The sequence below is a fragment of the Phocoena sinus genome, chromosome 3, assembly GCF_008692025.1.
Source record: "Phocoena sinus isolate mPhoSin1 chromosome 3, mPhoSin1.pri, whole genome shotgun sequence".
Lineage (NCBI taxonomy): Eukaryota > Metazoa > Chordata > Mammalia > Artiodactyla > Phocoenidae > Phocoena > Phocoena sinus.
This window is the reverse complement of record NC_045765.1, coordinates 17,885,489-18,005,978: the sequence shown is the minus strand read 5'-3', so window position 1 is coordinate 18,005,978 and position 120,490 is coordinate 17,885,489. Positions and strand designations below refer to the sequence as shown.

Below are 120,490 nucleotides of genomic sequence, written 5' to 3'. Positions count from 1 at the left end.
TAGCTGTTGGAGGGGGTTGCCCAGAGCCTGAATGAAGCATACAGAGGTGAAACTCAAATTTGTACTTTTTTCCCCCAGTAAGCCTATAAAGTCACCAATTTTATTAATAGAATCAGGCAGGAAGATAGAAAGCCAGAGACAGAATTCTTGTGGAGTTGGAGTTTGGCTCCCTATGAAAGTGCTACCCCAGACAGCTCGAGTGGTGTCTTCATGGCAACTAATTGGTATGTGTAGCTCTAGAATCCCATCAGATCTTTGTTCTGGATTACCCGTGGGCTATTCAGTGAACTTTTTCATCCTATTCTATGCTCTCCTCTGTATCACAGGGGTTGGAAACCTGGGAACTACATTTCCAGGTTAAATTCCACCAGTGAGAGACACTTCTGGTAGATTTGAAAGACAGTTTAGAAATTATATTATTCAATGAGAAATTCATATCACTTATTCATATAACTTATTTCTGTGCTGGCAGAGGCAGACAGGAGGTCCTGTTGTGGCCCTTGGCACCAAAATATCCTCTATGGTGGGGCTCCCTACAACTTACCAATCACTCAGTGCTCCAGGCTGTGGTGGCCACCAGCAGAGCTTTCCTGTGGCTCCTCCAAAATCCTAATTCTGGAGAGTTGGCAGGAACCCAAGGGGCTGTGATGGCATTCTCTGACCTTCCTCCTGCCCTTCTCACAAATTAACAAGTGTGTAAGTCTTGTTGGAAATGCCTGCTCTGGTTTCTGTCTTCCTGACCAAACAATGACCAATACAACTTCAGGTTAGGAGACTACAAACTAGCCAGAACATTTTTATCTGAACAAGAACCAGAAAAATGTATTTCATCCTTAACACCTGAGAGGTGATGACCATCCTGGCTTCTGTGCTCATTGTTCCTTTGCTTTTCTTTATAGTTCTACCTGTGTATCTACCCCATACAATAATACTCAAACAATAATACTGCCTAGTCTTGAAATCGGAGGGCAAGCACACACCATTCATGCAAGGAGTGGGCAGCACTGTCCCCGCTGGGCAGAGGCTCCAGGAGGAGGTGAGTGGAGCAGTCTTCGGTCATGGTCTGACCTCCGCTTCTCTGGGAGGTGACAAGGCCCTTTCTGGGGAACTCACGAGCAAGGTCACAAGTGAGTCTTGGAAAACACTGGGCTCTCCACAGTCAGGAGCCTGGCAAGACTGAAGTGTAGACCAGGAGCTGGACATGCAGCAGAAGTCCAGTCAGTGAGAGTGGGCTGCTCTGTCCTTTCTATATCTGAGCCCATCGTGGTCTACCTCCCGCTCTCAGGGAAAAGTTGGAAACTTCTGTGAGTTATATGCGTGTCCTCATCAGAGCCTGAGGGGAGAGACCCTCATCAGCACATGGTCAAGACAAGCCAAGTACTGATGAGAATCTGGGCCAAGTTCTCCTGGGCTTTCTGTCCTCAGGTTAAGAAGATGGACTGATGAAAGGGGAGTCTTGGTGATGACAGTCTATGTGCCAGGTCACACTGCTGCAGTGTGGCTCAGTTGCCCTCCACAGCTGCTGCAGAGCTGTCACCTTGGGATCACCTTTCACCATCCTCCAGGGGATTCTCTCCTCATCTCTCATGTCTCTTGCTTCCTGTCTCTGTGTCTTCCTTCTTCTGAGTTTCCTTTTTTGTTTTGGTGGAGCACATACTTCTTGAGTAAAGATGCTGGGAGATAAATGTTTTGAGACCTTGCATGTCTGGAAATGACTTTATGACTCACACTTGATTGAGGGTTTAGCTAATTATAGAATTCTAGGTCAGATAAAAATGTTTCTTTCAGAATCATAAAGGTAATGCTCCCTTACCTTGTTCCCAGTATTGCAGTTGAGGAGTCCAAAGTCACTCTGGTGTGCCTTTGTCAGTGACCTCTTTATTTCCTTCTTTTTGTTCCCTGTGTTCTGAAATATCACAACAAAGGTGCCTTGGATCTCTTTTCATTTCGTGTTGATTTCAGTCTGGTTACTCATGATCTTCAAGTCTGGGATGTTTTCTTGAGTTACTTTTTTATGGATTTCTTTTTGTTTCTCTAGCCTCTCCGTTATTCAGAGGTGAAGCTGCTGAGGGTTATAGCTCAGGGGTAGAGCATTTGACTGCAGAGGTGAAGCTGCTGGAATGGCCTGTAATTTCTTATCCTTTCTATTGTTCATCTTATCTTTTTTCTCTACTAATTGGGAGATTTCTTCAATTTTCTCTCCCAACCTGTCTACTATCAAGATTTTCCATTTCTGCCAAATGATTTAATTTCCAAGAACTCTTTTTTTGGCTCTGAATATATATATATATATATATATATATATAAAATATTTTAAATTAACTAAAGCCCATAATTTATTCATATCTTCTTAATTTGTATCTAATTCCCTTTTCCTATTCAAGGACATCACATGTCTCCTTGGGCTCCTTTTGGCTGTGCCAGTTTCTCAGATCTTCCTTGTTTTCGATTACCTTGACAGTTTGTTTTTTTTTTTTTTTTTTGCGATACGCAGGCCTCTCACTGTTGTGGCCTCTCCCGTTGCGGAGCACAGGCTCCGGATGCGCAGGCTCAGCGGCCATGGCTCACGGGCCCAGCCGCTCCGCGGCATGTGGGATCTTCCCGAACCGGGGCACGAACCCGTGTCCCCTGCATCGTCAGGCGGACTCTCAACCACTGCGCCACCAGGGAAGCCCACCTTGACAGTTTTAAGGACTGTTGCTGGGTATTTTGTATTGATAGAATGCCCTGCATTTGGATTTGCCTGGTGCTATTGTGGTTAGACTGGCGCTCTGTGTTTTGGGGAGGAAGACCCCAGAAGTAAAATGCCATTCTCATCACTTCATATCAAGGGTACATACTATCAACATGTCTTATCACGGTTATGTCAGGTGACCCCTGACTGAGGTAGTGTTTGTCGGGTACTCTATTTTTCCCCCCTTTCCGTACTGAACTTTTTGGAGGGAAGCCATCATGCCTATCCCACACTTAAAGAGTAGGGAGTTATGCTTCACCTCCATGAGGGGAGTATCCACATAAATTATTTGGAACTCAGTACAGATTTGTCTGCTCTACATCTTTTTGTTAAATCATTTATTTCTGTTACTATGAAACTCATGGATATTTATTTTACACTTTGAGTCATAATCCAGTGCTATGTTACTTATTTTGTTGTTTGAATTGTTCCAGCTATGGCTATTGGGAGCTCTTTCAGTTGGCTCTTGTGACATGACCCCTCGTTTATGTGTGTACTTTGTAAGCACTTCCCTTTCTTGCACTACAACTTGCGCTAGGCTCATCTTGTATATTCCCTGCCCCTGCCCTAGAATCAGCCATTGCTCCAAGGACCCCTGGTTTCCTTTATTTGAGAATGGCATTAAAAAACAAGACCTGGGCTCTGGCTGTGTTTTCACTCCTGGGATGTCACTGCTTCTAGGCCATCTCAGCTGAGAGAGCAAGACATAACTTGTGTGCTGAATTTTTTAATGGTGGTTCTTGTTACTAGGATGCAATATTTTTTCATACTCTTTGAAGCCTGCAATGATTTTTTTTGCCTTTGGAATTTTCTTCTCTACGTAGTCTCTGTTTCTTTCAAGGTGCAGTTTTCTGTTTGATTGTCTTAATTTTCTTTGCCATGTGACCTTGGGCTGTCCAGTCAGATTCAAGGTAGGTGGAAAGTCCTGAGCACACAGTGGGGCTTATTTTGATGCCAAGATTCACTGCCGGTCAATCTGGAAGGGGGCTTGTGGGGGGGATGGAGGTCAGGCCTTTACTTTAGGCTTCAGGGCTGGTCAGACTCCCAGAGAAGAGCTTTCCAGTCCCTTGCCTTTGAGCAAGGGTCCAATGGCTGGTGCTCTGGGAGAAACCTGGAAGAGGAGGGCTGAGGGTCACTGCATTCAGTCATACAGTCACGGATCAACCCCATTTTCATACAGCTCCCATGTCTTCAGCTGTGCCCCCAGCTCAGACATGCTGTTTTTTTTTCTTTAACACCTTTATTGGAGTATAATTACTTTACATTGTTGTGTTAGTTGCTGCTGTATAACAAAGTGAATCAGCTGTATGTATACATATATCCCCATATCCCCTCCCTCTTGTGTCTACCTCCCACCTTCCCTATCCCACCCCTCTAGGTGGTCACAAAGCATGAGCTGATCTCCCTGTGCTATGTGGCTGCTTCCCACTAGCTATCTATTTTACATTTGGTAGTGTATATAAGACACCCTGTTTCTTATTACCAGAGAATAAAACCCAGACTTCTGTCTTTCCCAGCTGTTTTCTGTCCTTTTGCCTGCCACGTCCTCACATGAGCCTGACTGACCAGCAAAGGGTGGGAGCCCTGCAAGGGGGCGCCATCAGAGTCCTCCTATGGGGGTTTTCAAACTTGACTTGAGACAGAGGGTCACTCCCCTTGGGTGGTGGAAGAGAAGAAGGTGACATGGAGAGAAGGAAGCTGACACAGAGGAATGGGATGGGTAGAGAGCTTGCCTCTGGCTTTCAAGGCCTCAGCCTGGCTCTCAAGCCTGCAGTACTGAAGCCAGCTCTACCCCTGCTCTCCCTCAGGTGCAACAATGCAGGAAACTCCCCCAAATTGTCCCCATTGGTTTAAGTGCAATGTGGCTTTCTATAACACACAACTAAAACAGTCCTAACTTGAATCCTTTGGCACATCTCTGGTCCTGGTAAGGGCTAGGGAGAAGAGAGAGGAGGGGTTAATGGACTGTGGGGAGAGCAGGCAAAGTCGAGGGAGGGGGCGAAAGCAGCCAGAATGAGAACACTCACATACCCCATGTGTAAGGTCGGCACCCCGCGTTTGGTACTTTGCTCCTTGAGTCCTCGCAGCGCCCCCATCAGGTTGGGGTCACCACCGATGCCCATTCCCCATTGAACTGAGGCTCTCTGAGCCTAATCCCTTGCCCAGAGGAGCACAACTAAGTGGAGAGCCTGACTGGAACCCAGGTGAAGAGGCCCACATGGGATGCGGAGGTGGGCAGTGTCTGCCAGCAGCAGCATCAAGGGCAGGGAAGGGCAGCCAGAAACGCTCTAATGAGCCTTGGCAGAAGCACGAGCAGGCCAAGGGCAGAAGTCCCCAGCCAAGAACCAAGCCAGGTTTTTCTCTCTGACTACTCCTCCTCTCTCACCCCTACATCCTACCTGTAAGACCTGACAATTCCACCTCTTGAACAGTTTTTTTTTTCCTTTACATCAAGTTTGTTTTGTATAATTTACACACATTCAAAGTCATCCTTTCTTAGGTGCACAATTCTGAGTTTTGACACATATATAGTCATATGAGGACCACCATAATTAAAATACAACAGAGTATGCCCATCATCCCAAAAAATTCACTCGTGGCCCCTGGGAGTCATTCCCCTCCCCACACTTGACCTTTGGCAACCACTGATGTGACTCTCCTTTTTCCAGAAGGTCATATAAATGGAATCATGTATAGTTTTATGTTTGGCTTCTTTCACTTACCATGTTTTTAATACTTATCCATGCTGTGCTGTGCACTCGCCACCAGGCCAGTCCTTTCTGTGTCAGGTAATATCCTGTTGCATGGATGTACCACAGTTTGTCTTTCCATTCACTGAATTATGGACACATGGGTTGTTTCTAGTTTTTAACTGTTTTGAGTAAGGCTGGTATGAACATTCACGTAAGCTCTTTGTGTGAACATGCTTTTATTTCTCTAGGGTATATATCGAGGAATGGGATTGCTGGGTGGTATGACAGCTATGTGTTTGTTATCTGAAACTATCAAACTGTTTCCAAAGTGGATAAACCATTTTGCTTTTCCACCAGCAGTGTCTGGGAGTTCCATTTGCTCCACATCACCATCAACACTTGCTATTGTCTTTTTTCATACAGCCATCCTAGTGGGGTGTGTAGTGATAGTGGGTTGTAATTTAATTTGAATTTCCCTAAAGTCTTGAAACAGTTTTAAAATCAGATATTTCCTTTTGACACCTGCTGCCTTGGCCCCAGACCAGACTTCATCTTCTCTTACAGGGACCTTTGCAATAGCTCCCTAATTGGTCTTGTGGTCTTAAGTCCCTCATCCCTGAAACTTCATGTGCCCTAGTGATCTTTCCAAAATAAACATCTAATCACTCTGCTCACTTCCTTTCTTAATACTCCACAACAGCTGCCCTTTACCTCCACAGCCAGGTCTCCACCCTGCGATGCCTCAAGGCCTATTAGGTAAGGGGTGAGTGAAGTTGCGGGCAGATGTGGATAATAGGGAGTTGTGGAGACTGTGGTGAACTAGGGGTCTCACCTAAAGGGGCAGCTGCCACTCAGTTCCAGCTGACTACTATGCGAATGTGGGCCCCATGTTGCCAGAGCTTTAACTATTCAAGAGAAACCAACAATTGAGTGTTTCCAAGGTGAAAGCTCCCAATTTTTAAATGTTGGCAACTAAAAAACTTAAAAAACAAAGAAACAAACAACTCTCAGGGTTAAACAAGGCATATCAGTGAGCTGAAACCAGCCTATGGGCCTCCGGTCAGCTGTGCCAGTCCACGCACCTCAAAGCCCTCAAAACTCTCCAGTCCCCCTTCTCCATCTCCAGCAAGACTAGGTGATATATGTTCCTGAATATAGCATGCATGTCCTCACTTCTGAACCTCTGAGTCTGAGTGCACTTTCTGCCTAAAGCACTGGCCCAGAACATTCCTGCTGGCTTTCCAGCCTCAGCTGGGGCTTCCTCCTGTCCAGGAGGCCTTCTTCAACTGCTCCTCTCCACCTGGCAGGCTAGATCAGCTGTCAGTGCTCATGTGTTCCCCCTTCCCCCACCCCTGCAGTTCTCACCACACTTGTGACAGGATCTTCTCTCTTGTTGGCTTCAACCGGAATCCTGTGCACTCTTCCAAGCACAGAACAGCTCCCTGGCCCCCACCCTGTAACCTCAGCTCTATGTCCATAAATGTTCCCTGTACTTCATAAGCCAGAAAAAGCAGAATCCTTTCAGAAAACTCAGCAGGAAATGCATATAGGTTTGTATGTGTGTACAATGATTTTTGGTACTCACTTTCCATGGGGTGAGTGCTGCAAAGTCAGGGCTGGAGTGTGTGTGAGAATGGGTGCTCCTTCCTAATCTGAGGAGAAGCACCCATGAGTGCTCCATCGTAAAACCACAGCTCCGACGGTCTCCCATAATCCTTGATGGTGGCAATTTTTGCTCCCTGTTTTCTGTTGTGCACCTGGGGCAGGTGGCAGTAAGATTGAGTGTGGGCATGAGCCTATCAGGTGGGCCCTCCTCAATCAGGCAACACTCAGGAGTTACAATTTCAAGCAGGGATGGGCCATACTCAGTTTTAGAAAACTTGTTCTGGTACCCAAGGTAGGGGTGGCCTAAAGGGGGCACCGCACCTGGATCCCTTCCTCTACCCTACCTCTCTTCTGAGGTCCTGGTGCCCCCAGCCTGGCCATGGGTCACAGGCTTGCCAGCTTCCCCCAGTTCTGCCACCCTGCTCCATGCCCTTCAGCCCCTTAACCTCCCCCCTCTGCAGAGTCCTGCTCCTTCCCCCAAGTTTGGCCCCTGCCCTGGCCACCCTGTGGTCCTGGCCACGCTGTGAGGGCTGTTCCTCCTTCACAGTCCACCAGTCTCCCCATCCGCAAAGTCCAATTCCCCTCACCCCATCCACGGACCTCTTAGCTTTTCCCCACTGTGTCCAGCGTCCTTGCCTCACTTCCAGCCTTGCTCATCCAAACACAGATCCGACAACACCTCTCCCATCATTTCACATGACTCCAGACATGCTGGAACCAGATCCAGAGGCTAGAGGGCTGTGGGAGATGCCTCAAAAGAAGGTCAGTATCTATATGTCAATGCTACTCTCTCTCTTCGTCCCAGCTTACCCTTCCTCCTCCCCGTGTCCTCAAGTCCATTCTCTACGTCTGCGTGTTTAATCCTGTCCCGCCCCTAGGTTCATCAGAACCATTTTTTTTTAAAGATTCCATTCACTTTGTTATACAGCAGAAACTAACACAACATTGTAAAGCAATTATACTCCAATAAAGATGTTTAAAAAATAAATAAATGAAGTGATCAGGATAAGGAAAAAAAAAAGGTCAGTGTCAACAAACCCCAGGTCCTAGGGGCCCTCAGCACTGCATTCCCTTCCCTCCATTTACGACTCTGCCATTCTCCTCTGAGACAGAAGCTTGAACTCTGCCCCAGGCGCACCAGCCTGTCCTCTCCTGCCCTGTCGCTGACCTGCCGAGGATACTTGTCTGCACATGGCCACCTCCTCGCATCTCCGTCCCCGACTTCTGGGAGCACCCCTACAAACTCGTTCACGGTGAGCAGAGGAATCCAAGGTCCTCTCCTCTCGTCCCCACTCCCTCGCCGCCTCCGCCTCCCGGTCCTGGACGCCAAGGCCCCAGCTTCCCCTCGCCCTGGCCCTCGCCCTCACCCTCACCCCGGGTTTCCCCCAAGTGGACCGGCTCCGTCTCCCTCCAGGCCGACTCGCCGCTGCCAGTCTGCACCTGCAGCCCTGTGGCCTGGTTTTCGGTCCCGCCAGCCCGCCCTCTCCGCCGTCTCCCGGCTCCGTGTTCGGCCGCCGCGCCGTGGGCCCCTGTGGGGGCAACGAGCTCAGCTAGCTCGCCCAACGGTGCCTGCGTCAATAAGGCGCGGATCCGATCTGCTGCGCTACCTTCGAGCGCCGCTCACCAGTCACTGAGGGCCCTGGCTCCGCCGGCCGCCCCGCCCGAGCCGCCCGGCAGTAGTTCGTCCCCACCACCCCGCGCGCGATTGGCTGCACCAGTCCGGCTTACCGCGCGCCGATTGGTCGGCGCGCGGGTCGGTCAGGCCGAGCGCCGCTGCGGCGGCGGCGGCGGAGGAGAAGAGAGCCAGACCGGAAGGGATCTAAGCGCTCCGGCGCCCCTCACACCCACTGCGGGCGGTGGCGGCGGCGGCGGCGGCTGCGGCGGCGACGACGACGACGACGACGACGGCGGCGGCGGCGGCGGCGGCGGCGGCGGCGGCGGGGCGGAGCGGAGCAGAGCGGGGCGGGGCGGCCGGCCGAGCCCGGGGCAGCGGAGCCGCGAGCCGCCAGCACGCAGCGCCGCCAGTCCGCCCGCCTGCCCTCTCCTCTTGGCGCGGCGGCGGGGAGGCGAGGTGAGCCCGGCGGGCGGGTTAGGCCCAGCGGGGACTCTCGGGCCGAGCCTCGCTGGGGAGGGACGGCGGGAGGGCCGCGCGGCCGGGATCCGCGGGGAAGGGGGAGCGCGGGGCTGGAGGACCAGGTTCTGTGGGGCCGACCGGGGTCTGCGGGGTGCTGGTGACCCCGGCCGCAGCCCCTCGTCCCCCGGGCTGCCGCAGTCACCCCTCCCGCCCGGCTGTCAGCACCCCAAAGCTGAGGGCCCGCTCCCTAGTCTGGCCTTGGCAGACCTACCGTAGGGTCTGTGGGCGCCCCCCCCCCCCGATTGTTTGGCACACAGCAGCACACCTCCGGGATGCTCAGAAGCCTGGGATTTGGTTCCTGCGACCTTAGCAAAGGCACTGACACTTGATGTTTCTCGGTTTTCCTCTCAGCAAAGTGGGAGAAATGCCTGCCCTTTGGGACAGTGTTGTTGTCAGGCTATATGAATGTGTGTGAAAGCGCCTGGGCAGGAGCCCAGTGCACATTTGTGAAAAATTGGGCGGCATACTGCTCCTTGCTGGTTTGAGTGTGGCAGGAACCCCCTCCCCATTCGCCCATAGTCCCCCATACTAACGCTGCTCCAGTGCCTTGTCATTGCACACTCAGTGCCCAGCAACGCCAGAGCAGGCCCTGCCCAACCCACCCCGCCAACCCCCCAGCACCCCCCCAACCCAGAGCACCGTTCTCCTGTCCCACCCACCTTACTTGCCTTGAACGTTCTGTTTACCTCAGGACCTTTGCACTTGCTGTGTCCAGTGATTGGAGTTGTCTCCCGGATCTTTGCACAGCTGATTCCTTCTGGTTCTTCTTCTGGTCAGATGTCTCACTTTACACAATGCCTTCCTTGACCACCCTCTTTCTTCCCTTAGTAATTGTTTAATTTTCTTCCTAGTATCTGGTTTGAAACTATTCTATTGATTTGCCTGTTTATTTTCTGTCTCTCCCACTAGGATGTAGCTTATGAAAACAGGTAGTTGTCTGATTTGTCCACTGCTTTATCCCCAGTGCTTAGAAAGCACACAGTAAGTACTCAGTAATATCAGTCCAGTGAATGAATGAATGACCCTGCCCACCTGTTGCTTTTCCTTTATGTTTGTTTAGTGACTTCTGACTAACTTGTGAAACTAGTATGCAGATGGAAACTTGCTTTCATTTTGTGAAACATTTTAATGTCCTTGACCCCTTTATTTGGTAACTGTCAGAACAAGCTGTGATATAAAATCTTACATTTTTGTAATGTTTTAGCTGTAACTTCCTTCCACACATTCAGGAGACATTTACTGAATTCTACATTATCTAGGTCAGGCTTTCTGCTCGGCCCTGGGGACACAAAGGCAATAGCAACAGGGTCCCTTCCTCTAGAGAGCCCAAGAGCCCAGTAGGGAAGGCAGACATGTAGAGAGTATTAGGACAGCTGGCTGTAGAGGAGGGGCTGTGCCTTGGAAACTTGGAGGAGGTGATGGCTGGTGCTGGAGTTGAGCCTTGAATGGTGATGAGAAACTTGTCAGGTGGGGGAGGCAAGAAGTGGGAAAGGGCAGGGTGAAGGAAGAACTTTAGATCAATGTGGGGTCAAAATCAGCCTGTTGGGCCAGGTGTAAGAGAGCTTGGAGTAGTGGGGACCCTGGAGAACCAGACCCAGCTCACCCAGCAATTTTTGGAAAGAAGTCAGGACTCGACATTTGTATCTACACTCTCTTGATTTTGAAATGTTGGCAGTAGCTAATTTTAAAATGTTTTAAATGCTGTGAAACAAGTAAAATACAGACCTCATTCAGCTTTGTTGCAGGATTGTCGACCTCCAGTGCAGGTTGTATAGGAGGGAAGAGTTGCAATGAGCTGGAAAGGTAGCCCAAGGCCAGAGGAGCTAGGCCCTATTTGTCCAGGTACTCTTATTTAATTGTCACTGGAGCTCTGTGATAGCAGCTATGAAGCCCATTTCTGCAGAGGAGGAAACAGAGGCTCCCAGAGTTTCAGCAGTCTTGTTTCATAGCAAGCAGCTGGAAAGTGAAATTTGAACCCAGGTATCCCCCAGATCAGCATTCTTTCCTGGGTCCCTCAGCTCTGAGTATTCTCTTTTGGCTCTTCATTTGTTCTGGAAGAACAACATCCAATTTAGATGTTTCCCTTCATTTAACCCTTTTTTTTCCCCTTCAAAAGGATTCTGCAGGGTTAAAAATAATACTATTCTGGCATAGTCTTCTCTGAAAAGTTTTGATTCTCCTGAGTCTCCTGAGGAGAATCCACTCCTGAGGATTTAATTTTCAGGATACCACTTTAAATAATTTGTTGACAGATTAAAATGTGTTTATTTGGCCTCCCTAAATAAATGTTAGAGGATACACCTCAATTTGTCTATTTAAAATCAAATTTCTTAATTTTCTGGATAGAGAAAAGTGCCAGATGAAGCAATTAACAGTGAGTAAACCAATTTATTTCATGATGCCTAAGGTAAAACAAAACCACATTTTTTTCTTAAGACTATTGATTTGGCAGTAGGGCAGCTATTTCCAATCTAAATATGTAGTTATACTTGGTTAAGAAGGTGACATTTTTACATAATTTTCCCTAAGAATTAAGGAAAATTAAATTTGTATTTGGCCTTCTGTGATTGTATGAACTAGTTTCAACATCAGTCTTTATTTTAACTGTTTATTATGAGGAATTTCAAACATATACAGAAGTAGACAGAGTAGTATCTGGCTTTAACGATTACCAACTCATGGCCAATCTTGTTTGTCCCTAATCCCATCCATACACCTCACCTCACCTATTATTTTCAAGCAAATCCTAACTATGATGTCATTTCATCCATGAATTTTTCAGTTTATGTTCTAAAGGATAAGGAGTCTTTTAAACTTTGAAAAGCAATAATTCCTTAATATCATCAAATAGCCAGTCAGCATTCAAATTTCTAGTTGTCTCATAAATTTTATAGTTTCTTTAATAGTTTCTTCATTGGAATCAGGATCCAGATAAGGTCCATACATTATGATAAGTTCATATGTCTTTTAAATTTCTTTTAATCTGTAGATCCCCCTTTATTTCTTTTTTTCTTTTCCTTGTAGTTTATTTGTTGAAGCAATAGCTTTTCCATTATTGGGATTTTACTGATTGTACCTCTCCAATGTAATTTCTTGTTTCTCTGTATTTCTTGAAAAGTTGTAGTTGGATCTAGGTGAGGTTTGGTTGGATCCAGGGTGCCTTCCTAAGGGGGTACACGCTTCCTCTAGAGGCAAGTAGTCCTGGTTGGCTCACACTATGATGTTAGCCGCTGTTGATGCTCAGTGCCTGGACCCATTGATTCATTAAGAGGGCATATTATTTCGGGGACAAGTTTGTATATCTTTTGCCCAGCAAGAACTCATTTTTTAGAAAGGACTGTGGATCTTTTCACATTTTTTATTGGCCTTTGGATTGCCAGTTAAAGTATTGTTAAAAGGTGCCTCAAATCCTCTTTGGAAAATGTTGGGGTGTAAATTAATAGATATAAAAATAATGAGCAGGGCTTCCCTGGTGGCGCAGTGGCTGAGAGTCTGCCTGCCGATGCAGGGGACACGGGTTCGTGCCCTGGTCCAGGAGGATCTCACATGGCCACTGAGCCTGCGTGTCTGGAAGCCTGTGCTCCGCAACGGGAGAGGCCACAGCAGTGAGAGGCCTGCATACTGCAAAAAAAAAAAAAAAAAAAAGCAAGAATTGTCTCCATTTTAGCATAGGAATTCCTTACAGCTAAGGAAATTTACTAAACATTTGATGGTGAAATTCAACAGATTTGATTTTATTTAATGTCATTTGGTTTCTTGGTTCTTTTTTTGTTTTTGGATTCTATAAAGTATTCTACTCCTTTTTTTCTCCCCAGCTAATTTTGCCTTAGACCCTTTCTTAAGCAAAGACTACATACACTGAAACATTTCAGGAATAGTAAAAATAGATTCTAAGGATATATGGATTACAAATGAGGCAGTTTTTTTTCCCCCTTAAAAGAGAGGCATTGGGCTTCCCTGGTGGTGCAACAGTCATTGAGAGTCCGCCTGCCGATGCAGGGGACACGGGTTCATGCCCTGGTCTGGGAGGATCCCACATGCCGCAGAGCGGCTGGGCCCGTGAGCCGTGGCCGCTGAGCCTGCGCATCCGGAGCCTGTGCTCCGCAACGGGAGAGGCCACGGCAATGAGAGGCCCACGTACTGCAAAAAAAAAAAAAAAAAATGGGTTCTTGCCTGTTGTGAAGTTGTTATTTGAATATTTCTATAACTGAATTATTTGGCTATTAGGAGAGTGAACAGTGTGAAAACCACCTGTTACTTTGTCTTTCCATAGGCCAGTGTAGGAAAAACTTGGGGATTCGTTTTAAAAACATATGGTTTTTTTTAGAACAATTTGTTTAAAAAACATATCTCCACTCCCCTACAATGATTTTAAGAGAAAGAATAATTGAGAATGATTGCTTTTAAAAAACTCCTTTTCCTTAAAAAAGAAAAAAATATATATATACACACACATAAACATACACACACATGTATTTCTACAGAACTGTAAATGATTTAATTTGTTTGCCTATTTAAATATTGTATATCTAAACTGATGCTGCTACTAGTTTGATTTCAGCATATCTAAGCATGAGGGTGCAACCCAGGTAGTAAATCCTCCAGCTCTGATTCTAGAATCAAATCCATTTTTCCGGGTTTCCCTGGTGTTGCAGTGGTTGAGAGTCCGCCTGCTGATGCAGGGGACACAGGTTCGTGCCCCGGTCTGGGAAAATCCCACATGCCATGGAGCGGCTGGGCCCGTGAGCCATGGCTGCTGAGCCTGCGCGTCCAGAGCCTGTGCTCCGCAACGGGAGAGGCCACAACAGTGAGAGGCCCGCGTACCGAAAGAAAGAAAATCCATTTTTCCAATTCTTAACTCTCAGAAACATAACTACTATTATATGTTGGAAAGTGGGTGTCTTCTAAAAATTTCCTGAGAAGATGGCAGAGTAGAAGGACGTGTGCTCACTCCCTCTAGCGAGAGCACTGGCATCACAACTAACTGCTGAACAGTCATTGACAGGAAGACAGTGGAACTCACCAAAAAAGATACCCCACATCCGAAGACAAAGGAGAAGCCACAGTGAGATGGTAGGAGGGGTGCAATCACAATAAAATCAAATCCCGTAACTGCTGGGTGGGTGACTCACAAACTGGAGAACAATTATACCACAGAAGTCCACCCACGGGAGTGAAGGTTCTGAGCCCAACATCAGGCTTTCTTTCTAACCTGGTGGTCCGGCAACAGGAGGAGGAATTCCCAGAGAATCAGACTTTGAAGGCTACCGGGATTTGATTGCAGCACTTCAACAGGACTGGGGGAAGCAGAGACTCCACTCTTGGAGGACACACACAAAGTAGTGTGTGCATCAAGACCCAGGGGGAAGAAGCAATGACCCTATAGCAGACTGAACGAGACCTACCTGCTAGTGTTGGAGGGTCTCCTGCAGAGGCAGTGAGCAGCTTTGGCTCACCACAGGGACAAGGACCTGGCAGCAGAAGTTCAAGCCTGTAGGTTCCATTGCTGGGTTGCCTCAGGCCAAACAACTAATAGGGAGGGAACTCAGCCCCATCCATCAAGCAGATTAAAGTTTTACTGAGCTCTGCCCACCAGAGCAACACCCAGCTCTACCCACCACCAGTCCCTCCCATCAGGAAGCTTGCACAAGCCTCTTAGATAATCTCATCCACCAGAGGGCAGACAGCAGAAGCAAGAAGAACTACAATCCTGCAGCCTGTGGAACATAAACCACATTCACAGAAAGGCAGACAAAATGAAAAGGCAGAGGACTGTGTACCAGGTGAAGGAACAAGGTAAAACCCCAGAAAAACAACTAAGTAAAGTGGAGATAGGCAACTTCCAGAAAAAGAAATCAGAATAACGATAGTGAAGATGATCCAGGAGCTCTGAAAAAGAATGGAGGCAAAGATCGAGAAGATGCAAGAAATGTGTAACAAAGACCTAGAAGAATTAAAGAGCAAACACCTTGAAGAATTAAAGAACAAACAAACAGAGATGAACAATACAGTAACTGAAATGAAAAATGCACTAGAAGGAATCAATAGCAGAAAACTAAGGCAGTAGAATGGATCGGTGACCTGAAAGATAGAATGATGGAATTCACTGCTGCAGAACAGAATGAAGAAAAGAGAATGAAAATAAATGAAGACAGCCTAAGAGACCTCTGGGACATTAAACGCACCAACATTCGCATTATAGGGGTCCCAGAAGGGGAAGAAAGAGGGAAAGGACCTGAGAAAATATTTGAAGAGATTATAGTCAAAAACTTCCCGAACATGGGAAAGGAAATAGCCATCCAAGTCCAGGAAGTGCAGAGAGTCCCAGGCAGGGTAAACCCAAGGAGAAACACACTGAGACACATAGTAATCAAACTGACAAAAATTAAAGACAAGAAAAATTATTAAAAGCAACAAGGAAAAAACGACAAATAACATATAAGGGAACTCCCATAAGGTTAACAGCTGATTTCTCAGCAGAAACTCTACAAGCCAGAAGGGAGTGGCACAATATATTTAAAGTGATGAAACGGAAGAACCTACAACCAAGATTACTCTACCCAGCAAGGATCTCATTCAGATTTGATGGAGAAATCAAAAACTTTACAGACAAGCAAAAGCTAAGAGAATTCAGCACCACCAGACCAGCTTTGTAACAGATGCTAAAGTAACTCCTCTAACTGGGAAACACAAGATAAGAAAAGGACCTACAAAAACAAACCCAAAACGGTTAAGAAAATGGTAATAGGAGCATACATATCGATAATTACCTTAAATGTGAATGGATTAAATGCCCCAACCAAAAGACACAGTCTCGCTGAATGGATGCAAAAACAAGACCCATATATATGCTGTCTACAAGAGAACCACTTCAGACCTAGGGACACATACAGACTGAAAGTGAGGGGGTGGAAAAAGATGTTCCATGCAGATGGAAATCAAAAGAAAGCTGGAGTAGCAATACTCATATCAGATAAAATAGACTTTAAAATGAAGCATGTTATAAGAGACAAGGAAGGACACTACATAATGATCAAGGGATCAATCCAAGAAGAAGGTATAACAATTACATATACACCCAACATTGGAGCACCTCAATACATAAGGCAAATGCTAACAGCTATGAAAGAGGAAATCAACAGGAAGACAATAATAGTGGGGGCCTTTAGCACCTCACTTACACCAATGGGCAGATCATCCAGACAGAAAATGAATATGGAAACACAAGCTTTAAATGACACAATAGACCAGATAGATTTAATTGTTATTTATAAGACATTGCATCTAAAACAGCAGATTACACTTCTTCTCAAGTGCACACAGAGCATTCTCCAGGATAGATCATATATTGGTTCACAAATCAAGCCTTGGTAAATTAAAAAAACTGAAATCATATCAAGCATCTTTTCTGACCACAACAATATGAGATTAGAAATAAATTACAGGGAAAAAAACGTAAAAAACACAAACACATGGAGGCTAAACAATACGTTACTAAATAACCAAGAGATAACTGAAGAAATCAAAAAATACCCAGAAACAAATGACAATGAAAATACAACGATCCAAAACCTATGGGATGCAGCAAAAGCAGTTCTAAGAGGGAAGTTTATAGCAATACAATCCTACCTCAAGAAACAAGAAACATCTCAAATAAACAACCTAACCTTACACCTAAAGCAATTAAAGAAGAACAAACAGAACCCAAAGTTAGTAGAAGGAAAGAAATCATAAAAATCAAAGCAGAAATAAATGAAATAGAAATGAAGAAAACAATTGCAAAAAATCAATGAAACTAAAAGCTGGTTCTTTGAGAAGATAAACAAAATTGATAAACCTTTAGCCAGAGTCATCAAGAAAAAGAGGGAGAGGACTGAAAGCAATAAAATTAGAAATGAAAAAGGAGAAGTTACAACAGGCATCGCAGAAATGCAAAGCATCATAAGAGACTACTACAAGCAACTCTATGCCAATAAAATGGACAACCTGGAAGAAGTGGACAAATTCTTAGAAAGGTATAACCTTCCAAGACTGAACCAGGAAGAAATAGAAAATATGAACAGACCAATCACAAGTAATGAAATTGAAACTGAGTAAAAATCTTCCAACAGGGCTTCCCTGGTGGCGCAGTGGTTGAGAGTCTGCCTGCTGATGCAGGGGACACGGGCTCGTGCCCCGGTCCGGGAAGATCCCACATGCCACGGAGCAGCTGCGCCCGTGAGCCATGGCCACTGAGGCTGCGTGTCCGGAGCCTGTTGCTCCGCAACGGGAGAGGCCACGGCAGTGAGAGGCCCGCGTACCGCAAAAAAAAAAAAAAAAAAATCTTCCAACAGACAAAAGTCGAGGACCAGATGGCTTCACACGTGAATTCTATCAAACATTTAGAGAAGAGCTAACACCCATCCTTCTCAAACTCTTCCAAAAAAATGCAGAGGAAGGAACAATCCCAAACTCATTCTATTAGGCCACCATCATCCTGATACCAAAACTAGACTAAGGTACTACAAAAAAAGAAAATTACAGACCAATATCACTGATGAATATAGATGCAAAAATCCTCAACAAAATACTAGCAAACCAAATCCAACAGCAGTTAAAAGGATCATACACCATGATCAAGTGGGATTTATCCCAGGGATGCAAGGATTCTTCAATATATGCAAGTCAATGTGATACACTATATTAACAAATTAAAGAATAAAAACCATATGATCATCTCAATAGATGCAGAGAAAGCTTTCGCCAAAATTCAACACCAATTTATGATAAAAAAAACTCTCCAGAAAGTGGGCATAGAGGGAACCTACCTCAACATAATAAAGGGCATAGGGGACAAACTCACAGCAAACATCATTCTCAATGGTGAAAAACTGAAAGCATTTCCTCTAAGATCAGGAACAAGACAAGGATATCCACTCTTGCCACTTTTATTCAACATAGTTTTGGAAGTCCTAGCCACAGCAATCAGAGAGGAAAAAGAAATAAAAGGAATACAAGTTGGAAAAGAAGTAAAACTGTCATTGTTTGCAGATGACATGATACTATATGTAGAGAACCCTAAAGATGCCGCCAGAACTCTACTAGAGCTAATCAATGAATTTGGTAAAGTTGCAGGATACAAAATTAATGCACAGAAATCTCTTGCATTTCTATACACTAACAATGAAAGATAAGAAAGAAATTAAGGAAGTAGCCCCATTCACCATTGCAACAAAAAGAGTAAAATACCTAGGAATAAACCTACCTAAGGAGGTAAAAGACCTGTACTCAGAAAACTGTAAAACACTGATGAAAGAAATCAAAGATGACACAAACAAATGGAGAGATATACCATGTTCTTGGATGGGAAGAATCAATATTGTGAAAATGACTATGCTACCCAAAGCTATCTACAGATTCAATGCAATCCCTATCAAACTACCACTGGCATTTTTCACAAAACTAGAACAAAAAATTTCACAATTTGTATGGAAACACAAAAGACCCTGAATAGCCAAAGCAATCTTGAGAAGGAAAAACAGAGCTGGAGGAATCAGGCTCCCTGACTTCAGACTATACTACAAAGCTACAGTAATCAAGACAGTATGGTACTGGCACCAAAACAGAAATATAGATCAATGGAACAGGATAGAAAGCCCAGAGATAAACCCACACACATATGGTCACCTTATCTTTGATAAAGGAGGCAAGAATATACAATGGAGAATAGACAGCCTGTTCAATAAGTGGTTCTGGGCAAACTGGACAGCTACATGTAAAAGAATGAAATTAGAACACCCCCTAACACCATACACAAAAATAAACTCAAAATGGATTAAAGACCTAAATGTAAGACCAGGCACTATGAAACTCTTAGAGGAAAACATAGGCAGAATACTCTTTGACTTAAATCACAGCAAGACCTTTTCTGACCAACCTCCCAGATTAATGGGAATAAAAACAAAAATAAACAAATGGGACCAAATGAAATTTAAAAGCTTTTGCACAGCAAAGGAAACTATAAACAAGACGAAAAGACAACCCTCAGAATGGGAGAAAATATTTGCAAACGAATCAACAAAGGATTATTCTCCAAAATATATAAACAGCTCATGCAGCTCAATATTAAAAAAACAAACAACACAATAAAAAAATAGGCAGAGGACCTAAGTAGACATTTCTCCAAAGAAAATAAACAAATTGCCAACAAACACATGAAAGGGTGCTCAACATCACTAATTATTAGAGAAATGCAAATCAATACTACGATAAAGTATCACCTCACACCAGTTAGAATGGGCATCATCAGAAAATTTACAAGCAACAAATGCTGGAGAGGGTGTGTAGAAAAGGGAACCCTCTTGTACTGTTGGTGGGAATGTCAATTGATACAGCCACTATGGAGAGCAGTATGGAGGTTCCTTAACAAACTAAAAATAGAATTACCATATGACCCAGCAGTCCCACTACTGGGCATATACCCAGAGAAAAACATAATTCAAAAAGACACATGCACCTCAATGTTTATTCCAGCACTATTTACAATAGCCAGGTCATTGAAGCAACCTAAATGCCCATTGACAGACGAATGGTTAAAGAAGATGTGGTACATATATACAATGGAAGGAACGAAATTGTGTCATTTGTAGAGACATGGATGGACATAGGGACTGTCGTACAGAGTGAAGTAAGTGAGAAAGAGGAAAACAAATATCGTATATTAACACATATATGTGGAATCTAGAAAAATGGTACAGATGAACCCGTTTGCAAGACAGAAATAGAGACACAGATGTAGAGAACAAATATATGGACACCAAGGGGGGAAAGCAGGGAAGGGGAAGTGATGGTTGTGGGATGAACTGGAAGATTGTGATTGACATATATATACTAATATATATAAAATAGATAACTAATAAGAACCTGCTGTATAAAAAAAAAATTCAAAAATTTCCTGAAACATCATCTGCCTACCACACGCTAGAATGAAAAGTAAATTCTGTGCATTGCCTCCTGTCTATTGTGTCTTTCACTGAGGTGCTCACCAGTATTAACCATGTCATCAGCTTTTGCACTTACCAGATTTTAATTCACATTTGCAGAATGCAGACATTTGTTGGGATAAGTAGAATGGGTGTCTTAAGGTCAGCTGACGTTGAGACCTTGCCCTGTGCTAGGCACTGTGCTAGTTTTCCTCTGAGGTTGATTCTTCAGTTATTCCCGTTCTACACATGAGTGTAATTGCTTGCCCAAGTTCACTCACCCAGATAAATGGCAGACCCACTGCTCTCTGACTCCAGAGTCCTAATCTTAGCCATTGCACGAAGCTGCCTTACCACATTTACTCTCCTGCTTAGTTTTGCCTTAACATATATTTCCTGGGCACCCACTGTGTACTTAGTAAAGGATTGAGAAATAGATCAGACAATTTTCTGCCCTTGAGGAGCTCACAGGTAGAAGTAGAGATAGACTTGCAATGCAAATGAATACATGATGTGGTGCCAAAAAAGGGACATGCCCTGCACAGTTTGAAAGGAAAGGCTATAGAGGAGAACTTGCAGGAGAAGCAGGTGCTTGCACTAGACTTTGGAGGATGAAGTTTGGCCAGGAGAGCAAAAGGGGGAGGGAAGTCATCTCAGGCAGATGGGACAGCTCAGGCAGAGGCCTGAGGTATGCAGTAGCTGGGGTCTGCTGCTCCCAGGTGGTTTGATAGTGCCGAAGAGTGGGCCAGAGGCCCTGCAGAACTCCTCTGCTGTTATAAGAATTAGAATTTTACTGTCAAGGCAGTCGGTCACTACTGAAGGAGTTTAAACAGGAGAGCAGTATGATCACTGCATATTTTCAACAAATCTCTTTTAATTCCTTATTTTGAAATAATTATAGATTCACAAGAGGTTGCAAAAATAGCAGAGAGGTCCTGTACACTCTTCACCCAGTTTCCACCAATGGTTGTATATTTATGTAACTATAGTATAATACCAGCATCAGGCAGTTAGCATTGGTACAATGCTTGTACAGTTCTGTGTCATTTTATCACATGTGGAGGTTCATATAATCACCACCTTCGCCATCAAGATACAGAACTATTTCATCATCCCAAAGATCTCCCTTGTACTACCCGTTTATAACCACACCACCCGCCTTGCCCCCCACCATCCATAACCCCTGGTGACCACTAACCTGTTCTATATCTCTATAATATAGAGAATTTTCATTTCAAGAATGTTGTATAAATGGAATTATATCCTATGGACCTTGTGAAATTGGCTTTTATCACTAAAAATTGTCACTATCATTCCATAATACCCTTATGACCCACCCAAGTTGTAATGTATATCAGTAGTTCGATCATTTTTATTGCTGGGTGATGGTCCATGGTATTGACATACAGCAGTTTGTTTAACCACCCACCCACTGAAGGACATCTGGATTGTTTCCAGTTTTGAACTATTACAAATATAGCTGCTATAAGCATTCATGTAAAGGTTTTCAAGTGGACAGATCTTTCTTTCTAATGTGGTATATATACAGTGGTTTGGAGGTATCAGGAATGGAGGCTGGGAGAGCACTTTGGCTATTGGTATGTCTGGGGAGCAATGAGGCCTTTACTCACAACACTGGGTATCGGGCATTGGGCCTGGAGATGGGGAGACTGACGACTACAAGGACCCGGCAGGAAGAATCCTTGTTGGAGTCACTCACGTCCCTGTGAGTGACATAATAACCAATTCTGTATCATAGTATGTACTGTAACTTAAGAACTGATGTTCAGAAGAATGGCCCTGAGGTGCTGTGAAGATTTTGGTTATCCAAGAAAGATTAAGTTGTTGTGCTATGCTATTTTTAATATGAATTAAAGTAGAAAAAAACAATTTGATTAAAACTTTCAGCAGCAAGCATTGAAACAAAGAGGGTGATTGTGAAAATCTGCTTTTAATCACAGCAGTCAGTTAATTTAAATATTGAATGCCCTGGGTATTCTGAAACATCAGTGTGATTAAAGGTTTGAGTTTATGGATCACTGAATTATCTTCATCATCAGAAGAAAGTGTCTTAGTGGGGTGAAGACAGCAAGATGAGATGTGAAGATCTGCGTTATTCTGGCCTGGTCTTGACCAGCCCTTGGACAGTCACTTTACTTTCTAAGTAAAATTAGAGATATTACAGTAATATATTGGGGAAAACATGGATATAGTAGTCAAATACACCTCAATTCAAATCCAGGCCATGCCACTTTCCAGCTGAGAATTTGGGCAAGTTCCTTACTGTCTCCGAGTTGTTTCCTCATTTGCAGAGTGAGGACAGTACCACGCACCTCACAGGCTGTTAGGAGAAGGTGTATAACTGTGTACTCAGAGCCTGGCCCACTTGCCTTCCTGCCTCTAGTCTCATCTGCCTCAAATCCATTCTCTGTAAAGGTGTCAGAGTGACCATTTTGCAGCTTTTCATTTAAAAGTGTTTGTTTAGTTTTTAAAATGTGAAATATGTGCATAGTTTTAAAAAAAAGAACAGAAAGTTATAATGGCAAGAATGAAAGTCTCATTTCCCACTGTTTCTCTGCACTTGCTAGCATATTGTGTGTGTGTGTGTGTGCATGTGTTTGTGTATTTTTCCATACATTGGAATTTACTGTATGCACTCTTCTTTAACTTGCTTTATTTCCTTATATATCTTAGACATCTTTCCATATCAATGCATAAAGTCCCTGCATTGTTTTTAATGGCTTTATTATGCTTTTGTGCCGTAATTTATTCAGTCATTCCAAGGGTACTTTTTAGGTTATTTCTAGTTTTTTGCCTATTACAAGCAGTGCTACAAACATCCTTGCACAAATATCTTTGAATATTTGTACACATGTATTTGTCAGATACATTTATAGAATTGTAGTTGCCAGGTTAGGAGTCTTGTGCATTTAAATTTTTCCTTAGGTATTACCTATTTTGCTTCCAAAAAATGTTTTATCAATTTATAGTTCTCACCATCATGTGTGAAAGTACCTGTTTCGTCACACCTAGGTTGATACTTAACTTGCACGCAGGTCTTGCCTCCTCCAGGAAGCCTTCCTTTACATCCATCTCTCACTCACACATTCCACTTGTTCTCTCACTCTGCCCTCTGGACACTACTCTGCTGGGCTTCTGCCATGCAGCCTGTGCATTCCCCTAGGACACCTCCTATGTGGTGTGATAAATATTCAGTTGGTGGTTTGAGGGAAGGGACTGTCCAATTAGTACTCCATTGACAGCTGCTACCTCATGCTTGGCACACAGGAGGCCGTCAGGAGTTTGTTAGGAGAACTCAGTAAATGGTAGCTGTCATCCCCACAAGACTCAGACTGTATGCTCTCCACTGTTCTTTCCCACTTTAAAATTTTATAACTATGTAAAACTGTAGTTAGAGCTAATTTTTCTATTTAGAAAAGTTAATCAGATTTAATATTTATAGTACCTGAATTGCTTATATTTAGAATACTAGAGGTAGAGAAAAAATTTTTGAAGCATTTCTTACTCTAGGCTCTAAACAGGTAGGAATGTTTCTCCTGCCCAATGTTTATTTATAGAGTGGGTAGATTTTACAGGTCTCCAGTCTTGGAGAAATAGAGATTTTCGATTAGAGCATTTCATTAAACAAGCATTCATCAAAGCAGCATGGTAAGTGGGGAGAGTGTGGACATGAGCCAGATGCCTTTAGCAAAGGCCGTGCCAATTCCTAACCTCAAGGCACCCACTCACCACAGTTAGGTCTGTAGGAGCAGAGTGTGTTCTTCTAGGAGCTTTTTCAGTGGAAAATTGGTGGGCATTGAACAATGTCTCATGAGAGGGAAGACAGGCCCTCGCTGCTTTTGAGGAGCTCCTGACCTGGCAGAGGGAGGCAGAGGCAGACCTGCAGAAGCTGAGTGACAGTGAACACGGTAGGCACTGTGTCCCACTGCTGGGAACCGAGGTGAGGAACCAGCATCTTCTGGTGAGGGAAGTTAAGGCAGGGACTGCACCTTCTGTGTGTTGGTAATGTGGTTTGCATGAAGAATTCTTAATGTGTTGGTAGTGTGGTTGCATGAAGAATTCTTAACACCTCTCAATTTGTAAATTGTCTTCTGAAACCAGGTTGAGGTCCATTTTGTTGAAATACAATCTCAAGAGAGAGTTGATTTCATTAATAGCTAAATTACATGCTTTCTTAGTTTGGTTTGGGGTTCTTTCTCTTGCCCTCATGAAGCAAGCCCATGAAGCCCAAGATTGACAGAGGAGGTGGCTTTGACAGATTCTGTCTTAGGTGGTTTTTTTTTTTTTCTGCCTAATAAGGGAAACTTATTTTAATTTTAAAATTATTTAAAATCTTGAGATGAAATTATGTTAATTATTGACCTAATAATATAATGTACTCCCCAAATTCACAAAAGCTAGCCTAATACTGTACCAGTCTGAGTACAGGTTACAACAGCTGTAGCAGAGAGAGTTCCAGAGTTGTTCAACAAGGTTGAGATTAATTTGTGCCAATCTCAATGTGGGCAGGTGGACCAGAATGGGGGCCATCTCAGTGCCACAAGGTCATTCCAGACTCAGGCTGGTGGGTGACTCTAGCATCTTCAGCATGTGACTTCCATCTCTGGATCTATGACTGCTGATCCCTCAGCCAACAGCAAGGGAGAAAGATAGATTGAAAGGCAAGCAGCTTTCTGTTTAAAAAAATGATCTGGGAGTAGCATACATCACTTCTGCTCACATCTCATTAGCTAAAGGTTGGTCATCTGGCCACAGCTGCCTGCCAGGAAAGTGACCAGATGTCATCTCTAGTTGGGTAGCCATTTGTCCAGCTAGAACAGGGTGGCTTCTGTTACTAAAATGAAGGGAGGAGTGGATCCTGGAGTAGGTCAGCAGCCTAGGCCTGTCATACTGTCCCTTGGTCACTTCAGACTTAACTTGTCCAAAGCCGAACTTTCCGACTCAGCTATCTCCTGCTTACCTACAGCTGTTACACCTTTGTTTCTCCCCATCTCCTGCAGGGCAACAAGTCACGTACATTCTTCCTCCAACCCGTGCATTTCCTTCTTTTCCCCACCTGCCACAATCCTGCCATTTTTGTCAGGTCTGCCTGTTTTGAGTCCTACCCATTCGAATCCAACCCTTTCTCAGCTTCCCGAATGACCTCTCTGAAAAGCGAGTGTGAACCCATGCCTCTCGTGCTTTGATGGCTCTACAGCCCTCAGGCCCAGGCCCAGATGGCTCTGAGCGGTTTCCAGGGCCTGGGGTGATCTGGCCTTGTTTTCTCTCCAGTTTTGTCCCCCCATGACCCAGCAGAATCAAATCTCAAATGATTTGTCATGCTTAGAAGGCACCTCCAGCTCTCTGCACATGCTACTTCCTATCCCTTCACCCTAAACCTCCATTCTTCTGGGTTTAGGGCTCTCCTTGCATCCGATCTCTTCTGAGTGTACCCGCAGTGTACGCTCTCTGTAAGCTTGAAACGCAGAAGGCAGGTTCTGGCAAAGGACCTGGTCCACAGTGGTGCTCAAGAAATGCTTTATGAATGACCAGTATTGCTGGTGCATTACAATATGGCCAAGAAATAGCAGGTTGTAGTGGCTCCTGCCTTCTCGCTGAGTCTGTCTCTGATCCTTTGCATTTTTACTCCACTAGTCAAGCTGAGCAATTCACCATGTCTGAGCACAGCCAGTTTGAGTTCTGTGCTTCTACTCTGTCTCTGGCAAAACTATCCAGGGCAAATGCCACCTCCTCCATGAAGCTCTTCCTGTTTTCTGCACCCCTGCTTGTGGGTAGGACCTCTTTTGCCTTTCAGCTTTGTTTCTATTTTACTTATGGCCCTTACCTCTTTATAACTTATATTACAATGTAGATAATAGACTCATTCCTCACACTTCTCCCCCAAATAGTGAAGTAGGTGCTGCTTCAAGACCAATACCTGTTTGATCTTGATATATGTCTTGTATATTATTTATCACTTTCTTGTACAAAGGTACCCGGTAAATGTTGAGATGAATAGTCTCAGCCTCTTAAAAACTATAAATAAATTAAGAAAAAGATGCTCCTTCAGATGTCAGTAAAATAGAGCAGCATCGTGAGGGAATCATTAGCTACAGTGTTATGGGTCTGATCAGCAGAGGTATATTGAATGGTCACTCTGTCCCAGGGGCCAGGCCCTCCCTGTCCTCCTATCCTGGGAGTACAGCGTGCCACCATGAACAAGACAGACCTTTCCCTCCCCTCCTAGAGCTTAGGGCCCCCTTCTCACAGCAGCATGGCTTGGCCAGCTCACTAAGCCTTGGGTCACTCCAGTGTAACACAGGGCTGATAATTCCTGTCGGTCGTTGTGAGCAGTGTGTTAGTTTATCTAGTGCAACTCTGGCCTCCCAGACGCAATCCCCAGCCAGTGTGCAATGGCTCTTGGTCCAAATGGCTGCTGGTACTACCAGCTGTGCCTCAGCCACTGCCCTGAGAATGGTAAAACATGAAGCAACAGTCAGTTGGAGAAACTATTCATTTGATTTAAATTCTTTGTTCAGTCTTGTTGTTAATCAATTTCCATGTTTAATGGAAGTCCTAGACATCATTGTGTTGAAACACATGTCATCACTCCAAAAACTCAGTGGGTAGATATTAAATATTAGGTGTTAGAACAAACAAGCAGGAATTTGGGGAAGCTGTAGAATAAAATTTAAATTCTGTGTTTGTAAGCAGTGTAGAATATTTACCTAAATGATTTTATTGTTGGCTTTTTAATTTTTAAGAAATGACCAATATAAATAGCTTGCTAACTTTTGAATAAACATTATCAGACAAGAGCCAGGGAACGGAGTAAAGGTAGCTGCCTGCCGATTTCTGTTTGCTTTGTTTTCTGTATAAAATCATACAGGCTCCTGCAGCGTAGGAATCTCAGCCTACTATCTAAACCACAGAAAGGCTGCTCTGGGGCTGCCAGTTTATATTCATGCCTCGTGGATAACATAGTGTCCGTGTTATTGTCTGTAGCTTATGACAGAGTTCTCTGTCTATGGCTGTCTGTATTGAAGCCCACTAGTGATGTAGGGTTTAGGGAATGTAGGCCAGCTCCGGGACCACCTCACAAGGTAGGAGCGCACTCACGAGCATCCACGGCACACACAGGTGTCACCAGGCCTCCAACACCCAGTTGTTCTTTAACTTACCACTTTTACAATCACTTTGGCATCGGACTTGCTTCCTAGTTCGTCACTTTAACCTGAATTTGTGGACACAGCAGAAGACTGGTCCATTTGTTTTTCTGCATGAATGAATTGTAGACGTTCATTTTGCAGCATCTCCAGAGTGCCTCCATATCTGGTTGAGACAGCATGGTGTAATCTGGTCCCACAGGAAGCAAGCTGATGAGAATCACATAGTGATGTAGTCTTGTCATGGCTAATAAAAATGTACAAATTCTTTTCTCCAAAGGTTGTTATTTCCTAATCCAATCCCTTAAGATGTGGTCATGCAGGGTCTCAGAATTCCTTCCTTTCATGATAATCTTGTACCATTAAAATGTCTTTGCATTTTTTGCATGTTGCTTAAGTTCAGAACTTGGTCTAACTCAGTTTACCAACTTACAGCCACATTGTCTTATATACCAATGAATTTGAAACACTATTAAGTGAGCTATGCATGTATAATTTCAGTAAGAATCCATGTTCATTCTGTTTCTCTTTCAAGGAATCTGACGACTGTACCAGCTCTTTGGAATATTATATGACACTACATCATGAGTGACAGTAAATGTGATAGTCAGTTTTACAGTGTACAAGTGGCAGACTCAACTTTCACTGTCCTAAAACGTTACCAGCAGTTGAAACCAATTGGCTCTGGAGCCCAAGGAATTGTCTGGTAAGTATGGTCTGTTTCAGTAGTGTAGATTGAGTTTTTGTTGTAATAAAAACTTAATAGATCTAAGTCGTCAGAATTTAGAAACACTGATGATAAAAATACCCTTTTCTTTGCTATAGGTTTATAAGCTAAATTGAATCAACCTCTTGCTTTAGTTACATATAGTCAGATTGTAGGATACAAGCTCAAATTCTTAGAATGCTGCATAAATTTAAATAGGTAGCAATTTTTCTTTTTTCTTTGTTTCTTTTCTCTTTTTTTTCTTTTCCATTCCCCCTGTCATTATGATATTAGAGTAATAGGTATGACAGTGAGTTGTAACAGAAATTTGGAGTTTTATTCATTTCTTCATCCTGGCCACCTTTCCCCCCTCCCCCTTTTATTCCCAATCACTCCTATTCATTTCTAGGCGCCGTCATTGCAGTGCCTTGCCCTTCATTGGCAGGATGAGGCCAGTCAGTGTCATTATCACCCCATGGATTAACCAGGAAGGGATGCCGTATGAGGGGTTGGGCTGGCCGTCTCTTCCTTGGTGTCTCACTTCAACTATGTGTCCAGCCCAGAACGTCAGAACCGTTGGTCTGACCCTGAACCTTAGTCTCTTGCTTGGTAAGACAGTCAGCTGCCGCGACATCACTGGCCAGCTAAAGGTAAAGTTTTTCACATGTTTTCTAGACTACAGTTATCAGCACTTCCCAAGCTTTTTATCCCTTAGTTTTTTGGCAAAATCTTTTCTTCGTTTTTTGGTTAGTAAAAACAAGATTGTCTTTGCATCTAAAAGGAACTGTGGTAAAGCTAAACACCCAATGATTAGAGCTTGTAGGTAAAGGGGATTCAAGTAAAAGAGAACTCTTGGATGGTCTGGTAGGAGAGTTTATATTTTTATTAGAGATGTTGAGTTTAGAGAATCTGCATCAGTGGTTAGTAATTGATCCTCTGTTGTAGAGATATGAGATCAGGGAAGTTAGTTGTTTTCTTTGGCTTAGGTAGTTAGAGGCCCTGGAAGCTGAGAGGAGATGGTAGTTCAGAGACTCCCAGAAAAACTAATGAGGGGGAAGGGGCTGTTTGGAAGGAATGCCTGGCTTGCATCTAAAATAGTGGTGATCTTAACTTCCAATTGATAACATGCTATATTGGTACTTAAATCCAGTGTGCCAGGAAAGTTTTAAAGTGAATGGATGGTTCATATTAGGATGCTTTGATGTTAATAAAAAGTTCTAGACAGTAAAATATTCTTTTGATTTATAACCCATCTCTTATTTGAAACTGGATGGTAATTTGACATAGGGAATTAAGCAAGACTGATATCAAGGACATTTAATGTAATAACCACATTAAGAGCTTGACTGGAAATTCATAATTAATTGTATAATGGAGAGCTTTACAAGGGTTTTGCAGTTAAAATTAATGACTTCATTACAGCATGGTGTAAATGACAATAAAATTACATGCTACTTTAGAAAATACTGTTTTTCAGAGATTAGTTTTGATTTCCAGTTTTCATATACTACTTCTCATCTTTGTTTTTTAAAGAAATGTTTAATAATGAATTTACTCATTATGGGTGTATATTTTTCATTAAAAAAAATTCTAGTTTTGAAATGAAAGTTCCCAAATAAACAGTTATAAGCTAAACCTCCTCTGGTAAAAGCAGTGGTAGAATTATAAGATGGAAAGTTCTGAATTTTTAAAGAATTTTAAAGACTAAGAGTCCAGAAATAAACCCATACATCTGTGGCCAGTTGATTTTCAAAAAGCGTGCCAAGATTATTCAGTGGGGAAAGAACAGTCTCTTCAACAAATGGTGCTGGGACAACTGGATACCCACATACAAAAGAATGAAGTTGGACTCCTACCTCACATCATGTAAAAGGTTAACTCAAAATTGATCGATGACCTAAATGTAAGAGTTAAAACCATAAAACTCTTAGAAGAAAACAAAGGGGGAAGCGTCATGACTTTGAATTCTTAGAAATTACACCAAAAGCATGAGCAACAAAAGAAGAAATTGGACTTTATCAAAATTAAAAATTTTTGTGTATCAAAGAACACTGTCAAGAGAGTGAAAAAACAACCCACAAATGGGAAAATATTTGCAAATCGTGTATCTGGTAAGAGTCTAATATTCAGAATATAAAGAACTCCTACAACTCAACAGCAAACAAACAACCCAATTTATTTATTTTTAGGTAAAAGCATCTTTTTTTTTTAATTGGAGTATAGTTGCTTTACAATGTTGTGTTAGTTTCTGCTGTGTAACAAAGTGAATCAGCTATACGTATACATATATCCCCTCCTTTTTGGATTTCCTTCTCATTTAGGTCACCACAGAGCACTGAGTAGAGTTCCCTGTGCTATACAGTAGGTTCTCATCAAACAACCCAATTAAAAAAAAAAAAAACAGGCAAAGGACTTGAATAGACATTTCCCCAAAGAAGATTTATGGCCAATAAACACATGAAAAGATGCTCATTGTTAGCCATTTGGGAAATGCAAATCAAAACCACAGTGAGGTACTACTTCATACCCACTAGGTGGTCATAATCAACAAAATGGAAAATAACAAAGGTTGGCAGGGATGTGAAGAAATTACAACCCTCATACATTGCCAGCGAGAATGTAAAATGGTGCAGCCACTTGTGGAAAACAGTTTGACGGTTCCTCAACGAGTTAAACATAGAATTATTACATGACCCAGTAAATATCCCTAGATATATTCCCAAAAGAATTAAAAACAGATGTTCAAAAAAGACTTGTATACAAATGTTCATAGCAGCACTATTCTCAATAGCCAAAAGGTGGAAACAGCCCAAATGTCTATCAATAAATGAATGGATACACAAGCTGTGTTATATACATACATGGAATATTATTCATAAAAAAAATGAAACACTGATATATGCTACAACATAGATGATCCTCAGAAACATGCTAAGTGAAAGAAGCCAAACATAAAAGGTAGTATTATTATATGAGTCCATTTATGTGAAATATCCAAAGTAGGTAAATCCATAGAGAAAGATGCAGATTGGTGGTAACAAGGGCAAGGGGGAGAGAGGAATGGGGAGCAACTTCATAATGGGTATGGAGTTTCCTTTTGGGGTGATGAAAATCTTTTGGGGTTACTTAAAGGTGGTGATTGCACAACACTGTGAATGTGCTAAATGCTACTGAATTGTTCACTTTAAAATGGTTCATTTTATGTTTATGTGAATCCCCCCTTAATAAAAATTTTTTTGAAAAAAAATGTAAACTGAAAGGTGCCTTAACTTAAGGATATTTGTCATTTTTAATGGATATTTAACCCCTGATACTATAGTATTATATGAAATATTTTCACGTTATGCATTAAAATATGTTGTCATTTTCTTGTAACTTACATTATATATTGATATAGTCTTAACTGTACTTTCACTTAACTCTTAGTATTTTCATTTAAATAATTTTATGACAATTTTATTAACATTTGTATGAGCAACTTTCTCTTCACATACATGTAGAGGCTAAAATTTTAACACCATCCTAAATTTCACGTCTTGCAAATCCCCATTTCCATAGCCTGAATTTTGATTTTAAGGAAGGATCAAAAACTGGGTTTCACCCTTTTCTGCTCAAGAAAGAAGTCTTTGAACTGATTAAAATAGCTCTTAATGAGCCTTTTGCACAGCTAAGAGTTTATTTTGTGATCTTTGATGTAATTATTCACTTAACTTTGTAACCCAAGCCAGTTATTCATTACCAGATCAAAACATTTTAGTTGGGTTAACTTTACTGATGCATGGAAAAGAGGTTAGTTAACTTGATTCAGATTATTGATACTTTCTTTTAGAAATGTTTGTGCAATTATGAAAATTATTCTTAGACTTCTGGGATGTTTTCTTTTGGCTTTTAGAGGAGGTGCCGTCACGAGAGCTGGGCCTAGATGGTTGGAGACCTGGTTTCCATTATTACTTTACTGTTACTTTCTACCAGAGCCTGTGTTGGCTTCCTCTCAGCCGGGAAGGTGGGTGACTACTCCTCACCTTCCTTCTAGGCTTGAGACTTCGTGGTACCATTGAACTGCAGCAGTGGTGGTGCAGGCAATGGTAGTCCCAGACTGACAAGAGAGAAATGTTTCCTGTGATACTTCCCCCACATGTCTTCAGAGGATTTTTTCCTGGCTCTGTTTTGCACAGAGTCTTGGATATTGGCATTATGCTTTAAGGTCCTTAAAAGAAAGGTGTTCTTTTTATACACGGTTCAAGGAGAGGATCTTTTACCTTGTTCTGCTGTGTAGATAGAGCAAGAAACTATGAATGGTGCCAGTTAGACTCCTTTCTTCCTCATCAGTGATGGAAGGGCTTGAGTATACCCACCATCAAGCCCTAACTTTTAGATAACTTATTATCTCCAATGGTCCCTTCTCTGCAAATATGACAGGTTCTTTCCCACGCCCATCACTTTTGTCCCCACTGCATTTCCTGGTTGGAGTCTCCTCTGAAACCCTGCTCTTCTGTCCCTGTCCTGACACTATCCCTGATCTTTTGAGACTTATCTGTGGAACTTCAGATAATCTCACCTCATGCTTGGAATAGAGCCTTCTCTCTGATCGAACCAAGGAGTGTGTGATTGGTTTAATTGATGCACACGTGCGTACGTGTGCACACACACACACTCCAGAACTGTAAGATGATAAATTTGTGTCTTAAATCAGTAAATCTGTGCTAATTTGTTATAGCAACAATAGGAAACTAATATACATTTGTTTTTACATTTTTGAGAAGTAAAATATCATAGTAGCAATAATGCGTGGTTTACAAAACTTGTTAATCATCTATTTAAACTAGAGCTTGATAAAGATATAGGGACAGGTGTGCAGGTAAACCAAAGTGCAGGTATTGATACAGGATTAAAAGGAGGAGCTGGGGTCCAAATAAAATATTCTGACTCCTAATTTTGAATTGTTTTTACAGTTGTCTGATTTATTTGTTTCTATGTTTTTGTTGTTCATTAAAACTGTTAGTAAAATAATTAGGAAGTAAGTTTTAAAATGTTTATCATTTGAAGTATTTATAAAATTAAGTTATTAGTAGAATTAAGTATTTCAAGGTTTTAAAGCTCTATGGGGAAAATGTGTGTACATTTCTTTCATATATATATATTCACTTTTTCTCTCTCCTTCTAAAATGTCAAGCTGTTTAACCAAAGTAGTAAGGACTATTTGTTTTATGAAACAGTTCTACGAAGTGCTTAACTTTTTTTTCTGCTTTTATTAAAAAAAATTTTAATTGAAATATAGTTGATTTACAATGTTGTTAATTTTTGCTGTACAGCAAAATGGTTCAGTTACATGTATATATGCATTCTTTTTTTAAAATATTCTTTTCCATTATGGTTTATTGTAGAATATTGAATATAGTTCCCTGTGCTATACAGTAGGACCTTGTCATTTATCCATTCTAACATATAATAGTTTGCATCTGCTAACCCCAAATTCCCAATCCATCCCTCTCCCACCTCTCTCCCCCTTGGCAACCGCAAGTCTGTTCTCTATGTCTGTGAGTCTGTTTCTGTTTCATAAAGGTTCATTTGTGTCATATTTTAGATTCCACATATAAGTGATATCATATGGTATTTGTCTTTCTCTTTTTGACTTACTTCACTTAGTATGATAATCTCGTTCCATCCATGTTGCTGCAGATGACATTATTTCATTCTTTTTTATGGCTGAGTAGTATCCATTGTATATATGTCCCACATCTTCTTTTCCTTTCATCTGTAGATGGACATTTACTTTGTTTCCATGTATTGGCTATTGTGAATAGTGCTGCTATAAATATAGGGGTGCACGTATCTTTTTGAATTATAGTTTTGTCTTTATATATACCCAGGAGTGGGATTGCTGGATCATATGGTAGCTCTATTTTTAGTTTTTTGAGGAACCTCCATACTGTTCTCCATAGTGGCTGCACCAGCTTACATTCCCACCAACAGTGTAGGAGGGTTCCCTTTCTCCACACCCTCTCCAGCATTTGTTATTTGTAGACTTTTTATATATATATAAATTTATTTATTTATTTATGGCTGCGTTGGGTCTTCATTGCTGCGTGCGGGCTTTCTCTAGTTGCAGCGAGCAGGGGCTGCTCTTCATTGTGGTGTGTGGGCTTCTCATTGTGGTGGCTTCTGTTGTTGTGGAACATGGGCTGTAGGCGGGTGGGCTCAGTAGTTGGGGTTTGCGGGCTCTAGAGCGCAGGCTTAGTAGTTGTGGCACATGGGCTTAGTTGCTCCGCGGCATGTGGGATCTTCCCAGACCAGGGCTCGAACTCATGTCCCCTGCATTGGCAGGCAGATTCCTAACCACTGTGCCACCAGGGAAGGCCCTTGTAGACTTTTTTTTTTTTTTTTTTTTTTTTTTTTGCGGTACGCGGGCCTCTCACTGTTGTGGCCTCTCCCGTTGTGGAGCACAGGCTCCGGATGCGCAGGCTCAGCAGCCATAGCTCACGGGCCCAGCCGCTCCACGGCATGTGGGATCTTCCCACACCGGGGCGCGAACCCTCATCCCCTGCATCGGCAGGCGGACTCTCAACCACTGCGCCACCAGGGAAGCCCCCTTGTAGACTTTTTAATGGTGGCCATTCTGACTGGTATGAGGTGGTACCTCATTGTAGGTTTGATTTGCATTTCTCTAATAATCAACAATGTTGAGCATCTTTTATGAAGTGTTTAAAATAAAGTGTAATATTAGATCTGACAATGCTTAGAAGTGACAGTTACAACCTTAACATGAAATGGTTGGTATAGCTCTTATTCCTTTTTGCTTCCTCTAGTTCTGTACAAGGATGAATGTTGGCCTGTTCTTATACTGTTTTGTTTTCTGTTAGTATATATAAATAAACATAATGTCCACAACAAAATTTTTGTGATAAAGAAGATATATGCTATAAGGCATAGGAAGGCTATGATTCAGGAGAACTGAGTTCTAAGTCCAGCTCAGATCCTCATAGCAGTAGTTCTTAGTGACCTTGGGCAAATCATTGTGTCTTTATAGTTAAACCTCTAAAATGTATAGTTTGGAACTTCTAATTTAAGGTCAGACACCTAAACAAAGAGACAGGAGAGCAGTAATCAGTGGATATGAGAGCATTTAACAAGTTTCTGCAGAGGAAGTGAGAATAAGTAGGTAAGACATTTGCCACAAAGAAGAGAACCTATCTATAGTAGAACTCCAAAGAGGTGGTGAGTATACAGATGCCAGATACAAAAAACGAAGATGAAACGGGTGGCTAGAAGTAGGGATGTTAATTAAAAGTGTGTCTATGAAACAGTTTTGCTAGTTGGCTCCTAACATTCCCACCCCTACCCCCATGCTCAGCATTTGCCCCTAGAGAGCAAGTAAATGAAGAATTATTAGGCCAGTATCTGGGGAAGGAGAAGCCTAGTAAGAGGAGCCCAGGATTTGGGGTGTTCTTTCCCTTGAGGGCATTTGAAAATTCTGGAGTGGGCAGCTGGGAGACTTAGAGTCCTTTGGACTGCTTTGTGGGGCTATAGGAGACAGGGATTGGAGTCCAGGGCCCTCTAAAGGGGCTTAGTGAACTTCCTTTGCTTTAACTGGGTCCAATAAAGGGCTGCATCCTAGAAGTAAGGATGAACCAAAAAGAAACCAGCCCTTGCAGGAACTGCCACTTAACTTCACATCATCTCATTTGCTGAACCCAAAGTGAGGTGAGCCCAAATTGCTAGTACCCCCAGGTACCCAGCAGAAATAAATGTAAATTCTACCTGGAGGAAGATAGATCATACTGGATATCAAATTATTTCTAGATAGCAAACAGTTTTGCAAGTTCAAGGTGCAAGACGTAATCAGAAATAACTAGTCACACAAGGAGATTGGACAACATTCACAAAATCCAGCACAAACAACAGAGAAAAGAAACAGATCCACAGGGGTTATTGGCATTATTGGATCCAGACTTCCAAAGAGTTATGATGTTATGTTCCGGATGATAAAAGACAGTATGAAAAAGTTTTGGTGGAAAATGAAAACTTAAAACAACTAAATAGAAATTATAGAACTATAAGACATAGTAATTGAATTATGAAGTTAATGGGTGGGTTTAAAAGCATATTAGATATAACTGAAGAGAGAATTGTGATCTGAAAGATAGGTGAGGAAAAAAGTATCCAGAATGAAGCCTGGGGAGACAAAAGGGTAGAAAAATATGGAAGAGAGGATGTATTTGTTTTCTATTGCCGCGTAACAAATTACCATAAACTTAGTGGTTTAAAGCAGAACAACAACCATTTATAATTTCATAGTTCTGTAGGCCAGAAATCTGGGTGGGCTTCCCTGGGTTCTCTGCTTGGCATTTCACAAGGCTGAAATCAAGGTGTCACTGGACTGGCCTCTTATCTGGAGGCTCTGGGGAAGAATTTGCTTTCAAGTGCATTCAGGTTCTTGGCAGAACCCAGTTCCTTGCAGCTGTAGGTCAGAGGTCTCCATTCCATTCCCTTGCTCTCTATCAGCCAGGGGCCACTCTGCTCCTAGAGGCTCCCACATTCCTTCTCACGTGACCCCCCTTCCATCTTAAAGGCAACAACATGTCTAGTCCTTCTCAGGATTCAGATCTTTCTGACTTTCCCCTCTTCCCACCAGCCAAACAAACTCTGCTTCTAAAGGGTTCTCGTGATTGGATTAGTGCCCCCCCACCCCTTCCGTTGTGATCTCCCTTTTGTTAAACTTGGCCCTCTTGCAGGACACAGGGTCAATATACTACAAAAAAATCGAATGCCTAGAAATTGATAGAACAAACCACTTCAGAAAAGAGTTTGGCATTATCTACTAAAATAAACTATATGTAATACCACTTTTAGCTATCTACTCGTCAGAAATGCATGCCCAGAACCATGTACAAGAATGTTTATGACCATGGTTTTTGCTTGCAAACTGAAAACAACCAATGTATCTATCAACATTATGTCATATAATCATAACAAAGGAATATTATAGCGATGACACAGAATGAGTTATAGCTTCACACAACAACGGATGTACCTCACAAATATAATGTTGAGTGAAAGGAGTCAGGCATAGACAGTTTCAAAAACCAGGCAAAAATAAATGATGCAGGGGCTTGAAGATACATGTTTAGCTGGTAAAAGCAAGGAAGTGATTATCATAAAAGTCAGAAGTAGGGGACTTCCCTGGTAGTCCAGTGGCTAAGACTCCATGCTCCCAATGGAGGGGGCCCAGGTTCGATCCCTGGTCAGGGAACTAGATCCCACATGCCACAACTAAAAGATCCTGCATGCCGCAATGAAGATTGAAGATCCTGCGTGCAGCAGCTAAGACCCAGCACAGCCAAATAAATATATTTTTTTAATTATAGTATAAAAATAAAGTCAGCAGTAGTTATCGCCTTTGGGGGGCAGGAAGGATAGTGATTAGTGGGGGGGAGTGCTTTGGGGTTGTTGACAAAACATGGTTCTTTGTAATAAATCATTAAGACGAGGAACAAAAAAGGAAGCAAAAGAATGAATACCAGACAGGCATACGCCTTCTCACCAACAACACTCAACTCTGGAAATCATTGGAGCTCTGAGAGAAAATTGATTTCGAGCTTAGAAGACAAACTATCAATCAAGGATAAAGGAAGAGTAACATAATTTATCTTCCATGCCCTTTTTTTCTGAGGAAATTCCTTGAGAGTGTACTCCAACAAGAAAGAATACAAGAACATGTAACACCAGAAACAGTGGAAGCCAGAGAAAAGAAATCCCAGGGCGATAGGTACACATCAGGCCTTGAAACCCCAAGAAAAATGTCTTTCCGAAAAATGGAATAGATTCCAAACAATAGATAATGTGAGTAAGGAGGTAAGAAGTACTAGTGACAGCTCTAAAGAGGTATATTTGTCTTCTCTTAATAAGAAAAAAAAAGTTTATTAGAAACTTGTGGTAGAAAAGTTAGAAAAAATCATGATCTAAGAATAAAACAAATTTAAAGCAGCATGATGTTTGAGAACTTACGGAATGTTAGAAGAGAATCCATTTAACCTTAATGCTGGAAACAATCACATTCTCTTATGAGTGGCAAGGGTCATGTGATCTTTAGAAATGAAATGTAATCCTCGCTCTGAAATTAGTAATGTTTACATGTGTGCACATACATACCTACACTCTGTAAGTCGATTTTCAACTTTTAGACACATCCTAAGGAAGAAACACAGAAGATTTAATTATAGGGATTGAAAGATGTGTTATTAAACTTGACCATTTAAGACAGAAATTGGAGGAAAAGAGATTAGAGAGCTGGAGGAAAAAGGAGATGAAGTGTAATATTCTCATTTTACATAGTGGGGAGCAAGAGGTTCCTTTGAAGGTTGATGCAGCAAGTTTAGGCATGTTATTTAAAGTTACAAGGGTGACCAAGGGAAAAGTTAAAAATAACATGAGAGGTCTTCCCTAGTGGCGCAGTGGTTGAGAGTCCGCCTGCCGATGCAGGGGACACGGGTTCATGCCCTGGTCCAGAAAGATCCCACATGCCGTGGAGCGGCTGGGCCTGTGAGCCATGGCCGCTGAGCGTGCGTGTCCGGAGCCTGTGCTCCGCAACGGGAAAGGCCACAACAGTGATAGGCCCACGTACCAACAACAACAAATAATAATAATAATAACATGAGAACAAAAAACTAGGAGGAGTTGGGGGTTTCAACGAAGTGACTAAATCCTCAGTGTTCATAATGGGGAGTAAATAGCTAATTTCTGAAGTTGATAAATGAGGAGATAGTGATAAAAGTATATTCTTTGGAGTTGAGATATTACTAAAAGAAGTAAAACCAGGAATAACTGAAGGTAGCTCCTCCTGGAGTTGGAACTAGGAATGGGGAAGCATGAGTCCGCTCAGATATTCAGAATTGGTCCATTTGGCTCATTAGACAAAAACTTTTGAGACCAAAAAAGGTGTGTCTGTTTTTAAATTCTCAAGACCGAGAAATATATATATATAAGTACAAATCACATGTGCATGTATTAATTAATGATTTGTTTCACAAATAGATTTATTTTTGACATTTTATAATCCATATGAATATTACATTTGCATATGGGCATGTGATTTTAATTAATTAATTAATTTTCTTTATTATTTTTTGGCTGCATCAGGCCCTAGTTGTGGCACTCAGGGTCTTCATTGAGGCGTGTGGGATCTTTCCTTGTGGCATGCGGGCTTCTCTCTACTTGTGGCCCATAGGCTCCAGAGCACGTGGACTCTGCAGTTTGCGGCATGTGAGCTCAGTAGTTGTGGCACACGGGCTTAGTTGCCCCACAGCATGTGGGATCTTAGTTCCCTAACCAGGGATTGAACCCAAGTACCCTGAATTGGAAGGTGGATTCTTTACCACTGGACCACCAGGGAAGTCCCTGGGCACGTGATTTTACATTTGTGTATACATGAACACATAATGTGAATTAAAGAAAAAGTAATTCCAAAGTAACATGAAGCTTCTAATAATTCTTAACCAAATGCTACAGCAGACAGCCTTCAATTTTAAAAAGTTAAAATTGAATTAAGTTTGGGTTTTTTGGCAAAAAAAAATTAATAGAAGTGAATAAGTGTAAACAGTGTTATAAACTGAATAGAATAAATAAATAGAAGCAGTATTTTAAATGGTGCTTAGGTTCTCAGATGGTCTTTAGCAGCTTTTAACCCCTGATGACGAGCCAAAAGGTAACAGTGACAGCAATCATACTGTTAGTGCTAGCTTGAAACTAGTACAGAAGGTACTCAATTTTTCCTGTCTATTTTCTGGAGGAAAATCAATCATAAATTTCAGCTGGGAACTTGAGATTCTGGAAACACAGACCTAGAGGATTTTATTTCTTAACCATAGTAGTATGAGGAGGTATTTCTAGCAGAATTTTATGTATAGCAATTGCTTATGTTAGGGATTTTGTATCTTGGGGATTTACCATGAACTGAGATTTTGGTTTCTGTTTTTCTTTTAGATTCTTACATCTGGGAAAAACACAATCAATCAAAATCTAGATTTATTATATCCATCTCATGAGTTCAAACCATTTTCTCCACTGTGATACTCCAAAATATACTTATATTTCATTCTGTGATACCAGTGACTTTTTTTCAACTTATTGGCATATTTAAACTGAAGATTTTGTTTCCTGAGCAGTCTTACATGCTCTGTATTAAATTACTTGGTTCTGAACATAATAATCTCAACTAATATAATGAGACGTCCATGTGCAAAGGATTGCTGAATCCTATCCTAGCTTCAGCTGCCATGGTGGCGCCTCTGCAGAGGAGTCCGTTCGTCCTGCACTCTTAGCCAACTCACCTTGCTCTTAATGTGCAGAAGTACCAGAGTGGAAGCAAGCAGATTTTTCCTTATTTGTTATTCATTTAAAAAGATAATACATTGAATGTACATTCTGCATTGCTGTATATTCCAAAATCATCCTAATGGGTTGCCTATATTTCTCAATTATAGTGCTGCTTTTGATACAGTTCTTGGGATAAATGTTGCAGTCAAGAAACTAAGCCGTCCTTTTCAGAATCAGACTCATGCAAAGAGAGCTTATCGTGAACTTGTCCTCTTAAAATGTGTCAATCATAAAAATGTAAGTTATGTCTATATTTCCTCTAATACTTTAATGTTGTCAATGCTGCCATAATCATCTGGGTCTTTGGAGATACAATGAGTTTAGACCTAGGGTAAACTAGTGATAAAAATACTATTTAAATGGTTATATTTTATTGACAGAATTTTCAGTCAACATTGGAGATACTGAAGTCAGCAAGAGGCATCATTGTCCATAGGAATTTAGGTCACTCAACACAGATGGGAATGTCAATTAACCTTGTAACCATTTGGTTTTCACTGTTTCCCTGTGTATAAAATGGCAACAGTATTGACCTAGCAAATTGAGAAATATCCAAATACTTTTTAGAAAAACGTTGTTCTATAAGTAGCTTTTACATATTCACATTTATTTAAATAAATGTTATTAGATGATGTTATATTCAAGATAGTTGTACTTGGCATCTCTACAGAAATCAAAGCATTGTAAATTTTAAGGAAAAACAGTATATCTCTAGAAAATGAGGTACTCAGGCCCATTTTATGTTCTACTACTGATGCCTGAGCATTATTTTGAACATGATTTTGATAACCTTGCCATGTTATAAAATTATAAAATGTTAAGTCTGGCAGGGGCTTTGGAGATCCCCTCCCATGTGACCTCTTTTTGTTACGGGGTGGGGGGGATAAGTATTTAAAAGTACACTCAACTCTATATGGCTCCTTTTGTTGTAACATTTATGCTGGATTTTTCTGGTGTAGGGACATTAAACACAAAACTAAGATAGGTTCAATCTTTTGAGTCTGTGGTTTGAGTTTGTTTTTAAATTCTCCAATGCATGCTTTATTTTACAGGTTTAAAACAAAAAGTAAAAAAGTTTTTTTTTCAGGTTACAAAAAAATGTTTATTATTATTTTTAATTCAAACAGTATAAACAAGAAAGAAAAATCCTTGAATCCCACCACCCACTATTATTAACATTTTGGTGAGCATTCTTATGCATATATATACACACATACATAAATAAGCTCAGTTATGTTATTACACATCCTGCTTTTTCCCTAGTGGAATGTTGCTAGATCTCATATACATTAATGAACATAGATATAAACCATTTTTTAAATGGCTACATAGTACAGATGCACAGTAATTCATTTAACCAATCACCAATTATCAGATATTTAGATTGTTTCCAGTTTTTTGCTATTATAAGCAGTGCTGCAGTGAACATCCTTATACATTGCATCTTTGCACACTTGTCCAGGTGAATTCCTTGGCCAAGATTGCTGGGTCAAAGACTATGCATACTTTTGGTTTTAATAATATATACTGACAAATTAACCTCAAGGAAGACTGTCAATTTTACACTTTTATTGAGTATCTGAGTATGTCTTTTATTTCAAAATACCCCAGAGCTACATACTGTTGATTTGTTTTACCTTACCAAACTGAGAGATGACAAATGATACCTTATTTTTATTTGTGAGGTTGATTTTCTTTCCATATCTCTATTAGCCATTTATTTTTATTTATTGAGAGTTTGTTTTTCATGGCCTTTGTCCATTTTTCTCTAGGACTGTTGGTTTCTTTCTTATGCATCTATAGAAGATCTTTGTATATTAAAGCTGTCAACCCTCACTTTTCCATCTGACCTAATTTAGGTTGTTTTTGTCATACTGATTTTTGTTGTTGTGTTTAACATAATCAAATCTCCTAGGTTTCCTGTCATGCTTAGAAAAGGCTTTTCTACACCAGAATTGTATAAATGTTTATTCATATTTTAATGTTTCATGGTTTCATGTTTTAGATTTAAATTGTTGTTCCATTTTGAGTTTATCTTGGTGTAAAGATTGAAGTATGAATCTAGTTTTTTTCCCCCTTGGCTAGCCAGCCACTCCAATCCTATATACTGAATAATTCATCTTTCCCTCAGTCATTTGAAATGATTGAGGACGTGTGTTTGATGCTCAAGCAGCAGAATTCATTGTTTAACCATTGGGGTGCCAGGACCAAGGTCTGTGGTGGGGTCAGTTCTTGAATCCTCCTTACGTAAAGGTAATGTTAATAGGTAATGCTATGAGGCATTTCATCTTTATCATACCAAAAATATAAGCTTAGCCTTTACATTCCAAAACTTTTTAGAAATTTGGATATTGTGTTTAAGTTTTCAGAGTTAACATATTGCTTTATTTAGTGTTTTTCTACTTGTAATTGCTACTTTTTTATGTTCAGAGCTAGAAAGACATTATGTGTTAAAATTCTATAGTAATAAGTTACTGGGGACACATAAAAGTGATTTGATTAAAAGTGCATATTATTTCCAAGTTGAGAATCCTAATCATTTAGCTTTTTTCAAATGCTGTGTAATAGAATGTTTTGGTAAAAACAATAATAATAAATACAAAGCTCTGCTATGATTTTTTTTCTAGTTTTAACACACTTTAATGTTAAACTTAATTTTTATAATCAAGTAGAGTCATTTGACATGCTGAGATATAATTTTCTCTTTTCAGATAATTAGTTTGTTAAATGTGTTTACACCACAGAAAACTCTAGAAGAATTTCAAGATGTGTAAGTATAATTTTTATTCAGTAATACACTGCTCATCAAAGAGTGAAAATTTAGAAAGTAACTGCTTTTTTACTTAGGAAATATAGGTGAGAACACATTTTTAAATGGTATCCTAGCCACTTTTCTCTGTGGAAGAGAAATATTAAGGAAAATGAATAATAATATTCAACTATTTGTGCCTAGATGGTTATCATTTCTACAGCAGATAAAGGATGACTGAAAATAATTCTTCAGAGCAGACAGTGCCATTAATGCTGCTGATTTCCTTTACTGAAATATAAAATATAACATGTTTTTCTCTAGTCCCCAAGATTGTAGGGTTTAGGTGTTTATAATTATTATTTGAAATGGGTAAGTCATTAAACTTCCAAAATGTGAAATAGAATTATCTTAGTAATGATGAAATGAGATATTAATTTATTATTGAGATATAATACACAACTTTATCCTAAATTTATTCATGTATTCATTCATTCATTCAACAAATATTTGATTGCCAGGAATTCCCTGGCAGTGTGGTGGTTAGGACGCCATGCTTTCAGCCCGCAAGCCACATGGTGAGGCCAAAAAAACAAACAAACAAATATTTGATTGCCAACTGTGTGCTAGACAGTCTCTTGAACTTGGCATACTTTAGTGACCGAAACAGCAAAAATCCCTTTCATTTTTTAAGAATTGCAGGTGGTAATATTTCTTCCTAGAGCTTGCAGGAAAGCCAGGGAAGATAGACAGTCAACATAACAAATAAGGAAATGATTTCATTCATTAGGATGTGTGGCAAATGTTGTAGAAGAAATGGAGCTGGGTAAGGGGGTTCAGAAGTGCTGGGCGTTAGGAGTCAGGTTGCAACTTTAGGTAGAGTAGTTAGGGAAGGACCTCACTGGATTGGTGACATGTGAAGAAAGCCTTCAAGGAAGTGAGGAGGTTAGTCCTACAGATATTTGGGGGAAGGTAGTATCAAGATAGAAGGAACAGGCAGTGTAAAGGAGCAGAAGAGGGAGTGTGCCTGTTGTGTTATAAGAACAGCAAGAGCCAGTGTGGCTGGATCAGAGGAAGCAGAGGAAAGTTGAAGAGGTGGGTTCAAAGAAGTGACAGGGCCAGACACTGCTGGGCCTCTAGGCCATTGTAAGGATTTTCCTTTACAAGTCAGTAAGACTTTCAACAGGAAGAGTAAGCTTATCTGACTTATGTTTTAAAAGAATAACTTTGGTTTCTGGGTCGAGAACCCACTGTTAGGAGTAGGACACAGAACACCAGTCAGGAGGCTATTGCAGCAATTCAGGTGAGATTATGATGGCTGCATTTAGACCAGAGGGGTGATAGTGATGGTAAAGGCAAGAGATAGGTTGCTGACACTGTTTTGAAGGTAGAACCCCAGTGTTTGCTCCTAGAGAGAATGTGTGGTATGAGAGAAAGAGGAGCTGAGAGCAACACTTGGAGTTTTGGCCTGAACACCAGAAGGATAAAAGTGCTCTCAACTGAGATGTGGAAGGCTACAGTCAGAACAGATTGCGAGGTAGGGTAGAATCAGGAACTCAGTTTTAGTTCAAGATGTCTGTTGGACACCCAAGTGGAGCTGTGAAATAGGCAGTTAGATAAATGAGCCTGGAGTTCAGCAGGGGGATCTGGGTTGAAGGTATTAATTTGGTAGTTGTCAGTCTATAGATGGTATTTAAAGTCTTGAGACCAGAGACCAGAGATCACCAAGATTGTAAGTACAGTTAGAGAAAAGAAGACCAAGGACCGAGTGCTGGCACTTCAACAGTAAGAAGCTGGGGATAGGAAAAGGGCACAGTCAGCCAGGATTGTAGGACTGGCCACTGGATTTAGCAACACGGAAGGCTGACATGGAGCCTTGAGGACAGTTTCAGCAAAGTGGTGGGGGCAAAAGCCTGATTAAAGTGGGATTAAGGAAAAATGGGAGAAAAAATTGGAGATGATAAGTATAGACACCTCTTTGGGGAGTTTTGCTTGCATAGGGAGCAAAAATATAGGATGGTAGCTGGTGGGGGAAGTAAGGTCAAAGTTTTCTTAAGCTGAGAGCAATAACAGCATGGTTTCTATATTGGTAAGAATGATCCAATAGCAAAAATGTTTAAATATAGGAGAATTTGAATGTTTGAGATTCTATTTACTATGATATAAAAATTGTTTTGTATTTAACTTGAAAGGCATTTTGTTGTTAGTTGTTTTCATTTTTTGAAAACTTTTACAAACTTTCATTATACATTTGCTTCTTTTCAAGATACCTTTAAATGTTTAGGGAAAACAAGTTATCTTTTTACTTTAGCCAGTGCAGTGACTAGGTGGTAAGTTATTACTATTTCATAAAAATTCTAGTTTAATAACCATAAAGGAATTTTGGATAATTTTCATGTGTACATGGCTGATCATTTATTTCCCCAGGTATTTGGTTATGGAATTAATGGATGCTAACTTATGTCAGGTTATTCATATGGAGTTGGACCATGAAAGAATGTCCTACCTTCTTTACCAGATGCTCTGTGGTATTAAACATCTACATTCAGCTGGTATAATTCATAGAGTAAGTAGTGATACCATATTGTTTTGTTTTGTTTTTTAATCACAATCATTTCGTTGTCATAATCTCCAGTTACAAAAGAACATAATATTTTTTAAAAATTTGTCAATGTCGAAAATCCAAATAAACTATGGGATCATGTTACTCTTCCAAATATAGTTGAGATTAGAAGACATTTGTGGAATGCCTGGTTTGCCTGGGCCCATGTGAGCCACCCTGGATGCAGGCATGAGCCAGCTGTTCAGACTAGTACTGCAGAAAAATACTTCTTTTTTTTTAAGTTTTTATTTGAAAGTAACTTAAAACTTAGAGAAAAATTGCAAGAATAGGACAAAGAACTTTACTCTTTACCCAGATTTACCTGGTGTTAATAGTTTTTCTATATTTGAAATCCCATTTTTAGTGAGCAAGGAATTTGGACTTGGGGTGGGGGAAAGTTAGAGGCCAAGTAGTATATGATACAGTTGCTTGAGAAGTCTTATGTGAATTATGGCCCAAATGTTCATTGCTTACATCGTAAAATTCTACCACTCCAGCATCCCAGCCATACTGGTGGGAGCTTTCGGAAAGGTTCCAGGCGGACCTTTTGACTAGGCCAAGGCTGGAATTTGAATGATGGTGTTGCCTGTCAGGGGGTACATATTTAAAAACCAGAGAGAGATTCTCTAAGCTGGTTTTATGAGTTTTTGTTATTTTCTTCACTTGTACTGCTGTGTGGGCAGATTATGATAGAGTTGTGTTTTTTTGTTTGGTTTTTTGTTTGTTTGGTTTTTTAGCAACTATAATGTTGAGTGAGACTAGAGGCAGAGATAGTTTTATTGAAAACATTCTTAGCATTCCTTAAATTATTACTATACTAATTTTGTTGACAGACTGTCTTTCAATATTGTGTTTCAACAGCAAGAAGTTGTATTTTCTCTGAACTGAAATCTGTGGGGGGAAGAAGATAGTGAGACAAAAACAATGAAGCCTTTTCATACAAAAAAGAATAGAGAGATTTTTGATGGTGTAGTAGTAGTAATTCTTTTGGATCTGTTGGGTGCCAGGAAAGGCTGTTTCCATCACAGCCACTGATCAGAGACCTAACACAGTAGCAGAGCCCACCAATCCAGAGAGGGCCAAACTCTTGCCCCTTGTGAGCATGAGGCCTGAGGCCTGAGTGAGGTCTGCAGCCTGAGGCCAGTCCTGGCCCTCCCAGTGCCTGTTGGGCACCTGGCACAAAGATTCCTGACCAGCCTTCAGTCATTTAAAATACAGCCTTTGCTGCCGCCAAGTGTTCAGTTTAAATTATATAAATACTGTTGACAAACTTGCTTTAAAAATAGTAACATTGGTCTTTTTAATTAAAAATAAAGATTTCCCAGCATAACATTCTGTTTCTCTTCAAAAATATTCACAGACCTTTATATAAATTAAGGCACTCCTAATTTCTCTTAAATACATTTTGTATTAAAGTCTTAACTGAGAATAAGTTCCCAGATTATTAGGCTTCATTATGTCAGGCCTTATTAATTTTGTAAAAGGAAACAGTTTGTCTTGCTTGTATCTCCCCTCTTGGGCCCAGACATACATGGGGCAGCAATATCCTCCCATTTTAGGGGGTCTTGTAAGAGCTGCAGCATGCACGTGCCTGTGTTAGGTGATGTTCCGTCCCTGTGGTTTAGGCCCATGCCTGCGGACCAGAAGGTCCGAGAAAGTTTTGGTTTGCCCAGCATGATTCCGCCAACCACCTCTCCATCCCATTTACCTCCCCACTGGGTGTCCCTCCCCTTGTCTTATGCCCTCCTGTTCACACATTTGTGAGTCTGCCAGACTTTGTGTCTGCTGTGAAAGTACCACGTGGTCATTGTGGGAAAGGTAGATAAGGCACCTGTTTACACACCCACCACCCCTCCAGGTCCCAAGAGGTGATGAACTGCAGTTATCCCTTTAAGCCTGTTAACGGTTTTCTGTGAACTTTTCCTGTCCTTTTTTCTGTATACTATACAATAGGCATAAATACACACATTTGGTTTTGCTTACTAAGATGGTTTTGTTCTAAACATAAAATTTAATTACTTGAAAAATAAAACACCTGGATTCCCACCAATTTTTACCTTGTATAATTCAAAAAATTGAATGGAAGTCCCCAGCCCACCTGTCACCTGGAGGAGGCCAGTGATGGCAGTTGGGTGTGTTTCCTTCCTAACTTTACACTGACACATTTTCTTACTGATGCTAATACCAGCATATCTGTCTATACTTACGTCCTTTTTAACTTATATTTTTCAAAAACAGGATCATCTTGTACATATATTGTTCTGCAATTTGCTGAATAAGTTGGTCGATCTGTTTTGTATTTTTATCAAGGATCAAATAGTTTTACAAATACTTACTAAAAAAGAGCCCCCACCTCCTCCCTCTTATTTCTCTCTCCCCAGAACAAATTCTTTCAGTTCTTTTAGCTATTATTTTGGTGTTTATCTCCATATCTTGAAATAATATGATGAGATCTCTATTTGTTGATCTTTCTTCAGTTTGGGACATAAGGTACTGATTTAGCTCTTTTTCACCAATCGTGCCCTTCACCTGCCACCTTTCCTGTCCCCCTGTCCTCCCAGTATAGTTACAATGTAATTGGTTTGGATCAGTGTCCATAGTGTGTTTTACGTCATCGTGACCCTGTAAACGCTTTTCACAGCTAAGCCTATATTTACACCATGATTATATTTCTTTTCCTTTCAACTTTTTGTCCCTAGAGTTAACAACACTTGTCTTTTATTTGTTAGAGTTTTGGTCTTTGTTGTTTGTTTTAAGGAGGGAGCAGTTTTCCACATCCTTATTGCTAATTAAACCCTAAGGTTTCTGCCAGGTATCTAAGTCTTCTCTCACTGCATCCAAATGTCTTAGCTGTTCCATCACCTTGATTGTCTCCTGGCGCCTCAGCCCTGCTCACATCTGGACTGGCTGCCCCCATACCTGATGCAGAGACCTTATCCTGGACCTCGCTCCAGCGTTTTCCTGGGGATTTCCTTCACCTCTCTCTGGAGTTGGAGCCCACTTCCTGATCCCTATCTCTCCTTTGTTTTGGTGGGACACATCCTCCAATAGCTTCCCCAGAAGTGGTGCATGGGAAGTAAAATTTTTGAGGCCTCAGATAGCTGAAACTCTTTATTCTGCCCTCTCACATGATTAATAATTCGGTTGGATAGAAAATTCTTAGTTACAAATCAGTTCCCCTCTAAGGTATAAATACAGTACCCTGTTGTGTAGTGTTGTATGGCTTTTGAACTTTCTAATGCCATTCTTATTACTGATCCTTTGCAAGTGCCCTGTTTTGGGTTTTGTTTTATCTCTGGAAACATTTTTTAAAGTTTCTTTATTTCTTGTATTCTGAAATGTTAGGATGATATGCCTTGATATGGAAATTTTTTTCGTTAATTGTGGTGGGCACTTCAGTCTGGAAGAACATGCCATAGAGTTCTGGAAAATTTTTTATTATTTCTTTCAGAATGCCTTCTTTACTGTGTTCTTTATTCTGTCTTTCTCTGAAGTACGAGTTAGTTGGAGCTCTTTTTTATTTTTAAAAGTTCCTTTTTATAGCATTTTGTTCTTTTTTTTATTGGAGTATGGCTAATTTACAGTATTGTGTTAGTTTCAGGTGTACAGCATAGTGATTCAGTATTTTTTCAGATTACATTCCCTATTACCAGATAATGGGTGTAATTCCCTGTGCTATACAGTATTTCCCTGTTGCTTACCTACTTTATATATGGTAGTTTGTATCTATTAATCCCATACCCCTAATTTGTATCTGTTAATCCCATACCCCTCTTCCGTCTCCCTTTTGTTTTTGTTTTTGTTTTTTTTGCGGTACACAGGCCTCTCACTGTTGTGGCCTCTCCCGTTGCGGAGCACAGGCTCCGGACGCGCAGGCTCAGCGGCCATGGCTCACGGGCCTAGCCGGTCTGCGGCATGTGGGATCTTCCTGGACCGGGGCACGAACCCGTGTCCCCTGCATCGGCCGGCGGATTCTCAACCACTGCGCCACCAGGGAAGCCCCCCCTCTCCCTTTTGTTAACCACAAATTTGTTTTCTATATCTGTGAGTCTGTTTCTGTTTTGTATATATATTAATTTGTATCCGTTTTTAGCTTCCAAGTGATATCATATAGTATTTGTCTTTCTCTGACTTATTTCACTAAGTATAATATTCTCTAGGTCCATTTATGTTGCTGCAAATGGCAGTATTTCATTCCTTTTTTTATGGCTGAGTAATTCCATATACACACACACATACCACATCTTATTCAGTCGTCTGTTGATAGGCGCTTAAGTTGCTTCCATGTCTTGGCTGTGGTAAATAGCATTTTGTTCTTCTTGCATGGAGACACTATCATCTCTACAAGGCTAGAATTTCTTTGAAGTTTGTTTTCTGGGTTTTTCCTGTTTGTTTTTAGGCACGCTGTGTGGCATGCGGAATCTTAGTTCCCCGACCAGGGATCGAACCCATGCACCCTGCATTGGGAGTCTTAACCACTGGTCTGCCAGGGAAGTCCCTTTGAAGTTTTCTTATTGCTGCCTGCAGTGTTTTCCTTTCCCCTGAGGTTTTGTTTTGTTTTGTTTTGTTTGTTTGTTTTAGTGCATTTGGTCTCTCGCTGTCACGTGTGAGGTTTTCCTCAAACGTCTGGTGACCTTTTGTCACTGGTCCTATTTAAGACTGAAGGATTAGAAGGCCAAGTGGAAGTGCATGGGTTGGGATTGTTGAATGACGGGTTTTTCTCTAGAGCAACACATAGCCACAGGTGTCTCTGTTTGCAGGTCTTTTCTCTGGACATCATTTAGTTTCTCTAGAAAAGGCTCCGGTCTCTTGACTGAGGGAGAGCAATCTGGCTGCTGGTATGAAAGGCTTTGTGGGGTGGGGCTGAAGTTCTCATGTGGCAAAATGCAGACCTTCGCTACAGCACCCTGTCTTCAGGCTGGGCCCCTCACCCATGCCCTTCCTGTGCCTCATACCAACAGATCTGTTGGTATTGTGCTTGAGGCCTGAGTCTGGAAACTTGGTTTCAGTTTTTCTAGATAATAGGCCAGTAGGAGTAAAAGGAACCAACACCTCTGTGTGGATCTGGGAGGTCTACCTTTACCTTTCTGTGAACCTTCCCCCACCCCAGATCCCTCAGTGTCCTGCTCCCTGCCCCATCCTGCCTTCCACAGTACTTGTCGTTCAATTCCTAAGCCCTTCCCAGGTGTTGTGGTCCACATTATTTCACTGCGGGCCACTCACTGAGGTTGGAATTTACTCTACTCAGCCAAGTCATTTATTCCTTTCTGCTGCCTTCCCTCCCCATAGAGCATGTGGGGTTTTTCATTGAAGGCATTAGTGTAGCACGATGGCATTAGACATGCAAGAGATGCATGGGGAGAAGGCCTGTGAGGAAGAACAGAGGGAGTGAGTCAGAGGAGGTGGGGAAGCTGACAGGGGTCAGCCCAGTCTGACCCCTTGGAGTAGAGAGGGCACGAAGGAGGGTTGGGAGCTGCCCGTCAGAGGAATCTGGTATCTCATAAGAATGGACCTCCTTCCCCATGCAGTCATTAGCCAAGAGCCACTGTGGGGTGTGTGGCCTTGTCATAAGCAGAGGGGAGGGTCAGGGTACCTCAGTGGGGTGTCTGTCAGTTGCAGTCCCACAGCAGAGAGCCAGGTACGCATTTTCATGGCTACCACCATCCACCCTTGCCCCCCTCAGCTCTGCTTCTCCACACAGGTCAGGAGCAGCCCCCTCAGGCTCCCTGTGGGCCTCCCTTCCTGAGGGGAAGGGACCAACTATAGCCCCTTTCACTACAGTTGACCTCGGAGCCACAACAGGTACTCATTCTCTCCATTCTCCATTATTCATACCCTCAGCCATCACCTTGGCAGGTCTCTGTGCCTTACCTCAGTGTGACCCAGACCTTCATTCCTGAGGGGTCTAAGTCTGGTGGCTCACAATGGGCCACAGGGTCCATGGACCCACCCAACAGTCATCTCCCCAGTCCTCGAGTGTGTGATTGGAACTGATACAGTTGGCAGTTGGTACTCTTAGCAGAGTGACCCCTACGTTGGTTCTCTGGTCTGTGAGGTAAGAGTTATGATGGGGAAGGCCAAGTGGAAACCTGAAACTGCCCCCCTCAAGATAGTACATCAAAAACATTATTGAACTCTGGGAGGTGGGGGAGAATGGAGGAGATTAATGCTGCCATTAAAACCCAAAGAATGCGAGGATGGTGGTCCCTCATAGCTCAGTTTAATTCACTAGTCCAGCCCTTGAAGAAACTAGATGGATGCTAGAGAATGTAGACCATCGAGCCTTAGCTGATCAGTAGTCCTGATTGCAGCTGCTTGTGCTGGACACGGTGTCGTTGCTAGAGCAGATTAATAAGGCCTCAGGTGTGGCATGTAGCCTTTGACTGGGCAGATGCATTCTTCCATACTGATAAGAAAAGACGATCAGAAACCATTCACACTCATGTGAGGTGAACAGCAATATTCTTTCACAGTTTTGCCCTAGGCCTGTGTCATAATATAGCTGGAAGAGATCTGGACCAGTCTCCATTTATTACCTGGCCTCCACAACTCACCCCCCCGCCCCCGACCAGCCAGAGGAGGCATGATGTTGCTCTGAGTCTTTGACTTTCAGTATCCACTTAGAACTTGTGTCTAACACTTCTCCAAATGTCTGCTGTTCCCAGGTACAGTCACCTGAGTAAGGGATCATAGGTACCTGTGGGGAAATCAAGGCAGTGGACGCTTGTTACAATGTGCAGGGTTCTCCCTCTTAGGACACCTCTTCAGTCAGTGGGTTCTCGACCGAGAACTGACCAGGAATAGCAACGGCCTCAACCTTCCACACCTCTGCTCTTGCCCTTTTTTGGTTGCAGATATTTTGTGCACCCTTATTGGCTGCCCCAGTGATGCCATCCCCGCACTCTGGGTCAAGCCCCTAAATTTAGGTGTCATTTTTATTTTAATGTGTGTTTCTTGTTCGGAGTGGTTTTCAAGATTTGAAGGGGCAGAACTGTCTTTACTCTGCCATCTTCAAACTACAAGTCCAGTTCGTTTGTGGAAAGCTTCTTCTGGTTGTGTGTGGAGACTGGTGGGAGAGCGGCCCTCAGGCACCCTGAGACCTCTTTAAGCACCTTCCCATCGGCAAGCGTTGGGAGGCGGGGCTGCCTCTCCCAGTCCTGCCAGGGCAACAAGCCACACCTTTGACAGCTTGGTTTGCATTTTATTATCACAGTTTTCCAGCAGATGGCAGTAAAGTACATTGTTCCAACAAAATCAGTGCAAGAGGACAATCTTCTGACAGGTGGAGGTGGCTGGAATGGGCATGTCTACTAATCACACAGCAGTTCATCAGACTGGCCGGTGGCACTACTCTAATCATCCTTGTTCATGTGGCGCTGTGTTAGTTCAGGGCCAGGTTGGATTTCAGGGGCTGCTGGTGGTAAAGTATAGATATCTCAAAATTTTAAAAACATCAGTCTCCTAAAAAGAAAGCACCTATTGACGTCCCCACCAACAGTGTAAGGAAGGGTCTGTTTCTGCTTCTTCCTCCAGCACTGGATATTGCCATTCTTTTCCTCATTGCCAGAAGAGAGACTAAAAATTGTTCCTTGTCATTTGGGTTTTTAATTTTCATGAAGTTGAGCATTATTTTATGTTAGTAATTTGTATTATGAAATGCCTGTTCTTGCCATACTCTTTGGTTTTAAAAAAGGAATCTAGAAACAGATTGGTTTGTTTTACCTTAGCTGTATTACTGCCTTCTCACAGGAAGGGGTCACTGGTTTGAGCGTGGGGCTGATTCTTCGCTTGCTTTCCTTTGTGCAGAATAGCAGCTGTGGGTGAGTTGGTAGTGCTCCCCACAGCACATCTACACATCGGGACATGCACAGCAGAAGTTCTCTGGGGCCAGCCAGGGACCAGTGCATCTGCATGGGCTTGGTGGGAATTTTAATTATGTTTTTAAGTGATATATATTTATAAGTTATATTTTACTGAATTCCGGATGTTTAGAAAGAGAGTGCTTAGCAGTAATGAAACATAATTTTAGCTGATGTAATTTTTAAGTGTTTTTCTGCTTATCCCAATAACACCTGGCAGCCATCACTCAAGGCACACCTATGCCAGTTGGTGACACATCGATTGGAAAGTTTCAGCCAGGTGCTGGGCCTGCAACGTCACTAAAAGTGATGGTCTTACTGTGTGGTGTGACCTGGCAGTTTGACGTTGTAGCTACACATTGGAAAGCACTTGTGAAAAGAATAGATGTGGATTGTTTAGAAGTCATAGTTTCTAGGGTGAGTTTGTAGGCTGGAGTCCAAGGCAAGAGTCAAATTCCTGTGGCCTGAGGAAGGGTCTGGGATGTGGGGGATCACCATGGAGAAAGTCCCTAGAGTTATGAAGGAAAAAACTGCAGAAGTGATAGGTTGTGTTGAGAGTGTGGTGGAGTATGATGTGTACATTCACTCAGCAAACATTTTCTGAGAGTTTGCTGTGCCAAACTCCGGGCTAAGAGCTGAAAGCACAGAGAGACCCTTGAGGCCTCCTCTTACAGAGCCCGTGCTGGGAGGGGCAGAGGAGGGACTTTGAGGGTAGTATGTGTGGTGGGGAGTGGTAGGTCCCAGGGAAGGGTGGGAAGTTGGGGTTGGTAATCATGGGATTCTTCTTCAAAGGAAAGAAGAAGCCTTTGGAAGATTCCAGGGTCAGAGAATTCTAGCCATGTGCTGTCCAGTATTATAGCCACTAGCCACCTGAGGCTATTCAGTACTCAGAGTGTGGCTATAATTGTAAATAAACACTGGATTTCAAAGACAGTACCAAATAAAAAGAATGTAAAATATCTCATTAATAATTTTTATATGTTGGTTACATTTTAAAATGAATATTCTGGAAATATACTGTATTGGAGTAAAGGAAAATATTACTAAAATTAATTTTACCTTTTCTAGTCACTTTTTTTAAGGTGGCTGTTAGAAAATGTAAATTACACATGTGGGTTGAGTTATATTTGTATTGGACAGCAGGGAAGAGCCAGAGTGTTGGGAACTGAAGGATGACCAGGCGTGGAGTGAGGGAGGAGAGGGTGTTGTGGAAGTTCTCAGAAGTTTTAAGCAAAGGAGTGTCATGAAGGTTTCCACACAGGGGTAAGGGCAACCATATGGCCTCTCTAGGTTGATTTGTATTAGTTTCAATATGAGAGTAGGATTTTCCAAAATGGTTCCAAAATCCCAGGGTTCAATTCTAACTTTCCTCCTTCTCCCAGCACTCTCACATACCTCACAAATCTTTACCAATGTGAGATTGTTTACTTAGCATGCTTTGGTTCCTTTTATTAATTTAAATCATTTCTGCCCTAGGATTTGAAACCTAGCAACATTGTAGTAAAGTCAGACTGTACCCTTAAGATCCTTGACTTTGGCCTGGCTCGCACAGCATGCACCAACTTTATGATGACCCCCTACGTGGTAACGCGGTATTATCGGGCACCTGAAGTCATCCTGGGCATGGGCTACAAAGAGAACGGTGAGTACAGACAGAACTGGAAGAGGCCGAGATGTGTAAAAATAGTGCTGTTCGTCATCACTAGTTTTTTTCTCTTTCCTGTGAACTGTATGAAGTATAATGTGGAGGCTGTGTTATACATAGGTTATCAGAGTTCACAGATGAGAAATAATTAATTTTATATTTCCATTGGCTAAAATTATCCACTTTAAAAATTCACTTTTGAAGTTAATATTTTTGAACGTTTATCAAAGTATAACATACTTACAGAAACGTATGCAAATCCCGAGTGTGCAGCTCAATGGGAGCACACCCACATAACGAGCAGCACCCAAGGCCTCCCCAGCCCCGCTCTGGATCTCAATCCCCAAAGGAAGCCATTATCCTGATTTCCAGCAACAGAGATTGATTTTGCTTATTTTTGAACTTGATATAAATGGAATAATACAACATGTGCTTTTTGTGTGTAAAATTGGTATTTTTTTCACAGCAAAACTTATTCAAGCAATATCAGAGCTCTTTGAAGCTTAACTTTTGAAAAATTTGTCAAAAAGAACTAACTCACATTCACGTGTTAAAAAAAAGAATCTGAAAGTTTGCCTAAGTCATCTGAAATGAGTTATGCTTCAAGTTTATTCAGATGTTTTATAACCTGTGCTCCCATTCTGAGAGACACAGCTCTGTGGGCTTCCAGTCCTCTGTGGACATGAGAGAAAATTAGGTCCCCTGTTAGCTTCTCTCACCCCACCCCCAGCAGCAGGGGCAATAAATAGCCCTCTGCCTGGTCACCTGAGGCCTGTAATTCAGCTGGGCCCCCACAGAAGATGGTGAACAGCCAGAAGCTGGGGCACCTCTGGCCCTCACCTGGAGCCCAGACAAGCCTGTCCCTGTGAGGCCCTGCTGACTTGACAGTTTAAAAAGGGATCATTGTGGAGGCGTGGTGTTCATATTTTACAAAAGTCCTGCTGACAAGCTGGGTTTGTCTTTGTTTGGGAGGGGGTTTGAGAAAGGACATGTGTTGGAGAGTCTCTGGCTGGTTTTAATCACCTGGTGTTTGGTAGTGGACATCTGGTCTGTCGGGTGCATCATGGCAGAAATGGTCCTCCATAAAGTCCTGTTCCCAGGAAGAGACTGTATCCTTCACAGGGAGAGACCCAGCACTAACCACGAAGGCTGGGGGCAGGGGTGGGCATGTGCCTGGAAACAGCTTTGTGGGGACAGGCACTTCTTGTTTCTGGGACTTTGTTTGTTTCTGAAGCTGTAAAGTATTGGACTCTTTGGCACTAAAAGCCCAGATTGCTGCAAACCGAAGGCCAAAATAGAGGTCAGCAATATTTCATACTGTGTAAAAAAGTTCACCCGTTACTAGCAATTTATTTTCCTTGTTTGTGTGTTTAGTACACTGTTAGAATCCTTTTCCTCACCTTTGTTTTGTTCATGGCACTTCATAATTTTTTCATTTCACTTTATTTTCAGTTGATATCTGGTCAGTGGGTTGCATCATGGGAGAGCTGGTGAAAGGTTGTGTGATATTCCAAGGCACTGATCGTATCCTTCCCGGGGGACCTTCCCGGCCATGTTTTCCATAAATACCAAGGGCAGCAGGAGGTCAAAAGGAAAATGTCGTAATTCTAGACTGTATTCTAAGGGGGTCTTGATTATGTTTGTTAAATTAGTGTCACACACCAAATGGTTCCATTTTATGTTTCTTTTTTGCTTGACTACCTGTAACAATTTTATTGAGGCATAGAATTAAGTTAAAACAATTTATATTAGTTCTTAATTTTATTAAAAATAGCTTATAAGAAATGTATTTACTCTTTGACAAATGTATTCTGATATTTAAATGAAAATTCTGTTTAGTTAATTCAGTTAATTTAGCTATCTAGAAAGTTGTTGTCTAAATTTAATAGGCCAATAATTTGTAATTTGTTTAATTTGTTTAATATACTATTTCATTAGTTACCAGGATGAATTAAAATATTTTCCTCCAAAGTAAGAACTGAAGCACACTACATAAAGACCTAAATGAAAAAGATTAAAGTAAAAAGTTTGTGAGAAACAATATTTGCTACATTTTTTTGTTTTGTTACTCTTCTGACATTTTGTAGAAAATTTTAGAAGATCCACTTAGGTTATTTTGTGACACACTGGGGAAGTTTAACAGACATTTAAATAAATATAAAATGCAAAAGATTAACTTATACTGTGGTCAGCAAATCATATTAATGACATATAGCATAAAGGAGAGTAGATATATGATAGTTTCAATAGCTTTCTTTTCTCATATTCCTCATATTCTTCCATCTTCAATATTTTTTGCTCTAACATGGTTCTTCACGTATACCCTTTTTCATTTGTGTTCTAACCACCTAAAATTTTCATTAGTCTTTTGATTTTGTTTTTTGTTATGAAAGTGGTCTCTGCTGGCAGATTGATGGTTATCTTTAAAAGAAATTAAGTTATATAGTCATGTTTTATATGTATTTTATTAAAGTAATTTTAGTTTTTTATAATTTTATGAGGTTGGTTTATTTGTAATATAAATTCTTCACAACACAGACCTGGAATGAAAAGATTTTATTCCTATCATTTTATTTACCTTCCTTGACATTTTTCACGTCACAGATTTTATGTGAAGTTAAATACAGCATTTTATTTTGTTCTAATAAATTTTCTAGCAATTTTCCATAGCCTTACCTTAGATTCAGTTGTTTCAATATGTAAAAAAGGAGATCTTTAATTTGCAAATAAATTCATTTAAAAAGGGAAAAGTTGATGTTTTCTAAAGATTGGTTGATTGATTGATGGCCATGCCACAAGTCTTGTGGGATCTTAGTTCCCCCACCAGGGATTGAACCTGGACCCACAGCAGTGAAAGCGCAGAGTCCTAACCACCAGACTGCCAGGGAATGCCCTAAAGATACATAATTAGAAGTATCTACTTAACATTCAGTTTGTCTCAATTTTTAATTCATTTTGTGACTTTCCTTTCTTTAATTAATTAAAGGTTTTCTTCAGAAAGTACAGAAATGAAAAGTGTAGGAACTCTTTGGTACACTATTAAGTAATTTAAAATTCTTAATTTACATATTAACATCTTGCAATGTCAGTAATAATAATTTTATGTATAACGTCACCTACTGTCATTCTCAGAACATACACAGAGATTACATCATTTTCCAAAGACAATTTTGCTAACTTTTTCCAACATTAGATAGAAAAAGTTTCCAGAAACCAGATTGCAGTTCTCAGAGATTTGTTTTAGATTCGTAACCTGAGGTAGAAAAGGAACTCCTGTCTCCACATGGCCTAAGAGAAAGAGAAAGCTTTAAGCAGGCACCTCCCAGAGAGCAAGGGACCCTGGAGGCCAGGAAGCAGGTTACTGAGGGAGGCTCACTGACACTGTCAAAAAGGTGAGGACTGAGAATTGACGGATGGTCACCTGCAACTTTGATGGGCGCAGTTTTCATGAAGTGATGGGGGAAAAGTCTGATGAGAGGATGTTTAAGAGAGAATTTGAGAGGCTGGGAGTTAGAGATACAAGTATAGACAACTCTGTTTTGCTGCAAATGGGAATGGTAGCTAAGCTACGATGTTCAAAGGAGAGTGGCTGTTGCTTTAAGATGGGAGAAAAAAAATTGTTTGATTGGTGATGGAATCCTCCAGTGGATGGTGTACCAGCAAGAAGAAAGACATTACAGGAAGCGAGAGGGCCTCCTCCTTTGTTCTTTAAAGAACATGTGTCTGTTCCCTAGGTTCTTTCACAGTGATGTCATTTTATTTTTCTAAGACATACCTCAATTAGTCACTTTTTAAAGATGCTGTTTATTTGATTCCTCTGGCTTGCGTTCTCTTGTATAATTTTTATGGTTTTATCAATAGAATCCCTTTCCACATTCATCTTGCCAGTTATCTCAAGCCCCAAATGAAAGAGGCAAAGCTGGTATTGTCTGCATTTTACAAATAGGAAGGTGAGACCCAAGGGAGATTGACTGCCTGACACCTAGTGAATGTCTAATACACAATGGAGTCTGAAACCCAGGTCATATACTTTGAAAGGAAATGAAACACACTCCTTTGTATTGCAGTGATGGTCCGGGTCAGTGCCAAGTAAAACAGAATGACCTCTCAAAGCTGTCACTGCTCAATGTAAGCACAGCTACAGTGGGAAAGGACATGGTGAGAGCTCAGAAAGTCCAGAGCCTTGGCTCCTGCCCACCCCCTCATGCACCCCATCCCTCCAGACCTGCCTCGCAGGGGTGGCTCCCAGCTGTAAATTGAGCAATCAGATAGGTCTCTCTACTTTAGGGAGCTTTAGATCTAACATAGTTTTATTATGAGAACTGATTTCAATTTGCCTATATAATTACTACCTAATTTCATGTTTAAGCCTTTCAGTCATAGGTGTTCTTCAGTTACAAGATAACTTTATTTTGATCTAGAATGGGAAGGCATATAGACTTCATCGTGTTGATTTAATAAACTGTGATCAGAGTTTATAAAGATGCAGAGTTTTTTTTAAATAGTCTTAACTTGGAGCCCAAACCTTTTTCGAATATTATTTCAGAATGCTTCTGCTGACCCAGTGAGGTGGCCTATTTAATTACTTGTTGATAAGTATAAATATAATTTAAGTTTTTCTTTGAATGATGCTACTTTATGTAATATGAATATAAGGCATTTCAGTTGTATTTTCCTCAAGAGACTCCTTAGATATTGATCAGTGGAATAAAGTTATTGAGCAGCTAGGAACACCATCTGCAGATTTCATGAAGAAACTTCAGCCAACTGTGAGGAATTACGTAGAAAACAGACCAAAGTATCCTGGAATCAAATTTGAAGAACTCTTTCCAGATTGGATATTCCCATCAGAATCTGAACGAGACAAAATTAAAAGTAAGATATCATTTTTTCTTATACTGGGTGAAGCTTTCACTTTATGTTTGCATTCTAAAACCTGTGAATATTGAGAGACAAAATAGTTGAAACCCTCAAAGTCATTTACAGGTAGAATGAAGGCATTTCAGAAAGAAAGCTTAAAGACCTAGAAGTTTTGTCCTCAATAAAGTGACGTAACTGAAGGCTGTGGTCAAAATATTTACATCACTCTGAAAGACTCTTATGTTAATTACAGCAAATGGAATTCAAACAGTTTTCAGGTATAAAGAATACTTGAATAAAGATTCTAGCCCAGTTGAACAGTCAGAAATTTTAAAAGGCTCCTTCTCCCCTTCTCCTGTGCCTATCACTAAGTGTTTTAAGGGAAAGAATAGATTTGTTTCTCTCTACATCAAGATAAACTGTGCCTCATTCAGAAAAGCCCCATCTCTTCTTTGCCTATACTAGTGAATTTTAATTGCTAAAACCTAGGTGAGCCTTATATTTAACCAGGTTATCGAAGTTGTTGGATTTTTTTCTAACTACTAATCTCTAGATTTTAAAAAAAGTGTATGTTGCCAACATTGTATACAGGTAGGCAAAGCAGAGGTATCTGTGAAGTGTTCTATACTGTGCAAATATGAAATCGTTGTGTGGCTTAGTCTGTTCTAATTTCACTTCGATGTGGCATCAAGAAAAAACACTTGCCTCTGCTTCATGCCTGCATTCTTGGCAGTGACACCCTTAGCTTAGCTCCTGCACCCTCCCTGGACGTGGCTTCTCAGCCTTGTGCCCTGTCCTTCTCCCTTCCAAATTCAGAAGCTGAAAGCACATTTGAAAGCCTGGTTTGTAGTGGAAGTGGCTGCTTGACTTACTGTTAAAGAAAAAGACTCTAATAATCTTGAAGCTATCAACAGTTTCTCAAAGTTAATATATTTTTGTTCTGTCTCTATCACATTTAGTTCTTTATTGTGTGATTTTCAGGTTAACGGTATTACTTTAGTAATCTAATATTTGTTTTTACCCTAGCAAGTCAAGCCAGAGACTTACTATCAAAAATGTTGGTGATAGATCCTGACAAGCGAATCTCTGTAGATGAAGCTTTGCGTCACCCTTATATCACTGTTTGGTATGACCCTGCTGAAGCAGAAGCGGTAAGCATCTATTTTGAAAAGACTTATGTGTAAAGGCAGGGCATACATTTCCTTGGACCTTCTGTCTGTTAGTCTGGAATGGGTACATAAAGTCCTAGATTTAAAAGGACTCCTGATTACACCGAGGCCACGTAACATGGCTCACAACCCCTTTTGGGACTCTTGTTAGTGGGGCTCTACTCAGAGTACCTCAGGAGTGAACATGCTTATGCTGTGGTGATATAATTATCTTCATTTATGCAGATGCTGATGTGTGATCATAATATCACCTTTTTTAGGCATCCATTTGTGTACCTGGCACTGTGCCTTGGGCTTTGCTTTACATCATCTTGTTTAGGCACCCAGTCAGGCTAAGAAACTTCCTGAAAATCACAAGTTTGTTCATCCTTCCCCAGAGGTACCTGCTAGGGGGGTTCCACTTCTGAGTTTGGTGCTCATGTGCATTTTTCTGTAGCAGCATTGGTATGGATGGTCTTTAGCTGGAAGTGAAATAACCACATAGTGGCATGCTCATTATTATGTCTTGGCCTATGCATTTAACCACCATTTTAAACATTGTTTTATATGAAAAGAATTTGATTTATAAACACATGATTTTAAGCAAATTTTTGAAGCAGTCCATTTATGAATTGGGGGGTGAGTTTGGGAGTTCTAACAGGAAGAAATATAAACTTGAAATGTGTTTTGCAGCTTCTGTACCTTGTCCAGGGTGGATCTCTAAGAAGCAGCCTGTGATTACTAATTTTATAATTACATTTGGGCAGATGTCTTTAGAGTGTGATTATTAAGAGGACTATAATGCTCTACTTTTTTGGTTAACTTTTCCTCAATTATTTTGATTCTGAAACTGATGGAAATCATACTTATAAAGAAATCTTTAATAAGCCAAGTATTTAATGAAACTATATCCATATTATAAATATTTTACAAATATCTTACAAAGTGATTCTTTTTCTTCATGCCTCATTATTTTTTTAACTATTGACTTTAGCTGTAATTTAACTTTTAGCCACCACCTCAAATTTATGATGCCCAGTTGGAAGAAAGAGAACATGCAATTGAAGAATGGAAAGGTAAAGACGGAACTTATTTTGATTGTTACTTATGACATTTCTTGCAATGGGGCAAGATTTTTAAAAAAGTGTATGTTGCCAACATTGTATACAGGTAGGCAAAGCAGAGGTATCTGTGAAGTGTTCTATACTGTGCAAATATGAAATCATTGTGTGGCTTAGTCTGTTCTAATTTCACTTCAGTGTGGCATCAAGAAAAAACACTTGCCTCTGCTTCATGCCTGCACTTTTTGACAATAGCCTTTCTAAGAGAGGGTTGAGAAACCCTGAAGCCCATTTATCCTCTCTCTTCCTATTTCCCAATAGAAAAAGAACTTGAAGATAACAGAATTAGAGAGGAACGTGTATGAATTGCATATTATTTGCTTCAAAAGAGAAAAATAAAGGCTTTTTCACACAATCTTACATTATGAAATCTTGGTTTGTAAACTAAATTCAGTGATTGTATCACACTTACCTTGACAACATGTTGCAAATTGTTGAGTAACCCCAATTCACAGGTCTCTGTAAAGCAGACGTGGGAGACCCCACTGGGGTCATGTGAACTTCTGCTGTATTTGTAAGCCATGTAGTTATATATGTGTTTTAAAATAAGAGTTTGGGGAAAATTGCAGATCAAAAATATGCATATAGTTATTATTACCACTCTAAGATTAACCAAACAACCCACAGCAAACTAAACCAGTAAAAAAGAGGCTGAACTAAAAATTTTTCATTAAAAAAGCAGAATCAGTAGTAATTGAGAACTATGGTCAGCGCAAGTCAAACATGGTGATGTGTCCTTCCCAAGAGCCCCTCCCCGGGATATAGGGATACTAACAACCTGCATGTGCGCACACCCATAGGCCTCACTAACTGCTTGCAGTGTGCTAATTTTATTTCATGAATAGCAGAATTTTAGGAAGCTGCTTAGTTAATAGGTAATTAGTTTTTCTTACAAATGAAAATTGAGGAAAACTGAGATTGAAGCCAAGAAAAAACTTAGGTAATTAGATTAATTTCTGACCAATCTGGAGGGGTTATATTTGGAGAACCACAGTAAAGATGGAGGAAAACATGTGCAAAAAGATGTGCGCGTATCCAGTACTTAAACTGTTCTGTTAGAGCCACTTTGCTAGTACTTTCCCTCCCTCTCTCCCCACCTCTCTCCCTCTGTGTGTCTCTCTCATTTTCTCTCCCTCACCCCCACTTTGTAAAACCCTCATCATGGATCCAGAGCTACCATACATTTTTGGCTGTCTTTTTTTTTTTTTTGGCTGTGTTGGGTCTTGATTGCGTGCAGGCTTTCTCTAGTTGCGGCGAGTGGGGGCTACTCTTTGTTGCAGCGCACAGGCGGTGGCTTCTCTTATGGAGCACGGGCTCTAAACGTCCAAGCTTCTGTAGTTGTGGCTTGCGGGCTCTAGAGCACAGGCTCAGTAGTTGTGGCACATGGGCTTAGCTGCTCTGCAGCATGTGGTATCCCGGACCAGGGATCGAACCCATGTCCCCTGCATTGGCAGGCAGATTGTTAACTATTGCGCCACCAGGGAAGTCCCTGGCTGTCTCAATAGCTGGGTTGAAGAGGTATAATGGATCAAATTATATTTTGGTCTAGGTAAACTATATTACTTAATTGTCTATCACAATTAAAAATAGCACATACAGTGCCCTTGGAGTGGTTCCAATTGATTTGGAAGCAGTATTTTGAGATGCAAAGAAACTGATGAAGCATTTTAACTTGCATTTCTATTTGAAGAGCTAATTTACAAAGAAGTAATGGATTGGGAAGAAAGAAGCAAGAATGGTGTTGTGAAAGATCAACCTTCAGGTTAGTGATTGCTTTAATAGTTTGACTGCATAATATTTTTCTTTCCCTATTCATTTTTTATAAGTGGCAACAGTGTGTTAAGTGCCAGCTTGACCAGCATTGGATTTGAAAACTCCTTATGTGAAATAGTCTTCTCCTTTTCGGTTTGTCCTGGTGGTGGCAGCTAACATTTTACTGTTGTGCCAGACAGCGAACCAACTATATCATGAACATTCTTGTTTCATCCTTGTAACAGCTGCTGATAAGGAAATTGAGTTTAAAGCCTTTTCAATGTGCATGACCCTCTTTGTACTGCTCCCAACCAGTTAAAAATGAAAATTAATTTGAATCTAGATAAAATGGAATTGGGTTTTCTTTTGAGAAAATTGTTCATATAATTCTCTCATCTTTCTACGTGTTTTACTTAGTGGTAGAAGTCTGACTAACAATTAGGTAATTGTATGAGTATTAAAGACATAGTATCTATGGTGTCCTGTAGGGTTCTACTTAAACAAAACTCTTTAGTTATATTTATTTTCTCACTCCACTCCCACTGGAAAGTGCATGCACACACACATGTAAGTACATGTTGGACTGCTTCTTATTCTTGAATTTTATATTCAGCATGACAAATGTGTCAAGTGTCTAGAGATTATATAACTTCAATACGAATTTAGGTGCTCGTTGTTAACTCAGCACAAATTTAAGACTTACCTCTGAGAACCTGGATGTTTTGTTTTTGTTCAAACCAGACTAAAATATAGATAGTAGGAAATAGGATAGTTTCATTTGCCTTAACATGTCAGCTTTGGGGATTTAGAAAGCAAAAATAAAATAAACAAGAGTCCACTAATTTTTTTTCCTTTTTTAATTTGCATGTAATCCTTCTTTTAGAAGGTATTTTTATTGCAAAAGAATTTTTCAAAGGTTGATGCTTTTTTCCTTGGACTGTTTATGATTATAATTGAAATGTCTGATGACACTTGAATCCTACTTGGGCTTAAGCCTTTTGTGATACTGATAGTTTTAGGATAAATTCAGCAATTTTCTTTTAATATCTTTTTAAAACCAGCAGGTATTTTTAAAGAAGTTAATAACATGATTATACATGAGTACATATATGATGTTTAGCCACTGGGAAGAAAGAGAATATTGCAGGGAAAGACGGAGGAATAATTGGGATTTTGAGCCTAAAGAAAGACTCCAGGAAAAGTTCAAAATGTATAGTCAAGTAACTTCTTGTTTATACCAATAGTATAGGAAACTACAAAAGGACAGAGCTGAGAAATGACCTAAAGTCTCGTTGCCTGGATTTGCAGCAATGTCGTGCCTCAGATTTTATTATATTTGGTTTTCTTAGCACAGATGCAGCAGTAAGTAGCAACGCCACTCCTTCTCAGTCGTCATCTATCAATGACATTTCATCCATGTCTACTGAGCAGACGCTGGCCTCAGACACAGACAGCAGTCTGGATGCCTCAACAGGACCCCTTGAAGGTTGTCGATGATAAGTTAGAAATAGCAAGCTTGTCATCAGTGAAGGAACTCTCGCTTCCATGGGCCTGAAATACTTGGGAGTTGATGGAACCAAATAGAAAAACTCCATGTTCTGCATGTAAGAAACACGATGCCTTGCCCCTACTCAGTCGTACTAGGCTTGCCTTGCTTAGATTATAAAATGAAGCAGATTATGTCTAAAGAAAAAAAGTGCAAACCACACTTTTAGAGATTTTGTTCAAGGTCATTTCAGGTGAGCAATTAGAATAGATGAATTTTTTCTTAAGTTGTACAGTAATAGTGACAGTTTCTCATCCTCAGTAACCGTTGGGACTTATATGCATGTGACCACAAATGCTTGCTCAGACTTGCCCTCTAGCACTTTGGAAATCAGTATTTATAAAGCCAAATAATCTTCAAGGTAGTGCTGCTTCTAGAATTGTCTCTTAATCCTCTTAAGTAATTTGGTGTCTGTCCAGAAAAATAGATTTATGTGTATTAATTGGCCACCATCATATTATCATATCTTACCTTCTTTTAGGGTATGAGTTATTTTCTTTCGTATTTCAGAAGGAATATAATTAAATCTATAAATTTAAAATGTAACTTTTCTTAAATTTGTCATGTTTGGGGCTGAGAATTACCACTGCTAAGACCAGGACACTTTGTTTTCTCTAAATTGTCTTAGTCTGGGTGACTGTACATTCAGCTTTACTGCATGATAAAATTTTAAGTTTTGTTTTGTGCTGCTTAAAACATATATACCTTTAAAATCCTATCTTCCCTATCTCTTTTTTCTTGGTCTTCTGGACTTATTAATTTAAAATGCTACCTAGAACTTCACCTTCTTTATTAGCCACCTAATACCTATGTCAATAATATGATGGCAAATAGATTCTTGAACCCATCACCTGCTGTTAGAGTAGAATTTTATGAAGTGATCACTAAAGATGATTGCAGTCACTTACTAAGTGCTTGCTTTGCTTGAGCCTGGACTGGGTCCTTTCTTACCTTCTGTCACTCAAGGTGAGATACGTGATTTTACAAGGCAGAGTTTCCCTCTTCCAACACAGCATTCTTACTCGACTTTCTTTCTTCTCTGAAAGAAACCACATAAATCCCCCTTTGGTCTGTTTTAGGAAGCAGACTGATTCAGAATGCCTGTTTATGGTTTGTTTTCCACTTTGTGGAGGCATTTCCTTTTCCTAAGGGAAATCCATGAATGTTCTGGAAAAACTTCTGAGGGATATGGAGGAAATATCCTAAAGGGTAGTAATTAACTATTGAACATTTTCTGATTTTAAACTGCTCACCTGAAATTGATACTTTCAGACTGATATGGAAATCATTCAAAGTTCAGTAAAATGCTGAGTATTGAAGTGTCATTGCAGAAATGGAGTTACGATGGTCACATACGGCTACCTGTGCTCATAATGCTTTTCCCTTGAGCTTATTCTGTTACAAATTCATATCTTGTGTTTAGTTATTTTGGAAGCTATTGAATCAACATTGTTCACATTCTATAGAATGTGTTCTGAGGAGGAACTTTGATAAGAAAGTTTATTATAAATATTATCTAAAATATATGATTATCTCTACACCAGTTGTATCTTATTGGTCTTATCACTGGAAACTGGAACCCTTGATGAACAAAATTAATATTGAAGTAATAAATAGTTTTATATTGTGAGGTTTAGACACATTCAACTATAAGATGGAAATACTAACTTGAATTGAGGCAGAAACACCTATTACATGGCTTAGGATTATTTTGGTTTTGGAGGCCTGATGGTATTGTGAAGCAAGTTATCACTATATATATATAAACATCTTAAAATGGCCTCCTCTCTAATACACATTCTTTAAAAAGACTTTACTAAATCTATCTTTAAAGAGAAAAACAAAGGTGAGAGTTTTAAAAATACATTATCTGTCCTAGGCTTATGTATATGCAGCACAGGGATGCTGAGGGCGCATCAAGGTTTCGCTGGGTGATTGTGCATTCAGCCAGGCGCCATTTGTAAGTGGAGCTAGGTGCCGCACAGATTGGCTTTCTGCTCACTCATTCCTCTGTGTGTTCACGGATGGAGTCCGTGATGGTGTGGGCGGGTTTCCTGCCAAGACCACCTTCCATCAGAGATCAGTGAGTGCACCTAGGACAGGCCACAGGGCTGCAGACAGCTGAGCTCCATAGAAATACCTCACCCCACTTCAGGGTCCTCCCTCCTGAGCCGAGATGTGCCAGGGCCCTGGTGCAGTGCAGATGGTTTCAAACTGCTCTCCATAGATAAATGCTGATGTTGGATAAAGAACTGAAAAATTTGCTCAATTTTTCATCTTTTCTATTTTATTTTTGTAATTTATATTGTACACAACCCTGAAGTAACTATTTTGGACACATATTTTTATAAACCAGGTAATTTATTATTAGCCTGGAATTTGGACTAGGTTCGTTTTGTTTGTTGACTTAGTTTTTTGTTAAAAAGGAAGTGACTGCCTCCCCTATGTCAGGTCTTGATTTCAAGTACAGGTTCCAGAGAGCAGACAGAGTCTGTCAGAGTAGGAGAGCATTCTCGAAACACATCCTGCTCAGTGTTGATCAGCTGTGGAAACAGGAGATGGAAACAGGGCTCTGTGTTTATCTCTGCACCCTGAAACTCAGAGCCGCAGTGCTGAAAGGAGAAAACCCTTGGCAGGGCCCCTTACTGACACCCAGAGTCCATAGTTGAAACACTGAATGGGATATTGGTTTAATCCAGATTTGATGCTGTGTAAGTCATGGTAATGATGTATGATGAATTTGTCTGGTTGATTTCTAATGTAACTCCTCTGGTGTTTCACACTGGTAGTAAACACAGGTGTGACCTTTCAGATTGCATATCTCAAAAGTAACATTGCCTAATGTTTTATAATAAAATATATTATGTGTGTTTTGATTGGTGAAAATAATACAAATACATTTTAAAAGAGAAGTGTATAGCATGTCCAATTTTTGTGGTGTGTTTTTAAGTGACAGTTGACTGTATTTCTACATCACCATCTCTGATTACAGATTTAACATGAACACAGGTAGATATTGGAGTGTCATCATTTCAGTCAATATTAGCAAATGTTTTTAAATTGAAAAGCAAAACATTTCTATTAGATCTCTTACTGAAAATATTCTGCAGATTCCTGAATCTGAGTTTTCAAAAACATGCAGTGCAAAATCGAGTATTCGGAGTAATTGTTTTCTCACAAGGTGTGGCCAGAAGAATCCACCAATCCGTCAGTCTTTCCTTGTATTACTTCAGATCGTTAATGGTGCTTGTGTGCTTGTGGGTTTGTTTTTTTTTTTTTACATCTTTATTGGAGTATAATTGCTTTACAATGGTGTGTTAGTTTCTGCTTTTAACAAAGTGAATCAGTTATACATATACATATATTCCCATATCTCTTCCCTCTTGCGTCTCCCTCCCTCCCACCCTATCCCACCCCTCTAGGTGGTCACAAAGCACCAAACTGATCTCCCTGTGCCATGCAGCTGCTTCCCACTAGCTATCTATTTTACGTTTGGTAGTGTATATATGTTCATGCCACTCTCTTGCTTTGTCACAGCTTACCCTTACCCCTCCCCATATCCTCAAGTCCATTCTCTAGTAGGTCTGTGTCTTTATTCCCATCTTACCCCTAGGTTCTTCATGACATTTTTTTTTCTTAAATTCCATATATATGTGTTAGCATACAGTATTTGTCTTTCTCTTTCTGACTTACTTCACTCTGTATGACAGACTCTAGGTCCATCCACCTCATTACAAATAGCTCAATTTCGTTTCTTTTTATGGCTGAGTAATATTCCATTGTATATATGTGCCACATCTTCTTTATCCATTCATCCGATGATGGACACTTAGGTTGTTTCCGTCTCCTGGCTATTGTAAATAGAGCTGTAATGAACATTTTCGTACATGACTCTTTTTGAATTATGGTTTTCTCAGGGTATATACCCAGTAGTGGGATTGCTGGGTCATATGGTAGTTCTATTTGTAGTTTTTTTAAGGAATCTTCATACTGTTCTACATAGTGGCTGTACCAATTCACATTCCCACCAGCAGTGCAAGAGTATTCCCTTTTCTCCACACCCTCTCCAGCATTGTGCTTGTGGTTTTGTGCATGGATGAGCCTCTTTCATTTTGCTTCTGGTTTTGAGGCACTTTAGGATGTTTACTTCTTAAAACCATAGGAATAGAAGGGCCCACAATGGCTCACTCTCTTCACTGCTTAAAAGGACTAGAATCATTCCAGATGGATGAGTATCAATCTTAATTTTAAAGGTTTCTAGAAAAGGAAAACATTTTTCTTGAAAATGATCTAGGTTCCATTTCTCTATCTTACCCCCTTCCTACTTTCAGAGTAGATAGTACTAAAATACTTTTAATTTATTGACTTAAATGGTACATGTAGGTGGGTCGGATTTTTTTTTTGGTGGGAGAAGGGGTAGTATTTCAGAATAACTTAGGATATACTTTCCTGAAGATTCTGTAGCTACTTGTGTGAATTTAAGTGTAAGCTTACCTTTGACAATAAGGTGGTTATTTGATATTTTTGGTCTTTAATCGGGAAAGGTGGTAATAAAATCCATAATAACAGTGACAGATTGGCCAGTGACATCTCTTTGAAGCCAAACATGACCATGATTTAAGAGGGATGTGCCTGTCATGGCCATTGGGAACCTTTCATTCGCTGTGTCCTCAGGGCTCAGGGGTCCTTGTGAACAAGGGTGTTTGCTATGCCACTTCTGTGCTGTGGGGTTTTAGTGTTGGAAGGGAAATCCAGAATCAGTTCTCTAACCCCCTGCACAACAGTGAGGAAGCTGCAGCCCCTGACCCACATCAGGAAGGGAGCAGCAGAATTGCCCTCAGAGTGCTGTCACACTCGTGCAGATCTTACTCTTCTTATAGTCATGAACACCTTTGAGAGTCTGATGAAAACTGTGATCCTCTCCTTAGAAAAAGGCCATGAGCACAAAATTTTGCCAAACTTTCTGAGGAATCCTGAACCCTGTTGGATACTGTGTTAAGAGCCCCTTTCTAGAAGCAGCTTCTAGATGCTTTGTGGTCTTAGAGGGAAGCAGAGCCTAAAGGAGGGTTCTGCTGGCCTTTTCTGCTCTTAGTGGTTCTGACACTTTTACATACAGATCTTGGGTATAAATAGGGACATTTTTACTCTGAGCCCCAGCACAAGTCAGTGTTCTTGTTCTGTGTCAAAAAGAGCATATAGAGTCTCAGTTCAGTGAAATGGATCATTTACAGTATTCCTTCCACATGGAACTTAGGTGCAGGGTAGGAACTATAGGCTTATAATACAGACTTCATAGAAACATAGATGTGATTAAATGCATCTCTTCATTTTAAAGAAGTAGTTCTGTGCTGAGCTTTGAAATAAATTCTTGGCTTTATTTTGTCTACACACTTAGATTTCATAGAGAGTGGGAATGGATGAAGAGGTTCTCTAGTTCATACTGCCATTCAGGGTAGGAATCAACCTGAAGAGGTTATCCAGCCTCTGCTCAGATGGTTTTAGTGAAGAGAATGCTCCTCCCACTGAATTTTTTGTAGTTTTGACTGTTAGAAAGTTCTTTCTTTAACTGAACCAAAACCTGGTTCCCACAACTTCCACCCATTGGTCCCACGTCTTTCCTTCTGGTGAAATAGAGTGAGTCTGATCCACCTTTATGAGACAGGCTTTAAAACATTAGTTGGAAAAGTGAGCTCCAAGACTTCCCTTCTCTAGCTTAAACTCGAAGTTCTCCCAACCCTCTTTCATATGAAAAAGCCCCCAGAGCCTCACCACCTCAGTGCACCCTAAGAACATGGGCCCAGAAGTGAACGTAGTATTTCAGATACAGCCTGAGCACATGCCCTCCAAACAAGGCCCCACTAATGAACACAGTCTCAGGTGGCCTTAGCTTTAACAGCCACATCACACTCGCAGCCTGTAATCCAGCAAAATTACTGGATTTTGTGATGTTGCAGTTAATCCTGATTCTGTCATTCTTCATAAGCATTCTGTCTGCCAGCTTGTGACATCCGTCAGTTTTATGAGCATGAACAGGCCTTCTGAAAATTTATCCACAAGATGACTAATAACCTTGAGCGGCAGGATGGAGCCTTTAGGCAGACCCAGCAGTCACAGTGACAGGAGCCTTGTGGCCAGCACTTTGCCAGCCTCCTCTGTAGGGTTTTCAGCCCAATGGCTTGTCATTCAGCTCATGTGGAGTGTTACCTTGCCATGAGGTCAGGAAGAAGAATCTTAATGGACACCTCAAAGAAATCATGAAGACACTTCAGCAGGTGTCTCTGATCTACTTACTTCAAGAAAAGAAATGAGTTTGGCACAGGGCACTGGTTCTCAGAGTTCATTCTTTTATTTTCTCTTGGGAGGAGAAGGTGGTGAGCTTCAGCTTCCCCTTCATGTCTACACCTTTGAGATCTTGTGGCCACTTAGAAATGTGACCAGTTGCTGTCTCAGTGTCCACAAGTGAGTGAGTGGGCAGGGGAGCAGGGTAGAAACAAGTGTTGGCCTTATTTTCTTTCCACGTGAATAAAGAAGTGATGTTTTGAAGTGCACGCAACTGTGATTCCACAAGGGGCCAAGCTGCCCTCCAGTAGCCTGTTGATTACAGAATTGTGTCCATCCAGCACAGTTTATCACCTTGAACATACCTTGCCTTTTTTCAGCTAATAGCAGTCAGGCTACTTTGTTTTTATTTTTGATTTTAATCTGGGCTAGAGTTGCATACAGAATTTCACTAATAGTTAAGTTTGTCCACCTCTCCACATTAAAGTTGATTTCTTGGGTGTTTTTAAGCAGCAAATTATCATACTAAAGATGCTGTTTAAAAAAATAACTATTTGACCAGAACACTCAGCTGTACGTGTTTGTTCTCAGATATTCTCAAAGATGGCTCCCTAACGGTACTTGACAAAGGAATAGAATGCAGCAAGTGAAGGCCTGCCTCTTCCTCCCCTCACCCACCCTCCCTGCTCCCACAGGAGCTGACCCCCAGCCCCTTTCAGGAACTTCACTCCTACAATCATCTCTGTCCTGTGTCGTCACTCTCCCCACCTCTGCTCCATCACTTCCTACCTTTATGTCACCTGCGTTAAAAAGAAAAAGCTGCTTAACTTGAGTTGCTCCCCTTCACAACAGAAATGAAGAGCAGTCTATACTCATTCTCTCCACCTCCTCTCGTCCCATCTGCTCCCTTTTTTAAATAAAAAAAGATATGTGTGAAAACACAATCAAGAATGAGAAACTAAACACAACATATTCCCCCATCCAGAGATGACCACTTGATACTTTATTGTATATCTTTCAGATAGTTTTCTATGGACACATACATATCTAGATGATTTTTTGTTTTGCTTTTTGCCCAAATGAGGTCACACTGTACATGCATTTTATAACCTACATTTTTCAGTTAATGGTCTCCAGCTGTCCATGTCGGTAAGTTTTCATCTGGTTTAATACCCAGGGCCTTGGGATTTCCCTAGTGTCCCCAGAGTCCTTTCACTAGTGTGTCCTGCCAGGATCTAGTTGAAGCTCTTGCATTCCTGGTATCTGGTTTCTGGTTGTCATGTTCTTAAGAATCTTTTAATCCTCCGTGACACCAGGATTGTCAGGCAGGTTGGCCTGCAGGATGTGTACTCTCTAGCTCTGTGTGGCTGCTTCCACGGGGTTGCATTGACCATGCTGTCCATCTCCAGTATTTCTTGGATCTGGAATGCATATCTAAAGGTTTGATAGATACACCCACATCTTTTGGTTATAATACATTTAAGTGATAGTGTGTTCTTTATATGAACTCACACCAGAAGACATTTCATATCTTTTTGACTCTCTGTCACCGATGCTAAAATTGACCTCTGGGTTCGGATGATGCCAGTCCAATCCTCTGTCACACAGTCGTGTTTTTCTCATGACTAGAAAGTCATCCACGTGGGCTTACTTTGGCAGGGGCCCCATCCACCACATATCTCGTGTTAACCCCAGATGATAATCCTTGCCATGAGCAGGAATTTTACAAGGGTTTAGTTCAGCCATCCCACTGACATCATTCGCTGTCACTCTGCTCTCAGGGAGAGCTTCCCAGATCAGCTCTGGCTGAAAGGTAGGCTCCACGTGTTGTTCCTTACCTTCAGCAACCAGTGCTCAGAGTAAGGTGTGGGTTCAATCCCTACCTCAAATGGTATCACAAGGTTTATATTTCTGACTTTCTCTTTCTTTGAGTATTTCCAGTCATTCTTTTGGAGACTTAAATTGCTGTAACTGTGGCCAGGGAAGTTCCTTAAAGCTGATTCCTTCCAGTCCTTTCTACTGACTTCATTAAGTTTTTAACTTTTTATTTTGAAATAATTTCAGACTGACAGAAAAGTTGCAAAAATAGTCCAAAGGGTTCTTGTATACCTTTCCTCACCCCAGTTCCCCAAAGGTTAACATCTTAACCACATGTGCTTGAGCCTTCTCTGCATACATACAGCTATACATGCACGCATGCACATTTGCTTATATAGATGCATATGTTCCTGTATACACACATTTATGCTGGCATATAGTCACTAATTTCCCCCCATTGATTGTTTTTACATGTAACCGGATTTTTTTTTAACAAATTTATTTATTTATTTATTTATGGCTGCATTGGATCTTCGTTGCTGTGCGTGGCCTTTCCCTAGTTGCTGTGAGTAGAGGCTACTCTTCATTGCGGTGCACAGTCTTCTCACTGCGGTGGCTTCTCTTGTTGCAGAGCACGAGCTCTAGGCGCATGGGCTCAGTAGTTGTGGCTCGTGGCTCTAGAGCACATGCTCAGTAGTTGTGGCGCATGGGCTTAGTGGCTTCACAGCATGTGGGATCTTCCCAGACCAGGGCTCAAACCTGTGTGCCCTGCATTGGCAGGCAGATTCTTAACCACTGCGCCACCAGGGAAGTCCGCCAGACTTTTTTAGTGTCTGTAAACTCGTGTATAATGAGGTATATGCATGTACTTTAAAGACAAAGAAGTATACATAGACATATACATAAATAAATACTTTATTAAATGTGGATATGTTAGTAGTGTTTATAATAGGTAGCATTCGTGTGGGTAAATGTGTCCACATGACATCAGAGAAACCTACTAAAGAATCTGTGTGTGTGTGTGTGTGTGTGTGTGCGTGTGTGTGTGTGTGTGTGTGTAATGATTGACAGTACCCTGGGGAGAAATAACTTATAAAATGTAGTGGAAATTTGAATGCACTCCTCTCAGAAATTGACAGGTCAAGCAAGTGAAAAATTAGCAGAGATCTAGAAGACTGGAATGCCACAGTTATTAAACTTGGACTCATAGAGAATATTATACCCAATAGGCAAATTCCTTTTGATCACACATAGAATTTAAAGGAAATTGACTATATACCAGGCCACAGAGGACGCCTCAATAAATTCCAAAGTTAAAAATACACAACTTTTTCTGTGATAGTGCAATAAATTTCAAAATAAATTTGAAAAGATCTCACATATCTGGGAACTAAACAATACTCTAAAAGCAATCTAGGTGAAAGAGGAAATCATAAGAAAAATTATGAAATTCCTAAAAGTGCATGACCTCAGAAAAACACTGCATGCCAAATTTGACCCAGCTAAGGCTTAAATACATTTATGAAAAACAGGACAGTTTTTTTTTAATGAGTTCAATATTCAAGTCAGGAGATTGACAAAAGAGCAACAGAGCAAGCCTAAAGACGGAAAAGGAGTAATAATAAAGATAAGGACAGGGACAAGAAACTAGAAAATAAAAATGAGAGAAAAAAATCAGTAAATCTGAAAGATTAATAAGCTAGATAAACTTCTAGAAATATGATCAAGAAATAATATGCAAGTGACAAAGTGGAAAAGGGAAGTTATTATAGACAGAAAATATACAGTATTCTAATAAATGTGATCATCTACAAGAAGTAGACAAATTTCTATAGATATATAAAGCACTGAAATTGTCTCAAGGAATGATGGTACTATGCACATCACACATACGAGCTTATTTAATCTTCTCAACAGTTCCATGAGGTCAGTATCATCTCCATCTTAAAGTTGGGGAAATGGAGGCAGGAAGAAAACATAAGCTCCCACAGCCAGAGAGCATGCAAAAATGGGGTCTGAGGCCAGAGGAGCGGGTGTGCTCTGGGTGGCCTCCAGAAAACTTGAGTGGATCAGTGGCTGTTAGAGAAAGTGAAATGGTAATCAAAGGGTACCCTCCCACCCCCAAATACTCTCCAGAAAAAATTAATCTTACAGATCAATTTTTACTCATTTTCAAGAAACAAACTAACTTATCCAAGATTTTCAAAGCCACCCAACTCAGTTTAGGAAGCTGGATTAATCTTGATTCCAAAATTGAATAAAGACAGATCAAGATTATGCCCTTTTCATAGATGCTAACTGAATCCAAGATTGTATTGTTTATTCACGAATGCAAGGGTGTTTATTGAAACTGTTTCAATAAATAACATATTTTTGTTTTGGTTTTAGACTCTCAGAAAACTAAATAGAAAAGAGCTTCCTTTGGGTAGTGGCAGGGCTTATTCTGGGAAGAGCAGGAGGCAGCAAGTTTCAAACGCGTGAGGGTGAGCTAGCAGAGAAGTGCAGGGTGTGACAGCCGTGAGCGGCCACCTTGGACCCATCAGACCAGGAAAGACTAAGGCGGTGTGGCGGTGGCAGTGAGAGGACTTGGGGCTTGTGTGTGCTGTGGGCCTGTGGAACGAGGCTGAGCCCTGCTGAGCATAGGCAGACAGCCTGGCCGAGGCTCTTCCCAAACCCACTGGTCTAGAAACAGCCCAGCAGCCTAGCTGGAGGCAGAAAGCCCCACTCCCCATGGACACACTGCCGCCTCTGCACAAAATCAAAATGCATCCTTCTACAGGACTATGTCGGGACTCCTCAGCTGGGCCAGGATGCTTCCCAGGGGTCCCCACTTCCAGGACCCCTCCTGTCCCCTCTTCCCCTCATGCAGCTCCTTCATTTTCAGCAAACGCCTGCTGAGAGGCTCCCGTGTCCCATTAATAAGACACAAATACTTAATCCAGCTGAGCTGACAACTAAGGACAAGAAGTTGCCTGGGTAAAGGAGGCTCCAATCCTTTTGGCTCCATCTCCAACAGATAGCTCAGCAGTGGCTGTGATGGCCTAGAGGGGCTCCTGGCTTCCACTCTTGTCCAGCCACAGCCCAGCCTTTACCCCACACTGGAGTGAGCCTGCTACAATGCAGCTGTAACCACACGTCACTGCCTCTGGCAGCCTCTGTGGGTCCCACTTGACCAGATGGGTGTTAAACCTGGGCTCCACTGCCACATTGCTCACACACACTTTTACATGATCAGGGTTGCCAGCGTCACATTTGGGATATTTGGATGTCCTAAAAACACCTTCTGTGCTTTTTCTGCTGATAAATTCTAAACAATTGGAGGTCGGTAAACGATTTTGATGCTGTGATGCAGATTCCTGGGCCCCACACAGATTCTCTGAGTCCAAGGTCTTGGGCATCTGTGTTGTAAATGAGCTCCCAGGGAGGGCCCATAACACATCAACTCTGCCCAGTTGTGGGCCCTTCGGCGGGCAGCAGCTTGATCCTGACCTGCCTGCCTTCCACCCCACCCCCAGGGCAGTTAATGGGAAGCATGCAGGGTTTGGGCCCCCGCCCTGTTGTGCCACCTGCATAAGTTGCCTGCCTTCTCCATGCCTCTCTTGCAGAATGGTGTCCGAGTTTCCCGTTACCACTATTGCAAATTACCACAAACAGTAGCTCAAAACAGTGCAAGTCTATTTTCTTACGGTTCTATAGATCAGAAGTCTCACATGGGTCTCACTGAGCTTAAAGCAGGTGTCAGAAAGGCTGGTTCCTCCTACAGGTTCTAGGGGAGAATTCGTTTCCTTGCCTTTTCCAGCCTCTAGCGGCCACCCACATTCCTTGGCTCTTGGCCCCTTGCTCCATCTTCAAAACCAGCAGAGTAGCATCTGACCCTGCTTCCATACTCACATCTTTCTCTGACTCTTCTTCTGTCTCCCTCTTCTGCCTTTAAGCACCCATTGATTATATGGGGCTCACCCTGATAATCCAAGGTAACGTCCCCATCTCAAAGTCCTAACTAAGTCACACCTGCAAAGTTCCTTTTACCGTGTAAGGTCACACATTCACTGGTTCTGGGGATTAGGACTTGGGCATCTGTGGGGGCCATTATTCTGCCCACCAAAAATGGGAGGGATCATCCTGTACCCTTTGTTTTTTGGTGGTTTTTTTTGCGGTACGCGGGCCTCTCACTGTTGTGGCCTCTCCCATTGCAGAGCATAGGCTCCGGACACGCAGGCTCAGCGGCCATGGCTCACGGGCCCAGCCGCTCCGCAGCATGTGGGATCTTCCCAGACCGGGGCACGAACCCACGTCCCCTGCATCGGCCGGCGGACTCTCAACCACTGCGCCACCAGGGGTGGTACCCTTTTTAATAAGCATTTCTTGAAGTGTGACCCATCTTCTGCCTGCATCAGCATCACCTGGGGCTCTTGTTACAAACACAGACTGTGGGGCCACCTAGACCCCTAAACCTGAGTCTTGATGGGGGTCTTGGGGCGCTGCCTCTCCTCAAGTGCTCCAGGTGATTCCTAAGCACAGTAACATTTGACATCTTGGATAAATGAGATCTCAAGTTGTGGCAGGTGCCAAGGGCACTTAGGACGGAAGGGGAGGTTTATGCCATCAGTCCCCTGACAAGAACCTGGTGGGCCCATCATATCACATACTTTCCACTAAGCTTGGGAGCTGAGGACCCTCAGGAGGTGTTTTCTAGGCCTGCAGATTTAGGTTCTGCTGGACACTGCCCCAGGACCCAATAATGCCTCCTCCGAACCTCAGTCTCTCCTTTGGGCCACTTTGGGCTCCTCGTGCCACTGAACCAGTAGGCAGTGAAAGGAGTCAGCAGGGGTGGCCACCCCCAGCTATGCCACCTAGCTGGCAGAAGTGCTGCCTGCAGGCAAGGGGACTCTGGGAGGGGTGGGAAAGGGGGTGACCTGAGGGAATCTGAGTGTCCCACGGGGGGCCTGTGGCAGGCAAGTTTTGTACTCCGAGACTCAATCTCACCTGCTTGCATTCAGCACAGGTGGGTGGATGGCACTGTGCGCGTGCTGGGGTGGCCAGCCTCAAGCTCATGCTTTTCTGCCTCAGGAATTTTGCTTGTACACTCAGCCTTCATGCAGGAGCAACCTGGAAGTAGAGGGGACATGGATAAATTCTCTGCCCAGCAGGAGAATGCTGAGACACTTCCTGTACAGTTCCTTAAAGGGTCTAGGCCTTTATCAGCCATGACAGTAACCATCTGAACAATGCACCCTTTATGGGCTGTCCACCCTTCCCTATCTCACCCTCCCTCTTTTCCCCAGCTCCCTGGGATCCTCTCCTACATGAACCACCTGCACCTCATCTCCCGCCCCACTTCCAGGGACCACCCCCGCCCCGTCTGTAATGCCAGCCTTTGTCCTCAGCCAGCCAAGCCTGGAGCTTTGTGATGGGGACCAGACCGACACTCACCTCCCACACACATGCACCACACATGCCACACACACTCACATATTACAAGCACACGCAAAGATGCATACACACTCTTTCTCTCCTCCCTGATCCCTGTCCAGACTCAGTGGATGGTCAGGGCCCTGGTCTATACACAGTCATTAAATGTGACTGTCTTAGTCCACTCAGGCTGCTGTACAAAGTACCACAGACCAGAAGGCTTATAAATAACAGAAATTTCTCTCTGACAGTTCTGCAGGCTGGAAGTCTGAGATCAGGGTACCAGCATGGTCAGATTCTGGTGAGAGCCCTCTTTCAGTTTGCAGATGGCCACCTTCTCACTGTGTTCTCACCTGGCAGAGGGAGCAAGGGAGCTCTGTGGGGTCCCTTTTATAAGGGTGATAATCCCATTCATGAGGGCTCTACCTTCATGACCTGTTCACCTCCCAAAGGCCCCACCGCCAAATACCTTGGGGCTTAGGATTTCAACACATGAACTGTGTTTTAATTGAGGTATAGTTGATTTACAATATTATATTAGTTTCAGGTGTACAACATAGTGATTCCAAATTTTTATAGATTATACTTCATTTAAAGTTATTATAAAGTATTGGTTATATTCCCTGTACTGTACGATATATCCTTGCAGTTCATTTATATGATACATAGTAGATTTTTTAATTGAAGTATAGTTGATGTACAATATTATATAAGTTGCAGGTGTACAATATAGAGATTCACAATCAACATATGAATTTGAGTGGGACACGTTCAGTCCATAACGGTTACCCCCCACCAGTGGCTGGCCATGTGATGACTTTCCCCTGGAGATTTGCCCTCACAGTAAGTTTGCAGAGTTTTCACCAGAGCCAGCTCGGCTCAAGGAGCTGCTGGGAGGTGATGACTGCAGCACATGCTGTACCCTCAACACAGATCTGACCTCCGGGGCAGCGAGAGAGGATGAGTTTTCACCAGATCCAAGAATGGATGAGTTGTGGGTTTCACTAATAAAATGCACTGGCCAGAGGCCAAAATTGTCCTCACTGTTCTCTGATTATTGGTGCCGGTGCTTGGCAGCCCACTTGATGTCAGGCTCGTTCCTGAGTCACCTGCTCCAGCTGGGCCAAGAGTTGGGGCAGACATGTTGCAGGGGCCCTCACAGGCTCTGGCTACCGTCTGAGTGTCTACAGCAGCTGGGACCACAGGATCTCCTTCCTTCACCTATGAGGGCCTACCTCAGACTGCACTCACAGATCCAGCTGCCTCCAGATGTCCCCTAATAGCTCCCTGGCCCCATAGTCTCAGCAAATCCCCCATCCACTTTGGCCAGACCCCAGCTGCCTCTGATTTCTCACACTTTCTCCTCATCTTCCCATCACCCAGTCCCCCAGCCCCCTGCCCCTGCCCCGGGTCTGTGCTTCTCAGATGTCCCCTGCCTGCCTCCCTCCCTCATGTGCACTTCAGTGCAGCAGCTCCAGTGGTGGCCTCCTCAGTGGACAAGGACCCCAGCCCCGCCATCCCAGTGTTGGGCTGGTGGGACAAATTCAGGTGGTCCCAGAGCCATATGTGGGTGGGAGGTGCCATCTGGACCATGGGCAACCAAGGCAGCGACTGGGGCTGCTGGGAAAGGTCTCATGGGCGTCACGACCAGTACACCTCCGGCTAGAGGGGCTGCTGACAGATTTGAGGTGGAGCCCGCCCCTGGGCCACACGCAAAGAACAGAGTCCCAGCTCCTTACCCCCAGGAGGCCCCGATCTGACCCTGGCCCCTTCCGCCTGGGCTTCTGTACTCTCCCGCACCCTCTCCTCCTCTCCAGGCACAACTGCCTCCTGTCTTTCTCACAAAAGAGGAGTGTAAGCTGGCCACAGGGTCTTTGCTCCTGCTATCCTCTCTGCTAAGGACAATGTTCCCACAGACCTTGTAGGGCTGACTCCTCCTTAGGGTCTCAGCCCAAACCCCAGGTGTCCAGAGGGACCTTACCTGAGCCCTTCCATCTAAAGTAGCCCCGGACACACTCAAAGACCTCACCCTGTATTGGTGACTTCATGGCACTTAAGATTCTCTGAAATTATCATTTTTATTATTCTTTTGTTTGTATGGTTAGTTTTCAGTCTCCTCTCCCTAAACTGTGGGCTCTGAGGTGACAAGAACCCCATGTCCTGCTCGCTGCGGTATCCTAGTGTCCGGCATGGTGCAGAGCACACATAGGCCCTCAGGAAATATCCACCAGAGGTGTGTCCCAGGCGGGGCTGGGGCAGAGTAGACTGAGATGATAGCTCTTGGGATTGCTCACCCTCTGTCCCAACACCAGACACTCCGGGGACTAGTCCCTGGGCATATTCTGGAGTGGGAAGGTAGGCTGGGGCAGCACAGGCCAAAGGGACTTGATGGATGCAGGTAGGCTGGGGAGGGGCCCGGGAAAATGTGGTGCCTGCATGGGGCCAGATCTCTCCCAGGGTCTAGCCACGGCACCTGCAGCCAGTGTCCGCCAAGCTGCGGACAGCTCAGAGCAGAACTCCCTGCTGGCCTCGAGGCTCGGCTGAAGGAGCTGCTGGGAGGTGTTGACTGCAGCACATGCTGTACTCTCAACACATACCTGACCTCCGGGGCAGCGAGACAGGATGCAGGAGACCTCAGGAGACATGGCCTTCTTCCCTGTCCCAGGCATAGCCCTGCCTCACTCAGGCAGTTGGGACATGTGCTGTAGCCACAAGCAAGTTCACAGGTTTCAGTTCCTCCACCACACCAAGCACTGCCCCGACTCCAAGCAGCCCCAACCCTGCACCCAGCATGACAGCAGTGCCTCAGTGGTCCCCAAGCCTTTGCTCACAGAGAGGGGTGGGGTGGGATAGGGAGAGACTGGCCCTCCTCCTCTGAGCTACAGTCTGTGAAGGGGCCCTGAAGTGCTGCTCGGGCCTCAGCGTGTCACGGGTGAGTGGGCCAGCTCTTCTGAGTCCTCTCGTGCAGCCCTCTCTCCCTAGAACCCCAGCATGTCTCTGAGGCCTGACCTGAGGGTTTGGGGCATGGGGTGAGAATCAGAGAAGACCCACTGGCCTCAGGACTGGCCTTAGCGCCTAAGCCTGAATCTTTGTGCTGGGAACCTCCCCCAACCTGCCTCTGTTTCTTCTTCCCCTTCACCACAGCCTGGTCATCAGCACTGGTTTCAGGCATGACCCTCACTGGGACCAGCCTCTGGCCCTAGCCTTGTCACAAGGCCCTGCTGCTTCCCCGCCCAGCCCAACTAACCCACCTTCCCTAATACATCTATGAGCCCCAGGCAGATGCCTGCTGTCTCCAGGCCTCAGTTTTGCCAACTGTGCAAGATACTGGCTGGACTCTGTTGTTTTCATTTGTCCAGTCTTCTGGAAACAGCCCTTGGGGCATGCTAGAGCAGGGGCATGCTAGAACAGAGCCCTGCTCCATCATCAGGCTTAGCACAAGGGCTACTTCACCCTCAGCTCCAGGGAAGCAACACCCAGGTCTGTAACCCTCATTCTTCAGGTCTTTGGAAATGGCCAGAACTGGCCTCCTCAGAGCCCGTGCGGCAGCTGTGGGCTCTCTTGGGAATATCAGGCACGTGTGCTCTTTCTGAGGGTGTCAACCCAGGGCTGCTAGGGGCCATTCTGCCATAGAAGCTCTGGGAGATGGGAGAGGTGGATTCCTATTCATAATGTTTAAGCGTCTGCATCTAACTATTCCTGAAAGCAGAATACCTGGACTTTTAATGCTTCATGAGCCAATAAATTATTTTTGCTAAAGCTAGTTGGGTTGGGTGACCTGCCACATCTCCTCAGGCAGGTCCTGACTAAAGCAGAAGACAGATATCCTGACCTCTACACTGGGACAAACCAGGACACATTTAATGTCCAGGTGGAGCCAGCTGAGAAAGGTCACTGGATCTTGTTCAGGCGCCCTCCTCCATTCTAAAAGTGAAATAGCACACCGGTTATCCTCTTAGTTATCCTCTTAGTAGCCCAGTGTCTTCACAGTGGTGACCCACCCTCCCAGTGGGCCAGTTCCCGGGACCACCTCCCCTACAGAAGCCGCTTGGGGGTTGATGAGCACTCTTCCCCACCCTTTAATGCCCACCCTGTGCCCACCAGACACAGGGGCACAGACAAACCACAGTTCGGTAGCCACCTCAGGAGGAGAGTCCAGAGGGGTGGCCAGAGCCTAGCCTTGAGGAAAAGAGGTGAACCAGATTTTAGGGTGCCAGGGGTTTTCCAGGTGAGGGAGTCGGTGGGGGGGCAGTTCAGGTGCAGAGTCCAGCAGGAGCCATGCTGTAGCAGAGGGGGTTGGCATCTGATGCTTGTAGTGGGTCCCCCTCCATGGGGGTGGGAGGCGAGTCACAGCTGAGGGTTCTGAATGCAAGTCTGGACGTGTGGCCTTGACCCTGAGGCCTGCAGCAGAGGAGAGGCCTGGTGAGCAGGGACACCTCGGGTATGGGAGGCCTCAGGAGGGAATGGGAATGGGACCGCCCGGCAGGGGCTCCCGCAGCCCCTCCCCTCGCCCAGCCCGCCCTGCGCTTCCCCTTGCTGCCGCGAGGGGGCGCCGCGCCGCGCTGCTACAGGGCCAGCCGCCAGCGCAAGGCGGGCTGCGCCCCGGAGCCGCGCGGGCGGCAGGCAGCGGGCAGCGGCCCGGGTCTGCAGCGCCGCGGCTGGCAGCGGACGCGGCGGGCGCTGCCCATGGGTCGGGCTCCGGGGTTGGGCGCACCGGGAGCCGGTGAGTTGGGGCACAGCCGGGCGGGACACGGGCGCTGCGGGCAGGGGCGCTGGGAGGGGCTGCGGCGGCGGCGGCGGGGCGCGAGTGCCTGGTAGGTCGCGACGCGGAGGTGCGGGGCTGCGAGCCTGACGGGACGGCGGGTGTCCGGGCCGCTGCGCGGGGACGCGCAGGGTTGATCTGGGGCACAAGTGGACGCGCGGGTGACAGTGCGCGTGGCCGGCTGGGCGGCCGGCCGTGAAGCCACGGCGCGTGGGAGTGTGCAGCCCTCGCGGCAGTGGTGGTGGAAGATGGGAGGGGCTGCGAGGCGCGCGGGGAGTGTGCCCCGAGGGGCGCGGGTGCGTGGGCAGGGGTGGCGACCGGGAGGGGACCGGCGGAGGGCACACCCCCAGCCGCCGTGGCTAGAGACCGGCTGTGCCGCGCGCGCCCCGCCACTTGACTCGGCGCGACCAGCAAGCTTCCTCAGTTGTTCGGGTGACAGGAAAGAAAAGCCAGCCTGGACCCAAGGCCTCCCCAACACTAGACCTCAGTTTCCCGAGCTGCGAAATAGGAACAGTAAGGCTGACCGGCCGAGTGGTTGCGAAGAAGGGAAAGGGCCTTGTCTGTGGGAGAAGAGGGTGGTGTTGTCTCTGAAGCTGGGATCGGATTGAGGAAAGGATCACTGCTGCCGCCAGAGAGCCTGCAGGGACAGTGGGGTCAGCTCCGGGTTCTGGGTGTGTCCCTCACTCAGTGACGGCAGGCAGGGCCAGGGAACCCGTAGTCCACTCCTCTCTGTGTTCAGGTGGGGAAAGGGAGGCGGGGAGGGGAAGAGGCAAGGGGAGGCTCCCGACCCTGCCCCAGGTTCAGGGAGCAATGTTGAAAAGACAGACAAGCCAGCTTGGGGTGGTGGAGGGGCTCACCCCTGCTCCCCCGCCCCTGCCTCCTGGGCCCCTGAGGCAGGTGTTCTGCTGAGCCTCAGGAGTCAGAGAAGTGTCCTGGGAAGATTTTCCTGCAGGGCAGGTGCTGTGTCCCCATCTTAGAGTTGAAGTAACTGAGGCTTAGAGAGGTGACAGGACTTATTCAAGGTCTCAGGACCATGAAGTGGCAAAGCTGGGGTTTCAACGGTGGTAGGACTGGTTCCAAAAGCCATACTCCAGCCACTGAGTCAGGGGAGTGGCTGGGGTTGTTGGCTCACTCGCCTAGAGCATCCATGGAGCTCCTACTGTATGGTATCTGCTCCTGGCCCCAGTGAGTGCTTACAAGCAGGTGTGGGAGAAGGAAGCTGAACAAGTAATCAAAGGAAAAACCAAGGTCATGGCAGAAGATAAGTGGTAGGAAGAAAATAAAACCGGGTAATTAGGGTAGGGACTGGGGGAGGGGGGTGGGGAGCCTTATCCTGGTCAGGGAGTGTGTCTCTGAGCAGTGACCACTGGCTGTGATGTGAACTCCCACAAAAAGATCTGAGGGTGCAAGGCCCCTGAAGCAGGCACAGGTGGTGGGTGGGAGGAGCTGGAACAGAGCCAGTTATGTGAGCTGTGGAGTTTGAATTTTCCTCTGGGTGCAGTGGGCAGACCCTGGAGGGTTTAGAGTTGTGAGTATTGAAAGGACTTCCCTGAGGTGGGTGGAGAGGACTGCAGGGGGCAGGAGAGGGAACAGGGGTTTTCAAGGATGAGACAACTGGCTGCTGGATGTGGAGTCTGCCATCCTGGCAAGGCCAGGGGCATGAGAAGGGCAGGGTCTTCGGCAGGTGGTGGAGTTGTTAGCTGTAGTGGACAAGAGAGCCTGGTTTGGTCTCAAGCACTGCCCCACTTCCTGCATCCTTCTAGGCGCCAATCTCAGATCTCCCTGCACCCGGCAGGGGAAGGAGTGCCTGCCTGCCCCGAATTTGTAGAGAAGAGATGCTGGCTGTTTGGGCTGGGTGTTCAGGTTGGTCTCTGCATCCTTTGACATGTTCCCATAAGTTTTTGAATATTATTCCAGCTCTCACTTGTACTTTGACTCAGACCTAGAGTCAGCCATTTCTCAAGAAGCCTTGGTGTCTTTCAGTGGGACGTGGGAGTGGGGTTAGAAACCAGTATCTGGGCATTAGATGTGCTCATTGCTACCTTGGCGTCATTGGCTCTAGGCCTTCTCAGTGGACTGAGCCAAGAGCTCTTTTTTTAAAACTAAAAGTTAATGTTTCCATGTCCTTTCTCCCACAGTAAGAACCTGGTTCCCAAGGAATATAAATATATGTAATAATTTGCTTAATCCTAGAACACACCCAGAATAGTTTCAGAATCACTACATCCAAACCACTACCAATCAAAATCTACCAGGTCAAGTTCAGGATTTCTTTGGCTGTTAAGGTCATCACTATGTGAGTATGTTCTCAATTTGATATACCATTAGTTTCATCTGTTTGTGTTTGCACACAGTTTGGTGGGGTTTTTTCCCTTTAGTCTTTATGATATACTTTTATTTTTTGAATATGTAAAACATTTGTTTTACATGGTCCAAAGGTCAAAACTAAAAAAAAGAAAAAGAAAAAAAGAAAAGCTGTACTTAGAAGTCTCAATCCCATCCCTGTTTCTTCCTTCTTGTTCCCATACCATGGGTAATCATTTGAAATAATTTCTGGTTTATTCTTGCTGGGTCTCTTTTGCAAAATAAGCCACTCATGCATTATTACAAAAGTTAGCATGTACATCTTCTTTGTGCCTTGGTTTTTTCAGTTAAAAATATCTTTTTACCAGTTCACAGAGACTTCCCTCATTCTTCTGTAGAGCCACATAGTACTCCATTCTGAGGCTGTTCCCTACTTATTCAACTGTCTTATGGATGGGCATTTGGTTTTTTTCAGGCCTTTGCTATTAAAAATAGTGGAGTAATGGATAACCTTGCCTATAGGTTGCTTGTGTTTGTGGAAGCATATTATTAATCCAAGAAGGAAGAGTAAATAAATATTTTTGTTAACTATTCTCGATTCCCCTCTTCCCAAATTTTGCACTCCTACCAGCAAGGTATCACAGTGTCTATTTCTCCCACACCCTCGTGGATCTAAGAGCCAGTAAATAGTATTTCAGTGCATCTTAATTTACATTCCTATTATTATGAGTGAAGTTAGACAGCTTTTCATTTGTTTACGAGTCATTTGAGTACCTTTTTCTGCGAATTGCCTGTCCATATATTTTGTCCATTTCCTTTTGCATTTGGGGGGATTCTTTAACTTGGATTTAAAATTTTGTTCAAAATACGTATTAGAGATATTTATTTAGTGCTTTATCTTTGTTATATTGCAACTATTTCTCCCGGGTTTTTTTTAACTTGTTTATGGTGGGTTTTGCCATTAAAAGCTTTCTATTTTTAGATAGTTGAGTTAATCATCCTTCATTTATTGCATCTAGATTTTGAATCCTAGTTAGAAAGGCTTTTCTCACACTCAGTTGTAATGGAATTCACCTATGTTTTCCAATACTCGTTTGGTTTTGTACTTAGTTTAGAGATCCAATGTAATCTTTTTCCAAATGTCTATCCCTCTATCCCAACACGGTTTATTTAAAAGGCCATCTTTTCTCCAAGTGATCTGAAATACACCTGTATCATATACTAAACATCCAAATGCAGTTGGACCTATTTCTGGGCTTTCTAGTCTGTCTCACACCTCTGTCCCATCATATGCTGGTCTCACACGTAGGAATTACAGTGTGTGTGTGTGTGTGTGTGTGTGTGTGTGTGTGTGTGTGTGTGTGTGTATGAACAGCAAGGAAGACTGTATCTACAACTATTGCAACAGGGGAAAGAAATTGAACTCAATACCCATTATTGTGTTTTGATATCTGGTAGGGCTAATCCTCCTTCCACTGCTTTTAATTTCAGGGATTTCCTAGCTATTCCAACATGTTGCTGGTATCTCTTGTTAGGATCGTATTAAATTTATGTATAACTTCAGGATAATTGATGTTTTTATGAAGTTGAGTCATCTTATCCAAAAACAAGGAATGTCTTCCTTTGTGTTCAAGACTATTTAACCTTTTACTTGTTCAAGACCACTTTCAGGAGCATTTTGAAGTTTTCTTCACATTCTTTGTCAGGTTTATTCATGAGTATTTTACCTTGTTTGTTGCTATTATAAAAGTTTTTTTTCCATTATATCTTGTAACTTCTTATTGTCTACGTGTATATTATTTTATATCTATCTACCTCATTAAATTTATTTTGTTGTTAGACTCTGATAGTTCAGATATTCTGTCATGTGAAAATTGAAATAGTTTTACTTCTTTACTGATTTTTATGCATCTAATTGCTTTCTCTTATCTAATTAAATTAACTAAAAACCTCTAATTCAGTATTAAATATTGGATATAATAGGCACCCTTACCTTGCTCCTGACCTTAGTAAAAAGACCTCTAATACTTATTCCACTAAGAAGGATGCTGACTTTAGGGTAAGAATATATATATATATATATATACATACACATATATATATGGAGTATCAATTAATTTCTATTTTATTGGGTGGTTTCTTAAAGTAAGGAATGGGTATTGATTTTTGTTGAAGACATCTGTGGAGACAATTATGATATTTCTCCTTAGCATAATTAATAAGATGAATGATATTAATGGATTTCCTAATATCAGGTCTGGGATGAGAGTGAGGCAAACAATAAGACACAAAATTTATTAATATGAATATTAAGCCATCTTTGCATTCATGGAATAGAAACCACTAGGCATGATATATTTTGATATGGTTGGATTAGCTATCTATTGCTCTATGGCTGTGTAATGAATTACCATAAATATAGTGGCTTAAAACAACACACATATATCATCTCATAGTTTCTGTAGATTTGAAGTCCAGGCGTGGCTTAGCTGGGTTCCTGCTGGTGTTAGCCAGGACTGGGTTTTCATCCAGAGGCTTAACTAGGAATGGATTAGCTTTTCCACTCATATGGTTGTTAGCCGACTTCAGTTCTTTGTGGTTGCAGGACTGACAGCTTAAGTGTTTGCTGGTGGTTGGAGTCTGCTCTCAGCTTCTGGAGGCCACCCACAGTTCCTGGGGACCACCTGTGGTTCTTGCCACATGGGCTTCCCCAGCATGGCCTCTTTATCAGGCCAGCAAAGAGAGCCTCTAGAGTAAATTTGCTAGACAGAGTCCTGTGCAGGGGAATCAGGAGGTGATATCCCATCACTTTTTCTATATTCTGTTGGCTAGAGGAATGTCAAAGGTTCCATCCGCACCCAAGGCATGAATACCAGGAGATATAGGGATCATGGTCACCCTAGAGTCTGTCCACCACAATGGTGTTGGATTCTGTTTGCTAATATTTCTTTTTGCTAAAGTTTCCCCAGTCATCTCTTGGTTTGATAAAGCTTAGCTTCCAGTGGGTTTTCCAGGAAGGGCTCATGAGTTCAATAGTCCCTGATTTCTTTCATGTTCAATATGTTTTCTATAACCCTGATACTTGAAGGATAGCTTGGCTGGTTATAGGATCCTGACCTACACTTTCTTTCCTTGAGTTTGTTAAAATGCTGCTCTGGATGGTATTTCTTACATGTTGTTGACAAGAAGTCTGAAATAAACATGCCTTCCTTCCCTTTGTGAGTGACTTGATCATTTTTCTTAGAGCTCCAAAGGATTATTTTTTTCTTTACCTTTAACGTCTAATCATTTTACTAGGAAAAGTCTTGGAGTTGAGCATTTGAGATGTTTTCTCAAGTATAAGTGGGGGCTTTGACTATGCAAGTCATAGTCATGAAAGTCTTCTTTCATTTCCAGAAAGTTTTCTTGGATAATAATTTTAAATGTTAAAAGTTTTTTCTTCCAGTAATATGTCTGTATGCTAGATCTTTTTTTTTTTTTTTTTGCCTGTCTTCTATATCTATCACTTTCTTTATGGTTCTCTTCACTGCTGTTTTGTAGTTGTTTTCATTCATTTCCTCAATGAGCATTTAAAAATTTTTCAGTCAAATCTATTCTCCCTAAGAGAGCTTCTAATTTAGTGTTCAGTTCTGAGTTGATTTTGTCTTTCATTTTCTTTCCTGAGTTTGGGAAACTCTAGTTTCACGTTTACCTATTTTTTGGTCCATATCAAATTTATACTTCAGATGTTTTTTTTCATATATGAATCTTTTCTTAAGGCAGTTCAAGTTGGGGCATTATTAAATTGTTCCCCTGTGAATTGATTTGTGGGGAGAATGATTGTCATTCTTAAATGGTTGTCAACCTTAAATTGGTTTGTATGGGTATTTTCTGTTACCTTCTGTTAAGTTAGAAATGTCTTTAGGTTAGCTGGGACTGGTAATAATAAAATGAATGTAGGCAGGAGTTGGTCATATGGATAACATCAGGTTTCTTAGTTCAAGAATTCCCTCTTCTGTTGGTTTAGAGAAGTGCAGTATCCCTACTTGGTGTCTTTAAGGCTTTGGGATGGTTATGTGTCTTCTGTGTTTACTTTTGCTTCTGTAGGTCCTTGAATTTCCATGCTACTTCTTCCTATCTACTACCACCAAACCTCCAAGGGCCTCTACTTCAGAGCCACAACTCCTAGAAGCAGGACAGTTCCAAGACAGCCGCCTCTGGTCCCACACACTTTGTCCCCTTTCAATTCCCCAGTATTCAGTGCCTTGATCCCCCCTGGTCTCAGACCTGCTCTCAGAATTTCCCCATGCAGGTGGGACTTTCTCCTTCTGGTGTTATTTTTTCTAAGGTCTTGGGCCTAGCTCCCTGCTCCTCTTTCCCACGTGGTCTCTGCCTGACCCTCAATACCAGCGGGCTCTGGAGCAGGCTCTGCAAGTTGGGTCTCTTTCATACCAATTTCAGGTAGGCAGCAGCCTGCCTCCTGATCATGTTCCAGGCCTGGGTGTGGGTGCTTTTATTTGCTCTTTTGGTTCATCTTTATGGAGAGGTTTGGATTTAGCTGATTGCTGTTATCTATGGGGGCCCAGAGATGTCCCCAAACTTTTTACTTGGAAAGCTTCATAAAGAATGATGTACTCTTCACCTAAATACCTCACTTGTTAATATCTTGGAGCATGTGCTTTATCTCATTGCTCATTACTTTTGCTGAACCATTGAAGAATTAGTTACTGGAATCATGCCCTTTGCCTAAAGACATCAGCATCCCCTTAGAACAAGGATGTTCTCCTACAAAACCTCTATTCAGGTATCACACTCAAGAAACTTAACATTAACACGTTTCTCATAAACAGTCCATAGTCAGCTTTCAACAGTTGCCCCAGTGATGTTTTATGGGTCTTATTTTTATATCCAAGATCCAACCAGTGATCAGGTATTGCCCTTGTTTGTCGTGTCTGTTAGAGTCTGTTTAATCCACAATGGTTTCTTCATATTTTTTGGTTGATATTTCCTGTGTTGTTTTGAAGGATCTACATGAATTTTCTCTGATAACCTGGGTTTATTGGACTCCTTTCTCAAAACTTGATTCAGGTTAACTGTTTTGGGTTGAAATTGCTTTAAAATTACCAACTGTGATGCATGTCACCTTCGGCCTGTGTGTCCTGTGTCCTCCTGGAGGCCAGGGCATCTGCCAGGAGCATGAGGGGAGGGATTTTGCAGGGAGAGGCTGAGGAACCTGGGGCTGAAGGCTTTCGTCAGGCATCCTCTGGAAATTTTAGGCTCTGGCCTCCATTTCCCTTCCCATCCTTCAGGCATCATTCCCAGTCTCCTTCCTGTTACTGTCAATACACCCTTGGCCTTTGGGCCTGGCCCTGTGGGCCTGGCTCTACCTCAGGGGGTTCTCTTTTTCTGCAAAGGTGCCCCACCATGCCCCTTTCATGCAGGGCCCCCAAAGATTCCCCAGGGAACCAGAGATAGCACAAGGCACCCAGGTCACAGAGACTGGGGTTTGAACCCACTGCTTCCTCACTGGGTGACTGCTCTTACACTCCCAGGATCACTTTGGATTTCAAACACCAAATGGGGCCCATAATGCTGGTGCCTGGTACAAAACAGGCATCCACTCCGTGCTTATTCCCTTCCCTTCCTGGTGATCCAGCATGCATCCCTCACTTTTGGTAATGATGATGAAAAGTGGCCTGACCCTCCTTTGCCCTGCAGAGCTCCCTGGGGCCGGGGCCTGTAGAAAGGAGCCCTCTCGTGTGTGTCATGTCATCTCCGTGATTTCCTTAGGGTCATACTACCCCAGGCACCACCAGGTATATCCCAAACTGCCAAACCACATAAACTTAGCCAGGAAGAGTCTTATGGACTAACCTGTGAAAGGTCCATGAACTTGGGGTGGGGGGGTGTCACCTTCATTTTATTATTTTTGAGTAAAGCTAACACAGGCTCCAGTGTTGTCAGTTAAAGGCCTTTCAGTCCTGGCACCAGGGATCATCCTAATTGGTGAATTCCTGCCTTATAAACAAGGGATCTTGCCAAGGACTGGAAGGAATGCAGCCTCTTGGAATCAGCTAAATATTGCCCCTGCAGAGTCATTATGTACTTGGTTAATTTGGTCAGTAAATTGTTCATTTTTTGTTTTTAAAAAAAGTACATGAGTCTGGCTAAAAAATAGTAATTAAATGGCCACTTCTGTCTTTGATGGTTGAAGCACCTGCACAGTGCCAGCAGCTCTGTACCTGTGGCCTCATAGCAACTTCCGTCTACTTTCCTTTCCTCTGAGGAAACAGAGGCTCAGGGATGTAAGTGGACTTTGCAGGGTAATCCAGCCAGTGTGGGCCTTGGCACTTGGTCTATGCTGTTTATGGTCTGAGATGTTTACAGCCTGGGCTATTCTTAAGCAGTGTGGCCTGCCCTCTTTTCTGTCTTTATGAGGCCTCTACTCTGCTCAGCCACCTGTCTGTCCATTCATTTGACCACCCACATGCTAGGCAGCTGCCCAGTTTCATGGCTGAGCTGGGCTCAACCAGGAGTGCCTCTCTGAGTGCTTAGTATCTATCAGGCAGGGTGTGTCAGGTTGTTTATAAACATTCTCATGAGAATGGAAATAAGTGAAATAGAAAACTAACAGTAGAGAAAAAAACCTTTTGAAAAGGTTAATAAAATTGATAAATTCTAAGACTAACTAGGCGAAAATACAATTTATCAATATTCTACAGACATTAAAAGGATAACAAGGGATTTTTATGAAGTACTTTATATCAATACATTTGATAAAAAGAACAAATGCCTTGAAAGACAAAACCAAAATTGACACAAGAAGAAGTAGAAAATCTGAACAATTCTATTTCTATTAAAGAAATTGAATTTATAATTAAAAACTTTCCCAGAAAGAAAATGTCACGTGGCTTTCCCAGTGAATTCTATCAAATATTTAAGAAAGAAACACTATTGCACACTCATTCAATAAGCAAATTTAATATGTGTGGTAATAAATGCTGGAGACAATGTGGATCAGTAGAAACCCTTCTGATCTATGTGTGGGAGTGTAAATTGGTACGACCAGTTTGCAAAACAGCTGAGAATTATCCAGTGAGGTTGAATATATATACTTGTAGCATATCCTGCAAAGGAGCAGTTCCCCTGCTGATGTGTCCCCAAGAGAATTGTGTGTGCATGTACTCCTAGACCCCTGCTCTAAGCAGCAATAACTGGAACCAACCTATGTTCCATTGGCAGGAAAATGGAAAATGAAATTATGGAACACTCACATATGAACAGTCAGAGAGCAGACCCTTAGAAGCATTGTATGGATGTAATCTTCATCCATTATGGTAAGTGCAAAAAATCAAGTCACTAGTACTGTGTACAGAACGACGCCATTTTTTTTAATTTTTTTTTATTTTTTGTTGGCTGTGTTGGGTCTTCATTGCTGCCCACGGGCTTTCTCTAGTTGCAGCAAGCAGGGGCTGCTGTTTGTTGCGGTGCACGGGCTTCTCAATGTGGTGGCTTCTCTTGTTGCGGAGCACGGGCTCTAGGCGCACGGGCTTCAGTAGTGGCTCATGACTCTAGAGCACAGGCTCAGTAGTTGTGGTGCACAGGCTTAGTTGCTCTGTGGCATGTGGGATCTTCCCAGACCAGGGCTCGAACCCGTGTCCCCCTGCATTGGCAGGCGGATTCTTAACCACTGCGCCACCAGGGAAGTCCACACACCATTTTTTTATAAAACTTAAAAGCAATTAAACCATACGGTATATTGTTTAGGGATACGTATTTCTGGGATAAATTTTTTTCTTGTAAGATATATACTCTTAGCAACTTGCAAATATACAATACAGTTTTGTTAACTATACTCGGCATGCTGTACATTACATGCCCAGGACTTATTTATTTTATAACTGGAAGTTTGTCCCTTTGACCCCCTTCACCCATTTCACTCACCCCCACCCCCACCTTGACAACCACCAATCTGTTCTCTGTATCTATGAGCTCAACTTTTTTGTTCTGTTTTGTTTTGTTTTAGATTCCACATATAAATGAGATCATACAGTATTTGTCTTTCTCTGTCTGATTTATTTCACTTAACATAATGCCCTCAAGGTCCATCCATGTTGTCACAAATGGTAGGATTTTATTCTTTTTTTATGTCTGCATAATATTCCATTGTATATATATATAAATATACCACATTTTCTTTATCCATTAACCCATTGATGGACACTTAGGTTGTTTCCATGTCTTGGCTATTGTGAATAATTCTGCAGTGAACGGGAGGGGGCAGATATCTTTTTAAGTCAGTGTTTTTGTTTCCTTCGGGTGGAATTTCTGGATCATATGGTAGTTCTATTTTTAATTTTTTAGGAACGTCCATGCTGTTTTTTAAAGTGGCTGCACCAATTTAAATTCCCACCAATAGTGCACAAGGGTTCCCTTTTCTCCACCTCCTCACCAACACTTGTTATTTCTTGTCTTTTTTATAGTAGCCACCCTAACACTTGTGAGGTGATATCTCATTGTGAATTTGATTTACATTTCCCTGATGATTAGCAATGTTGAACATCTTTTCATATAACTATTGACCATCTGTATGTCTTCTTTAGAAGAATATCTATTCAGATATTCTGCCCATTTTTAAATCAAGTTGTTTGTTTTAAAAAAAACATTGTTTTTTGCTGTTAAGTTATATGAGTTGATAAAAAAAAATTCCAGATAGTGGGAGTGATGAAAGTAGGGTGGGTTGGGAGGATAGCACAGGAGGGGTTGACAACATTCCACCGCCCGACTGGGTGGAGGGCCTCCAGGCATCTAAATTTGTTATCATGCTTCATAACTTATATGTTACAGATAATCTTTTTATGTAACAAACATTTCATAACAAAATCACTTTAAGTGAATGCTAAAATGTTAAAAGGAGTTCTTACATTTTCTTCCCAAGTTCCTCATGTTGGTCTTTACTCTGGGGACACACTTCCTACTTTGAAGACCACTAAGTTAATCAAACCACCAGATCACTGGGGTACTGCTCTGCAGCAGGCCCTGGTGCAGGTGCAGGGCGGCAGTGTCCCCTACCTCATGTGTGGGTGAGAGAGGGCCATAGTCAGGGTCAACTCAAGAGAGCCTTCCAGGAGGAGGCTATACCTCAGCTGCTATGGAAGATCAAACAACAGTTAGGCAAAATGTGGTGGTCAAGTAAGCAAGGAAGAAGGAGCAAGGGTCCAGGCCCCTGGCACGAGAGACCCTGGCAGCTCAGTGCCTGCTCTCTGCATCTTGGCTGTGAGCAGCTTGAGGACAGGCACTGGGCCGCTCTGTCACTGCCATCCTGCATAAGGCTGGGAGCACAGCTCAGGAGGGCTCTCTGGGCCTTCTGAACCAGCCACTGCCCAGTTTCCCTGCCAATCTTCAGCAGAACAAAAACACTAGAGAGCAAGGCACAGGAGCCAAGAGGGAGGACCCCAGGCTCCGAGGGGCAGGGCAGGTCACCCTGCACACTCACACACCTAGACACCACCTGGGCAGGCGGATTTGGATATGTGCCTGGCTCTGATCCTCAGAGAAGGTTATCCATGATCTGGAGCCCTGATCGGGAGGTGCAATCCACTTGTGACATATTTCCATGAGGATGATTGAACTCTCCACTTCCTTCACGTTTAATGGCAGTATCCATCAGTCATGTGGGAAGGCTCCCCAGCTCAGGAGTTCTGACAACCGGCTGCTCTGACAAACCCCTTAAGAATTAATCATTGCACACTTGGTGGTTTGTGTGAACGTGTGCAAGGGGGATTGTCAAAAGGGTTAAGGAGGCTGAGACGACAGTGTGTGTGACAGCTGCTCCCCTGATGTCAATTGCAGGCCCCCAGTGGCCTATGCTTTGAGAACAGATGTTTCTGCATAAATGCAGCTAAATTCTTTTAGCACTTTGGATGAAGAAAAGGACTTTAAGTGTCTGCATGTTGCAATTCTGAAATGTTTGCCAGGGAAAATGTACTTATATTTTGCAAATAGTGTGTAAGAAGAAGGAACAAGTTAGGTTACTGCACCATATGTAACCAATTTCATGAGCAGAGTCATTAACAGCACATTGCATATAATAAATATGATCAGTGGCTACTCACCTTAATGAGGAATGCCCTCATTCCTTCCTGTGGCCATTCTCACCCCTGGCTCAGACAGGGAGGGCAGCCCAAGGTCACATGGCACCCAGACCCCCTGCGACTTTCAGGGAGAAAGTCACAGACTTTTTTTTTTTTTTTAATTTTTATTGGAGTATAGTTGATTTACAATGTTGTGTTACTTTCAGGTGTTCAGCAAAGTGAATCAGTTATACATATACATGTGTCCATTCTTTTCCCATGTAGGCCATTAGAGTATTGAGTAGAGTTCCCTGTGCTATACAGTAGGTCATTATTAGTTATCTATTTTATACATAGTATTGAGTATATGTCAATTCCAGTCTCCCAACTTATCCCTCCCCCCCGCTTACTCCGTAGTAACCATAAGTCTGTTTTCTACATCTGTAACTCTATTTCTGTTTTGTAAATAAGTTCATTTGTACCCTTTTTTTAGATTCCACATATAAGTGATATCATATGATATTTGTCTTTCTCTGTCTGACCTACTTCAGTCAGTATGATAATCTCTAGGTCCATCCATGTTGCTACAAATGGCATTATTTCATTCTTTTTTATGGCTGAGTAATATTCCATTGTATATATGTACCACATCTTCTTTATCCATTGCTCTGTTGATGGACATCTGGGTTGCTTCCATGTCCTGGCTATTGTATAGTGCTGCAATGAACATTGGGGTTCATGTGTCTTTTCAAATTATGCTTTTCTCTGGATATTTGCCCAGGATTTGGATTGCTGGATCATATGGTAGCTCTATTTTTAGTTTTTTAAGGAACCTCCATACTATTCTCCACAGTGGCTACACCAATTTAAATTTCCACCAACAGTGTAGGAGGGTTCCTTTTCTCCACACCCTCTGCAGCATTTATTGTTTGCAGATTTTTATGATGATGGTCATTCTGACGGGTGTGAGGTGACCTCATTGTAGTTTTGATTTGCATTTCTCTAATAATTAGTGATGTTGAGCATCTTTTCTTGCGCTTTTTTGGCTATCTGTATGTCTTCTTTGGAGAAATGTCTGTTTAGATCTTCTGCCCATTTTTTGATTGGATTGTTTGTTTTTTTGACATAAAGCTGCATGAGCTGTTTGTATATTTTGGAGATTAATCCTTTGTCGGTTGCTTCATTTGAAAATATTTTATCCCATTCTGTGGGTTGTCTTTTCATTTCATTTATGGTTTCCTTTGCTGTGCAAAAGCTTTTAAGTTTAACTAGGTCCCATTTATTTATTTTTGTTTTTATTTTCATTGCTCTAGGAGGTGGCTCCAAAAAGATCTTGCTGTGACTTATGTCAAAGAGTGTTTTGCCTAAGTTTTCCTCTAAGAGTTTTATAGTATCAGATCTTATATTTAGGTCTTTATTCCATTTTGATTTTATTTTTGTGAATCGTGTTAGAGAATGTTCTAATTTCATTCTTTTACATGTAGCTGTCTAGTGTTCCCAGCACCACTTATTGAAGAGACTGTCTTTTCTCCATTGTGTATTCTTGCTTCCTTTGTCATAGATTAGGTGACCATAGGTGTGTGGGTTTATCTCTGGACTTTCTATTCTGTTCCATTGACCTATATTTCTGTTTTTGTGCCAGTACCATACTGTTTTGATTACTGTAGCTTTGTAGTAACACTTTTTTTTAATGGAAATTCTCAAAAACTTAAACATGTAAAGAATAGGATAAACATGAACCCCATGCATTCATCTCCCACACTGTTAGCTCACAGCCCATCTTCCTTTACTTGTACTCTGTCCTGTTAGGTGTTTAAAGCAAATCCAAGACACCCTATCATTTCCCCTGTCATAACTATGATATGCATCAAGGAACTGATAGGGATTTTATTTATTAGCGTCATGCCATTGACACACCTAATGAAATTAATAATAATTTCTGATTATTATCTAATAGCCAGTCTATAATCAGATGCCCCAGTTAATTCAGAAATATTTTTTATAGTTGGTTGTTCAAATCAGGATCCTAGCAAGTTTCACACATTGCACTTGATTTTTATAACTCTTAAGTCTCTTTTATTCTATAAATAGTCCTCCCCCCCCCCCACGTTTTGGGTTTTTTTAGGGGTTTTTTGGTCTTCATTCCATTGATTTCTTAGAGAAAAGGGGACATTTGTCCTGTAGAGTGTCCCATGTTCTGAATTTGGTCTCCTTCTGATGTCAGTGAACTTGTCTGTCTATCCCCCGTACTTCCCTAACCAAGCAGTTTGATCTAGAGCAGCACTGTCCAGTAGAAATATCATGGAGCCCTATGGGTAATTTGAAATTTTCTCGTAGCCACATTAAAAAAGGTGAAATTAAGATTAGTAACACAACTAACAACTATGTTTATTTAACCAAACATATCCAAAGTATTATCATTCCAACATGTAATCAATATAAAAGTTACCAATGATATATTTTACATTCCTTTTTCATATGGTCTTTAAAATCAGATGTGCATTTGTGCTTATAGCACACCTCAGTTTGAATATTGTGTCATCACAAATAACTAATCTGTATTTCAATTTCATAAAAATTAGTTGAAAAGTTGAAAAACATACTTAAATGTTTTCTAATAGCTATCGAATATCACATTCTATAAACTTCTTTTTTAAACATGTGTATAACTGACATACAATAGACACTCATGACACATGTAAACATGTAAACACTCATGAATCCATCATCGCAATCAAAATATCCATCTAGCTACTTTCACTCATCGAAATTATTTTAAAGTATATCTATGTTGTGTGTGTATCAACAGTTTCTTCCCTTTCATTGCTGAGCAGGATTCCTGTTGGTTGGATGTGCCACAACTTGTTTATGTGGTAGACAGCATTCTAAGATGGCCCCCAGGATTCCCACTCCTTGGGGTACATGTGCTGGATAATCCCCTCCCCTCGAGTGAGAGGGACTTGTGAATATGAGATTTTAGGCTATTAGGTTACATTATATGCCAGAAGGGATTTTGCAGATGTAATTAAGGTCACTGGCTAGTTGACTGTGAGTTAATGAAAAGGGAGATTATTCTGTGTGGACCTGACCTAATTGGGTTCTTCTGGAAGTCAGACAGGTTTAAAGCCTCTCCTTTTGGACATGAAGGTACAAACTGCCATGTTGTACAGAAGGTGGGTGGCCTCTTAGAGCTGAGGGCCTCAGTCCTGCAGCTGCAAGGGATTGAATTCTGCCAGCCAGCAGTGAAGTAGGAAGAGGAACCTAAGGCCTAGATGAGATGGCAGCCCTGCTGGCACCCTGATTTCAACCTGGTGAGTCCTTGAGCGGAGTACCCGACCAAAATGTTCCAGGATCATGACCCAAAGAAACTGAGAGATAATTAATTTGTTTAAGTTTTCGGTGATTGTATTCTAAGTTTATGGTATTTGTTACAAAGTAATAAAAATCAAATACATGTATCCATTGCATCTGCTGATGGACATATGGGTTCTTTATGCTTTGGGACTATTATAAATAAAGCTGCTATGAACACTTACATGCAAATCTTTGTATGGATACCTGCTTTCATTTTTCTTAGATAAATACGTGGGAGTGGAATGGCTAGATAATATGGCAAGTTCATGTTTAACTTTTAAAGAAACTGCCAAATTCTTTTCCAAAATGGTTGAACCCCATAGCAATGTATGGAAGTTCCACTTGCTCGACATCCTTGCTACACTTGGTATTGTCAGTCTTTTTCATTTTATCTGTTCTAATAGTTGTGGAGAGGGATCTCATTGTGGTTTCAATTTTCATTCCCCTAATGGCTAATTATTTGGACATCTTTTCTTATGCCTATTTGCCGTCCGTGTATCTTCTTTGATGAAATGTCTGTTCAGATATTTTGCATATTTAAAAATCAGGTTTGGGCTTCCCTGGTGGCGCAGTGGTTGAGAGTCCGCCTGCCGATGCAGGGGACGCGGGTTCGTGCCCCGGTCCGGGAGGATCCCACGTGCCGCGGAGCGGCTGGGCCCGTGAGCCACGGCCGCTGAGCCTGCGCGTCCGGAGCCTGTGCTCCGCAGCGGGAGAGGCCACAACAGTGAGACGCCCACGTACTGCAAAAAAAAAAAAAAAAAAAAAAAAAAAAAAAAATCAGGTTTGTTTCTTATTACTTTTTGAGAGTTCCTTACATATTCTGGATACACGTTCTTTATAAATCTTATTATTTATTTTTATTTTTGGCTGTGTTGGGTCTTCATTGCTGCGTGCAGGCTTTCTCTAGTTGCAGCGAGTGGGGGATACTCTTCGTTGCAGAGCATGGGCTCTAGGCCCGCGGGCTTCAGTAGTTGTGGCGCGCGGGCTTAGTTGCTCTGTAGCATGTGGGATCTTCCTGGACCAGGGCTCAAACCCGTGTTCCTTACATTGGTAGGAGGATTCCTAACCACTGCGCCACCAGGGAAGCCCTGGATACAAGTTCTTTATCAGTAAGTCATTTATAAATTTTCCCCTTATTATGTGACTGTCATTTATTCTTTTCACAGTGTCTTTTGAAGAACAGTGTTTAATTTTGATGAAGTCCACTTTATCAATTTTTTTCTTTTCAATTATGTTTTGGTGCTTAAGGAATTTTTACCTAACCCAAGGTTACAAAGATTTTTCTCCCATATTTTCTTCTAGAAACTTTATAGGTCTTAATCTGTGATCCATTTTGAGTTAATTTTTGCTTATGATGGGAAGAATGTATCAATATCAATGTTTTTGCATCAGATAACCAATTGTTCCAACACCATTTATTGAAATGACCATCTTTCTTAACTGAATTGCATTTACATTTTCTTAAAAAATCAATTGACCGTAAACTTGTGGCTCTGTTTCTGGCCTCTCTATTGTATTCCAGTGATCGCTTGGTCTATCTTGATTTCAGCACCCCACTCTCTTGATTACTATAGCTTTAAAATAAGTCTTGAAGTGTAAGTACTCCAACTTTGTTCTACTTTTCCAAAGTAGTTTTAGATGTTCTCATTCCCTTGCATTTTGAAATAAATTTGAGAATCAGCTTGCCAATTTCTACCATCTATAGATCAATTTGGGAGAATTGACAAGAATATTGAATTTTCTGATGTATGAACAGACATTTATTTAGATCCTTAATTTCTCTCAGAAATGTTTTATACTTTTCCAGGTACTCTTGCACATCTTTTCTCAACTTTAGCCTTCAGTACTTTTTTATCTATTGTAAATCATATTTTTAAATTTCAATTTTCAATGTCTTGTTGCTGGTAAATAGAAATGCAGTTGATATTTGTATATCAATCTTGTACACAGCATCCTTGCCAAACTCATTTATTAGTTACAGTGCTTTTAAAGGAATTTCAACATAGATGATCACATCATTTACAAATAAAAATAGTTTTATTTCTTCCTTTTCAATCTGGGTGCCTTTTATTTCTTTTTCTTACCTCATTGCACTAGTGAAACCTCCAGTACAGTGTTGAATAGCAGTAATAAGAGTGGACATCCTTGCCTTTTCCTGATCTTAGGGGGAACACATTCAGTTTTTCACTATTTGGTATGATATGAGCTGTAGGTTTCTCACAGATGCCCTTTATCAAGTTGGGAAACTTCCTTTCTATTCCTAGATGGCTGAGAGTTTTTAATCAGGAATGGATTTTGAACTTTGTCCAATACTTTTTGGCATCCTTGAGATGATCATATGGTTTTTCTTTTTTAGTCTGTTAATATGGTAAATTACAAAGGTTGTGTAACCACAACCTCTATCTAGTTCCAAAATATTTTTATTACTGCAAACTAAAACCCCATGCCCCTTAAGCAGTTGCTCCCAACTCTGCCCTCCCCCAGCCCCTAGCAGCCACTAATCTGTTTCTATCTCTACAGATGTACCTATCCTGGATATTTCATATAAATGGAATCATATAGTATGTGACCTTTCGTGTCTGGCTTCTTTCACTTAACGTTTTTGAGGTTCATCCATGTTGTAGCATATATCAGTACTTCATTGCTTTTTGTGGGTGAATAATATTCCATTGTATGTATATACCACAATTATTTATCCATTCATCTGTTGATGGACTTTTAGGATGTTTCCACCTTTTGGCTATTGTGAATAGTTCTGCTGTGATCATTCATGTACAAGTATTTGTTTGAGTACCTGTTTTCACTTCTTTTAGGTATATAACTAGGAGTAGAACTGCTGGGTCTATGATTAACTTACTGAGGAAGCACCAAACTGTTTTCCATAGCAGCTGACCATTTTACATCCCCACTAGCAGTTTCTTCACATCCTCACCAACACTCATTACTTTCCGTTTGTTGATTATGGCCATCCTTGTGGATGTGAAGTGGTATCTCATTGTGGTTTTGATTTGTATTTCCCTAATGACTAATGATGTTAACCACCTTTTCATGTGCTTGTTGGCCATTTGCAGATCTTCCTTGGGGAAATGTCTGTTCAAGTAATTTGCCTGTTTAGTTTTTAAATTGGGTTGTTTGTCTTTCTGTTGTTGAATTGTAGGAGTTCTTTATATATTCAGGATACTAGACCTATATCAGACACATGATTTGCAAATATTTTCTACCATTCTGTAATTTGTCTTTTTAATATTCTTTATTTTATTATTATTATTATTTTGGCTGCATTGGTTCTTTGTTGCTGTGTGTGGACTTTCTCTGGTTGCAGCAAGCAGGGGCGACTCTTCGTTGCAGTGCATGGGCTTCTCATCACAGTGGCTTCTTTTGTTGTGGAGCACAGGCTCTAGGCACACGGGCTTCAGTAGTTGTGGCTCGTGGGCTCTAGAGCACAGGCTCAGTAGTTGTGGCACACAGGCTTAGTTGCTTCGCGGCATGTGGGATCTTCCCAGACCAGGCATCAAACCCGTGTCCCCTGCACTGGCAAGTGGATTCTTAACCACTGTACCACCAGGGATGCCCTCATATTCTTTATAATGCCATTTGCTGCACACAAGTTTTTAATTTTGGTGAACTCCAGTTTTATCCATTTGTTCTTTTGTTGCTCATACTTTTGGTGTTATATTTACAAATCCACATTCAAATCTAATGTCACGAAGCTTTCCCCTTATGTTTTCTCCTAAGAGTTTCTTACTTTTAGCTTTTATATACAGGTCTCTGATCCATTTTGAGTTAATTTTTGCATATGGTGCGAGGTAAGGGGTCCAACTTCTTTTGCATTTGGATATCCAGTTATTCCAGCACCATTTGCTGAAGAGACTGTTTTTCCCCATTGAATGATCTCAGCACCCTTTTCAAAAGTCAACTGGCCATACATCTATGGGTTTATTTCTGGACCCTTGATTCTGTTTCATTGATCTGTATGTCTGTCCTTATGCCAATACTGCACTGTTTTGATTACTGTAGCTTATGGTAAGTTGTGAAATCAGGAAGTGTGAGTTCTCCAGCTTTGTTTTCACAATTCCATATGAATTTTAAGATGGGTCTTTGATATCTGCAAAAACGGCCATTGGAATTTTGGTTAGGATCGCATTAAATATATAGATCACTTTGAGTAGTATTGCCACTTTTATGATATTAAATCTTTTAATCTATGAACATAAAGTATCATTCATTTTATTTAGGTTTTCTTTCATTTCTTTTCAACAATATTTTATAGTTTGCAGTGTACAAGTCTTTTACCTTCTTGGTTAAATTTGTTCTCAGATATTTTCTTCTTTTGGAGGCTATTATAAATTGTATTCCCGTACCATCACATCAAAAAGAATAAAATACCTAGGAATATACCTACCTAAGGAGACAAACACCAGTACTCTGAAAACTATAAGACATTGATGAAAGAAATAGAAGACAACACAAACAAATGGAAAGATACACCATGTTCTTGGATTGGAAGAATCAATATGGTCAAAATGACTATAATACCCAAGGCAATCTACAGATTCAATGCAATCCCTATCAAATTACCAGTGACATTTCTCACAGAACTAGAACAAAAAAATTTTAAATGTATATGGAAACACAAAAGACCTCAAATAGCCAAAGCAATACTGAGAAAGAAAAACAGAGCTGGAGGAATCAGATTCCCTGATTTCAGACTATACTACAAAGCTACAGTAATCAAAGAGTATGGTACTGGCACAAAAACAGAAATATAGGTCAATGGAACAGAATAGAAAGTTCAGAGATAAACCCACGCACCTGTGGTCAATTAATCTACAACAAAGGAGGCAAGAATATACAATGGAGAAAAGACAGTCTCTTCAATAAGTGGTGCTGGGAACACTAGACAGCTACATGTAAAAGAATGAAATTAGAACATTCTCTAACACGATTCACAAAAATAAAATCAAAATGGAATAAAGACCTAAATATAAGACCTGATACTATAAAACTCTTAGAGGAAAACTTAGGCAAAACACTCTTTGACATAAGTCACAGCAAGATCTTTTTGGAGCCACCTCCTAGAGCAATGAAAATAAAAACAAAAATAAATAAATGGGACCTAGTTAAACTTAAAAGCTTTTGCACAGCAAAGGAAACCATAAATGAAATGAAAAGACAACCCACAGAATGCGATAAAATATTTTCAAATGAAGCAACCGACAAAGGATTAATCTCCAAAATATACAAACAGCTCATGCAGCTCTATGTCAAAAAAACAAACAATCCAATCAAAAACTGGGCAGAAGATCTAAACAGACATTTCTCCAAAGACATACAGATGGCCAAAGAGCACATGGAAAGATGCTCAACATCACTATTATTAGAGAAATGCAAATCAAAACTGCAATGAGGTATCACCACACACCGGTCAGAATGACCATCATCAAAAAAATCTGCAAACAATAAATGCTGCAGAGGGTGTGGAGAAAAGGGAACCCTCCTACACTGTCGGTGGGAATGTAAATTGGTACAACCACTATGAAGAACAGTAAGGAGATTCCTTAAAAAAGTAAAAATAGAGCTACCATATGATCCAGCAATCCCACTCCTGGACCTGTATCGGAGAAAACCATAATTCGAAAAGATACGTGACCCCCAATGTTCATTGCAGCACTATACAATAGCCAGGACATGGAAGCAACCTCTGTCCATTGACAGGAATGGATAAAGAAGATGTGGTACATATATACAATGGAATATTACTCAGCCATAAAAAAGTATGAAATAATGCCATTTGTAACAACATGGATGGACCTAGAGATTATCATACTGAGTAAAGTAAGTCAGACAAAGAAAGACAAATATCATAGGATACCACTCATATTTGGAATCTAATTTTTAAAAATGATACAAATGAGTTTATTTACAAAACAGAAATAGAGTTACAGATACCGAAAACAAACTTATGGATACTAAAGGGGAAACATGGTGGGGGGAGGGATAAATCAGGAGTTGGGGTGAACATACACACACTACTATATATAACATAGATAAACAACAAGGACCTACTGTGTAGCACAGGGAACTCTACTCAATATTCTGTGATAACCTATATGAGAAAAGAATCTAAAAAATATATGTACATGTATAACTGAATCACTTTGCTGTACACCTGAAACAAACACAATGTTGTAAATCTACTATACTCCAAGAAAAATTTTTTTTAATTTAAAAAATAAATAGGGATGTCCCTGGTGGTCCAGTGGTAAAGAATCCGCCTTCCAATGCAGGGGATGCAGGTTCGATCCCTGGTTGGGGAACTAGGTTCCCACATGCTGCAGGTCAGCTAAGCCCGCATACCACCCGCATACCACAACTGCTGAGCTCACATGCCTCAACGTGAGAGCCCACGTGCTGCAAACTACAGAGCCCACGCATTCTGGAACCCACACGCCACAATTACAGAGCCCACATGCCCTGGAGCCTGCACGCCACAACTAGAGAAGGGAAAACCCACACGCCACAGCTAGAGAGAAGCCCACATACTGCAACGAAGAGCCCGTGCACCGCAACAAAAGATCCTGCATACCTCAATGAAGATCCCGCATGCTGCAACTAAGACCTGATGCAGCCAAAATAAATAAATAAATAAATAAAAATAAAAGAATAAATGTAAAAAATAAATTGTATTGTTTTCTTAATTTCTTTTTCAGAGTGTTAATTGCTAATATATAGAAAAACAACTGATTTTTGTGTCTTGAGCTTGTATTTTTGCACCTTTACTGAAAATTTGTTTAATAGCTCTAGTAGTTTATTTGTGGATTCTTTAGGATTTTGTATATAGGGGGCCATGTCATCTCTGAATAAAGATGGTTCTACTGTTTCCTTTTAATTTAATGCCTTTTATTTCTTTCCCTTACCTCATTGCAGTGTCTAGCATTTCCAATACAATATTGAATAGCAATGGTGAAAGCAGACATCCTTGTCTTACTCCTGACGGGAAGGCTTTTAACAACAGTTTCAATTTCTTTGATAGATATTGGGCTATTCGGGTTATCTGTTTCTACTTTCATGAGATTTGGTAGTTTGTATATATTAAGAAAATTTTCCATGTTATCTATTGTCAGTTGTCAATTGATTGGCATAAAGTTGTCCATGGTATTTCCTTATTATCCTTTTGATATCTTTAGAACTTGTATTAATGTCACCTCTCTCATTTGTGATATTGGTAATTTGCATATCCCCTCTTTTTTCCTGGTTAGTCTGTCTAGAAGTTTATTAAATTTTTTTATCTTCTCAGAGAACAAGATTTTTGGTTCATTGTTTTGCTGTATTGTTTTTCTGTTGTATACCTCATTTATTTTCTGCTCTGAATAGTATCATTTCCTTTCTTCTGCTTACTTTGGGTTTCGTTTGCTGTTCTTGTTTCTTAAGGTAGAAGCTGAGGTCATCAATGTGAGTATATGATTTGAGATCTACTTTTTTTCTAATATAGGCATTTACTGCTATAAAATTTCTTCTAAGTACCACTTTAGCTGCATCCCACATATTTTGATATGTTGTGTTTTCATTATATTCAAATCAGAATATGTTTTAATTCCTTGATTATTTTTTCTTTCACCCATAAGTTATTTAGAAGTATATTATTTAGCTTCCAAATAATTGGGGATTTTCCAGATACCTTTGTTAATGATATCTAATTCAATTCCTTTTTGGTCAAAGAATATACTTTCTGTGACTTGAGTCCTTTTAAATTTACTAAGACTTGTGTTAAAGCCTAGAATATAGTCTGTCTTGAATGTGCATTTGAAATGAATGTGTATTCTGCTGTTCTTGGGTGTGCATTTTAAATGAATGTGCATTCTGCTGTTCTTGTATGTTCTTCTGTAAACAGCAATCAGTTTAAGTTGCTTGGTAATGTTGTTCAAGTGTTCAATATTCTTCCTGATTTTCTGTCTACTTATTCTGTCTATTATTGAGTAGGGGGCATTAAAATCTCAGCTGCAGTTATCGATTTTCTTCTCACAATTCTATCTGTTCTTTTTTTTTAACATCTTTATTGGAGTATAATTGCTTTACAATGTTGTGTTAGTTTCTGCTGTATAACAAAGTGAATCAGTCATATGTATACATATATCCCCATATCCACTCCCTCTTGCATCTCCCTCCACCCTCCCTATCCCACCCCTCTAGGTTGTTACAAAGCACCAAGCTGGTCTCCCTGTGCTATGTAGCTGCTTCCCACTAGCTATCTATTTTACATTTCACAGTGTATTTATGTCAGTGCTACTCTCTCTCTTTGTGCCAGCTTACCCTTCCCCTCCCCTCACCATATCATCAAATCCATTCTCTACATCTGCATCTTTATTCCTGTCCTGCCCCTAGGTTCATCAGAATCATTTTTTTTTTAGATTCCATATATATGTGTTAGCATACGGTATTTGTTTCTCTCTTTCTGACTTACTTCACTCTGTATGACAGATTTTAGGTCCATCCACCTCACTACAAATAACTAAATTTCGTTTCTTTTTATGGCTGAGTAATATTCCATTGTATAAATGTGCCACATCTTCTATAGCCATTCATCTGTCGATGGACACTTAGGTTGCTTCCATGTCCTCGCTATTGTAAATAGAGCTGCAATGAGCTTTGTGGTACATGACTCTTTTTGAATTACGTTTTTCTCAGGGTATATGCCCAGTAGTGGGATTCCTGGGTCGTATGGTAGTTCTATTTTTAGTTTTTTAAGGAACCTCTGTACTGTTCTCCATAATGGCTGTATCAATTTACATTCCCACCAACAGTGCAAAAGGGTTCCCTTTTCTAAACACCCTCTCCAGCATTTATTGTTTATAGATTTTTTGATGATGGCCATTCTGACCGGTGTGAGATGATATCTCATTGTAGTTTTGATTTGCATTTCTTTGATGATTAATGATGTTGAGGATTCTTTCATGTGTTTGTTGGAAATCTGTATATCTTCTTTGGAGAAATGTCTATTTAGGTCTTCTGCCCATTTTTGGATTGGGTTGTTTGTTTTTTTGATATTGAGCTGCATGAGCTGCTTGTAAATTTTGGAGATTAATCCTTTGTCAGTTGCTTCATTTGCAAATATTTTCTCCCATTCTGAGGGTTGTCTTTTGGTCTTGTTTATGGTTTCTTTTGCTGTGCAAAAGATTTTAAGTTGCATTGGGTTCCATTTGTTTATTTTTGTTTTTATTTCCATTTTTCTAGGAGCTGGGTCAAAAAGGATCTTGCTGTGATTTATGTCATAGAGTATTCTGCCTATGTTTTCCTCTAAGAGTTTGATAGTGTCTGGCTGTACATTTAGGTCTTTAATCCATTCTGAGTTTACTTTTGTGTATGGTGTTAGGGAGTGTTCTAATTTCATTCTTTTACATGTAGCTGTCCAGTTTTCCCAGCACCACTTATGAAGAGGCTGTCTTTTCTCCATTGTATATTCTTGCTTCCTTTATCAAAGATAAGGTGACCATATGTGCATGGGTTTATCACTGGGCTTTCTATTCTGTTCCATTGATCTATATATCTGGTTTTGTGCCAGTACCATACTGTCTTGATTACTGTAGCTTTGTAGTATAGTCTGAAGTCAGGGAGCCTGATTCCTACAGCTCCATTTTTCTTTCTTAAGATTGCTTTGGCTATTTGGGGTCTTTTATGTTTCCACACAAATTGTGAAATTTTTTGTTCTAGCTCTGTGAAAAATGCTAGTGGTATTTTGATAGGGATTGCATTGAATCTGTAGATTGCTTTGGGTAGTAGAGTCATTTTCACAGTGTTGATTCTTCCAATCCAAGAACATGGTATATCTCTCCATCTACTTGTATCATCTTTAATTTCTTTCATCAGTGTCTTATACTTTTCTGCATACAGGTCTTTTTTCTCCTTAGGTAGGTTTATTCCTAGGTATTTTATTCTTTTTGTTGCAATGGTAAATGGGAGTGTTTTCTTAATTTCACTTTCAGATATTTCCTCATTAGTGTATAGGAATACAAGAGATTTCTGTGCATTAATTTTGTATCCTGCTACTTTACCAAATTCATTGATTAGCTCTAGTAATTTTCTGGTAGCATCTTTAGGAGTTTCTATGTATAGTATCATTTCATCTGCAAACAGTGACAGCTTTACTTCTTCTTTTCTGATTTGGATTCTTATTTCTTTTTCTTCTCTGATTGCTGTGGCTAAAGCTTCCAAAACTTTGTTGAATAATAGTAGTGAGAGTGGGCAACCTTGTCTTGTTCCTGATCTTAGTGGAAATGGTTTCAGTTTTTCACCATTGAGGACGATGTTGGCTGTGGGTGTGTCATATATGGCGTTTATTATGTTGAGGAAAGTTCCCTCTATGCCTACTTTCTGGAGAGTTTTTATCATAATTGGGTGTTGAATTTTGTTGAAAGCTTTTTCTGCATCTATTGAGGTGATCATATGGTTTTTCTCCTTCAATTTGTTAATATGGTCTATCACATTGATCGATTTGCATATATTGAAGAATCCTTGCATTGCTGGGCTAAACCCCACTTATCATGGTGTGTGATCCTTTTAATGTGTTGTTGGATTCTGTTTGCTAGTATTTTGTTGAGGATTTTTGCATCTATGTTCATCAGTGATACTGGTCTGTAGTTTTCTTTTTTGTGACATGTTTGTCTGGTTTTGGTGTCAGGGTGATGGTGGCCTCATAGAATGAGTTTGGGAGTGTTCCTCCCTCTGCTATATTTTGAAAGAGTTTGAGAAGGATAGGTGGTAGCTCTTCTCTAAATGTTTGATAGAATTCGCCTGTGAAGCCATCTGGTCCTGGGCTTTTGTTTGTTGGAAGATTTTTAATCAAAGTTTCAATTTCAGTGCTTGTGATTGGTCTGTTCATATTTTCTATTTCTTCCTGGTTCAGTCTTGGAAGGTTGTGCATTTCTAGGAATTTGTCCATTTCTTCCAGGTTGTCCATTTTATTGGCATATAGTTGCTTGTAGTAATATCTCATGATCCTTTGTATTTCTGCAGTGTCAGTTGTTACTTATCCTTTTTTATTTCTAATTCTATTGATTTGAGTCTTCTTCCTTTTTTTCTTGATGAGTCTGTCTAATGGTTTATCAATTTTGTTTGTCTTCTCAAAGAACCAGCGTTTCCTTTTATTGATGTTTGCTACTGTATCCTTCATTTCTTTTTCATTTATTTCTGATCTGATCTTTATGATTTCTTTCCTTCTGCTAACCTTGGATGTTTTTTGTTCTTCTTTCTCTAATTGCTTTAGCTGTAAGGTTAGGTTGTTTATTTGAGATTTTTCTTGTTTCTTGAGGTAGGATTGTACTGCTATAAACTTCCCTCTTAGAACTGCTTTTGCTGCATCTCATAGGTTTTGGGTCATCGTGTTTTCATTGTCATTTGTTTCTAGGTATTTTTTGATTTCCTCTTTGATTTCTTCAATGACCTCTTGGTTGTTAAGTAGTGTATTGTTTAGCCTCCATGTGTTTGTATTTTTTTTACAGATTTTTTTCCTGTAATTGATATCTAGTCTCATAGCGTTGTGGTCAGAAAAGATACTTGATACGATTTCAGTTTTCTTAAATTTACCAAGGGTTGATTTGTGACCCAAGATATGATCTATCCTGGAGAATGTTCCATGAGCACTTGAGAAGAAAGTGTATTCTGTTGTTTTGGGATGGAATGTCCTATAAATATCAATTAAGTCCATCTTGTTTAATGTATCATTTAAAGCTTGTGTTTCCTTATTTATTTTCATTTTGGATGATCTCTCCAATGGTGAAAGTGGGATGTTAAAGTCCCCTACTATGATTGTGTTACTGTTGATTTCCCCTTTTATGGCTGTTACTATTTGCCTTATTTATTGGAGTGCTCCTATATTGGGTGCATAGATATTTACAATTGTTATATCTTCTTCTTGGATTGACTTGATCATTATGTAGTGTCCTTCCTTGTCTCTTATAACATGCTTCATTTTAAACTCTATTTTATCTAATATGAGTATTGCTACTCCAGCTTTCTTTTGAATTGCATTTTCATGGAATATCTTTTTCCATCCCCTCACTTTCAGTCTGTATGTGTCCCTAGGTCTGCAGTGGGTCTCTTGTAGACAGCGTATATACGGGTCTTGTTTTTGTATCCATTCAGCCAGTCTGTGTCTTTTGGTTGGAGCATTTAATCCATTTACATTTAAGGTAATTATCGATATGAATGTTCCTATTTCCATTTTCTTAATTGTTTTGGGTTTGTTTTTGTAGGTCTTTTCCTTTTCTTGTGTTTCCTGCCTAGAGAAGTTCCTTTAGCATTTGTTGTAAAGCTGGTTTGGTGGTGCTGAATTCTCTTAGATTTTGCTTGTCTGTAAATGTTTTAATTTCTCTGTCAAATCTGAATGAGATCCTTGCTGGGTAGAGTAATCTTGGTTGTAGGTTTTTCCCTTTCATCACTTTAAATATGTCCTGCCACTCCCTTTTGGCTTGCAGAATTTCTGCTGAAAGATCAGCTGTTAACCTTATGGGGATTCCCTTGTATGTTATTTGTTGTTTTTTCCCTTGCTGCTTTTAACATTTTTTCTTTGTATTTAATTTTTGATAGTTTGATTAATATGTGTCTTGGTGTGTTTCTCCTTGGATTTATCCTGTATGGGACTCTCTGCACTTCCTGGACTTGATTGAATATTTCCTATGTTAGGGAAGTTTTCAACTGTAATCCTTCAAATATTTTCTCCAGCCGTTTCTTTTTCTCTTCTTCTTCTGGGACCCCTATAATTCGAATGTTGGTGCATTTAATGTTGTCCCAGAGAGCTCTGAAACTGTCCTCAATTCTTTTCATTCTTTTTCTTTATTCTGCTCTGTGGTAGTTATTTCCACTATTTTATCTTCCAGGTCACTTATTCATTCTTCTGCCTCAGTCATTCTGCTATGTTCTATCTGTTCTTGCTTCATATATTTTGAAACTCTGTTATCAGGTGAGTACACATTTAGGATGTTTATGTCCTCTTAATAAATGGACCCCTTTGTCATTATGAAATGCCCCTCTTTATCTACTCTGAGAATAATGTAGACACACCATCTTTCTTTCCTTTTTTTCATCTTTTTACTTTGCCACTATTTGTGTCTTTATATTTAAATAGAGGGCTCTGTGTGGTTCTAGGTTTCTATCTAATCTGAAAATCTCTGCCTTTTCATTCAGTTGTTTAGACCATTTACACTTAATGTGATTATTGATATTTTGGGATTTATATCTACCACCTTGTTATTTACTTTTTATTTATTTCAGATGTTCTTTATCCTTTTATGTTCTTTTTCTGACTTATTTTGGATTAATTGGCTGTTTTTTAGTGATCCCGTTTTATCCCCTTTGTTGAGGTATTAGCTGTATTCCTGTTTTATGTTATTTTAGGGCTGGATTTAGGTGATTGGCTGTTTTTTAGTGATCCCATTTTATCCCCTTTGTTGATGTATTAGCTGTATTCCTGTTTTATGTTATTTTCGGGCTGGATTTAGGTGTAATAATAATATACATTGTATTACTTTTTTGTTGTTACCTAAAGCATTAAAACAATCTTGGTAACATAAAACAACACACATTTATTATTTTAGAGTTTCCATGAGTCAGTTTCCAGGGACAGGTTAGCTGGGTCCTTTCCTCAGAGTCTCAGAAGCCTGGGGTTGGAATCTCATCTGAACCTTAGGATCCCCTTCCGAGCTCATGTAGATGGTGGCAGAATTCATTTCCTTGCAGCTGTTGAACTCATAGTGGCTTAGTTTCTCAAGGACATCAGGAGAGCTTCTGATGCGAGTCTCCGACTTCTAGACTTTTTTTTTTTAATAGCTCACCTGATTAGGTCAGGCTCACCCAGGAGCCTGACCTAATCTAGATTAGCTGTAAGCCAACTGATTAAGGTCCTTAATTAAATTTGTAAAATTCCCTTCACCTTTGCTGTGTAACATAACCTAATCATGGGAGTACCATCCATGACATTCATGGGTCTCACCCACACTCAAGGAGAAGGGATTACACAAGGCGTGTACACCAGGGGCTGGGAATCTGAGGGGCCATCTTAGAATTCTTCCCACCACATCTTTAACTTAGCATAGTCTACCTTCAAGTGATACTATACTACTTCACATATGGTATGAGGACCTGATGCCAGTGTACTTCCGTTGTCTCTCAGCCTTTGTGCTGGTATTTGTTTCTTAGGGTTGTGTAACAAAGTACTACAAACTGGGTTGGCTTAAAACAACAGAAATTTATTCTCTCATAGGGTAGAAGTCCAAAATCAAGGCATCAACAGGGCCATGCTTTCTCTGAAACCAATAGGAAAATCCCTCCTTGCCTCTTCCTAGCTTCTGGTGGTTTGCCAGAAATCTTTGACATTACTTGGCTTGAAGCTCCAATCTCCACCTTCATTGTCACATGATTTCCTCTCAGTGTGCCTGTGTCTTCAAATGGCCATCTTCTTTTAAGGATACGAGTCAAATTAGGGGCCCATCTGACTCTAGAATGACCTCATCTTAACTAATTAAATCTACAGTGACCCTATTTCCAAATAATGTTACATTCGGAGATACTAGGGGTTAGAAATTCAACATATCTTTTTTGGGGGGAAACAGTGAAACCCATAACAGTGCTGTTGTCATACATTGTATTTCTACATATTTATAAACCCCACACTACGTTATTTTTGCTTTGAACAGTCAATTACATTTTAAAGATATTTAAATGAAAAGAAAAAATGTCTTTATATCTACCCATATATTTCCCTTGTTTTTGCTTCTTTTATGTAGATCTGGGGTGGGACTGAGACTGAGCAGGCTTGGTGTATCCCCAGGCAGCGGCCTCCTGACCACCAGTGACGAGAGGGGCAGAGTGGCCCCAAGCTGGGTGTGCAGCCCACCACAGCCACACATGCAGGGCACATGGGGCCCCTCCTCATCTCCTTTCTCTGCATTTAGGAGTAGCCCTCTGGGTACTGCACGTCTCAGGCGTTGTCTTAACAGTGATGGTTTCCTACATGGTGATCCCTCTTCATTTTTCTTTCCAGCTGAAATTAAGTGTTAATGAGAGGAAAGGGGCCCAGCCTGGACTTCAAGGAGCTGGAAATGTGCTGTTTCTCCACCTGGGTGCTGGTTGCACAGGTGTGTTCACTTTGGGAGAACTCACCTAGCTGCACACTTCAAATATGTGTACATTTCAGGATGTATGCTATACTTCATTAAAAAGTTAAAACACAAACAAGTAACAATAACTAAGGCTGAAAAAGAAGCTAAGGGCCCCAGGGGCTCTGCTTGTGGGAGTAAACTTGGCAGTCCCTTGAGCAGGAGCTGGGTCCTGGGCTGCTTGCTAGTGGCCAGCCTGGGGCGAGGGCTTAGCTCCCTGAGTGTATATGCAGGAACCTAGGACTCAAAGGGAATGACATCTGTGAAAGGACTCTGCCAACTGTAAAGAGCTGTGCACATGCCAGTGTGAGCCCCCAAATGGCAGTTTGTATTCTGAGTATTTGGGTCTTGGAGCTCATCTCAAAGAGCAGTGGTGGCAGCACTGGTTTTAGAAAAGAGTCGGCCTTACAGCTGTTTGGTGTCTGAAGGCAGCAGCCGGGCCATCCCATATGCTGGCTTCTGCTTTGAGAAATGACTTGGAGTCAATCATCCCTGCTTTTTGTTAAACTCAAATGTGCCCTGCATGCTTCTGTGTGTTATTACCTCCTCAGACTAACGAGTGGCTGGAGAGAGAGGAATTGGCTGCCTTCCCCAAAGCTGCAGGCCCCAGCAAGCTGCCTCCCCCTGGCGTCTGCTGGGGGACCTGGAGCCACACTCCTCCTCCATCACCTGTCTGCTCTCTCCTTGTATTTCCTTTCTTTTTTCCCCAAAATGAAAACTCTCTGATGCCTCTTTGTAAGAGTAATACAAGCCATTAGAGGGGAAAATGTCAGAAATGCAGAAAGTGGTAAAGGAGAAACCAAAACTACTCACTAGCCTATTAAGGACAAGATAATCCCTCTCATCATTGACTGTGCTGGACTTTTTCTCTGGGTGCATGGAGGTATATTTTTCTTTTGCAAAGCTTCGCTCATTCTAAACATAGCCTGAATTATAACTGGCTTTTCTCACTCCTTAGCTGGCAGACATTCTCAGCATCTCTTGTGCTCCTCTGACTGCTGCATGGTATTCTGTTGAAGAGAGGGACCACACTTCGCTTAACCAGTGCCTGTTGCCGGGTGCTGCACATTCTTAGCAGTGTGGTGAGCCTCCTTGCCCTTGGCAGGTGCTATTGATCATTGCACTCTCCCTGGATTGGGTCTCAGAGTAATGGTTAAGGTCGAAGGTGAAGATCCATGCTAGCTTCTGCCTTCATGCCACCCATCAGTTGCTCTGGAGCAGGTCCTCAAAACCTTGGGGCATCCCCTCATGCTGTCCTCTGCTCTCTGTATGGTTGGCCCACTGATCAGCCCTTCCTTCCTCCACTGTTCCACTCTGGGCTTCCCCCCACCCCTCCCACCTCTTCTCCCTACAGTCTCCCTCATCTCAGTCAAGTCACCCAGGTGGCCAGGTGCCAACCTGAGTAGCTGAGTGTCCTTTTCCATCAGCCACACCCTTGCCATCCAAACATCTGCATGGCCTGTGGGTGTCAACTTCCTGATCTGTCCAGAATGCAGCCACTTCTCTCCACCCCCTGATTCCAGCTCATCCCACAATCATGCCCATTCTTCACTCAGTAGAGACCCACCAGGGCCATCCCACAACACTTGACCAAACCTACCTCTTCCCCATCCCGTGCCCCATGGTGAGGATTCTCGTCACCTGCTCTAGCCACAGCGGCCTCACTCTTCTTGGCTTGCTCCCTCCTCTGGGCCTTGGCACTTGCTGCCCCCCTACACAGCCCTTCCCCAACTCCCAGGATGTCCTTCCCATATCTGGTCCTTCCTGCCATTGAGTTCCAGGCCAGTGTCACCTTGGCACATCAGCCTGTGAGCTGGGGTCATTAGATCCATTTTACAGAAGAGAATATGAGAGGGAAGGTGACCTCCCCAGGAACTCACAGCTAAGGACCAAACCCACATCTGCCCTGATCAGCCTATGTGTAAAGTCAATGCACTTCCCACAGCCCACGGTGGTGGTGTACTCCAAAAACATGCCTGTCTTGAGCGCCTGGGTCATTAAGGTTCTTTCTATTGCATGTGCAGAAACTCAGCTCAAGCAGACATAAGCACAAAAAGAGAATGTATTTGCATCTGTAAATAAAAAGCCCAGGGGTAGACTTCAGGCATGGCTAGATCTAGGACATGGTCTCAGGCTCTCTGCCTGTTGGCTCTTCTTTCTCCACATGGGCTTCTTTTATAAGAAGGGTCTCAGCAACCTTGCACTTACCTCCTGTCCTTTACTTTCCCTAAGCAGAAGACAGAGTCTCTGCTCCCAAGACATTTATCTTGGGATAAATGTCCCAAGAACATTTATCTATCTGGTGGCCCACCCAAGTGACATGCCTACCCATGAATCTATCCCAAAGTCTGGAGGTAGAATGCACCGAGTGGCCGGGCCTGAATCGCATGCCCATCCCAAAGCACTGTAGGCCAAGCTAGTTCCTACCCCAAGTAGCCACTAGGGCCATGTGCCTTTAATACCACAGGCAAGAGAGAGAGGACAGAATGGGTTCTGTTGCCAGAAGGAGGAATAGATGCTGGGTAGGCAGAAGCCACAGTGTCCCGTGACCTTGGGCAGCTACAGCAGGGCCAAGTCTTGGTGTGGACCAGGAGGCAAGCTGGGGTCTTTCTCTTGCTTACTTACTGCGCCCTAGCCTCACTTGGTCCATGTACTGCTGCAGCCTGGCCAGAGGGATAGTGCAGACACTCATCTGAGGGCCTTTTCTGGGGCTGCTGGAACTGAGAAGAGGTTAAAATGGAGCCAATTAACAGGCTGCTTCCTTAGGGAAACTGCTAGGTGAGCAGAGCATAAGCACTCAGTGAGTTCACCTTGAAATAAGTTACTAAGGCAGGCCAGCCCCTGCACTGAGTAGGAGGTGGGCCTGGAGAGGGAAGGGATCAGGGCTGCTGAGCCAGGGATATTATGTGCAGACAGCCCCAAAGACATCCTTTCCTAGGAGGGATATTTCTGGAAGTAACTCCAGTTGCTCTATTGCCCTTAGACTAACATCACCCTCACTGCCCCTTACCTGGCCACTCCTTCTCTCACTGAGGGTCTCACCCCACACATCTCGGTCCCCCACATGCTGGCAAAGTCACCATCCCTGGAAGCCCCTCTTCTCTGTAGCCCCCTCCTCCAGGAGCAGATTGGGGCCAGGAGGATACTCATGTGGGACTGGCCTCTGCCAGGCCCTGACAGCTGCCATCACCAGAACAGTGATGTTTTCATAGTGTCTGTGTCTTTTTTTGAAGAAAAGTATTAGTCCCAGAAAGCCAGGGTCCCCTGTCCCCAGAGCAGCATGGCCCATCTGCACAAGCAGTGATTCCTCCCTGCCACCTCCTGGCAAGTCCTGGAGGTATGATAGGTGGTGCCTGGGCTGGCCTGGCGGCCCGTACAGAACCTGGAAGTCATTGTCCTGATGACAGGATTGGCAGCCACTTAGGACAGGTCTTTGCAAGATTAAAGCAGCACTCAGCATGGCTGGACCATTCACTGCCCTCCCAGGCCCTCCATGGACTGGATACCACAGCGAAAGTGTGCTGAGGGGAGGGCGTGGCCTGCGTGACCTCTGCCTCAAGGGCCACCTGCTGCTGGAGGGTGTAGCCAGCTGAGGCCCAAAGACATGGGTCCCTGTGGGTCTCAGGCATGTCAAGGAGGCAGCTTCGTTCGCCTAAGAGACCCCAAGATTTTAGAGGTCCTAAAATCCACCTCACCCAACAGCCATTGTCCTCAGGGACCAGCAATCCTGCCTCTTCAGGCTGGGCTGAGGATTGACTACAACACTTGTTCACTATTCAGTCACTGTTATGTGTTGACATGTTTATTTTAATGCATTTTAGAAAGCACACAGCCAGCACGTTAGACCTATGAGTTCATAGATATTATTGGTAAGAATGATGCTAATTTTAAAATGTGAATTGATATAAAGAGCATGATTAAGTGAATAGCTGTGCAGAGAGTAGTCAGACCCGGAAATATCATGAAATTGATCCTGGAGTGTGTCATTCAACGAACGCTGAAATGAGCGGTTTCATGTTCTGAAGGCCCTAAGCCCGAGTCAGGCTCTTGGAGGGACCCAGGGGGCTGCACAGGGCAGGTGTGCACAGGGGGGCCCCACCCTTATCACCCTGCTGGAACCTGGCATATCGGTGTCCCTAGCCCTGTGAAAACTTCTCCTTCTGGTGGGTGTCCTCACTTCTCCAGCACTCCCTCTTGGGGATTCCATGCACTGACACATGTGCCCAGGGCCCAGAATGGAGGAAGTGGGGTGAGCTGCGTTCTTGGTCACATGCCGTGCCATGGCCTGGCTCCCCCAGCTCCCCACACTGCAGCGGCAAGCACTCAACCAGGGTCACCTCATGTGAAACAGGGAGGATGAGAGCAACGGCGTGGTGGGGGACAGAGACGATGAGGAATCCACCCAGTGGCTGAGCAGTGAGTCTGTGCTCCTGCTGTCGCTGTGATCCCTCTTACTGCTTCCACCATCACTACTGCTACTAGTAGAAGGACTGGTGAATCTGTCGGAGGGAAAACTGGCTGTCCCCTTTCTGCCAGGGCATTGTTGGGCTTTCTTAATACTCATGTGTTTATTTTCAAGGATGTGTGTGTTAACCGTCTTTGGACTGTGAGTTTGGCGTGTGGTGGCTGGTTCACACCTGTATCCTCCTGTCCACTGTATCCACTTTATTAGGAAGCTCTTAGGGGGATGGGACTTGCCTGAGGGCTCCCAGATGGGTGGTGGTCTGTGGGTCCCCACATCTGGGACTCCTCTAGGTGAAGGATCTGACTGGTTGAGCATTGGAACCACCCAGGATGTCCACAAGCTGGGGCGAGGCCCAGGCATCTGCATTTTCCAGGAGCAACTCCAGTGACTTCCAGCCTCCCCCAGATGCTGAGGGCAGGGACAGATGTCCAGTGCCCACATCTGACCAAGATGGCCCTACCCCCAGTGTGGGAGGTCTCAGCCTCAGAGGCAGAGGCTCACTGCCTTCTGCAAATGGGGCCATGGACAAGTAGCCTCTTACACAGGACTCAAGTTCTAACACCATTACCTCCTTTACTGTCTTTTAGGACAGTGGCTGGGGAGGCACTGATCTTTCTGGGCCCCCAGGGTTGACCATGTGCACTGGGGCAGCCTCTAGTGCCTGTGATCCGAGTAGCCCACCATCCAGCCCGGGCCTTTCCCCACGAGCTGCCTGGGGTCTCTGTGTGAAGACCCTCCCAAGTCAGAATCAGTCCCGGCTGTGGGCTACCCCAGACCCATTTCAGAAGTCAATAAAAGCCCAATATCAATTTGAATCCCTGGAAGGGGTGGGGGCCATCTTGGTCCCCCCCCTCAATCCAGCTGGGTGACCTAGCACAGGTCAGGCCCTCTCTCTGAGCCTCAGTTTCCCCTTCTGTGACAACCACAGAACCCCTTCTGTGTCCCCTGCAGGTGACAGTCAAACTGCTTTTCAGCAAGCCTGGAGGGAACCAGATTCACAATTGTGTTTGTGCACATGCTGCATGCTGTTGGCCGTGGACAAGGGCCCCAGTGGTCCAGAGGCTACAGCCCAGGATAGGGAGTGACTCAGAATGCCAAATGGAGCCACCAGCTACGGGGCTCAGACACACACATATATCCTCCCAGCCTCTCTGACAAGGGCCTTTTCTCTGCCTACTCGACATTCCTGAGAGAAGCCAGAGAAAAACAGTATGTTTCTTTGTTTTATTATAACACTGATGA

At 42.1% G+C, this 120,490-nt stretch overlaps 1 protein-coding gene across 3 annotated transcripts; it reads left to right on the top strand.

The window, feature by feature from the left end:
- Positions 1-7,665: 7,665 nt before the first annotated feature.
- MAPK9 (mitogen-activated protein kinase 9) lies at positions 7,666-68,570 on the top strand. 3 transcript variants are annotated; one of them, XM_032627020.1, is made up of 13 exons: positions 7,666-7,794; positions 8,145-8,285; positions 27,829-27,999; positions 40,479-40,608; positions 43,083-43,141; positions 45,548-45,686; positions 55,058-55,223; positions 56,679-56,750; positions 59,919-60,101; positions 61,113-61,237; positions 62,247-62,310; positions 64,046-64,117; positions 65,462-68,556. In XM_032627020.1, the coding sequence occupies exons 3-13, from the start codon at positions 27,878-27,880 to the stop codon at positions 65,602-65,604; spliced, it is 1,275 nt and encodes a 424-aa protein (XP_032482911.1). In that variant the 5' UTR covers positions 7,666-7,794; positions 8,145-8,285; positions 27,829-27,877; the 3' UTR covers positions 65,605-68,556. The 3 variants fall into 3 exon arrangements, with proteins under 3 accessions (XP_032482911.1, XP_032482910.1, XP_032482912.1); XM_032627019.1 differs by lacking the exons at positions 7,666-7,794; positions 8,145-8,285 and adding an exon at positions 8,851-9,103 and having other exon boundaries at positions 65,462-68,570; XM_032627021.1 differs by lacking the exons at positions 7,666-7,794; positions 8,145-8,285 and adding an exon at positions 8,851-9,103 and having other exon boundaries at positions 65,457-68,570.
- Positions 68,571-120,490: the final 51,920 nt, after the last annotated feature.

Coding starts and splice junctions, on each gene's coding strand:
- MAPK9 (XM_032627019.1), top strand. CDS start 27,878: ATGAGTGACAGTAAATGTGATAGTCAGTTTTACAGTGTACAAGTGGCA. Junction 28,000..40,478: donor GGAGCCCAAGGAATTGTCTG/GTAAGTATGGTC, acceptor TCTCAATTATAG/TGCTGCTTTTGATACAGTTC. Junction 61,238..62,246: donor ACCCTGCTGAAGCAGAAGCG/GTAAGCATCTAT, acceptor TTTAACTTTTAG/CCACCACCTCAAATTTATGA.